This window comes from Taudactylus pleione, unplaced genomic scaffold (assembly GCF_031769625.1).
Source record: "Taudactylus pleione unplaced genomic scaffold, aTauple2 ptg000479l, whole genome shotgun sequence".
Lineage (NCBI taxonomy): Eukaryota > Metazoa > Chordata > Amphibia > Anura > Myobatrachidae > Taudactylus > Taudactylus pleione.
The window spans coordinates 2,087,751-2,231,929 of record NW_028284881.1 but is presented as its reverse complement, the minus strand read 5'-3'; the positions used below and the strand labels follow the sequence as shown (position 1 = coordinate 2,231,929).

Sequence of the window (144,179 nt, the reverse complement as noted above, 5' to 3'; positions counted from 1 at the left end):
GAGGAGGAATAAGGTGAGATCAGAGACAGAGGGAAATTAATGGCCTCCCCAGTAGAGGTCCCCCCTCCAGATGCAGTGCCCCCAGTAGTAGTAGTCCCCTCCCCTTCCAATTAGTGCAAATACAAGTAAGAAAGAAAATTAAAAAAATACACTTACCTGAATCCACGCTCCGGCCACTGCTCCCGCCGCCACGGCATGTCAGTCCTCCCGGGCTGGTGCGCTCTGCATTATGAGAGAGACGTCATGACGTCTTTCCCATTACCCACTGCAGGAGCCAGAAGGCATGAGTGAGCTCCAGCCCGGCTCCTGCAGTGGGCGCAGCAGCCAATGAAAGTCTTTCTCATTGGCTAATGAGTCACCAGAGCGGTTGAACGTGGAAGCAGCATGACTGGCGGCAACAGCAGCACAGCCAGTCCTACCATCAGGTCCATGCTGCTCTGCCAATTGGTTCAGTTGCTGTCTGTGCTGTGACTTATGGTGATGTGGCAGCGTGACATCATAAGTCACGCAGATGCCCTCCGGCACTGTCCAGTCCATATTTCAGTGCAGCCTTTGCCTGCCTCTCTGAAGCTGTAGTGCTGATTCGACTGCTGCTGTCCGCGGTTGAGGAAGAGAGAGGGACTGGGAAGCTTTCCTCTGCAGTGCTGGCAACAGGTGAAGTAAGTATTTTTTTTACTGGGGGGCCATTATGTGTTTTTTTTTTCCCTGTGGAGACCAATGTGTTTGCTTTCCTATCGGGGTCGGTATTTTATTTTTTCCAGTGGAGGCCATTGTGTGTGCTTTTTTACTGTTGTGGCCAATCTGTGGGGGTGCAGGGTGTAAAACTGGGGTGTAAGGTATTACCTTGTTGGGAATCCACGTCCCCTTTTTCGATGCTAGGTACTGTCTTCAGCTTTGCGTTGAAAGATATGATCAATTTTGAAAACACCTGAAAGGGGGCGGGGGTGGCGCAATTTGACTGTTTGCACTGGGAGCCTATCGTCTAGAAACTGCCCTGAGTGTTTTATTTGTAATTCTGCTAACTCCTTCTTGCCTGGTCAGACCACCGCAAAGTTTCCCTGGGCCCTGTTAAGTTCACTCTCATCAGGGCCGCAACTTGGGGGAGGTGGGCGTTCAGACTTGACTTACATGCTGCATGACTGCACGATCTGTGTCAATGTTACCGATGTTTACGCTGTTGCACGTCATTTGACGGATTTGAGAAGGCAGCAGTGGGCGTCCCTATGCTCGGTTACTGTGGAAGGCATTAGCATATATTAGCAACTGACATCCGTAAGAGATACATTAGTGTCCGTCTCCGAATCAGGCCCTAAGATCGAACTCTTCCGAGCTTACCTTACCCATATCTCTGGTAGTCTGATGAAATTGAAGGATCTGCCGAAACTACTATGATACAGTCCACCATTTACAAGGGATTGTTACTCATCAGTTTCTGAAGCTGAAGTCTTTCAAGACTCTATACTAGGGATGTGCAGGCTCGGATAGGTTCGAGTTTGCACGTGGAGTTCGGATTTTTCCCTCCAAAAAAACGGAACTCAGAACGAGGCAAAACGTCATCTTACATGGACGAACATCATCATTCCTGGTCTTTTGTCCAGGAATGATGATGTTCGTCCATGTAAGATGACGTTTTGCCTCGTTCTGAGTTCCGTTTTTTTGGAGGGAAAAATCCGAACTCCACGTGCAAACTCGAACCTATCCGAGCCTGCACATCCCTACTCTATACATAGTTTCCCATGTGGAATGGACACATGGGTAACAGTGTCAGTGCAGAGTCTCAGACCTTGGAATGATTAAAATAATAACTTTATTTACATTTCTTGCTCCAACACTATCAGCTGCATAACACATTTTCAACCTCAATCTCTTTCTTCTCAAATTGTAATGGTTACATATACAATTTCCCCTTCTCACTCCTGTACATTACTGTCACATACAGCTGGCACGGGATCTGAAGTTCTCGCACCTTGTCTCAACGGACATGGGAAATTCTATAACATGTGACATGTAACCGCACCACAGGGACCCCTTCGCCATATACCCCGCTGTATATACTTTCTTCTAGGCAGACATAACACAATAATATCCCAATATCCAGGAGGAACTCTTTATCTGACATACTGGCAATTTCCAGCAACAGATAACTCTTTCACTGCTGGGCTCTCACAGAGGTGTAGCTTGGAGCCATAGTGCCCAGAGCAAGGGAATGCTATGACCCTGGTCCCCAATACTGAAGTGTGACAGAAGACGAGGTGTGGCCCTCGCGTTCAAATGATACTGAATAATTAAATGGTAGCCGCCCATGAAAAGCACAGATGTTGGGATGTGGACAATGAGCAGTGCCCCATCTCTGCAGGTAGTTTTATACTGATAACCCCCTCTCCCTCCCATGCATTGTAACCTGGAGCATCTACTAGTTTGAGGGATAGCTTAGTAGAAACTCATCCGTATTGACAGTACCGTGCTCCAGGGATTGAACTTTGGGTGTAAACTCTGAAGATGCAAGAGGTCACTGCAGCCAGTTGGCAGTGCCAGTAACCTGCATTTGGGGGTGTTTACTTTCACACTCCAGACTGAGACTGTACGGGTTCTCACAACTCAATGACATTGGACAGTGATCTGCCATTTCCAGTTTGTGAAAAAAAACCATTTTCAATTAACTGTTTAAATTGATTATATCTACCTATCTATCTATCTATCTATCTATCTATCTATCTATCTATCTATCTATCTATCTATCTATCTATCTATCTATCTATCTATCTATCTATCTATCTATATATCTCTCTCTCTCTCTCTATATATATATATATATATATATATATATATACACACACTATGAATACCCCTTAATCGCTAGTCGCTTTTAGCACTGCACATCGCATAAGAAATAATTGCTTTCCAGCCCAACTGTGTTTCCAAAGCACAAAAGTTATATTATTCACATAAAGGATAATACACACTTTAATCTAAACAATTAGTGCAAAGAAGCAAGTAAATACAAAAGGTACAGCTTGATACATACGCATGCGCACCGGTCCCAGTATACTGTCGTCTCTCCAGAAACCTGTGGTCATCCAAGAAAAATGGCTACTGACTGGGACCGGTGCGCAAGTTATATACCCTACAGATCATGATAACAACAATGTAGACAGACAAACATAATTCCATTGGTTCTTGCTCTTGGTCTTTGTAGTACGCTGTAGTTCATAGGACAGTTCATATGTTGTCAATAGGGTATGTCCCAATTCTCCAACAATGTCTTGAGGTTACATTGTCTTTCTTTAACTGGTTTAAGACATTATATACAGAGTATACATTCTAACCAATAATTTCCTATAATCCATAACAATTGAACGCAAGATGCAACTCCCTCGCTGATAGATTTGAATATCTGGAAATAAACAGGGTGTCAGGATAGTACCAAACATGCCATGTCTACCATGTTGTATACCTTAAATATCATATATGCACACTTTATACCATAATGATTGTCTAATAAAACCTTTTCTATATGTGCTTGCATAAGTAATAGTGAGATATTTACAGAAATACATAAGTATGCGTTGTGCGTCTGAGCACAGTGCAAATCTTGCGGTGCGTGTATGTATTGTGCACAATGCAATTATGCCCTGTGTGTTTGTGCATTTTATCTTACATACGCTAATGTGCATTTTCATATTAAAATAGTTACAGGGTATGTTCGTGTGTATGTGTGTATGTACAAGAGCGTCTATGTGTTCGCATTGTGGATACACATGCGATTGTCTATGTGTATGCATGTGTGTGCAGATGTGCATTAGTGATTGTGTCATGGATTACGATTTTATATATACAATGGCTAACGATAATCAAACTTCTGACAATTGTTTCTAACTCTACATTCAGAACACTTTCTCTGAGCATATAAGTGTCTGTGTTATACTTCAATTGCCACAGACAATGTGGAGCTTCTCAATAGATATGCAAACACTCACAGTATCGTTGTGTATTTTTAATTACTTGTAACAGACATACTCCTGCTTCTCACACACTTGGCTAAACCTTGAATGACATATATATATAATATATATATACAAATTTGTGCGCATCGCCTTGCTTCCGACGCAGAGTAGCGTCCGATTTACTCTTTGTCAGCCCATAAATGACTAGATCGTCAGATAATAATTATAAACAATCATAACCAATTATTTGACTTCGACAATATATATATATATATACACACACACACACACACACACACACACACACACACACACACACACACACACACACACACACACAGTATGTATATAGATAACATTTTTAAATTGTTCTATTTCAGGCGAAGAAACCTACATGTGTAATAACACAAGCACTATTATCAATTAGAATGGGTATGTGGGAAAAAAAGTGGCTTTGGGGCATACAGTGTGTGATACCCAAGCACTGGCGACTACAGTATGTGGTGCTGTATGTATGTATTCTTGGTGCTGGAAGAATGATAACAAACATGTAAGTTATACCTTTATGTACAAATGGGAAGATGAGAAGCACTTTTGGAATTCAGAGTAGTTTAATTTATAATTATGTAAAACAATGTTTGTACAAGAAAGCTGTTATTGGGCAAGATTTACAGGTAAGTTTCACTTGCATCAGACTGTTGTGGACTATAACATACAATATAAGGGCAAAGGAGGTGTAGCAAAACTTCCCCCTCATCTTTACCTCAACAGGACACATTGATTCCATACGGAAGGGTTGCTAGGCGACAAAGACAGTCTGGGCCATATTTGGTAAAGTGCTTTGGAGCAATCTGGATGACGGCCCCAAAGCACTCAGGTGTCTATGGGGTCTATTCACTAAGCCTTGGAGAAAAATAAAGTGGAGAGAGATAAGTACCAACCAATCACCTCCTAACTGTCAGTTTACAGGCTGTGTTTGAAAAATGACAGGAGCTGATTGTTCGGTACTTTATCTCTCTCCTGTTATGATGCCCCTGAGTAATTTGCATAAGATCCCTAGAGTCACTCTAGAAAGGGCTTCTGCCTAAAACAACTGCCCGTTGATCTCTTATGCCATGTACACACTAGCCAATATTTTGAAGGATTGAGCGGTAACGGTATCGTTATATCGTTCAAAATATGGGCAAGAGTTTATGCTAAAAACGTCCAGTGATGCGCGCTCCCGCTGATCGTTTACGATAACCCAGTCGGCTTAATGCAGCATTGCCCCCCCTACCTCCCTGCCGTGGTCTGTCGCTGGTCGGCATCGGCAAGTGTGTATACACTTGCCGATGCAGGCACCCTACAGGGCCCGCTGAGTATGATATCACCGCATACACACATCGTGTAGTGTGTATGCGGCTTTAGAGTTGTATAAACTCACCAGTACATAGGATATTATACAAAATATCAGCAGATTGCAGGATATGCTGGAAGAACGTATACAGACAATTACTGTGGCAGGACAGACCTCAATAGTGAGTCACAGAAGTAGGGCCACAAAAGTAATCACAAGGCTGGGCAGAGGCAATGATGTAGTAGCCGCGCAAATGGTAAATGCAGCCAGGGTGAAAAGGGTAATGTAGCTCAGAGCCTGAATGGTAATAATGAATAGTCAAGAGACAGGGCTATAACTAACCAGGTACAGGTAAAAGGGACTGGGAGCATAATGCACTGAGACACAAGTAGTAGAAATATTCCAGGACACAGAGGGCCTAATTCAGACCCGCTCGCGAGCGCTGAGTGCTCGCAAGCGGGTCGATGTTAGGCCAGTGCGCGTAGCCCATGAAACCCTGCTGTGACTACAGCGCACTCCGGGTCACGATGACCTGGAGTGCGCTGCAAGCCGGCCGATTGGTCCGGCTTCAGTGGCGCTTGGAGATGACGTCATCTCTAAGCATCCACTTTCACGCCGGAAAAGCCAGGCTATGCAGACCCGACTGCGGTGTGAGTGACGCCGACTCAGGAATATCCGGGTCTGATCCGGATAGGAACCCTGTTCCAACTCCGGGTCAGACCCGGAATTTTGGTGGAAAAGGGGTATAATACTGGCACACTAATTTACCACTTTTGCAGGCCAGATTTTGAGCTGGTGTACCAGATTAGCGCTGTCATTTCTACTAAGGTGGTAAAAAAAATGTTGTTAATTTAAAAATATATAACATTTATAAAAATAATAAACAGCATTTTTTTATTGTTATTAAATTATTTACGCTGTTAACAGAATATTTGAGAAATATTCATGGGATAAAATTGGCATATTTTATTTCTATAAATTATTACCGGACGTAAGATTTGCCAACTCTATAGGACAGAAATCATTAAAATGAGAAGATTATGCTTATCTGCTATCCCAAGATTCCTCCAGGATGCAGCCAGCAGGTCTCCAGCGATGTCAGGTGAAGAGGAGGAGAAAGGTAAGGGGTAAGGAAAATGTAAAATAAAGAGGGGGGGGGGTAGGAAGAGGTGTAGGGTGAGTGTCGTGTGGGGCAAATGGTAGAAGCAGTGAGGGGACATGGGGAGAAAGGAGGGACAGCTGTCACACACTACACGCACAGTGACTGGCAGGTGTAGTTTCTATCTGACCATGGCCTCCTATGCTTGTGGCTGTGCGTCAGTGAATGCAGTCGTTTGCATTGACACTCCCACAATGCTCCCACTAAACAAACCATTTTTGCAAGCACTAGTAGCCAACTGCCAGTCAACACTTTTCTGCCACCTTTCTGATACAGTCTGAATCGATCGCAGCAGCTTTGTGGATTCAGTTTGTGTAATGCATGGACATTATATTGGACGTTATTGCAAAAAATTGCTCAACTACGTGACATCGGTATTGCGTGTGGATTGCATGTAGCCAGGGCCGGTTCTCCCGTTACGCATGGTACGCAGCTGCGTAAGGCGCCACATAGTGAAGGGCGCCTCAGCTGCGTACCATGCAGGCCGCGGTGCAGACTGTGTCTCTGTGACACAGCTGCACCGCGTGTGTAGCGCTGACCGGACGGAGTTCGGTCAGCGCTACACAGCACAAACACACAGCCGCCGGAGCCGGCAGCTGTGTGTTTGCTTTAGCAGCTGATGAGAGTCTGACAGACTGCTCACACTGCCGGAGCCAGACATCTTCCGGCTCCCGCAGTGGGTAATGGGAGTGACGCGTCACTCCCATGACACGTCACTCCCATAATGCAAAGCGGCGGACGGAGGAGCTGATCTCGGCGGCGGGACCAGGAGTGGGGGTCAGGTAAGTGTTTTTTTTTATTTTTTTATTCTGTCTCTACTGCGGGGGGGGGGCGGATTACTGCTGGGGGCACTACAAGGGGGGGGGGACTACTGGGGGCACTACATGGGGGAATACTACTGGGGGCACTACAAGGGCGGGACTACTGGGAGCACAGGGGGGAATACTACTGGGGGCACTACAAGGGGGAGAATACTACTGGGAGCACTACAGGGGGGACTACTGGGAGCACTACAGGGGGGGACTACTGGGAGCACTACAGGGGGGGAATACTACTGGGGGCACTACAAGGGGAGGGAATACTGGGAGCACTACAGGGGGGGGATACTACTGGGGGCACTACAGGGTGGGACTACTGGGAGCACTACAAGGGGGGGGAATACTGGGAGCACTACAGGGGGGGGAACACTACTGGGGCACTACAAGGGGGGGACTACTGGGAGCACTACAGGGGGAATACTACTGGGGGGAATACTACTGGGGGCACTACAAGGGGGGGAATACTACTGGGGGCACTACAATGGGGGGGAAATACTACTGGGGGCACTACAAGGGGGGACATACTACTGGGGGCACTACAAGGGGGGAATAGTACTGGGGGCACTACAAGGGGAGGAATACTACTGGTGGCACTACAAGGGGGGAATACTACTGGGGGCACTACAAGGGGGGAATACTACTGGTGGTACTACAAGAGGGGGGACTATTACTAGGGGCACTATATAATGGGCACTGCATAGGGAAGTACCACTACTGGGGGCACTGCATGGGGGGGAGTACTACTGGGGCACTATATAAGGGGTTTACTACTGGGGGCACTACAAGGGGGCTACTACTGGTGGCACTACAAGAGGGGGGACTATTACTAGGGGCACTATATAATGAGCACTGCATAGGGAAGTACCACTACTGGGGGCACTGCATGGGGGGGAGTACTACTGGGGCACTATACAAGGGGCTTACTACTGGGGGCACAAGGGGCACTGCACTGGGGGGGCCAAAAAATACTCGCTTACCAAAAAATTTGGGCTAGGGCCGGCCCTGCGTGTATCTCTCAATCAGGTCCAAAGTGACCACATTCTGGGAAATGCAGGAAGGCCCTCCCAGCGCTCTGCTCAGCCGGCATGCAGGGAGACGGGGTCATGTCACTAAGCCACACCCATGGCTTACAACACCTCCCCCCTGCACAGGGGGATGCCGAGACCAAATTACAGTCCAAGTCCATCCCTGGAGGTCACTACGCATGTTTAGAATTAGATTTGGATTTCAGCCTGTATCCAGAGTTATTATTATTATTATTTTTATTTATATGGCACCACAAGTGTTCCGCAGCGCCTTACAAGGTACATATCCAAAAAGTGACTTACAGTAAAATACAATACAATGAAGGACAAGGACATGGATAATATACATTGATACATAAGCAGCAAAGCATAGGCCCCAAGTGTTAGGTGTCCTAGTGGTGAGTAAGAGGTAGATGAACATATAGTAAGGAGAAGCACAAGAGGGTAGAGGGCCCTGCTCGCAAGAGCTTACATTCTCAAGGGGAGGGGCAGACAGATGGGTGTGATACAGATGGGGAAGACAGGGAGGACAGAGCATGTAGTAGCAAGTTAGGATGAGAGCTGGAAAGCGTTGATGAAGTAGTGGGTCTTGAGAGCCCGTTTGAAGGATTGTAGAGAGGTGGAGAGTCTGATGGGGAGAGGGAGAGAGTTCCAGAGGTGGGGAGCGGCACGGGCAAAGTCTTGGAGGCGGGAGTGGGAGGAAGTAATCAGCTGGCATGAGAGGAGGTGTGCATTTGTTGAACGAAGAGGGCGGACAGGAAAGTGAAGGGAGATGAGGTCAAAGATGTAAATGGGAGAGGAGTGTGTGAGGGCTTTGTAAGTGAGTGTGAGAACCTTGAATTGGGCTCTGAAGGGGAAGGGGAGCCAGTGGAGGGCTTGTAGGAGAGGGGAGGCAGATGTAGAGCGTTTGGAGAGGAAGATAAGCCGTGCAGCAGCATTAAGGATAGACTGGAGAGGAGCGAGATGGGATTTGGGGAGGCCAGATAGGAGAAGGTTACAGTAATCCAATCTTGAGATGACCAGTGAGTGTATTAACGTCTTAGTTGCATCCTGGGTGAGAAAGGGTCTGATCCTGGAAATATTTTTAAGATGGAAATGACAGGACTGTGAGAGGTTCTGGATATATGGTTTAAAGGAGAGGGAGGAGTCCAGGATAACTCCAAGACTGCGCACTTTGGGGCTAGAAGAGATAGTTGTGCCGTCAATTGATAAAGAAATAGTGGGAGGTGAGGTTATGTGGGAGGGTGGGAAGATGATCATCTCAGTCTTAGACATATTAAGTTTAAGAAATCGCTGGGACATCCAGGAAGATATAGCAGAAAGACAGTTGGAGATCCGAGTGAGGAGAGAGGGAGAGATGTCAGGGGAGGAAAGGTAGATCTGAGTGTCGTCAGCATAAAGATGATAATGGTCAAAAGAGCTGATGAGTTCACCTAGAAAGGATGTATAGAGGGAGAAAAGGAGTGGTCCCAGAACAGAACCTTGGGGAACACCTACTGTGAGAGGATGTGGGGGGGAAGATAGGCCATGAGAGGAGACAGAGAAGGATCGATCAGAAAGGTAGGAGGATAGCCAGGAGAGGGCAGTGTCACGTAGACCAAGGGATTGAAGGATTTGTAGCAGGAGAGGGTGGTCCACACAGTGTCAAAATCAGCAGAAAGGTCAAGGAGAATGAGTAGAGAGTAGTGGCCTTTGGATTTGGCAGCAAGGAGGTCATTGCTGACTTTAGTGAGGGCAGTTTCTGTGGAGTGGAGAGAACGGAAGCCAGACTGAAAAGGGTCAAGGAGGGAGTGGGAGGAAAGAAAGCTGGTAAGGCGGTTGTAAACAATACGCTCAAGGAGTTTGGATGCAAAAGGGAGGAGAGAGATGGGTCGGTAGTTAGCGAGAGTGTTAGGATCAAGAGTAGGTTTTTTAAGAATGGGGGAAACAAGGGCATGTTTGAATGCAGAAGGGACAGTGCCAGATGAGAGGGAGAGATTGAGGAGGTGGGCAAGATGGGAACAGGCACAGGGAGAGAGGTAGCGGAGGAGACGTGAGGGGATAGGGTCAAGGGGGGAGGTGGAAGGGGGGGAGGACTGGATAAGGGCCATGACTTCCTCTCCAGATACGGGGGAGAAGGATGTTAGTGTAGGTAAAATGGAAGGGGAGGGATGACTCGGGAGAGGGGGAGGTGTAGTGCTGGGCGACTGGTGGGATATGATATCCTGACTTATGGAGTCAATTTTAGATGTGAAGTAGGAAGCAAAGTCAAGGGCAGAGAGCAAGGAGGGAAGGCGAGGAGGGGGTGGGCAGAGGAGGGAGTTCAGGGTGGTGAAGAGATGCTGCGGATTTGAGGATTGGGAGGAGATGAGGTGCTTGAAGTATGACTGCTTAGAAAGGGAAAGGGCAGCACTGTAGGATGAGAGCATAAATTTGAAATGGAGAAAATCTGCCTTAGAGCGTGACCTTCTCCACTGTCGCTCGGCGGTTCGGGAACACTTTTGCAGATATCTGGTGTATTTGGAATGCCAGGGTTGAAGTGTGGATCTGCGAGGGTGAGTAGTGATCGCCGGAGCAACAGAGTCCAGAGCAGAAGTAAGGGAGGTATTGTATAGGGAAGCAGCTTGTTCAGGGCAGGAGAGAGAGAGCAAAGGAGAAAGAAGCGAGTCAAGTAGGGAAGAAAAGGATACGGTGTCGATAGCCTCAATGTTACGCCTAGTGATAGTGGCCTTGGGAGGTAGAGGGGGGGAAGGGGAGAGGGATAGGTTAAAAGAGAGAAGGTGATGGTCAGAGAGGGGGAATGGGGAATTGGAATAATCAGAAATATCACAACGGTGAGTAAAGACCAGATCAAGCGAATGCCCACTCACATGGGAGGGTGAGGAGGTCCATTGGGAGAGACCAAATGAGGATGTGAGGGTGAGAAGTTTGGAAGCAGAGAGTTCAGTGGGGATATCAATTGGAATATTGAAGTCACCTAAGATAATGGAGGGAAGGTCTGAGGAGAGAAAGTGAGGGAGCCAGGAAGCAAAGTTGTCAAGGAATTTGGAGGGATTGCCAGGGGGATGGTAAATGATAGCTACTCACAGGTGTACTGGTTGGAAAAGACGTATAGTATGAACCTCAACTGTAGAGAATGTAAGGGATGGTTCAGGGGGTATAAGTTGGTAGGTGTAACCAGGGGATAGAAGGATGCCAACACCACCACCATGGAGACCCCCAGGCCGAGGGGTGTGAGAGAAGGTGAGGCCCCCAGAGGAGAGAGCTGCAGCAGAAGTGGTGTCAGAAGGTGAAATCCAGGTTTCAGTAATGGCTAGGAGATGCAAGTTGTTGGAGATGAAAAGGTCATGGGTGGGAACCAGTTTATTACAGACTGATCTGGCATTCCAGAGGGCACAGGATAAAGTGACAGTGGGAGAGATGTGAATGAGATTTTCAGGATTACTGTAACGAGTATGTGAGATTGATTTTGGGGACCGAGATGAATAGAGTGGAGAGATTGTGCGGTCACCAATGCTGGGAAGGGAACCTTTAGGTGGTGAGTAGGGAGGGGGCTTAACAAGATGTGTATGGAGGTGGGATGAGGTGGCATGGAGAGGAGGGTTGCAGGAGGGATTAGCAGTGGGGTAGTAGGACCATGGTGGGCTAGAAGAGAATGCAAGTGTATTAGTGGGAGAGTAGAGGGAGGAAGGCAGACAGAGGAGGGGAGATAAGGGAAGGAGAAGGTGAAGGAGGCAAGGGGAAAAGGATAAAGGTGGAGGAAAGGGGCAGAGCAGAGGATTAGGTAGACACTGAGTCAGGGTGGAAGTGGAAGAAAACATGGTCAAGGTGAGGTAGAGGTGGTTAGGGGGAAGAAGACTGGAAGAAGGAATAAAGTATGAGTGTGAGTGACAGTGCAGGAGATTTGCAGAAAATCACGTGAGAATACAGTGGATAAAAGGTGTCTGCACAATAACAAAAGTTTATTATTGAGGGGAGTAAAAGTGGAGATTTAATAGGTGGAGAAAATGAATGTGAAAGTAGACTGTTAGAAGTTAGATTACATGTGGCAGGGCATAGGACTTAGGGAACAAGACATAGGCCCTCATTCAGAGCTGTACGCTCTGAGCAGAGCGCACGCTCTGAATGAGGGCCGCCCTCCATAATTATGGAGCGTCCTCCTGGACGCTCGTATAGCTGTGGGTCACCACTCACAGCCTATACGAGCGTGCAGTTTGATGGCCGCGATGGTCTTGACCATCGCGACCATCGCCACTGCGAGCCGGAGCCTGCAGTTGAGGTTTTCAACCGCAAGGCCCGGAGTGATTTTGGCTCTATCAGAGCCAAAATCACTCCCACTGACATCACTAGTGATGTCAGTGGGCCGGCTTCTGACGGTAGGCGTTCCCTTGGGAACGCCCCGTCAGGGAGGCATGCCCCCGGCACGCCCACCGAAGGGGGCATGCTGTCAATCAACATCGACAGCACGCCCCCTTTGATCAGACACAACGAGCGAAGGAAAGTCCTTCGCTCGTCGCGTCTGGCGCATGCGCACGACGGAGCACCTGCCGTCGTGCGTATGCGCAGTGCACAACATCGACCCACTTGCGAGCGGACAGCCGCTCGCGAGTGGGTCTGAATCAGGCCCATAGTTACTAAGAAGAAAATGGAAATTGGTGCAGAATACAGTGGGCTTTGAGGTCTAGGACAAAGTTTAGCAAGTACAGTGTTAAGTTCTTACAATGAGCAAGCAGAATCCAGTGAATAATGTTGACAGCATCTTTGCGACTACAATGCCAATATCCATCTGCAGGTAAAAGCAGTCATCAACACATATATGCACGAGCCCTATCCTTGGTGTGCAGGAAGCAGTTGGATCTCAGTATAGATTCACCTCTAAATAGCCCACAATTCGCACATAGGATAAGTGACCTAACATGCTACCTGTTCACTTATCCTATGTGTGAACACCCCAATGCCTCCCAGTAACGCCCAGTTGTATGTGGAGATGTGGCAGAGATCCATACAACTCTGAATCGCCTGAAATTGCTCTCAGTTGCATATGCAGTCCTGCTAACAATTGTGAGATATGTACTCTTATTCAGATTCTGTCTGACTGTGGATCCCAATGGCCAGAAAATGAATATTTGCATTTATTAATATGAGCTGTAAAATTACTTGATTACCAAATGTAGGGGAAAAAAATATATTATCGCATAGACTTCATGAAAACAAGTCCCCAGTCATAGGCATATTTATAATGGTCACTCTGGATACCCCCCACGCGTCAGAGGTGCGCCTGTCTCGAAAAGGGTGTGCATCCCAAATAAAGGAGGCGTATCTTTACGGGGGATGCCGATAACATCTCTCTGAGAACAATTACAGACCAAAGGAGAAAGAAGACTTCTTGTGTGCCCCCAACAAGAAGTCTTCTTTCTCCTTTGGTCTGTAATTGTTCCTTTTCTGACTTTGGGGAGCACCACCAACCTATAAAACTGGCCCACAGAGTGGAGGCTCAATTAATGTAGTTGGTTTAAGATTATTTGTATGTACTTCAGGTCCTGCAGGGCTTGAAAGTAGGTCTCTTATATTAGTCTGGTGCGACTTTCACCCCCATGTGTCTCTGTTAACATCTCTCTGAGGGCAGCCCAGCATCACGGAGATGCTGGGCTGCCCCCGGAGACTGGGCTGTCAGCACTGTCGGCTAATTTTCTATGACAGGAGCCGGATGCTGCAGGAGAATGTTACACTGCATTACCCGGCTCCTGTCACTGCAGAGAAGCTGTCATTTTGGTGTCACCCCCTCCAAGGGTGACACCTTTGTGCGGCCCGCACCACCTTCATGATGCCACTACGCACCGCACACCCTGCATTCAAAGTATACTTACCTTGTTCTGGCTAGCAGGTTCCTCCTCCTCTTCCCAATGAGATCTTTCAGAAGAGGGCACTGTGCGGTGACAGCAAAGACTTTGCTCTCTTGTGCGCATGCCCTACTTTACCGAATATCACTGGAAAGATGACGCTTCAGCAGAGGGACCCGATTGGCGGAGCAAGTAAGCAACTATTATCATGTATTATTCCAATTTCATTGCTGGTCCTTTGCAGAGGGAACACTTTTGCCTTTTTATTGTCTAGATTAACCCTTCCCTTTTCATGCACCTGGGAAGGGCCATTAAGTGTATTTGAGCAACCACCAGTTTTTTTTTATATAATATTTTTATTAAGGCTGGAGCACAAATAAAAAAAATTCTGAGTGTGACAGAGTGGCTCTCACATTCTGAGGAAAGGGTTAGCCTTCTACAGCCAGGGAGGAACCACACCCTTACCTCAATTAAGACCAACTGGTATAAAAACCTGGTAAATTGCGTTAAGGCCCCCATACATCAGCAATTGATTGCAGCAATCGTGCAATTTGTTACAAATTAAATCTGTCAGAACCTCAGTATATCATCCCCAAATGGATGGCTTAGTCAAAACATTCAACCGTACACTAAAGTCTATGTTAAAGAAGTTTATAGAGATAGAAAAAAAGAGGGTAGAAGCTCATCCCACATTTGTTATTTGTAATCAAAGAAGTGCCCCAGGCTTCTACTGACTTTGCCCCTTTTCAGTTTATTTATTGGAGGAAGGCACAGGGTGTTCTCGACCTTCTGCAGGAAGCTTGGGAAGAACAACCAATAGAGGGCAAAAGCATCCTTCAATATGTGGTCCAGATGCGTAATCGCATAGACCTACTAGGTCAATTGGCCCGGGAAAATTTGGTAAATGTACAGGAGGCTCAAAAACAGCTCTATAACTGTAATGCTAGAACTCAAGTTTATTCACCAGGGAAAAAAGGCCCTCATTCAGAGGCGGTCGCAAGAAGCGAGCGCTCGCTCTGAATGAGGTCGGCCGCTTGCCTTTTCAAGTGCGGCCTTCTGGTTGCTAGCTAAGCTGTGGGTTACCACCCACCGACCAGGTTGATGGTCGCGATGGTCAAGACCATCGTGACCATTGGGGCTTGCGACGAGACCCTAAGGTTGGATCTCGGCAACCGCAAGCCACAGGGAGCTACCTGCTCTGATCGAGCAGGAATCTCCCCACTGACATCACTGCTGATGTCAGTGCAGCAGCCCACAAAACGGCAGACGTTCCTTAAGGAATGCCTCCGTTAGTGAAACCACCCCCCTGCCACGCCTACAAAACGGGGCAAGCTGTCGATCAACATCGACAGCCGTCCCTTTTGTAGTGAGCTCCAGAGCGAGAGATTCTCTCTCTCTCGCTCCAGGGCTTGCGCACGCGCAGTGCAGCCGCTGCACGTGCGCAGGGCCTAAACATCGACCCGGTTGCGAGTGCTCAGCGCTTGCGATGATGTCTGAATGAGGGCCAAAGTCCTTTAGTTGTTACCTAGTCAGGGAAGTAAATTACTAGCAAAGTGGCAAGGGCCATTTGAAGTAATTAGAAAGGTTGGCGAAGTAAATTAGGAAGTCTCTCAACCTGACTCCTGTAGAGGTAGACAGAATTATCATGTTAACCTGCTGAAAGGTTCAAAACCCTGGTAATGGCCACAGTGACCATGGTCCTCAGATTCCTCAGTCCGATGGGGTCTCTCCACCCCTTGAACCTTTGAATTCAGACAAGCTGAAGCCTTCTTTGGGGAACCTTGTTAATGAATTCTCAGATGTTTTTTCTGGTAAACCAGGGAGGCCCAATTTAGTCTTACATGACATTGTAACCCCACCTGGCGTAGTAGTTCGACAAAGACCCTATAGCCGTCTTCAACCTTTGGCTCACCAGCTGCTGTGGAACTACACATCCCAGCATGCCCTGCCACCGTTTTGATATAACAGCATGCTAAAACTGTGGGAGGGTATCCTGGGATCTGTAGTTCCACAGCAGCTGGAGGGTCAAAGGTTGAAGACCCATGCCCTATAGGCTTCCATTGGAAAAACAAGCACAGGTAATCAAGGAAAGACAAGAAATGTTGAAGTTAGGGGTAATTGAGGAGTTGTCTAGAGACTGGTGTAGCTCCATTGTCTTGGTCCTGAAACCAGATAATTCTACAAGATTCTGCATAGACTTCCGCAAAGTTAATGCAGTGTCCAAATTTGATGCTTACCCAATGCCAAGGGTCGATTACCTGATTAATAGGTTAGGTTCGGCCAGATAAATTTCTATGCTTAATCTTACGAAGGGATATTGGCAAATTGAGTTGACAGAGGAAGCTAGAAAGAAAACAGCTTTTTCTACTTCGGTGGGCCAGTGGAAAACAATGCCTTTTGGCTTACATGGTGCCTTGGTCTCTTTTCAGAGGGTAATAGACTGGGTGCTGCGTCCTCATCAGAATTATGCTGCAGCATACTTGGACGATATTGTCATATATAGTCAGCATTGGAAAGCCCATGTTGATAGGCTTAGGGCTGTTCTTCAGTCTTTGAGAGAGACAGGTTTAACTGCTAATTTGAAGAAATGTGTACTAGGTAAAAATTAAACCAAGTACTTAGGGTATGTGGTGGGCAGTGGGTGTCTGAAACCCCTTGTGAGTAAGGTACAGGCAATGGCTGATGCCCCAGTTCCGATTACCAAGAAAGAGTTAAGGTCCTTCTTGGGTTTAGCAGGTTATTACAAGAGGTTTTTGCCTCAATTTTCTATTATAGTGGCTCCCTTAACAGATCGTTTCAAAAATTCTGCCCCAAATAAACTTGAGTGGTCCAGGGGCTGTCAGTCTGCATTCACCAAAATTAAACATCTTTTGTGTAAAGGGACAGGCCTGGTTTTAAAGTCCCCAGATTTTACCAAACCTTTTAACACAAGACTAACAAGGTGGTACCTAGCTCTCCAGCCAAGTTTCTTTTGAAGTTCAGCACAGTCTACATATGAATGCAGATTTTTTTGTCCCGAACTGGGTGGAGAGTCGGGCTTCCGCCGCGGGCGATTTCAGTTCGCCCTTTAATGGGGGAGGTATGTGACAGAGTGGGTCTCTCCCACATTCTGAGGAAAGTTTTAACCTCCTACAGCCAGGGCGAAACCACACCCTTACCGGCTAATATATAAAAACCTGGAAAGTTGAGTTAGTCGGTGGAAATGTGAGGGAGAGGTTGCACCTTCAGCAGCTCTCTATGCTGGACAATCTGAACCATAACTGTGCTGTGAATACTCTGCTCATTTGAACTGCTGTCTCATGTAAGCTGATTTATTGTTCCTGAACTGTGTTTTCTTTATGTAAGAAGCCATTACACTGGCTATGCCTTTTCAACTCTGGAATAAAAAGCTTACTTATTTGCAACACCTCAGTCTCCCATTGGTTGTCTGAACTTAACTGCTACACTGAGTCATACAGTCTTTGGACCAATAGTATAAAAAAATACAGTAGTTGGCTGAACAGAACTGCCACATAAATAACAGATATATGAAATAACACAATAAATTATAAATCAAGTGTAAAAACAAAGTTTGCTTGTATAGAATAGTATCCATAATAGTGAAAACAGGTAGGCGTGGTTGGCACGGGATGTAGTCAGGATGCCGGCGGGCGAAATCCCAACACTGAAAGCCTGGCATGGGACTAAAGATAGGCATCTAAATATTGTCTAAACGCCTATCATTAGCCCCACGACGAAAATCCAACGCCCGACATACCGAATGTAGGTTAGCAGGGCGTCGCGACCTGTTAGCCACGAGGGGAGGGTTAGGTTTAGGCACCCCCAGGGGGACTTAGGGCTGGGCACCCCCCCGGGAGGGTTAGGTTTAGGCTAGAAGGGGGGGTTAGGGTTAGGCACCACCAGGGGTAGGTTAGAGTTAGGCAACACCGGGGGAGGTTAGTGTCAGGCACCCCCCGGTAGGGTTAGGTTTAGGGAGGGGGGGTAGGTGTAGGCACCACGGGGGGACTTAGGGTTAGGCACTCCCAAGGGAGGGTTAGAGGGGGAGAGTGGAGGGTTAAATATACTTACCAGCCGGTGTCAGGATTATGATCTGTTGGGCTTCCAGGGTCGGGATTTGAACCGACCGCTTTTAAGCCATCAGTATTTCATATGGAACCCAGTTGGCACAACAAACAGATCAGACAGGAGTATTCGTAGGCATATTAATTGGAGCATCTCCTAATAGTTGCCTAGTGTCATACCTTTGCGTAGAATGGAAACATGTATGTAGTTGGGTTTTTATATCTCCTGATAATTAATCTATAAACCCCTCCCAGACCTGAAAGAATTTCTCAGTGTGCTCCTCCTTGTGTAAGGAAACTTCCAGCCAATCCATGTGGAATACATAGAATATTTAAGCTCAGAAGAGACAACATTAGCTTTTTGCTGCCTTGCAGCATTCTTGTGGTTGAGGGTACAGATCCCAGGATTGCCCATTCCGCCGTTAGAAGTGGTTAAGGAGATAAGTCATAGAAAATCAACGGACCTGACTCCAGAAGTGGATTCTGGGAAATTATAGGGGGGGAGTTCCTGTTTATGGCAGTGTAGAAATTAAAGGAGATGTTGGTCGGGTAAAAAAGATTGGTCAATGTCTGTTATTGTGTATAGATCTGTGCCGAGAATCCAGTCACGAATGTATCAAAAGACACCCGCATGACTTTATAACTTTAGATCAGGGAGATTCACACCCTCATTAGCAGTGGACTGTTGCAACTTAAGTAAACCCACCTGCTGTTTTTTGTTTTGCCAAATACATTTAATAAAAGCAGTATTTATGAACTTATGAGCAACCACATTTTATATTATTGTTCTGAGAGGCATGGAAGAGACCAGCATTTGGAGGGTGTGCTTGTTCCTGTAGTGCCATTTGGAGGACTTTGGGATCCTCCAGGTGGGATAGCTCTCAATTTAGAAATATTAATGTATGTGCTATTATTATGTAGCCTAACAGTTGCAATTATATTCCCCAAAGTGAGTGCTACTAGGAGACGCTGATAAGTCCTCAGCCTAACCCACTTCCTGTAATCGTAGCATTATTTTGTCACTGCAGCATCCTCTTTTATTGGTAAATGGCAATTTTCAGACTATAAGCTTTTTTCGTTTTTTTGCAGGTGTTTGATGACCTAAACTGAACCATGTCAATGCAAAGTGTTGGATTTCATTATGTAGCGATAGGGGCCACCAGAACAGAGGCAGCTTGACGCGACCTGATGGCTTAAACATATATTTGCAAAAATATGCAAACTGAGATCTCAGTACAGACATTCCTCACTTAACGACCTACCAGTTTAGCGACTGTTCGGACTTACGACCAGGTAACTGTGGCTTGCACTGATAAAAGAAAACAAAACACAAGACAACTCTGTCCGGGAGGGGGCCGTGGCTGTGGCGCGGGACACACACGAGATATTGCCTCCAATGAGGGAAAGGATGGACAGGATACGGCACGCTCTCGGAGGATGTGGGGCACACACAGGCATGTGACCCCCTCAGCCTGGGTCCTTCTGCTTCCCAGCCACTATATGTTTTCGCTTAATGACCGATTCGTTTAACGACTCGGAATGTCTGTATTTCTATTATCATGTAGTATTCAAGTCTCGTTGCTGGTCCTTTGCAGAGTGCTGGAGAACATTTTTCCTTTTTCTGGCCCTGTGATAACTGGAATGGCTAACACTGGATGATCACAACATTTAGGGGCATATTTACCTCAATCTACCAGTTGTGGTGTGATATTTTCTCTCGTAATCACAATGCGATAATGCAATTTTCAGCTTGCATCATAGGCGTCTTTATAATGGGTGCAAGGTCTACACGAGCCCCTGGGTCCAGGGGGGCCCACGCTGCACACATAGTTAAAATTATACTTACCTCTCAGCAGATTCCGAAGTGCTGTTTAGCAGCGCTGTACCGGCGCTGCAGAGCAGCAAACGCTCACTGGGAAAATGGCAACGGCCATTTTCCCAGTGATGTGCGCATGCACAGAAAAGATGTCCCCGGGAAAGAAGGCGGGGAACCATTTTCCGGGGGACACGCGCATGCTGGCATGAAGCCAGAATCTACAGTACTCAGTGCGCTGTCAGAGAGGAGGGGGGCCAAACTGAGGCTGTACACGGGCCCCCTCCTCTCTTAAAACACCCCTGGCTTGCATTTACTATGCTTCAGGTCCTGGGACAGAGCTTTTGAGAAAGCCCAGTCCTGGCTAAGCGTTGGAAGTAAAGGGACAGCGGTACGGACCCGGTGAGCATAATGTGCATATGCAACCATCCAACTGCACATTCGTCAGTACAGGCCAGTGGGAAGGACCTGCAGGGTTCCTCTTTGGTAAAAAGCACTAAGGTTACTAAGGGCTAAATCCATCTGAAGTGGTAGTTACCGGTGACAAACATTCCAGAGCTTGGTAAATTTAACAAGTAAGCTCATACTTGCCTACTTTTGAAAAAGCAGATTGTGAAAGCAGCACCCATGAGCGTGGCGGTAAAGTAGGCGTGTACTGCTACATATGAGAGGCGTGCCATAAAATTGATTTATATCAAAATGTAAATGTGCCCCAAAGCAGTTAGTAAGATCTACTTGTTGATGAAAACACACTGACACTTATCAGAAAATACATGTAGCCATAGGGATCACTGTGCCTTATAACCAATGCAGGGAAATACTAATAGACCCAAATTTAAATGTTTATACCTCTGTTTTCATGGGTGTAAGATGAAATCAGGGAGATTATTAAAATCTTCAGGGAGATTGCTACTATGTCAGGGAGTCTCCCTGACAATCAGGGAGATTTGGTAAGTATGATGAAGCTATGGAGACTGCTTTTGCGAATGAAAATGGAGAGACAGCGGCAGATATTGGAGGTATCTCTTACAGTCCCTCCTTCTTACATCCATGATATGCTTAATTTCTGTGAGTAACCTCCAAGATTAGTTTAGTATATATAACCTATAGAGAATGATCTAATTGCACATTTGGGGAAATTAAACATTTTTTTCTTCCACTTAGGTTATTATTGAATTTGCAATTGACAGTCCTGAGTATTATGGGGCGGATTCTGAGTTGGAAGCAAGGCAAAAAAGGTAAGTAACTTTGCACCTGGAACAAACCATTTTGCAATTCAAAGGATGCAGTGTCGGTCTGAGGCATGAAGGGCCCACCGGGGCTTGCAGTAGTAAGGGCCTAAGCTTAATAGGTGTGGCCATCCATTAAAGGGGGTGTGGTAAACAACCACAGGGAGAGACTTGGCCAACCATTAGAGAGGACATAGTCAGCTTGGAAAGTACAGGGACCCTATATAAAGGAGGGGACGGGGGTGTCAGGACTGCCCATTTTGAATGGCAGTGTAGTCCGCATAAAAATGAACCAAGCACACTAGTTCATCCATTGTCATGTTCCACCAAATTACTGACCCTCTAGTAGAGTAACAATGCATAATTTCAGTACACAGTGGAACTTTATGAGGGCCCTCAGGGCATTGGAGCCCACCAGGGATTTCCCAGTTAGGCTTGTGGGCCAGTCCGACACTGAAGTGTTAAATATAAATATGTGCAAATCAGCTGCTGAGTGACCTGTACATTTGCTCTGACAAGAGCCAACTTTGAATTTAACTTGACCAAGAGTAAAAATAAAGTGACATCTGATGCAAGACAGGAAGTAGTTAGTTTCCTTCCTTGGCTCATGAACAGAATGTTCAACATGTTTATGAAAACAAGTGAGAGTTACAGATCCAGAATGTTGCCCTTTATCTATAATCCTTGCAGCTAGAATTCTGTGACCTAACAAAGAACATGTTATACATTTCAGCACATCATGGCAACAATGTTTCACTACCATATAGCAAAAACATACATAATTAGCTTTATTTATGAATGCAACTGGCCGTGTAACATGTTTGACATATAGTAGTTGTCAGTCCAGGAAGATAATGGACTCCCCTCTGTACTTTGAATATGTGTGGCTTAAGGGCCTGATTCTGAGATTTTTGCTAATGCAATCACAACTGTAGTCTCTTACAGATCGCAGTTGCTAAAATATGCTAATGCTTTTCCTTGCTTAGCCGAGCGTAAGGACGCCCACTGCTGCCTGTAAACATGGTAAAATTGATGCAGATGGGTCAGCCATGCAGCTTGTAAGTCAAGTACAAACGGTCCTAACATGCCTGCGTTTGCCTAGCCACCCCGTTACCTCCCCCAAATGCTGACTTCCTGTCACCCACTTTGATCTGTGCCAGCATGATCACAATACAATCGTTGCATGTGTGCGGTGCAATGGGAAACAATCGCTCGATCTGCGTAAATATTGACATTATGTACATCTCTGAATCAGGCCCTAAATACACTATCTATTAGTATGTGTCTAGAGAACTGGTGCACAAACAAGGGCGTGTAGTGAAATATTACCCAATTCCTAGAGCCGAAATCAATTAGCAGGCTCATACTGCGTGGTGATTTTGCTTACTGCTCGTATGCATGCTCCCACCTAACATGCAAATTCAATTGCGTAAGCCTTATCCCGGCAGTCGTGCAGTAATTCTCTATGATGTTTGCCATGTTAAGTGTCGGGGGAAATAAGGGGAAATCCGCCTCCCCTGTGGCCCCCCAAAAAGTGCAAGCTAACATTGGATAACAGTATAAAAGTCTACTAGTGACCAAAAGCAAAGTATTCTGGGGCTCATAAAAGGTGTCAATTTGTTTTTTTTTATTTAATAAAAGTGCAAAAATTATAGAAAGCAAGTGCAGACTATTATTCCAAAAATGACATGTCATTTTTGGCCAAATTGTGCCAATTAAAAAATGTCTAAGTGCATAAATAATCATAGGGGAGGTGTGTGTGTCTGGGGGGGGGGGAGTGACCCAGGGGTTCTGAACTGTCAAAATTTTTAGGGATTTTCCCCAACTTCACCTGCTCTGTGGCTGCAAACCAAAAAAACATAACTGTAACTTAAGTTAAGTGTAACTTAACTGGCTAATCCCCCCTTCCCCCGCCCCCCCCCCCAAAAAAGGCTTGTAAATAGCCTTTTTTTATTTAATTTAGAATGCATTTTTAAAATGTATTTAAAAATGTTATTGTATATATATATATATATATATATATATATATTTTTTTTTTCCTGGGGGTGACTCACATCTCCCCATCTCCATAGGCCCCCACTGTGTTAACAGATCACCCAGATGCAGTAGGTCCCCACTGGCATTTTCCCCTGGACTAGACTAATTGTATCAGCTGTTTCACGCAGGAGGTGCCCAATTTGGAACTGATAATTATACCCATCCATGCCTTAGGAATAAATGCTCATAGGATGATTTTCACAGGTTTTATGGACTATAGGACTTGAGTTACCTTTTTGTGACACTCCATTTTTAAAGTATATATACATATTTATATTTACTCTATTAATTTAGTTTCATGCTATTTTGTATTGCATTTATTAAACTATATACCCCTTTTTAATCATGCAGCTTCATTTCTAATTCTTTTTCATTTAAATTTCTGATCCAAGTATTTGAATTTGGTGTTTATGCACTGTCCTTTTTCTGTTCACACATATATTGTTTTCTTAAGGCCCCCATACACTGTGCAATTCAAAGTTGGTAAGATGCGTTGTACGATTACTCTTGAAATTGTTCCCTTGAAATTCTTCATAAGATATGGTCAAATGGTGTATGATTGATCGTTACGATCATAGGATAAGATGCATAGAAGTGTATCACATTGTACTCCAAAGATCTCTCTGCAAAACCATCTGATCAGCGATCCAACTAGAGGACGGCGGGGACGTGCATCGGGGTCGCAGAACACACAAAAAACACCTATTTTCATACGATTGGTCTGTACAACCTGTCAAAACTGTCCATATCGGGTAAAAATTCGAACAGTGTATGGACACCATTACACACTGTGCCAGTTTGATTACAAATTGAGGCAATCCATTCTGAGTATTTCCCTATTAACTTGGCCATACTCTTAACCAACTTTCATCCAACCAACCAACCAATCGTCCAACTTGTCTGTTTAACTAAAACGGTGCTCCATACACCTAACCAACTTTTTCATCAGACCAGCCAACTTCCCTCCAACTGAATGCTTCTGATATCACAGGTGTAGGTGCACACTGTCCTGCTACTTTTACTGTTAAAACAAACAGAGAAAAAAATCAATTTAAAAAATGTTTCACATGCCCCCAGACCCCTTCTCCGCAGCTTTTGTCTCACAATCCCCTCCATCTGCACAGCAGCCTGTCACATAATCCCCACTATATGCACAGCAGTCTGTACAACCACCCCATCTACACAGCAGCCTGTTGCACAATTCCCTCCATCTGCACAGCAGCCTGTCACATAATCCTAGCTTTGCAGCAGCTTGTCACACAATCCCCACTATATGCACAGCAGTCTGTACAACCTCCCCATCTACACAGCAGCCTGTACAAACCCCATCTACACAGCAACCTCTACAACCACCCCATCTACACAGCAGCCTCTACAACCACCCCATCTACACAGCAACCTCTACAACCACCCCATCTACACAGCAACCTCTACAACCACCCCATCTACACAGCAGCCTCTACAACCACCCCATCTACACAGCAACCTCTACAACCACCCCATCTACACAGCAACCTCTACAACCACCCCATCTACACAGCAGCCTCTACAACCACCCCATCTACACAGCAACCTCTACAACCACCCCATCTACACAGCAGCCTCTACAACCACCCCATCTACACAGCAGCCTCTACAACCACCCCATCTACACAGCAGCCTCTACAACCACCCCATCTACACAGCAGCCTGTTGCACAATTCCCTCCATCTGCACAGCAACCTGTCACATAATCCCCACTATATGCACAGCAGTCTGTACAACCACCCCATCTACACAGCAGCCTGTTGCACAATTCCCTCCATCTGCACAGCAGCCTGTCACATAATCCTAGCTTTGCAGCAGCTTGTCACACAATCCCCACTATATGCACAGCAGTCTGTACAACCTCCCCATCTACACAGAAGCCTGTCACACAATCCCCTCCATCTGCACAGCAGCCTGTCATACAACCCCATCTACACAGCAGCCTGTAGCACAATCCACTTCATCTGCACAGCAGCCTGTCAAGCATCACCCTTTCTCCTCACAGCAACCTGTCATGCAACCCTCTTCTGCACAGCAGCCTGTCACGCAACCCCTCCTCTGCAGAGCAGCCTGTCACGCAACCCCTCCTCTGCACAGCAGCCTGTTATGCAGCCCCTCCTCTGCATAGCAGCCTGTCACGCAACCCCTCCTCTGCACAGCAGCCTGTCATGCAGCCCCTCTTCCGCACAGCAGCCTGTCATGCAGCCCCTCCTCTGCATAGCAGCCTGTCAAGCAACCCCTCCTCTGCACAGCAGCCTGTCACACAACCCCTCTTCCGCACAGCAGCCTGTCATGCAGCCCCTCCTCTACATAGCAGCCTGTCACGCAACCCCTCCTCTGCACAGCAGCCTGTCACGCAACCCCTCTTCCGCACAGCAGCCTGTCATGCAGCCCCTCCTCTACATAGCAGCCTGTCACGCAACCCCTCTTCCGCACAGCAGCCTGTCACGCAACCCCTCCTCTGCACAGCAGCCTGTTATGCAGCCCCTCCTCTGCATAGCAGCCTGTCACGCAAGCCCTCCTCTGCACAGCAGCCTGTCATGCAGCCCCTCCTCTGCACAGCAGCCTTTCACGCAACCCCTCCCACTTCTCGGTACAGCAGCATGTCATGCAACCTCCACCCCTGAACAGCAGCCTGACTACTTTGTACAGAACAAAGATGGCTCCCTCAAACACTCCAACTATTACTGAGACACTGTGGGGTCTATTTACTAAGCTGTGTTAGGAGATAAAGTGAACGGTAATAAGATACCAGCCAATCAGCTCCTACCTGCCATGTCACAGGCTGTGTTTGAAAAATGGCAGTTAGGATCTGAGTGGCTGGTACCTTATCATCGTTCACTTTATTTCCTAACACAGCTTAGTAAATAGACCCCTGACAATCTCCTTCTTATATATAGTATATATCATAACGTGAAAAGTGGCAATCCCCATTCTATACTAGATAGTGGCGCACGCAGTGGTCCAATTGTTCTTTTCTTATATGGAGAAAGTCTTCATCTCTACCATGTTGTACTGATGTATTGGGGAGCGGGGACAGGCAAGCTCATTTGATTAGGTCTCATACATAAAAGATATGTGCATCTTCAGTTATATCCCCTTGTATTTAAATCAGAAAATTCTCAGCATAATAGGACTTAAACTCTCAGCCTCACATATTACAATCTGAGAACACAAAAAGCGATTTGCTCCTGTATAGGTAGCCTTATAATTCTAATTATATGAAGCTAGTTTTCAGTGTCAGTTTAAACCACTGCAGATCCATGTAGTGTGAACAAAATAATCCATTAAGTTCATATGTCGTTATTTCAATTTTCTGTGTGTAAATGTTCCTATGTAGAGTCACCTAACAATGGTGAGATGCATACACATAAAGGTTTCTTTGCTTCCTCTCTGGTTAGATAGACCTCCACTTACATAAGGGTATACTCATAGACCAATGTACCCCCCTTTAGTTGAATGCTCACCTGGGAACAGGTGTAAACGTACACCAAAAGGTTTCTTTACATTGTATGTGGAACCCTCCTCCTCAGACCCATAGAGATCAAAGTAATTAATGTTCAAAAAAGCCACTTAGTCCAATAATGGATATTTATTCCAAAAATGTAAAAGTCACAATAAATATAATTTCCATGCAATAAAAACTGATATCCCATAAAAAGAGGGTAAAATCCCCAAACTGGACCACAGCAGATAGGAATTTAAGGCAAACGCTGCCTCCGCTCACCCGGTATAAGTGGAGCAAGATTGCCTGGAGTAGATGGTAAAAAATCAGATTCCACAACTGCCGCTAAGGGGGTCATTCAGACCCACTCGCGAGCGGCAGTACGCTCGCAAGTGGGTCGATGGTCCCCACTGCGCATGCGCACAACGGAGGGAGCTCCGTCGTGCGCATGCGCGAGACCCGGCGAGCGAAGGACTTTCCATCGCTCCGGGTCTCGCACCAAAGGGGGCGTGCTGTCGATGTTGATTGACAGCACGTCCCCTTTGGTGGGCGTGCCTGCCAGACGGAGGCGTTCCCATGGGAACGCCTACCGTCTGAAGCCGGCCCCACTGACATCACTAGTGATGTCAGTGGGAGTGATTTTGGCTCTGATAGAGCCAAAATCACTCCTGGCCTTGCGGCTGGGAAACCCGACCGCAGGGTTTCCCTCGCAATTCCGATGGTCGCGGAATCAGGGCCTAAGTCCTTTCAACACCATTCTCCAATCTAAAAAATGTCTCCTTTGAACAAGGGGTTCACATCTATTTCCTTCCCTCCATGTATTATTTTCACTCCTAGGATATCTCCAATCGCTACCTCGGGCATCTCTATCAGATACCCTTTCTCGGCTTTTCTAATCCCTAAAACCTCTTTGTCTATACCTAACAACATCTTTATGCACATGCGTTCTCCATTGTGGGGACCTACTTTCTTCATATCTAAAACTTTCCTTTTTGTCCTGGTCGACCCCTGATATTAAAGGTTTTTTCTTTTTATTATTCCACCCATTTTGGGGGGCCTCACTCGTCGTTTTTCTCCTCCTGTCCTGCAAACTGTTTTTCCTACCTTGTTATCAAATGTTGTTTTCCTGTTTTATAATCCTCCTTATCTCTCCAATACTTTTTCTGTTTTTTACTTTCAATTCCCTCTCATTTTTTTCCACTTTCCATATTAAATCTTCTTCTATCTCTTTGTAATCCTTTGACTTAGAAAATGTAGATACTAAGGATTTATATATTTCAATATCTTTTTCCAACTTTTCTAGTTCTTTTGACTTCTCTTTAATAATTATCTGTATTAAGGATAACGAACAGGTGTCTAGAATATTAAACCATTCATCCTTAAACTCTTGAGATGCTTCTCCAAATCTCAAGAGTTTAAGAGATACAAAGAGATAGAAGAAGATATAATATAGAAAGTAGAAAAAAATGAGAGGGAATTGAAAGTAAAAAAAAAACAGAAAAAGTATATATGTATATATATATATATTAGGGGTGAGCGGGTTCGGATTTCTGAAATCCGAACCCCCCCGAGCCCCCCCGATCTGAGGCAGATCCGAGTCAGGCTCGACTTTTCCCGCCTGACTCTGATCTGAAATCGAGGCAAAACGTCATCATCCCGCCCTCCGGGTCTCGCGGGTTTTGGATCCTATATAAGGTACCCGCGTCGGCGCCATTTTCTCACTCGGCTGAGGACAGTGAAGAGGGAGGGTGGGAGTTAGGGCTGGCTGGGCTGTGTAGTGTAGTGTAGTGCAGAGTAGTGTTGTGCTGTGCTGCGCTGTGCTGCGCTGCTGTTGTCCATAGGGGCTGTGTCCACTACTTCAAAGTCCATAGGGGCTGGCTGTGTTGTGCTGTGCTGCTGTTGTTAATTGAAGTAGTGGACACAGCCCCTAAGTCCATAGGGGCTGGCTGGACTGTGTTGTGCAGTCAGTTGTCCATAGGGGCTGTGTCCACTCCAAAGTCCTGTGCAGTGTCCCAGTCCTAAAGGGGTGCTGTAGTGTTGTCCAGGGGGTGCTCTGTTCGTCAGGGGTGCTCCCCCCAAGTGCTAAAAAAAAAATATTTTTTCTGTGTTTGTGAATTGTGTGCGCAGTAGCCGCACGTGCATCAACAAAGTAGTGCCAAGCGTGCGCCTGTGTCATAAGTAAAGGGCCGGCTGGCTTGACCGTTAAAGGGTGCTGTAACCCCCAAAGTACACTCCAAACCAAATAAAAAAATATTTTCTGTGTTTGTGAATTGTGTGCGCAGTAGCCGCACGTGCATCAACAAAGTAGTGCCAAGCGTGCGCCTGTGTCATAAGTAAAGGGCCGGCTGGCTTGACCGTTAAAGGGTGCTGTAACCCCCAAAGTACACTCCAGTCCAAACCAAATAAAAAAATATTTTCTGTGTTTGTGAATTGTGTGCGCAGTAGCTGCATGTGCATCAACAAAGTAGTGCCAAGCGTGCGCCTGTGTCATAAGTAAAGGGCCGGCTGGCTTGACCGTTAAAGGGTGCTGTAACCCCCAAAGTACACTCCAAACCAAATAAAAAAATATTTTCTGTGTTTGTGAATTGTGTGCGCAGTAGCCGCACGTGCATCAACAAAGGAGCAGTGCCAAGTGTGTGCCTGTGTCCCATAAGTAAAGAGCCAGCTGGCTCATTTCTTAAAGGGTGGTGTAACCCACAAAGTGCACTACTCTCCAGCAAAATAAAAAAATATTTTCTGTGTTTGTGTGCGCACGTATATATCAAATCGATATAACCTAAATGGAGGACCAAACTTTCTCCGATAAAAATAAAATAGAGAAAGATCAAGAACCACTTCCTCCTAGTGCTGAAGCTGCTGCCACTAGTCATGACATAGACGATAACATGCCATCAACGTCGTCTGCCAAGGCCGATGCCCAGTGTCATAGTAGAAGCCACATACAATCCCAAATGATAAAGTTCAGGAAAATGACCTTAAAAAAAACATTTAAATCATCTGAAGAGAAACGTAAACTTGCCAATATGCCATTTATGACACGGAGTGGCAAGGAATGGCTAAGGTCTTTCCCTATGACTAGTGTGTGTCATACTAGTATGTTCATGACTAGTGGTTCAGCTTCACATGATGATGGAAGCCCTCCTCCCACTAAAAAAATCAAACGAGATAAGCTGGCAAAAGCACAGCAAAGAAATGTGCGTTCTAAGAAGATATCACAAATCCCCAAGGAGAGTCCAAGTGTGGTGGCGATTGCGATGCCTGACCTTCCCAGCACTGGACGGGAAGAGGTGGCTCTTTCCACCATTTGCACGCCCCCTGCAAGTGCTGAAAGGAGCACCCACAGTCCACTTGCTGATATGCAAATTGAAGATGTCACTGTTGAAGTACAACAGGATGAGGATACTGGTGTAGCTGGCGCTGAGGAGGAAGTTGGCGAGGAGGATTCTGATGGTGATGTGGTTTCTTTAAATTAGGCTCCGGGGGAGACAGTTGTTGTCCGTGGGATGAAAAAGTCCATCACGGTCATGCCTGGGCAGAAGACCAAACATTCCACCTCTTTGGTCTGGCAATATTTCTATCCAAATCCGGACAACAACTGTATTGCCATATGTACCATATGTAAAGGTGGAATAAGTAGGGGTAGGGACGCTAACCACCTAGGAACATCCTCCCTTATACGGCACCTGCAGCGCGTTCATAATAAGTTACTGTCAAGTTCAAAAACTTTGGCTAAGACCGTAAGCAGTCTAGGGACACCTAAATCCCGTTGTCCTGTTGTACCCAAGCGCCTGCAAACCACACCGTCAACTCCCTCCTCGTCAATTTCCTCCTTAGTCAGGATCGGAAGTAGTCCTGCAGGCCATGTCACTGGCATGACTGACTCTCCTATCCGGGATTCCTCCGGAGGATCCTGCATTGCTACGTCTCCTGCTGCCACTGCTGCTGTTGCTGCTGCTGGGAGTCGTTCATCATCCCAGAGAGGAAGTAGGAACTCCACTACGTTTACTAAACAATTGACCCTCCAACAGTCCTTAGCGAGGAGGATGAAGTACGACAGCAGTCATCCTGAAGCAAAACGTATAACTGAGGCCTTGACTGCTATGTTGGTGTTAGACGTGCGTCCGGTATCTGCCATTAGTGCAGTGGGATTTAGACAATTGATGGAGGTAGTGTGTCCCCGGTTCCAAATCCCGTCTAGATTCCACTTCACTAGGCAGGCGATACCGAGACTGTACAGAAACGTCAGAAAAAGTGTCCTCAGTGTCCTGAAAAATGCCGTTGTAGCCAATGTCCACTTAACCACGGACATGTGGACAAGTGGAACAGGGCAGACTAAGGACTATATGACTGTAACAGCCCACTGGGTAGATGTATCACCTTATGCAACAACAGCAGCAGCGTCACCAGTAGCAGCATCTCAGAAACGCCAGCTCGTTCCAAGGCAGGCTACGCTGTGTATCACCGGTTTCAGTAAGAGGCACACCGCCGACAACCTCTTAGAGAAACTGAGGGAAATCATCGCCCAGTGGCTTACCCCACTTAGACTCTCCTGGGGATTTGTGATATCTGACAACGCCACCAATATTGTGCGGGCATTACATCTGGGCAAATTCCAGCACGTCCCATGTTTTGCTCACACAATAAACTTGGTGGTGCAGAATTTTCTGAAAAGCGACATGGGCGTGCAGGAGACGCTTTGGGTGGCCCGAAAAATTTTTGGCCACTTTCGCCATTCAGCGACTGCGTGCCGAAGACTGGAGCGCCAGCAAACACTCTTGAACCTGCCCCGCCATCACCTGAAGCAAGAGGTTGTGACGCGGTGGAACTCAACCCTCTATATGCTTCAGAGGATGGAGGAGCAGCAAAAGGCCATACAAGCCTATATATCCACCTATGACATAGGCAAAGGAGGGGGTATGCACCTGACTCAAGCGCAGTGGAGAATGATTTCCGTGTTGTGCAAGGTTCTCCAGCCCTTCGAACTTGCCACACGTGAAGTCAGTTCAGACACTGCCAGCTTGAGTCAGGTCATTCCCCTCATCAGGCTTTTGCAAAAGCAGCTGGAGAAAGTGAAGGAGGAGCTAAGATGGAGCGATTCCGCTCGGCATGTGGGACTTGTGGATGAAGCCCTTCATTCACTTTGCCAGGATTCCAGGGTGGTCAATCTGTTGAAATCAGACCACTACATTTTGGCCACCGTGCTCGATCCTAGGTTTAAAGCCTATGTGGTGTCTCTCTTTCCGGCCGACACAAGCCTGCAGAGGTGCAAAGACCTGCTGGTGAACACACTGTCAGCTGAAGCGGAACGTGACACGTCAACAGCTCCTTCTTCATTTTCTCCTGCAACTGGGGCTGCCAGGAAGAAACTTAGCTATCCTAAGCAACCCGCTGGCGGTGATGCAGGGCAGGCAGGACCAAGTTTGGACATCTGGTCTGGACTGAAGGACCTGGCAAAAATTTCTGACATGTCTACTGTCACTACATATGATACTGTCACCATTGACAGAATGGTGGAGGATTACATCGGTGACAGCATCCAAGTAGGCATGTCAGACAGTCCATACCTGTACTGGCAGGAATAAGAGGCAATTTGGAGGCCCCTGTACAAACTGGCTCTATTTTACCTGAGTTGCCCCCCCTCCAGTGTGTACTCCAAAAGTGTTTAGTGCAGCCGGGAACCTTGTCAGCGAAAGGCGTAGGAGGTTGCTTCCACAAAATGTGGAGAAGATGATGTTCATCAAAATGAATTATCAACTCTTCCAGGGAGACCAGCCTCCAGAACGTACAGAGGGACCTGTGGTGGTGGATTCCAGTGGGGACGAGTTAATACTCTGTGAGGATGAGGATGTACACAACACTGAAGAGGGTGAGGAATCGGTGGATGAGGAGGATGAGGCCGACATCTTGCCTCCGTAGAGCCAGTATGTGCAGGGACAGATTAATTGCCAGCTTGTTTTGTGGGGGCCCAAACGAACCAATCATTTCAGCCACAGTGGTGTGGCAGACCCTGGCGCTGAAATTATTGCTTTGTTAAAGTGTGCATGTCCTGTTTATACAACATAAGGGTGGGTGGGAGGGCCCAAGGACAATTCCATCTTGCACCGCTTTTTTTTCTTTGCATTATATACAGTTTGGGGCCTAGTTTTTCAAACTGCCATCCTGTCTGCCACTGCAGTGTCACTCCTAGATGGGTCACGTGTTTGTGCCGCCCACTCGTGTCGCTTAGCATAGTCATCCAGCTACCTTGGTGCAGCCTTTTGGACATAAAAACACTATTGTGAGGTGTGAGGTGTTCAGAATAGACTGGAAATTAGTGGAAATTAAGGTTATTGAGGTTAATAATAGCATAGGAGCAGAAAAACCAACACATTCTGTGATTTTAGCTGTTTTTATGCTTTTTTTAAAAAAAATACAGATCCAAAACACAAAACCCAGAACCCAAAACACGGAAGGGTGGTTTTGGCAAAACCAATCCAGATCCAAAACACGAAGAAAGATCCAGATCCAAAACCAAAACACGAAAAGTGGCCGGTGCACACCCCTAATATATATATATATATATATATATATATATTATATATATATATATATATATATATATATATATAATTCTCCTTATTTCTCCAATACTTTTTCTGTTTTTATTTTTGTCTCATATCGGGCACATAGGCCAGTGTGTACCCGCTATGTCACTGACGAGGGGTGCTCCCGCGCTTCGTCACCGACATTGCCCATCAGACCTAGGGGGATGGTATAGTTATTCAATGGGGAAGGGTGTATTTGTTTTTAACTTGAGGAGGTAATACTGTCTATGCTGGGGATGGTGTATTAATGTATGTGCGTGGGTATAATTATTGTTTCTGTGTGTGTAAGGGGTGTATTCATATTATGTGTTATATGTGGGTCAATGATGGTCTCTGCATTATCTGCTGTTCATTGCGACTCTCTACATTATCTGGCGGCTACTATGACGTTCTCTCTGCATTATCTGGCGGTTACTACGATGCTCTCTGCATTATCTGGCGGTTACCACAATGCTCTCTGCATTATCTGGCGGCTACTATGACATTCTCTCTGTATTATCTGGCGGTTACTATGATGCTCTCTGCATTATCTGGTGGTTACTACGATGCTCTCTGCATTATCTGGCGGTTACTACGACGTTCTCTCTGCATTATCCGGCGGTTACTACAATGCTCTCTGCATTATCTGGAGGTTACTACGATGGTCTCTGCATTATCTGGCGGTTACTACGATGGTCTCTGCATTATTTGGCGGTTACTACGATGCTCTCTGCATTATCTGGCGGTTAGTACGATGCTCTCTGCATTATCTGGCGGTTACTATGATGCTCTGCATTAACTGGTGGTTACTACGATGCTCTGCATTAACTGGTGGTTACTATGATGCTCTGCATTATCTGGCGGTTACTACGATGCTCTCTGCAATATTTGGCAGTTACTACGATGCTCTCTGCATTATCTGGCGGTTAGTACGATGCTCTCTGCATTATCTGGCGGTTACTATGATGCTCTGCATTAACTGGCGGTTACTACGATGCTCTGCATTATCTGGCGGTTACTTGGATGCTCTCTGCATTATCTGGCGGTTACTACGACGCTCTCTGCATTATCTGGCGGTTACTACGACGCTCTCTGCATTATCTGGCGGTTACTACGATGCTCTCTGCATTATCTGGCGGTTACTACGATGCTCTGCATTATCTGGCGGTTACTACGATGCTCTGCATTATCTGGCAGTTACTTGGATGCTCTCTGCATTATCTGGCGGTTACTACGATGCTCTCTGCATTATCTGGCGGTTACTACAATGCTCTGCATTATCTGGCAGTTACTACGATGTTCTCTGCATTACCTGGCAGTTACTACGATGCTCTCTGCATTATCTGGCGGTTACTACGATGGTCTCTGCATTATCTGGCGGTTACTACGATACTCTCTGCATTATCTGGCGGTTACTACGATGCTCTCTGCATTATCTGGCGGTTACTACGATGCTCTCTGCATTATCTGGTGGTTACCATAACGCACTCTGCATTATCTGGCGGTCACTGTTACACTCTATGCATTATCTAGCGGTCACTGTTATGCTGTCTACTAGTTTGTGTTACTGTAGGTAGCAACCATCCCACCAGGCGCAGAGTAGATGGAGGCCATGTTCTTATAGAAGATCCAAATGGAGACTATCCCCTATTACCGATTTGTAACCTATTTTACTGATAATGGAAGAAGCTTCCTAGGGGTGTAAGTTGAGGTCTATGAGCCCCAGTAAAACTCTACTAGACTGACCACCAAACACCCTGCTCCCACATTTTTAGTACCAATGTTACCTAATTGTCCTCTTGTATTGCTTTGACACATTTATTCTAAATATATTTATTTGGTAATCTAGACACCAAACATAGGCAACAAACATGTAAATGGTAGGAAAGGCGATGCGGTGGAAGTACAGGATCACATGACTAAAAGCGTGTGTCACATGATTTGCCTAAATTCTGCCCTTGGAGATGCCCCATTGACATCTGAGCCCTCTACAATTATTTGGATGCAGATTAGGGTGTGGTTTCCAATCAGTACTACTGTGACATGTGTATAAGGGGCACTACTACTGTGACATGTGTATAAGGGGCACTACTACTGTGACATGTGTATAAAGGGCACTACTACTGTGGTATTATGTGTATAAGAGGCACTACTACTGTGACATTGTGTATAAGGGGCACTACTACTGGGACATGTGTATAAGGGGCACTACTACTGTGGCATTATGTGTATAAGGAGCACTACTACTGTGGCATTATGTGTATAAGGAGCACTACTACTGTGGCATTATGTGTATAAGGAGCACTACTACTGTGGCATTATGTGTATAAGGAGCACTACTACTGTGGCATTATGTGTATAAGGAGCACTACTACTGTGGCATTATGTGTATAAGGAGCACTACTACTGTGGCATTATGTGTATAAGGGGTACTACTACTGTGGCATTATGTGTATAAGGGGCACTACTACTATGGCATTATGTGTATAAGAGGCACTACTACTGTGGCATTATGTGTATAAGGAGCACTACTACTGTGGCATTATGTGTATAAGGGGTACTACTACTGTGGCATTATGTGTATAAGGGGCACTACTACTATGGCATTATGTGTATAAGAGGCACTACTACTGTGGCATTATGTGTATAAGGAGCACTACTACTGTGGCATTATGTGTATAAGGGGTACTACTACTGTGGCATTATGTGTATAAGGGGCACTACTACAGTGACATGTGTATAAGGGGCACTACTACTGTGGCATTATGTGTATAAGGAGCACTACTACTGTGGCATTATGTGTATAAGGGGTACTACTACTGTGGCATTGTGTATAAGGGGCACTGCTACTATGGCATTATGTGTATAAGAGGCACTACTACTGTGGCATTATGTGTATAAGGGGCACTACTACTGTGACATGTGTATAAGGGGCACTACTACTGTGGCATTATGTGTATAAGGAGCACTACTACTGTGGCATTATGTGTATAAGGGGTTCTACTACTGTGACATGTGTATAAGGGGCACTACTACTGTGGCATTATGTGTGTAAAGAACAATAAAAAATATATTAGACGAATTTGCGCAATAAAATAAAGAGTGCAACCACAATTTAGTGTATACAGGTAAACATCCACAATTTACCCAAAAGTGACACAGACAAAGAAAAATAACACCAAAGGTCAGGTGCTCTCTATATACCATATGAAATATACCCAAAAAAAGAGAAAATTTATAAAAATGGATAATCACCCAGGGATAATATCCTTGTAAAATTAAACCCTTGTTCAAATTTAAAAGGTTTTTGCACTATGGGCCTGATTCAGAGCCGGACGCTATTTGCGAACGGTCGTTCAGAAAAAGGGTCCAGCTATTTAAATTGAGCGCTCGCTCTTTGCGGTCTGTTGACACCTCTATGTCTGAGCGAGCGAACGAAACATGCGCTCGCTATTTTGTAAAGACGCCCCCTGGCCGTTCGCATCATACGTCATCTCCGCTATTTATTAGATTAATCGAGTACATCGAAAGGTGTCTGAACTGCTCGCAGTGCTTGTGGTAGGTTTTTACTTCCCGCAATCACTGCGAGCAGTTCAGGCTAAAAGACAACCAAGTGACGTGATCGATGACACTCCCTTACTAATTATGCACTCCCATTAAACGCCCGTTTTGACCGTTTGGCACGCCTGCATTCGGATCTCCACTCCCCGTTTTCAAGCACCTTCCCGTTACCACCCACAAACGCCTCATTCTGTCACTCAAATTAGCAGGCCCTCGCTGTTTTGCGAGCGCACGATTTCCGACCGCAATGACTGGTTGGCGCGTGCGCATTACGACCCATACGCATGCGCAGATGTGCGAACATCGCTCGGAGCGAACGAGTGGCCGCTTACGAGCGGCTCTGAATCAGGCCCTATGTTCTGTTTTTTTTCTTATTGCCTGCCTGCACCTGTGTATTTGAGTATATGCAGTGGAATGGTGGACATGCCTTACAGATCATAAACTACTAAAAGGAAAGAAGTAAGCCTGTGACTGTGATTGGTTATACAGACAAATAAAAAGTTCTTTCACTCAAAGACAACTTCCTCGTTTGAAAAGGATATGATCCCTGGGTGATTATCCATTTTTATAAATTTTCTCTTTTTTTGGGTGCACTTCATATGGTATATAGAGAGCGCCTGACCTTTGGTATTATTTTTCTTTATCTATTATGTGAATAAAGGGCACTACTACTGTGGCATTATGTGTATAAGGGGCACTACTACTGTGGTATTATGTGTATAAGAGGCACTACTATGTGTCATAATGTGATTAAGGGACACTACTATGTGGTGTAATGTGAATCGGGCACTACGTGGTGTAATGTGAATAAGATTGTGCTGCTGTGTGGTGTAATTTAAATTGGGAGCCCGAATGCGTTGTCAAGCTCCTTACTTGTGAGACCACAGCTCGTCGGGGCGCGCTGTACCTTTATAGAATATTGGTGGGAGGGCGCAAATTTACACTTTGCAGGGGGGCGCCAAACACCCTAGCTGCATAGATTCTGGCTGCAGGGTGCCATTCTAGGCACCCTGCTAGTCAGATGAGGCTAGCAGAAAAAAGCTCTCAGGGCCAGATCAAATGATTCCGCGGGCCTTATACGGCCTGAGGTTCCCCATCCCTGATCTAGGCTATTCATAAAGTAATTTGGCCCCAGTGATGGCTTCTACCTGTAGACTTGAACCTGTACCTGTGGTTCAATTACCAGATACATTTGATGGGAACAGATCACAGTACAGACAATTTATTGCCCAATAAACTTCGACCACAAACTTATCATGCGGATACTTTAAAAATAGTAGTTATGTTAACATTGTTAAAGGGCCAGGCTTGGGCAACTCCATTTTTAGAATGACAATTATTTTCCAACTTTTCTGCATAGTTTTAGAAAGACCTTTAATGACCCACATAGAGCTGCTATAACTGCTGAGGTTAATATCACTAACTTACGCCAAGGAGCATGCACTGTTCTGCAGTATACTGTTGAATTTAGACAGTGGATGGGAGACACAAAATGGAACATGGGTGCTAAACAATGTAGATTCAGAAAAGGTTTGGAAGATATTATGGATTTATATTTTAAATGAGAGGTGTAAAGAACAATTTTTAATGTTCCCCAGTGAATTGGGACCTTCTCCCTGAGCCAATGCAGGTGGGAAGTGTGCAAGGTCCTCTGACTGCCTTGTAGTCTCAAAGAGATGTAGTTAAGTGACCGGCGGCCGCCCGTCCTCTTAGCCGTGGGGGGGGGGGGGGGGAGTTAGGGGGATCCCGGGAGGACTTAGGGTTAGGCAGTCCCTGGGAGGATTAGGCTAGGGGAAGGGGGGGTTAGGGTTAGGCACCCCCGGGGGAAAGTTAGGCTTAGGTTTAGGTAGCGGGGGTTTCGGTTTAGGCACCCCTGGGGAGAGGTTAGGGTTAGGCACTAGCGGGGGAGGTTAGGGTTAGGCACCCCTAAAGAAGGGTTAGGGGGGGGGAAGGGAAGGGTTAGTGTTACTTACCTCCGCTGTCGGGATCTCCTCCTTTCTGCCTCACGTTGTTGGGATTTGAACCAGTGGCTAAACAGCAGCCGGCTTTACAATCCTATTCCGTGTCAACACCACAGAGAAAACAGGGATGTGGTTTCACCCCAAGAGGCCACACCCCTTTTTTTGAAGACACGCCTAAGGTGTGTGGATAGTCCCGATTTATACAACACAGATGTTGGGTGGTATAGTATAGGAAAACTTTATTTTAAAGAAAGCTCAACTCCTCAACTCTGGGAAGAAGGATGTTTGTCAGATCTTGTCTGTATGTTCTATCTACTAAATTGCAAAAGTGATAACAGTGCAATGATTCTCCTACCACTGGGCATCCTGGAAGGAATAAGACTCAAGAACTGGTGTCTCAACAGTACTGGTGACCACAATTTGCTAAAATAATTCAACCTTATATTAGAGACTGTTATGTCTATGTGCCAGAAAAAATAAATCTCATACCAACATGTGGTTTGTGCCATGCATTGCTTGTACCATCTCATCCCTGGAAGGAGATTTCCTAAGACTTTACAGATCTTCCAGTTTCCAAATGCTTCACTACCATACTGGTGTTTGTGGATGGATTCTGTAAGATGGCCCATTTTGTACCCTTGACTAAGGTCCTGATTCAGAGGTGGAGCAATTTTTTGCCACTACAAGAGACACTGGCCATGAAGTACACTGGCAACTCAATATTACCAGGTCCTTGTCCACGCTGTATTTGAGGCTGCTTAGCAATAAGTAATATGAACACAGCCTCATCCAAATCGCTGTATGTACTGAGTACTAATCTTTTCCTTTGCAGAGCCTCATCCTTAATTTGGACTCTTCCTCTATAAGCACTACAAAAAGATAGTATCGATTCTCCTAGACCAGTGGATCCCAAACTTTTTTGAATCACGGCGCCCTAGAGTATCAGCATTTGACCTCACGGCACCCCTAAGCCAAAAGTTTGTTATTCAGAAAAAATGTAGTAAATTGAAGTAAATTGTGCTTACCTGCCATCCTTAGGCTCAGTTATATGGTGGTGGACAGGTTTGTACTTCTGTTTGTCCACATAATTACATTACATTGACCATAAATAATTTGATTTGGTACTGGACCACCAACCTGAGGCACCCCTGCAAGTGTTCTGAGGCACCCCATGGTGCCACGGTGCACAGTTTGGGAACCATTGCCCTAGACCAGTGATTCCCAACCTCGGTCCTCAAGGTACACTAACAGTGCTGGTTTTAGTGATATCCATGTTTGAACACAGGTGGCTAAATCAAAATAACTAAGATACTAAGGCCCTGATTCAGACCCACTCGCGAGCGGCTGTCCACTCGCAAGTGGGTTGATGTTCTGCACTGAGCATGTGCACGACGGAAGGAGCTCCGTCGTGCGCATGCGCCAGACGCGACGAGCGAAGGACTTTCCTTCGCTCGTGTCTGATCAAAGGGGGCGTGCTGTCGATTGAACGCCTCCCGTCAGAAGCCGGCCCACTGACATCACTAGTGATGTCAGTGGGAGTGATTTTGGCTCTGATAGAGCCAAAATCACTCCGGGCCTTGCGGTTGAAAACCTCAACCGCAGGCTCCGGCTCGCAGTTTCGATGGTCGCGATGGTCACGACCATCGCGGCCATCAAACTGCACGCTCGTATAGGCTGTGGGTGGTGACCCACAGCTATACGAGCGTACGGCTCTGAATGAGGGCCTATTTAATTACCTGTGCTCAGGTATGGCTATCCTTAAAACCTGGACTGATAGTGTGCCTTGAAGACCATGGTTGGGAACCCCTGTCCTAGACCAAGCTCACCAGGTACTTTTGCTTGGGGAAGGGTTGTCTTTAGCAGATACAGGGCCTTTAGTTTTTCTTTGCTTTTGTTTACCTTTAAAAGACATATGTTAGCGCTATGCATAGTGCTTGAGTGAATTGTACAATGCAACAATTGGGCATATGAATAGGGTCCACAGGCTCTATGCATTGACTGGGCTGTAAGGAGGGTGGTGGTTCAGCTGGTGCCAACACACAGGTTGGAGCGCCCTGGGGGCAGCACCAACGGCCCCTAGATCTGGTTAGCAGGGTGCCTGGAATGGCACAATGCAGCCGGTATTGGTGCTGCAGTGCTGGCCAGAGCATCCTTCAGAAGGTCCGGCCACGAACATTGCAGCCTGTGCAACTGCTCAGGCCAATGCTGCGCTGTCCCGGTTAAGGTGCTCCTGCCCACTCACCCTCTGTGACTGATTATGCATTTTACTACGCACAGGGGGCAGATTAGCACCGCAGTTGCTGGGCGTCTCAGGAGGAAGGCCATCGTCTGTGGCATTAACAAATAGTTGCAGCTGCATAAAAAAACTCAGCTGTGGTTGCAATAGTGCCCACCTCTGAATCAGACCCATAGGGGTAAATGTACTAAAGTGAGAGTTTTTGCAAGTAGAGAATTGCCCATAGCAACCAATCAGATTCTACTTAACATTTAAATAGCACCTTCTAGAAGAGAATAGCTAGAACCTGATTGGTTGCTATGAGCAGCATCAGGGCCGGCTCTAAGGGTGTTCGACCAGTGCGGTCGCACAGGGGCGCCACCCGTAGAGGGCGCACCCCTCCTCAGCATCCCGATTTCAGCGGGACAGTACTGTCCCGCTGTTCCAATGGGCCGAAGTGGCCCGCGGTTGGTCAAATCGGGAGGTTGGGGACCCCCACCGACTCAGCTGTGGACCCCCAGGGTGTGAATGGATGCAGCGCACATGCACGCGGCATCCATTCACTGATGGAGGGCTGGGCTTTACCACCAGGCTGACGTTAAATAACATCAAGTAGGGGGCGTGGCCTATGGTAATTAGGCCACACACTCAATTTTGGTCATGTGCAGCGAATGGCACCTTGTTCTGGGCCGGCACAGGGTGCTCCGACCCCTGGAGCCAGCCCTGGGCAGCATCTCCACTTCTAAAAACTCTCACTTTAGTCAATTTACCTCATAATGTCAGCACTGGAATCCTCCTGGACAATGTATTTAAGTAATTACAGTGGCTACTGTTAGCATAGACAATATATTTATTTATATTAGTAACCAGCAGTGAATGCAATATTATTTATAACAGATCTTAAGACTGGAAGGGTTATATGTTATGTTATGTTGCCCTCTTGTGATCAGTTTTGGTATTAGTTAAATATACATGACATTTTATACTATGCTTATGGTATAGTACACATAAATAAAAACACCAAATAGACAAATCAAGTTGTCTATATAGGGCATGTAATTGCCGCTACCCAATTAATTATTCTGATAATAATTAGCAATTTGTAATACAAAAACAATAAGGTGATTTAAAGATTGATCACCTTTGGGTGTGCTTATTTAGACCTCATGGACCATAAATATACAGTATTTATTAAAAAGTATATATATATATATATATATATATATATATATATATATATATACATACATACACACACACACACACACACGTGACCAAAATTATGGAAACCTTTTGGAAAATGTGCATTTATGAAGTGAACAGCTTTTAGCACTAATATATTTTAGTAGTATACCAAAAGAATAAATCATTGCAATGGCAAATTAATTTAGAACATCATAATAAAATGAACTTTATAACAACATTTTACATTTTGAAAACAGTTATAAATACTGAACTATGGGAAAGTACATTTCTTAGTTTTACAAAATATCCATTTGTACTTAGGGCCTGATTCAGAGCCGCACGCTCTTTAAGAGCGCTCGCTCTGAATCAGGGCGTTTTTTTTTTGTTGGTTGTTTGCTTCACCCACAGCTTTTGTGAGCGGCCAGATGATGGTCGCGACCATCAGGCTTGCGACGAGACCCTTGTGGTAGGGTCTCATCCATCGCAAGCCCCAGTGGACTTCCTGCTCTAATAGAGCAGGAAGTCCACCTACTGACATCACTAGTGATGTCAGTAGGGCCACCTACAAACGGAAGGCATTCCCTCGGGAATGACTCAGTTTGTCCAGCCACCTCCCCTGCCCGCCTCCAAAACGGGGCGAGCTGTCAATCACAATCGACATTGCCCCGTTTTGGTGCGAGACCCGTAGCGACTGTGAGCCCATCACTGGCCGGGTCTCACGCATGCGCACGCCGGAGGCGGCGCAAGTGCAGGGGGCAAACATCAACCCGCTTGCGAGCTAATAGCGCTTGCGAGTGGGTCTGAATCAGCCCCTTAGTTTGGAAGCCTTTTGCTGCAATTAGATACCTCCCAACATTGGTGGCCAGCGGGTCGGGACCCTTGGCCACACGTCAGGAAAGGGGGTGGAGCCTCGCAGCACTCCCGTTTCAGTCACTGTGAGGGTGTGCCCAGTACTCTCCGAGATGCTGGGCTGCCCCCAAGCTCTCTCTGAACTGTGAATTGATGCTGTGCGCATGTGTGTGCTCACTCCAACAGCCCCCCACCCACTGCGGGACACTGATGTATTTGCTGCTATTTAAAGTGTCATTGATCACACAAATTCGTCCCACACCTTTTGCTGTCATACATCCCCACAGCATAACACTAACTGGATGCTTCACTGTAGATGTTGTGCACTCAGGCAGCAAATCTTCTGCAGACATATTTCATTCCATCACTACCAAATATGGATATTCTGGTTTCGTCACTCCAGATGACACTGTTCCATTGTTGTTCTGACCAATTAATATGCTTTTTAGCTCATTCTAATCTTTTCTGTCTTTTACGGATAAAAGCGCCTTTTTCCTTGGAATTCTGGCGTTTAATCCAAAATACTGAAGTCTGCGTGGAACAGTCCTGGCACTGATGTTTACACCACACTCACGTAAATCATTTTAAAATGCCTCAGTATTTTCTTCTGTCACTCAAGCACAGTTTTTTCATTCTTCTATCACAGCATGGTGTTGTAGATCTTTTCCTACCTTTACCAGTTTGGTTTTGAATTGACTCTGTTGATACTTATTCCACAGTTTCAAAATGTCTCCTTTGGTTACCTTCTTCATGTAAACTAATTATTTTGTATCTCTTTCTAGGTGACCAGTCAACTCTTTTTACTTTGCTTGTCACCTAAATAAGTTACACAGCTTACTTCAAGAAATTAAAGTGAAAAAAATAGCGAACAATCAAACAAGATATTTTACTGTCAATTCTAGTAGCAACAAATGTGCTCCTTATCTCTATTTAGCTATAACTTTTTATGCAATAAAGATAATTCTTTGCGGTGAACTGCATTATATTGTGTATAAAATTATCTTTCCAGTGATATATACCTTTATATGATTTTCTTTAAAAAAAAATGTAGTAATACGCAATTAAATCCTAAAAACACACATTTTCCACACTTCTGTTAGAGCCGAAATCTCTCTGGGGCTTGCGGCCACGAGACCCTACCACAAGGATCTCGTTGCAAGCCCGATGGTCGCGATGGTCTTGACCATCGCGACCATTATGGCCGCTCGCTGGAGCTGTGGGCGGTCACCCACAGCTATGCGAGCTGCCAGGAGGCCGTTCTAAAAAAAAACAAAAACCCACCCCTGATTCAGAGCGAGCGCTCTGTCAGAGCGACCGGGTCTGAATCAGGCCCTGAGCACAGGAGATAACACTGATATCTCCTTGCTAAGTCCCTCTGCATTCATTTCCACTCCCCATACATTAGTATGGGGATATGGAAATTATGGTATTCATCAAATTCCGAAAATTATGTATTTTCGGAATTTGATGGAGGTACTATCCGCCACTGTGAGGTGGCGAATAGCAGGTAACACTTACCTGCGGTCAACTGGACAGGTCCCCCGCAGCTCCCTCTGGCACTCTGGTCCCTCCTCTGGCTCCGGTGGTTGCTCGCACACTGTGTTCTCCTATCAGAACACAATAAAGTTAAGAAGAAAATAAACTTTTTTTTTTCCCTCTAAACTATACTGTGGTGTGCTGGGAGACCACGTGTCAGACCAGCAGGAAGGAGCTGGAGGCTGCTGCGCGGGCAGGTAAGTGCGGGATGGGGGGAAGTGAGCGGAGGTGGGAGGAGGGAGCACACAAACTTACCGCCGCTGTAGGTAGTGCTGCGCATGCGCTGGGTTTACGAATGTAACAGCGCATGCGCAGAACTGTTTCCAGCTACGGTAAGTTAGAGAGGGAAAAGTATCTATTTCCCGAAAAGTTGTTATTGCAAAAAATGACAGCTTTTCGGAATAGATACTGATGGAGAGGAGGAATGATGAATTCCTCCAGTAATTAGGTAGAGCTCCATGCGAGTTCTAAACCTAATTACCTCCATCGATTTTTAAGGTATGATGAATAGGCCCCTTAGTCTCCGTTTATTATTGTTACTTTAGTATCAGTTCCAGCACGTGTACATAGGGGTTGGGTATGAAATCTCGGCTGTCGGGATGCCGATGTTCAGAAAACTGACCGCGACATCCCGACACCCATAGGAAGTAAAGGCAAGTCTTTTCCCTACCCAGAGCCGGCGCTTCCATTAGGCAGCTGCCTATGGGCGTCGGGTCTTGAGGGGTGGCTCTCTGAGGCTGGGAGTAAAATTAAGAGAGCTGCTGCTATACCAGTTTTTTTTTTTCATCTGAGGCCACCTCCCCCCCAACCATGGGCCTTGATATCGCCTCCCCCTCCCGTGTGGTGGATCAAATTACCGGCCGGCATAATAACAAACTGCGGCTCAGAGGAGGGCTTCACTAGCCCCCCCTGCATGGCATACACCGTTTCCCAGCACCACGTGACGTCACGATGTGCGGTGTCACGTGTGTCACCCTACCGCCAGTCATCAGCGCAAAGAATGGCTGCTGTACACTATATGTCCTGATGAAAAGGTCTTAGGGCCTTGAAATGTCGACTCTTTCTGTACTGATGTTTTTGTCAGTTTAAACCCCCGTTATATTATGCCAACTGGGAGTGCCGCCTCTTTTTTCCTTGCTTTTGTGGTGCTGCCATGTACTACTAGAGGAAGAGCCTGGTATATAGTAAGTATATATATATATATATATATATATATATAGTGTGTGTGTGTGTGTGTGTGTGTGTGGTGAGCAATAAAGCTACTGACGGATTTTACCCGGTCAATGTGATTCTTGTCATATAATTACATATACATATATATATATATATATATATATATATATACACATACACACATATATATATATATATATATATATATATACACACACATATATATATATACACACATATATATATACACATATATATATGTATATATATATATATGTATATATATATATAAAATATCATACAAACTCGGCACTCACTTGGTTTTCAAACGGCAACTCCTTTAAATACAGGGAATGTTGGTTCCAAAATATTGCAATAATTTGTTAAGCTGGCCACCACTTCACGGTCATTCCCATCTGGCCAGTCCCTACACTGATTCTCAGATAAATGATCTTGGTCTGCCACCTTTGGCTCAAGCTTGCATACATTTTAAACATGAATATGGGTCCTGGCTTAAAGAGACAGGACCATACCCAGGGATATCAGTTAATAAGCACCTGGAAAAAGAAAAAAGCTGGTCTTTTATGTAGATGGTTGAGTGCCGTGGATAAAGCCTGTAGTTTATATATACAGTCAGGTCCATAAATATTGGGACATTGACAGAATTTTCAGATTTTGGCCTCTATTCACCACCACAATGGTTTTGAAATGAAACAAACAAGATGTGCTTTAACTGCAGACTTTCAGATTTAATTTGAGGGTAATTACATCCAAATCAGGTGAACGGTGTAGGAATTACAATGGTTTCAATATGTGCCTCCCACTTTTTAAGGGGCCAAAAGTAATGGGACTATCAACTCAGAAGCTATTTCATGGACAGGTGTGGGCTATTCCCTCGTTATTTCATTATCAATTAAGCAGGTAAAAGGTCTGGAGTTGATTCTAGGTGTGACATTTGCATTTGGAATCAGTTGATGTCGACTCTCAATATGAGATCCAAAGAGCTGTCACTATCAGTGAAGCAAGCCATCATTAGGCTGAAAAATCAAAACAAACCCATCAGAGAGATAGCAAAAACATTAGGTGTGGCCAAATCAACTGTTTGGAACATTCTTAAACAGAAAGAACGCACCGGAGAGCTCAGCAACACCAAAAGACCCGGAAGACCACGGAAAACAACTGTGGTGGATGACAGAAGAATTATTTCCCTGGTGAAGAAAAACCCCTTCACAACAGTTGGCCAAATCAAGAACACTCTCCAGGAGGTAGATGTATATGTGTCAAAGTCAACAATCAAGAGAAGACTTCACAAGAGTGAATATAGAGGGTTCACCACAAGATGCAAACCATTGGTGAGCCACAAAAACAGGAAGACCAGATTAGAGTTTGCCAAACAACATCTAAAAAAGCCATTACAGTTCTGGAACAACATCCTATGGACAGATGAGACAAAGATCAACTTGTACCAGGGTGATGGGAAGAGAAGAGTACGGAGAAGGAAAGGAACTGCTCATGATCCAAAACATACCACCTCCTCAGTGAAGCATGGTGGTGGTAGTGTAATGGCGTGGGCATGTATGGCTGCCAATGGAACTGGTTCTCTTGTATTTATTGATGATGTGACTGCTGACAAAAGCAGCAGAATGAATTCTGAAGTGTTTCGGGCAATATTATATGCTCATATTCAGTCAAATGCTTCAGAACTCATTGGACGGCGCTTCACAGTGCAGATGGACAATGACCCGAAGCATACTGCAAAAGCAACCAAACAGTTTTTTAAGGCTACAAAGTGGAATGTTATGCAATGACCAAGTCAATCCCCTGACCTGAATCCGATTGAGCATACATTTCACTTGAAGACAAAACTGAAGGGAAAATGCCCCAAGAACAAGCAGGAACTGAAGACATTTGCAGTAGAAACCTGGCAGAGCATCACCAGGGATGAAACCCAGCGTCTGGTGATGCCTATGCGTTCCAGACTTCAGGCTGTAATTGCCTGCAAAGGATTTGCAACAAAGTATTAAAAAGTGAAAGTTAGATTTAGGATTGTTTAGTTTGACCCATTACTTTTGGCCCCTTAAAAAATGGGAGGCACATATAGAAACCGTTGTAATTCCTACACTGTTCACCTGATTTGGATGTAATTACCCTCAAATTAAATCTGAAAGTCTGCAGTTAAAGCACATCTTGTTTGTTTCATTTCAAAGCCATTGTGGTGGTGAATAGAGGCCAAAATATGAAAATTCAGTCAATGTCCCAATATTTATGGACGTGACTGTGTATATATATATATATATATATATATATATATGTGTGTGTATGTATATATATATATAAATGTATATATATATTTATATAAATATGTATAAATAAAAGTGTGTATACTGTGTATATAAATAGTTACATTTGTATGTTAACATACAGTATTTATATACATATATACTACACAGATGGGTACCCTTCACAGTATATGCAGCCGATCGGTCGTCCTGTGGATGCACGGTCAGCACTGCACTTATCGGAGCTGCCAGTCACGCTCCCTCTGAGTGCCGTATACAGAGCCCTAGTAGGGCACAATGCACCATGTGCATTACATCACTCAGGGAGTGTGACAACATATATAATATACACATATTTACACACACATATGTAGTGTTCACTCTAGGTGCAGAGTGCTGTAGCGATACATCATGGCCAAAATTTTGTCTGGGTTTTCTGTTCCAAATGAACCTGTTTTATATTTATTTTTTGGTTTTTGAAGTTGTTTATTTCATTTGACTTTCAAATATTTTTTGTGACAATCATTTGGTGCCTAAACCTAACCTCCCCCTCCCCGCACCCTAATCTTAACTAGGGGCGCAGAGAGGGGTGGGGCGGGTACAATTTACCCAGGCCCGGGCTTCCAGAGGGGCGTGGCGGGGGCCCGGGTCCGGCGCCGCCCCCCCTCCCTCCTCACTATCTCGCAGCAGCCCAGCCAGTGGGAGATTGCTGTGGCCGCGAGCAATCTCCTATGCCTGAGGGGGGAAGTGATCACACTGATCGTGCCCCCCCTGGCTTTGCGCCGGGCTGAGGGGCTCACAGCACCCCTTCCCAGTCGCGTGGCGCTGCAAACATTTTTTTCTTTGAGGGGGCATGGCCACGCCTCCCGCAATTAGGCCACGCCCCCTCTTTACCGGGGCCCGGCGGCGCTGTCAACGGCCCTGAACTTAACACTCCCTCCCTGGTGCCTTACCCTAACCCTCCCCCTAATGCCTAACCCTAACCCCGCTAGCTAACACTACCCTCCCCCTGCACCACGATACTTACCTTCGGGATGCCAACGGTCGAGATACTGGTGCCGGGATCCCGACCTGTCAGGATTTTGGCTTTGGTATTTGGAAAATCGACATCTCGCACATGCTGGGATGCCGACTACATCTATACATGTTGGCAAGCAATGATGGAATGTCAAATCCAATACAATACTGGAGAGCAGGTTAGTTACTTTGTAACAACTGCAGTGGCTTGTGGGGGTAATATACACGCAGACAGTCCCGGAATAATTACCCAGCTACCTTTCCCCCGGAAAAGACCGGCGTCACTTCCGGGGACCGGCTGATCCCCGGAAGTGACGCCGGTCCGGAAAACAGACTCCGCTGTGCCTTTTATTCTTCCAGTGATTCCTCCCTGTATTGATCGTTGTTTAGGGAGACAATGCCACAGGTATAGTCCATTGCACACTGCTGGTACACGGCCTTTGATACTGACCCTTTGAGGAAACCGCCACAAGACGGAGAAATGCGTCAGTGTAATCTGATACTACTACACCCAGTATCCAGCTTTCATATACTAGCATTCTGTTAATACCCTGCATTCAAGTTATCGTTATAAAGACCGTGTACCAGCAGTGTGCGGTGGACATCTCTCCCATAGGACCAAGCGGGAGGACGGAGACAGAGGAGCAGACTGCTGCGGGTGCGACAGGAGCGAGGATTCAGGTAAGTCTGTTTTTTCTGTTTTGTGTGTATGTCTATGTGTGATCACTACTGGGGGCCTGCATAAGTGGGACCACTACTGGGGGGACACTATGTAAGGGGCACTAATGGGGGCCTGCATAAGGTGGATCACTACTGGCGGCACTGGGCAATAATGGGGGCCTGCATAAGGGGGACCACTACTGGGGGGGCACTGTGTAAGGAGCACTAATGGAGGCCTGCATAAGGGGGATCACTACTGAGGGCACTGGGCACTAATGGGGGCCTGCATAAGGGGGACCACTACTGGAGTACTGTATAAGGGGTACTAATGGGGGCCTGCATAAGGGGGACCACTACTGGGGGCATTGCATACTGGGGGTACTGTATAAGGGGCACTACTGGGGACTTGCATAAGGGGACCACTACTGGGGGCATTGCATACTGGGGTACTGTATAAGGGGTACTACTGGGGACCTGCATAAGGGGGACCACTACTGGGGGCATTGCATACTGGGGGTACTGTATAAGGGGCACTAATGGGGACTTGCATAAGGGGGACCACTACTGGGGGCATTGCATACTGGGGTACTGTATAAGGGGGACTACTAGGGGCCTGTATAAAGTGGACCACTACTGGGGGCACTGCTTTAAAGTGCATATGGAATGGAAAGGAATGTTACCAGAGTGCAGAGAAAGGGGTGTGTCATGTTGACACGCCCCATTTTTCAGTGACAATGCCCATTGTGGCTTCTGGCCATGCCCATTTTTCAGCGCGTGCACATAGGAGGGGGGGAGAGAGCTCCTCTTTTCAATTTACCCTGGGCTCCAAATACCCTAGTTACGCCATTGGGTTGGGGTGGGGTGTTGAAATAGGACTAGCAGGAAAGAAGAATAAATTCTATCTCTATAAACTAAAATAAAGGTATAAGAGAATGTGTGCCTGGAAATAGGAAGCAAAGCAGGGGCTAAAGGGGATGAAGGTACCAAGAGGGGTTACTACTGTGGCAATAGGGACAGTGTACTCTGTAAGGTGCCAGGGGTGTTTAGCAGCAAGCAAAGATATGCATTTAAAAGATAAAATGGGTGTTTTACCGGGATGGGTATGAAATCCCGCCGGTTCGAATCCCTACCCGGGGGTGCCTAAACCCAACCCTCCTTTTCCACACCCTATACCTAACCATCCAGGGGGGGTGCCTAACCCTAACCTCCCACCAGTGGTGCCTAGATGTAGACGATATGCCACAGGGTTTATCACTTGGATAAGCTGATATGGCCCAATTAATCTAGGGGCAAACTTCATTGTAGGCACTCTCAGACGTAGATTTTTGGTTGACAGCCAAACTCTGTCACAGGTTATTCTTTACCTCTCTGCAGATATTGATGAATTGCTTAACTGTGTCACGGACGACTGGAAGTGATACCGACCCAAGGACTGGCAATTCTGGTAACACAGGGTGTAACCCATATTGTATAAAGAATGGAGAATGGCCCGCTGTCTCATGAAACAAATTGTTGTGAGCAAATTCAGCCCAAGGAAGTAAAGAAACCCAATCGTCCTGACTGGCCGATACATACATTCGAATACATTTTTCCAAATCTTGATTCACCTGCTCCATCTAACTATTACTCTGAGAATGATAGGCCAATGAAAACTTAGTTTAACCCCAAAACATTTACATAGTGCCCTCCACAATTTGGAGGTAAATTGCACCCCATGATCCGACACACTGTCCTTGGGAAACCCATGCAAAAGGAAAATCTCCCTTATAAAAGCCTCTGCTAGCTTTAGAGCCGAATGTAGTCCTTTTAATGGAACAAAGTACGCAGCTTTGGAAAACCTGTCCACTACTAACCAGATGGTATTAAACCCTTGACAAGGAGGTAGATTTGTCACAAAGTCCATAGAAATGTGAGTCTAAAGACAATCAGGCACTTGTAGTGGAGGCAGAGGCCCTGATGGAGAGTGCGGTGGAACAAGCTGCCACGAAGTCCTTAACATCCTGACGAACTGTCGACCACCAATAATTCCTGAGGATTAGCTCCAAAATCTTCTTTATGCCTGCATGACCAGTGAAGTGTGATGAATGAGCCAACTGAAGTAACTTAGACCGGAACTCAGGTGCTATAAATGTCTTCCCTGGTGGGATCTTGACTCTGTTGGTAACAGCCACAAAGCAAATAGGGTTCAGAATCGGTTTGTATTCCCTTACTTCCTCTACTTCAGCAGAACTGAATGCTCGGGAGAGAGCATCGGCCTTGATGTTCTTATTACCAGGCCGGTAGGTAATCACTAAATTGAACGGATTGAAAAATAATGACCACCTGGATTGACGGTAATTTAAGTAGTGGCCTGTTCTTAGATACGTCAGATTCTTGTTATCGGTATAGACTGTCACCGGAAATTTAACTCCCTTTAACAAGTAACACCATTCCTGTAGGGCCAACTTGATGGCTAGAAGTTCTTTATCCCTGACAGCATAATTCTTCTCTGGCGCAGAGAACTTTCGGGAAAAGACCCAGAGGAATACCACTTGCCTTCTTCATCCTTCTGCGACAGCACTGTCCCAACACCACCCGTGGAAGCATCCACCTCCAGGGAAAAAGGTTGGTCACAATTTTATTTGCCTCAGAATGGGTGCTGAAAGAAAACACGTCTTTAAATGGAAGAAAGAATCTTCTGCCTCAGGAAGCCACATACTAGTGTCTTTACCCTTTTTGGTAAGAGAAGTGATGGGAGCTGCGATGGACAAGTAGTTCCTGATGAACTGGCGGTAAAAGTTGCAAAAACCCAGGAAGCGTTGTATTGCTTTCAACCCAACTGGACGGGGCCAGTTGACAATTGCAGTAAGCTTTTTTGGGTCCATCCGAAGGCAAGAACCCAAAATGATATACACCAGAAATGTTAATTCCTTTTGCACAAAGGAGCAGCTGGTTGGCCCGGTGTCATGACAGTACTTCACATATACGTGTTGGTGATGACTCATTACATCTTCAGAGAATAGTAGGATGTCATCCAGGTATAGCATTACGTACTTATATAGTAGTTCCCGAAGATACTGTATGATTCATTTATTTTTGGAAAACAGCTGGGGCATTGCTTAATCCAAAAGGCATGACTAAGTATTCATAGTGGCCATCACGAGTGTTAAAGGCCATATTCCACTCGTCCCCAGATCGGATTCTGATCAGATTGTAGGCCCCACGAAGAGCTAGTTTAGTGAAAATCCTCGCCCCTTTTATCCAGTCGAAGAGCACATTTAAATATCATCGCTGATATTAGCAACACAGTTGCGTGCGTATAAGCAGAATAACGATCTGTAGTGAATCAGGCCCTCAGACGCTGCCAGACGTGACCCTACAGGTGGCATGACATCATAGGTCATGTAGAAAGGTGCACCTTCCACTCCCCCTTGCACAATGTCAGTGCTGCAATCACTGGCTGATATTAACACAGTGGTTGGGAAGATCAGGGCACAGTGCTGACTCTAACTCCGGCGACTGGCTGTGGATAGCCCTGGGATGAAGACTCAGTCTGGCTGCGGTGGTGTTCAGGAGCTGTCACAGTCGTAGAGATTTGTGTTCCTGGGCTGGGATCTGGATTTAATGAAACAGCTGCCCACTGGAAACTACTGGGTTGAATGTAATTTCTGCGCATAGATTTGGGTTGGTCCGGTGAGTAACTGGACTCCAAGAGTATATTGGAGGACTGTTGATCACCAGTTAGGACCGGAGGGTAACTGGACTTCAAGGGTATAATTGGAGGACGGCTGGTCACCGGTTAGGACCAGAGGGTAACTGAACTCCAAGGGTATATTGGAGGACAGCTGGTCACCAGTTAGGACCGGAGGGTAACTGGACTCCAAGGGTATATTGGAGGACCGCTGATCACCGGTTAGGACTGGAGGGTAACTGGACTCCAAGGGTATATTAGGGGACGGCTGGACACTCGCAGCAGCAGCTCACTGAAGAAACAGCAGACACACTTTGAGAAAGCACAGTATGGAAGCTCACGAACAAGGCTATGAGTCCTGTTGCACTGGCAACTTGATACTGCAGCAGGAATCCCTTTATAGATGCTGCAGGATGCTGATTGGTAGGAAACTGAGAAGGAGCTACTCTACTGGTGGACGAGGCGTGAGCAAAACCAAGATGGCTGTGCCCATCTACAAGGAGAGTGGCATTCTAACCATGTGGAATGCCAGAGCCATAGCACAGAAGGGACTGCGGATGCCTGAGAGGAGAGGAAACGCTGAAGGAGCCAGCCGGAGAGGACGGAGCCGCTGCAGCATCACGTGAGATCCGGAAGACGCCGCGAGTCAGCGCCCGCAATGGTAAGTAACGGGGTCTGATTCTGGGGTCTCCAAGGAGGGTTGTGACAGGAGCTAAGTGAGCAGGTGATAGATAACTCGGGCTGCTGTGCTGATGGGTGCTGAGCAGTGAGCAGGTGCTGAGTGGACAGGGTGAGGTCACTTAGTCTTCTCTGGGTAGGGAGGAATGAAAATTAATTAATGTGTGTTTTATTTATTTTTTCTTGTGGGTGCAATAATTGAATCAAGAGGCCTTATTCACTAGGGATCGCTATTGCAATCGCTGCTGCAAAAATATGCTAATGAATGCAATCGCAAAGCTGTAACACAGCCAGCAGACGTCCACTACCACTATCTCACATCCATAATACCTTGCAGTCCTGCGTATACATCGGGAACATTGAGTAACATCAGCCCCTCACATACAATTACAACAGGCCTGACCTTACTTAGAAATTGCTATCCTCGTCACACACAGTAAGACAGGCACACCTGCGTTTCTCCAACCACGCCCCTGTCACCACCCCCAAACTCTGACGTCCCTTCCCTCGGTCTGCGATGGCTTTGTGTCTGCATAAGTGATCACAGTGTGATCGCAATGCTAACTCACGCACATGCACTGCTGTGCATACGCATTTACAGTACTCACCATTGGCCAATCTGCATACACTGTTGCAGTTGCGGTCCTTGATGAATCAGGCCCAATGTGTTTCATTTTTTTTCATGTGGGGACCTTTGTGTGTGTTTATTTACCCTGTGGGGGCAAATACATTTGTCTATTAACACTGTGGGGGCCAATGTTTGTGTTTATTTTCCCTGTGGGACCAGTGTGTGTTTTTTTCCCTGTTTGGGCCTATGTTTGTGTGTATGTGACTGGGGCCCTGGGGTCAGCCCAGCAGAAAATATAAAAACACTAATGTAAATATAGTGAATACAACAATATTAGTTAATCATGTAATTTGCAATATAGTAGAATATATCACACATACATGGGAAATAAGAGTTAAAATAGATAGGTATGGAAGAGTCATAGGAGGAGCTTTACTAAGGGTCGAGTTGATCCAATTTGCTGTTTTTTTAGTGATTTAAACCCCCGAATTCAGCAATTGCACAGTTATCGCATGTCAAACCCCAATGCGCCAAGCAAATGACTGCATCTCACCTTCGGACCAAACCTTCTTGAAATAACATTAAGATAACCGCGAATCACGAATTTACAAATATTTGTGTTTGCAAACTCACATCCAAATCACTAAGCAATGCACAAAATTAATATAGGCACAAAAAAATCTTATTCATGTGAGGGTTTAGTGTGAAAAATGTATGTAAAGTTAATAAAAAAAAAAAAATTACGAGAGCTCCCTTCCAAACACCGGATTTTGTGAGCTCGTCCTGGTTCAGTTAATACGGGGGAAAAAATGCGTAGGGTTCCCCAGCATTTCCATCATCCAGCACCGGGCTCTTACTAGCGGGGGTGTAATGTCGCAGCCAGGGGACACACTTGATGGGGTCCCCCAGCCAAAGTATTCACTACAGCCCAGGCCGGGGATCCCTGGTAAGGTGGGGACTCCCCCAATAAAGGGGTCTCCCCTCTACAGTTTACCCCAGGCCGTGGCTGAAGGCCGAGGCTATCACTGGCATCTCTGGCCGGTGGATGCGTGGTTGAAAGTTTTAAATAATAGATACAAACTAATATTGTCTTTTACAGGAGAACTATAGGTCCCAGTAAGCCTCCCCCGCATGCCAGTACAGGGCTTTAAAGGCCCGCTGATACTTTTAGTCCCCCTGTAAAATAATTTTTTTAAAAGTTGACAAGACACACACACACCCTAGGTTGTAATATTTTATTACACATACACTCACACATGCACTCACACTAGATACTCACCTTGTCCCTTATGCTAGTGTATCCCCTTGTCCAGTAGAATAACCGTTTGCTGTAAAAAAAAAAAAAAATTACTCACCTATCCCTTGGTTCAGGTCCTCTTTTGTCCATGTACGCATCCATGGTCTTGAAAAAATAACAAAAGGGAATATGCGGAGCCCATGGACACAGTACCATCCTCTAATGACAGTACTTACCGAATGACGGGTCAGCCACAGCATTTCCCATAGAAATGCATTGGCTGACCGTTCATTGGCTGAGAGGGGCGAGCCCCTGCCTCTATCAGCCAGTGAACGCCTCCCCCATAGACTTCAACAGTGGGAACCGCAGGGTTATTCTAGTTCATTACCAATATATATTCCAGTGATCAGCAGGGTGCAGGCATGTATCCATCTTGGGAGCCCCTGTAGCTTTATTGCACCAGCAGTGCAATAAAGCTTTTTTGTTTATTGCGGCACAGCATGCGTGATGTTATGAAAGACAGAGCAGAGGAGCCATAGCAGACAGTCAAAAGACATACAGTAGAAGAAGGTGGGGGCTGGAGAGACACTGTGGGCGGGGGCTGGAGAGACACTGTGGGGTCTGAAGCAACATTGTGGGGGCTGTAGAGATACTGTGGGAGGGACACTGTGGGAGCTGGAGGGAAACTGTGGGGTCTGGAGAGACAAAAGAGGTCTCTGGATAGATAGACAGACAGAAAAAGGCTAGGGCTGGAGAGACAGACGGGAGCTGGAGAGACACGATGTAATATGGCTGGAGACACACAGGAGGTCTGGAGAGACATTAGGGGATATGAGGCTGAAGAGAACTGGGGGGAAGTGGCTAGTGATTATCCCCAACTAGCAAGATTAGAAGGAAAAGTCTCAGGAGCAGTAATCTTCATTCTAAAGAAATATTACTGATACAAATGGTACCAAATTAGCAAATACAGTTTCATAATATAAAATTGTACTTCACATTTTGTCCTGCACCAAAACGTCCGATACTATGTATTATGTTTGAGCCTTTGCTATAGGATGATGACATTGGTTATATTTCTACACAAACAGGCATCTTACGGACGATGTGATCTCCTACGTGAATAGTGAAGTGATCATCTCCCCAGTGAGGAACAATTTCTTCAGAGGTTCCCCATTGCAGAGAAACCACATCGAGGTAAGGCAAACACTCAGGCTACTGGCCTGTACCTGCCAGGGATCCAAGAATAGGGGACCATAAAATAATGGTTTCTGTTGCCGGTCCTGCTATCACTGCTGCACCCGCCTTGTCTATTTACCGTACTTTCTCCACTGGGGCCCCCACCAGGACGCAAATCCCCAGGAGCCCAGAGGGCAGCAGGGTATCTCCGGGGGTGGCAGAGAAAACAGTGGATGACAGGGATCATGGACACATGGGTCTCACCCTCGCTGTGCTGCTGGCTGGGGCACTGGGCTGTGTGAAAGGAGGCAGAGTACAGGGAGGCACCGGGCTGGGAGCTGTGTGACAGGTTAAGCACCGGGCACTATAATAGGGGACGGAGTTCAGATGGGCACCGTGTTGTGCAGCAATGATGCAGCCGCTCCTGATTGGCTCATGGTCAGTGCCAAATTCAAAATGCCTCCACTGTCTCTCCATGACTGCCAGTCTGCAAGCTGCAACTAGCTCGTGGCCCAGGGCCAAATCCACACTGCCGCTATTGCTGCACCTCAGAGCACTTGCCGCCGATCTCTACAGCGGTGCACTCCTCCTTGTTGCGCTCTAAGCAGTCACTTACCTGACGCAATGATAAGGCCAGCCCTGTTGCCAACAAGTGGGTCAAGGTGACAGAGCCCTCAAAATACAACTGTTCCAACTAAATCAGGACAACTGGGAGGTATGAATGTTAATTTAACTGCGTCTTACATATAGGCGATTTATCAACAGCCATTTTGTAGAGCCAACATCTCCGAATGGCTGTTTATAAATAGCCATTAGATCATGAAATAAATTGTCTGTTTCTGCCAAATGTTGTGACTGTTATTACAGCCCATGTGTTTTGTCTGGGTGCAAGGAATCTTCTTAAAATATGTATTTCTTCAGGGGCGTAACTACAATAGGTACAGTATTTTGAGGCCCCATAACAAAAGATTTGTAAGGGCCCCTATGCAGGCCCGGCGACAAGGGGGGACGAAGGGGACACCAGTACCGTGCCCCGAGGATCTGGGGGGCCCCGAGGATTCAGGGACAGAGGATTTAGGTGCCACTGGGGGGGATATGAGGTGTGCAACGGGTGTCACCAGACCCGGTGACGTCTCTGCTTGGGTACCTATTATCACTCCAAGGGGTATATTTACTAAAGTGCTGGTTTTCAGAAGTGGAGATGTTGCCCAATAAGATTCTAGCTAGTATTTTCTAGAATTTGCTAGATAAATGTTAAGTAGATTCTGATTGGTTGCTATGGGCAACAACTCCACTTCTAAAAACCCGCACGTTAGTAAATATACCCCCAGGACTACACTTTTTATTAATTTACCCTTTTAAGTTTTTCTCCTAACATACTGCTTGCCATAGCTTAATTTATATATAATATTATTAATGAGATTTAAGCTGGGTACACAGTAAACGTCATGTGTACCCATGTCAATTACTGTGTACCCAGGCCCGCCAAGAGCCGCGGCGGGCCTGGGTAAAAGGGGGCGTGATCTAATCACGCCCCCTTCGGTAAAAAAGTAATGTTTTGCAGCGCCGCAAAGCAGTGCAGTGCGCTGGGGAGGGGGGCGCTCTGAGCCCCCTCAGCCTGGTGCATAACCATTGGGGGGTGCGATCAGCTTGATTTCTTCCCCCACAGCATAGGAGACTGCTGTGGCTGCTTATAAGCAGCTGCGAGCTGTCTCCCAGTGCAGCCAAGCACACAGCAGCTTGTGCGGGCTGCTGTGATGTAAGAGGGAGGGGAAAGTGGTGCCGGACCCGGGCCTGTACCGCAAGCCCGGGCCCGGGTAATTAGTACCCACTACCCCCCCCCCCTCTCGGCGCCCCTGGGCGTACCCCCTGACGATGGGCCGACATATTGGGCGGCCGGAACCAGTGAAGTGCAGTGAGATCAATGGCTGTGGGAGGCACACATGTATAAAAACTGTTTTTATACCAAAACTCTGGAGCATGACAGGGAGTATGATAGGGGAGGGAGTATGACACCCCGATTGCACTTTCCTGGCCAGTACACACTAGACGATCTGGTGCCCACCTGCCCAATATGTCAGCCCCTGATGCATCACGCTACATGGGGTCGTCGGCTGCATCATCAGGTTGAGTTGCATGTAGAGTTGACCTGATGAAGTGGCTGACGACCCCACAGGAGTGCGCACCGCATGACATAGTGGGTGCACACTAGACTATTTTGAGGAATTATCGTTCAGATCCGTTGGAATCAGGTAAATTGCTCAAAAATTGTTTTATCTGGGTTTAGTAAGGAAAACCCAACTCCAACCATCATCTGGTACAAATGTTTGCACCCCCCCATGGATCCTGCAATATTGGTCCACATATCCAAGCTGCTCCCTGCAAAATCTGGTTCAATGGCAGGAAAGCAGGCATGTGACCTTGAAAAAAGTGATTTATTCCTGCAGTTTTACACTTTTTAATTTAACGTAATTAGAAATTCAAGATATGTACATATTACAAGATCAGTTTAGATTTTTTTTTACATTTTAAAACAACTAAAAAGAATAATACTTCTACTTGGAAAACTTTTGAGAGCCGTTTCAGACTAGGGGCCTTATTCAGCAGTGATCGCAAATTCAACTATGTACGCAGATCGAGCGATTGTTAGCCATTATACATGCGTATAAGCCGCACTGCACGTGCGCTGCGATCGCACTGAGATTACACATGCACAGAGGAATCCATCACAGAGTGAATGACAGGCTGTGAGCGCTTGTGGGTGGTTAGGGGGGAGTGGTCGTAAAAACGCAGGCATGCCTGTCCATTTGAATGTTGTTTCTTGGGCGTACATAAATATTAGCCACTGTGATTGCATACACTGCTTGCGAGCCTTGCAGTGTCTGCAGTAGGTCAGACCTGATGTAAATGCTGCGTGAGTGGTAGATGTGCATTGATGGTACTAATGTTTACACAGAAGAGCGACAGTGGACAGATGTGAGAAAGCAGCAGTGGGCGTCTCTAGGTTGGCAGAGATTTGGCGAGCATTTGCATATTTTCGCAACTGCATTCTGTGTAAATTCGCAGCAGCGATCGCTGCTGAATCAGGCCCTAAGGGCACTATTCAGCAGTGCATGCTAGTGTACTGCTGAACGCAGATGCCAGATGGTCGGGAATCTGGGAAGGCACCGGACATGTACTGTGCATGTGCAGTATGGGTCCTGCGTGTTGAAAAGTGATAAGAAGGTGATAAGGTGCCAGCCAATCAGCTCCCAACTGTCATCTCACAGCCTGTGTTTGAAAAAATGACAGTTGGGAGCTGATTGGCTGGCACCTTATAACTTTCTTATCACTTTTCACTCTGTCTCCTAACACTGCTTAGTAAACAGACCCCTATATCTCTTATGCCATCTTTAGACGGCGAAAGCGACACGGTCCCCATTGCCGGCAGCAGCCTTTCCGGCTTCCGCGAAGCCTTCTAAGCACTGCCGCGTCCCCGCTGGATGAAACAGTCATGCACATGCTCAGACTGAACGTCACGCATGCGCTTGATATAGAATCCTTTTGCTGGCAGCGATAGGCTGCCAGTGACTGAGCGGAGGATACCGCCAATGAAGGGGGAAGTTGCTGGACCTCGCCAGCGCGGAAAGTAATGATGAATACCAGTGGCATATTCATTTGTATCACTGCAATACTAAACGAAATATGCCGCTGGTGTTTAGGTTAGTTGATAAATGGGGCCCTAAATCTCAGAACTGACACCTTATTCTTTTGTCAGTCTGATCAAATTAAAATCTACTTAACTGGGACAGATGTTGGAGTAATCTGCTCTGGCTATAACGTTAATTAACTCTTATAAACACATTTTAAAAGCACTGACCTCTGCTGACAAGGGGCCTCATTCAGAGATGGACGGAATGGCACAGGCGCACACAAGCGGTTGTGCAATTCCGTCCATTTAACATGCAAATGCAGAAGGAGCTGTCACACACCTCCTTTCTGTATTTGCGTGATCCCAGTGCTGCGGCCCAGGTCGCAGCCTGGGGTCACCATCGAAACAATCGTGACCATCGGTCGCGATTGTTGATGATGTTCCATTGGCCAGGCTGCGGGAGCCAAAGCTTCCCGCAGCCTGGCCAGGTCCTAGCAGCTTGCGAGGCCAGGAAGTCTGCGTGCACCCATGCACACCCTGACCTTGTCCCTCCCGGAAAAAGGGGGCAACACGCTCCAGATTCCGGGAACACTGCCAGGAATGCTCGCAGTTGGAGGGCTGCACATGCGCAGTACACCTGCTGTGCATGCGCAGTCCTCCAAACATCGGAGATGTGCACCAACCATCGGGTTAGCGTACATCTCTGAATCAGGCCCATGGTCCGATTACATTTCATTCATCCTATTTAGAAATCACTGTGACTACTTGAAAAAACAAACTAAAAACCAGTGTACTTTGAACAGAAGGGCTGCAAGAAATGAGTCAGTGTGGTATTTCTTACTATTAAGTATGAAACTATTTCATTACTCACAGGGCTACACCATGTTAGTCTTTGATAAGAGAAAAATGTATGAGTTTCAATGGTGATTTTCAATGAAAAATGCCAACATTTATGCCTGAGAAAACACCTAGGTCATTTACGGTTTCTAGATAAAAAAACAAACAAAACAAAAACATTTTACAGATTACAAATTAAATAAAAGATTATTTTTTTTGCTATGTAATTACTTAACAAAAAAAATCTCTCTCAAATTGTTACTATTCCCAAATCGGGAATAGATCTTACTGTAAAAATTATAGATTACACTCTGATATAAAAATGTATGCCAAAATAGTGGCTAATTGAATTTGCACCATCATCGCACTATTAATATACCATTTAGTGTTTGTAATGGGAGGACATGCATTGGTCAATACTCACAGACTCAAAGTACAGGTTGAGTCTCCCATATCCAAATATTCCAAAATACGGAATATTTTTATCATGACTGATATAGTAAAACCTTTGATTTTTGATGGATCAATGTACACAAACTTTTTTTAAGGCACAAAATTATTAAAACTATTGTATAAAAATACCTTCAGGCTGTGTGTATAAGGTGTATATAATACATAAATTAATTTCATGTATGTACACAAACTTTGTTTGAGCAACAAAATTATTGAAAATATTGTATAAAATTACCTGCATGCTGTGTGTATAAGTTGTATATAACACATAAATGCATTCTGTGTGTATATTTGGGTCCCATTCCCAAGATATTTCATTATATTATGTAAATATTCCAAAATACGGAATATTCCGATATCCAAAATACCCCTTGTCCCAAGTAATTTGGATATGGGAGACTCAACCTGTATAGTATGACAACAAAACAGAGTGAGTTTACTCTGCTTTCATTAGACACAGAAGAAGTCTTTGACAGAGGGCCTGATTCACTATGGATCACAATACTGTGTACTCACACAGTTCAACTGCGATAGCAAGCTAATCCACTGTGATCTCAATGCAAACTCAGCACAACATAAGGACGCCCAATTTACCTTACACACATCCGTAATGTTTAGCAGAAAAGCAAAACCATCGGTACAATCGAGTACCATTGCAGCCTCACGCACACTTGCACAAGCCCTGACCTTACTCAGAAATTGCTAACAACCACGCACGCTATGAGACTTCACACTGTGAATGGGATCACAGTGGATAATTTATGCATGCCCCTGCAGCGGCGTACGAACGCACTGACACGCCTGCGTTCGGTTGACCCCCCCCCCGTCACCTCCCACATATGGTGTTTCCTGTCAATCACTCTGTGAGGGGTCTGCGTTGTCTCTGATCGCAGTCCCAATCGCAATAGCTAGTTCGCACATGCCCACTGAGATGCATGCATACCCATGTGCAAAACGCAACAATCGGCCGATTGCGAGCATATTAGCAACTGCAATCCTTGCTGAATCAGGCCCAGAGTTCATTAGAAATATACTGTCACGTTGAGGCTCTGGAGGTCCTCAGCCAGAAGGATAGAAGTCGGAGAACTACAGCAGCTACTGAGGAGCCTGGGAATAATATTTCTAAAACAGATAGTACTGGATGTTGACTAGACCTGACCAAAGGCGTGGAGTCGAACCTACTGGGAGGTCTTCGCCAGGGACCCCTCCATATGGGATGTGGGCTTCCGCTGCACCCAGCAAGCAGGTCGCGGTCCTTTAGTCAGGTAGCCGATACTAGCAGAAGACAAAAGAACAATAGGGAAGGAAGACACAGGAGTTTGATCATTTAGAATATCACCGAGGGTTGGTATACTATGAGGCTCCGATAATACCCTGGAAATCTAGACGCAGATAAGCACTGCAGCCTAGCTGAGAGATCCCGATACAGGAAAAACACGAGGAATATACTAAAAAACAGTACTGGAATGATGTACTGAATACACAATGGTGGACTAGACACAGGATGAGCTTCGGAGTAGTTCACTGAAAATCAGTACAGGATAACAGACTGAGGGCCTGATTCAGACCCGCTCGCTAGATGCGTTCGCATGCAGCCATCAGCTGCCAAAGTATGCAAATCCCGCAATCGCACACCAAGGCATTAGCATGCCCACTATGTCTTGGTGTGCGATCGCGGTGTCTATTTAGCAGCCCATCTTAAGACGCCCACTTTCCCTTAGTGATAGATGTCATCTTCAGGAAGTGTATGCAACAATCGGTAACATTGAGAACCATCGGACCCGTACACAGCACTTGTGGCTGACCATATGTGGTTTCCCACTACTTCAAGGTATCAATGCATTGGTTTGCCAATGCTGTTTAGGCCGCTGCAGTCATATTGAACTACCAGGCTCATCTAGGGCACATGCACAGCCTGAAGTGGCAGTTACAGAGAGGACAGTTTGTGACTGTTACAGTGGAGGCAGAGCTGGACAAGGAGGTGCTGGGTGATCTGCACATCAAGGTGAGAGGGAGAGGGACAGCTCCAGGATTTGGCAGTGGAATTACACACAACCGCTGAGAATAAGAAAAAAGGAGAGATCAGTGAACTGAGAAAGGAGTTTGAGGAAATAGCATAAAGCTAAATCAAAATCAGACTGCGAGCAACCCTGCATCCAGAGTCACACTTACTGCAGGGAGCCAGCAGTTGTTATTATACCTGATATCATTACCCAAGTACAGACAGAGAGCTGATTCACTAATGATACTTAGCACTAGGTGAGGACATTCGGGAAGCAATCGGGAAGCCGACTGCCTAAATACCGGCAGCCGGCTTCCCGACTGTCATATATCGGCAAGGGTGAAATGCCGGGCATCTAGATGTAGACGCCCGCATTTCTCCGAAGCCGGGAGACCGGCCCCCGGCATCCCGATCGTAGTGATGCCGGGCGCCGCGAGCGGAAAGCCGCGGGGGGGAGGGTTAGGTTTAGGGCTCCCGGGGGGGACTTAGGGTTAGGCACCCCCCGGGAGGGTTAGGGTCAGGCTAGGGGGAGGGAGGGTTAGGGTTAGGCACCCCTGGGGGGGCATAGGGTTAGGCACCCCCCCGGGGGACTTAGGTTTAGGCAGCGGGGAAGGGGGTGGTTAGGGTTAGGCACTTAGAGGGGGGATTAGGATTAGGCACTCGGGGGGGAAGTTAGGGTTAGGCACCCCTAAGGAGGGTTAGGGGGGTTAGGTTAGTACATACTTACCTATCCACGATTGGGATTTCCAGCGCTGTCGGGCTTCTGCTGCTTCTAACTCTGCTCTTGTCGGGCTGCCGCTGACGGGAATCGAACCGCCGGCCACATACCCATTCCGGACATTCCTATTATTACACCAGATTGTGGAATAAATATTGTTGCTAGATTACATCTAAACTGTGCTGCATCTCTCTGTCACAGGGGTCTATTTACTAAGCAGTGTTAGGAGACAGAGTGAAAAGTGATAAGGTGCCAGCCAATCAGCTCCTAACTGTCATTTTTCAAACACAGTCTGTGAGATGACAGTTAGGAGCTGATTGGCTGGCACCTTATCACTTTTCACTCTGTCTCCTAACACTGCTTAGTAAATAGACCCCACAGTGTGTCTGGGGAAATCTTGCCCCCCTGCTGGGGTGTGGCATTAGTGAAGAACTGTTACTGAAAGAATACCCCCACCAAAGTAACTCTGATCTATATGCGCACCACACAATTATCACACTTACTACTCCGGGGTATCACATTTGGCGTCCACGAACAGGATGGCAGAGTCCAAAGCAAGGTAGATCTCCAACACAGAGAGCATGTCTGAAAATAGAGACTCTGTACAGGGTGGTCCAGTTGTCCTCCCTGCTGCTCAGTCCAAAGAAGTTCCATTTGGAGCCGCAGCTGTGATTCCAGTAATGCCAATCCTGATGCCGTGCTACTTCGGAGCTCCATGGCTTCCTACATACACAGGAGACACCTTTGGACCAGAGGTAAAAACACTCCAAGAGTTTAGTGCAAAGATGCGGTCCATGTTCTGTCTGTATCCACTCACTAACCAGCAACAGGTAGAGATTCTGATTGGACAGCTAAAGGGCCTGGCACTCAGGGAGGTCATGTGCTGGCCCTTTCAAGAAAAGCAGACCACAGAATTAATCTTTAAGAGACTGGCGATTACGATTGAAACTAGGACAGTGTCAGAATTAAAGATGCAGTTTTATGCCCCTAAGCAACAACCAGGAGAATCCCAGCGAGAGTTTGCGCTTAGTCTCCAAGAAGCACTCCATGTCATTCAAGCATTTGACTCTACAGTAGAGAGGCAGGCTGATGAGACATTAGTAAATCAGTTCATAGAGGGAACCGTGGAGAAACTGTGAAAACCCAACTACGCCTGCTGCGACTGCATTCTCCAAGTATCTCTTTTCTAGACTTCAAAGAAACTGCTATCAAGGTGGCAGGGGCTAGTAAGGTGCAAGAGACGCTCTTCCCTGAAATGATGGGCTATCAAGAGCTGAAACATCTCCCTAGAGTTAGTTACCCCAGCCTTCAGCCTACTTCACTGATGAAAGAGACTACTGTCCAAAGTGTACAAACCCAGGTACCCGATCCCATCCATGTCCTAAAGAGGAAGATTGAAGAATTGATTTTGGAATTTTCTGAAATGTGCAAAGAGCTCAATTACATTATGAAATGCCAGAGTTGGATGGAGGGAAACTGGCGCTCTGAGAAGAGGCAACATAATGAGGACTGGTGGAACCCCCCTCATAGTATGGGAAGACAACCCTTCAACCAGTTTTACTCACAAGGAAGGCCTATATGTTGGAGATGCAATAGAAGCAACCATATAGAAAGAATCAATCAGAGAGAGCCTTTAAACTACAATGCCAGTGACCAGGTCTTGAGAAAATCAGACAGAATTGGTTCAGTCTTGAAAGAAGGACAACCCAGAGGTGTGAGTCTTGGCCCGATATTGCAGAACCAAACAAAAGTTGTCAGCATACCATTTGCAGGCAATGTTATGTCAGCCAGGGCAAAGAAAGTTTTGGGCAAAGTCATCTGGCTCCATGTGCAACGTGGTTTTGGATAGCTGGACGCTATTTGCGCTTGCTCGTTCAAAAAAAGGGGCCGTCTATTTAAATTGAGCGCTCGCTCTTTGCGGTCTGTTGACGCCTCTATGTCTGAGCGGGCTAACGAAACATGCGCTCGCTATTTTGTAAAGACGCCCCCTGGCCGCTCGCATCATACGTCATCTCCGCTATTTATTAGATTAATCGAGTACATCGAAAGGCGTCTGAACTGCTCGCAGTGCTTGTGGTTGGATTTTCCTACCGCAATCATGCGAACAGTTCAGGCTAAGAAACAACCAAGTGACGTGGTCGATGACGCTGCTTTGTTAATTATGCACACCCTTAAAACGCCTGTTTTGACCGTTTAGCACGCCTGCGTTCGGATCTCCACTCCCCGACTTCAAGCACCTTCCCCTGTTACCACCCACAAACGCCTCATCCTGTCACTCAAATTAGCAGGCACTCGCAATTTTGCGAACACACGTTTTACGACCGCACTGACTGGCTGGCGCATGACGACACATACGCATGCGCAGATGTGCAAACATCGCTCGGTGCGAACGAGCGGCCGCTTACGAGCTGTTCTGAATCAGGCCCTGTATCCGCACCACACAATTATCACACTTACTACTCCGGGGTATTACACATACCCTACCGCAAGCACTGCGAGTGCTTCAGTGTGTAATAAAACCATGTGACGTGCACTAGGACGCTGCGAATGCATGGACTGGTTCGTGCACGCGCATTGCTTATGCATGCACACATTGCAAACATCGGCAGGCTACGTGCGAACGCAGCCTAGCGAACGGGTCTGAATCAGGCCCTGAGTACCAACTGATAATCTTAGTGCAGAATAATCATTGGAATAGGTCACTAGGATTCAGGACCTCATTCAGAGTCGGTCGTTGCGGCCGCTCGGTCATAAGGGAAAAGGGGCCAGATATGCAAATGAAGCGCTCGCAAGTTGCGTCGTTAAGATGGGATCGTTAGCTGGACGAGCGAGGGGAGGATGCGGGCGTAAGACTAAAACACGCCCCCTTCTCGTTCGCAATACACGTAATCTCCGGGCATATAAGGATTAATCGAGACCACCGGGAACCATCGGAGCTGGTCGTAGAGCTTAAGGTTGACCATACCCTCTCTTAAAAACTACGATCAAGTCAGTGTAAAAACCTCCCATATCACATGTGCCATGACACTACTTAGTTAATTATGCACTCCCATAAAACGCCGTTTGCATAGTCAGGCACGCCTGCGTTCAGATCTCCACTCCCCCGTTCACAAGCACCTTCCCCTGTTACCACCCACAAACACCTCATCCTGTCACTCAAACTAACGACCTGGCCAAGTTGAACGAGAGAGAAATTTCTGATCTCAACAGCTAGTTTGCGCACGCGCATTGTGAAACTTACGCATGCGCTGTTTTGCGAACATCGCTGGGTACGACCGAGCGGCCGCTTACGACCGACTCTGAATGAGGTCCTCAGTACCCGGATGTTGTACTGAGTACACTTAGGATGATCCTAACGCAGCACAAACACTTGATTGAGACACTAGGATTCAGTACTCAGGTAATGTACTGAGTACAGGCACTGTAGTATAGAACTTGAAATCAGTACATGGATGATGTACTGAGGAGCTCATTCAGACCCTCTCGCTATAATGTGAACACTCTTAGCAGACCGATAGTTGCGATATGCGCATGCATTGCATTGCGCATGCACGAACCACAGGTAGAGATCAGGAAGCGTACGCTTGTCCAGCATAGACAGTCTAGCTGAATGAGCCATTTGTGGGTGGTGACAAGGGCAGGCCACTAGAAACGGGGGAGTGGAGGTGCGAACGTAGGCGTGCCTGAGTGTCCCAATGCCGTTTCAGAGGCGTGCATAATCAACAGGCAGCGTCATTGTACACATCACCTTGTTATAAATACACACTGAAGTGATCGCAGGGCTTGAGGCAGGGCATGGTCAACCATAAGCGATGCGATCACATCCGATGGTGCTCGATGTACCAATGTTTTCATGCCCTTCCAGGAGATGACGTGTGCAAGTGGGCGTCTTATGAATGGCTGGTGGGCATCTGCATACACATAGTGATCGCACGCCAAGACATAGTGGGCGTGCTAATGCCTTGCCGTGCGATTGCCTGCCTTGCTGGACGTGCGCTGGATTTGCATACGCATCGAGTGAGCATACGCATCTAGCGAGAGGGTCTGAATGAGCTCCTGAGTACACACACAGGTGATCCGGACGCAGGTAAAGCACTGTAGTAGAGAACTTGAAATCTGTACACAGATGATGCACTGAGTACACACAATGAGGAATAACGCTGGGAATCACTGGAAGATTTGGTCGTGGAGCCTGGAAACGAAGCAACAGCAACTATCAAGGAAATAGTGAAGTTGATCAGGCAAGTTGATCCTGTTACCTAGAGTCCTGCTTTATAGCCCCAGGTAGCTGTCCATTGGGGGAGGAAGTCAGCTGAGAACTGACAAGGCTACCGTTGGATGAGAGACTGTCATACGATTCAAACAACATGACCACTGCCACGGTAACTCCGATATGGAAGATTGCGTGGAAGACACCTGGGCTCCGGGATGAATACTCAGTGTGTCACCCACCGCCGCACCTGACTTCTCTCCGCGCTCGCTAGTGAGGGGAAGTAGCCGCTGCTGTAAGTAACAGCTAATCCCAGGCTGAATCCTGACACATACAGTATGCAAGTAGTACTCATCAAGTTTGTTTTTTGAGATAATATATATTGACATTGATATTGGCTCTGATAAGGGACCTACTACTATGGTTTTCACTAGTGTTTTTTTTAATTTCAGATACATTGCTGCCAGGCAATGGTGTCCTACTTCTCCACGCATTATTCTATTAGCATTTCAACTTCTAGTTGATACAATTCTATCTTGCCCTAGTTTGGCAGTTATCACCCTGATGAAAATGTTGACAAACTATGGGGCATGTGTATCAAGCCATTTTTTTCATAAATTATGCAGAAACTGCAGTTTCTATATAATTTTATGTATCGATCCTATGTACTAATGGCACATTGCAGGAGATATCACAGAAATCTCCTGCAAATCCTGCAAAGTGCTAATTAGCACTACAGATTGCAGTCCCCGTTGTTAAGAATGGGGACTACGATCTGACCCCTAGCCAAGCTTTTTGGCGTTTAGCACCAGTAGTTTACACCATCTTCAGAAGGTGTAAACTACTGATTGTTTATGGGGTCCCCAGGGGTAGAAGAGAGATCTTTCTATCCCTCCCCCTGCAGCCCCCCCGGCCAGTTACGGAGGCTGACACTGTGCGCATGCTTCAGTGAGAGACTTTTCCTGAAATGCCGGGATATAACTTGTGGGGACAGCGGTTACCCTGCGAGTTCCAAGTAGTACATAGCCGAGATATTTTTATTAAATATGAAAATATTCCCGGCGAGTTGGACCGTTTAATAATCGCGGCAGTACAGGGATTATTAATACATAGGCGCCTATATCTTTTTGCTGATGATATTCCGATATCTGTAACTAATGCAGAGACATCGTTATTGGCTCTACATGAAATTGTTTTAAAATATTAAGGCCTCTCTCTAAAAACTAAACATTACTAAATCTGAAGTCCTTCTAATCAATGTTACCAAAACTAAAGAAAATCAAACTTCAGACTAAATTCAAATATGAATGGAAAAATATTTCTCGAACTTATTTAAACTACTTTCAGTAATCATTGATGATACATACAATGTTATTATTCTCCATCTAATTTCGCAATTCACCACTTTAAGCAAAACTTGGCTGTTCTACGAGATCTTTTGGTTGGGCTGCCTTTTGGCCTTTAAGACAATGGTACTGGCAAAATACATTTTCCATACTGCCCCAAGAAATATATGAATAAACTGCAGACCATAATGTCCAAATATATATGAAAACAGAAACAACTGTGTATGACATATAGCCAGATGACCTTGACTAAAAAAAACAAGGGGAGTTGGGTCTTGATTGATCCCAAATGTGGCTATATACCAAGATTCACAGAGGAGACTGATTCTTCCATTATCCCAGAAATCATGAGTAGACTGTATATGGAGTACCTTATTGAAGACCTAATTTGGAATCCCAGATACCAAAGACTAAACACTAGATGATATGCTCCATGAGCGATATTGTCTAGTGTTTGCAGTGGCTTCCATCCCCGCATTGTCACCTGGTGCGGGGAGGGATGCTGTGCACGCAGCAGAGCCTAAAAGGGGGTGTGGCCGATCAGGAAGGAGGCGTGGTCTCTCGGGAAGGGGTGTGGCCTCACTTCCCAAACCCCGTTTTCCCATGCTTTTTACCGGGGGTCCGAGGGTGGGGTGCAGGAGATGCGGACTGCCCTGTCCTGTGTGCAGTGCCGGCTCCCTCACATTGTCAAGAGCCGAGTGCTGCACTTAATACTACAGTGCAGCACCCAGCTCCTGTCACTGAGGGGGAGTCTGTACCTTGGTGTCACCCCTCGGCGGGTAACACCCAGGTGCGGCCTGCACCCCCCTTGTGACGCCAATGAGTGTTTGCCCTGCAGTGCTGGGCTCCATGTCTTTAACGACATTGAGCATCCACATCGTATGATATCATTAACAATATCGTTCAGTGCCGGCACCCTTCCTCATCCCCGTACTTGCAGAACCTGACGATATCGTACGGGCATGAAACATATCGTCAACGACCCACTGGACGATATTGCGGATGATAAACAATATTGTTATCCTTCGAATCGTTCAATTTATCGTCTAGTGGATACCCGCTTTAACAATAGGATTACTTCAATTATTGATACTCTGAAAGTCAAAAAATCTATCTTTAAGAGCTAGTACAATACGGATTAAAGAGGCTTTTCTTTTTTATTTTTCTGCAGAGTCCTTATTATTATTTGGCCAAATGCAAGACCAATTTAACATGTATCCAAATAACTATTTCCAAATTATATGGCACAGAGCCAAACAATGTTTCCCCCCTCCATGTGCCGAGACATGGAGCTTGGCTCCACCCCTGACATGACATGTGAATCCCCGCTACCACTCCCTGATTGGCCCGTTGCCCGGCCAGTATTCAAACAGGGATCCACATCGGATTTGGGATTCACCAAAGTTATAAAAACAAATAATTGTATTTGTTTACTCCTGGCCCTTATTTGATGCATGCTTATAAAGGATAGTGAAGAGGGAGGAGATACTTTCTGGTATAAATATCTACTAAACTTTGAACCAGTTCCTAAATATCCTTCACAACCAAGACTGGATTAAGGACCACGTGGGCCTGGATCTGAAAATTATCAAGGTCCTACTGTGAGAAGAGGAGGTGTGACCAGTGGTGTGTGGGTCTGGCCAGTGTCATGTGAGAGTATATACTAGGGATGATCATTGGTAGGTTACCAATCGATTATCGTCATCGATGGTACCATGGGTGGATGACACTGATGGTATAAAACCATTGGCTGTGAACCATTGATGGTTTTACCCACCGATGGTCATCCCTGTTTGAATACTGGCCGGACAACGGGCCAATCAGGGAGTGGTAGCGGGGATTCACATGTCATGTCAGGGGTGGAGCCAAGCTCCATGTCTCGGCACATGGAGGGGGGAAACATTGTTTGGCTCTGTGCCATCGATGGCAGTGAACCATTGGATCACCACCATCAATGGCAGAACCATTGGCCATTGGTGGTTAACCATGGGTTTGTTAATCACCGATGGTCGATGGCCATCCCTAGTGTACACCCACCTACACTATCTGCCCTAATGCCTCAATAAGGCCCAGATTTATCAACGAGTGATATTCTAGTTATCACTCATTACGAATCTTAAATGGTGCTCCAACCAATCAGCTCCTAAAAGTCACGTATGTGAAAAATGACAGTTAGGAGCTGATTGGTTGGAGCACCATTTAAGATTAGTAACGCATGATAACAAGAATATCATTCATTGATAAATCTGGGCCTAAATATGTATAACTTGAAAAATTGCTTCATTTTGTGAGCAAATTACAAATACAATTTAAATCTTATGATTTATGGCAGACAGTGTGGCCAGCTGAGTAGCAGGTCAATATCATGTTGTCATGATGATTGGCCTATTTTTAGTTGGAGACCTAGATTAACATCCCGCCCCATTGTTAAACTGGCCCTGTTCACATCTATGATGGAAAGTAGATCTGGCAGAATAATGGGAGGATATTTACGTTAAATCCAACTCTATGGGCACGATTAAATTCAATCCGAATAGAATTGCCCCTGGAAGGAGCTTCTAGAACTATTCAATTCAGTGCTGCATTATGTCGGAGAATGCCCGTACTCGCGCCTTAAACATGGTGTTTAGTGGCGACAAAGGGCATTCTCTGACTAAACTGTCTGGTTCGATGTTTCTGCTGCGCTAAGGGCAGAAAACAGCATCGTGCCAGGAGTTTTGTCAGATTTCTGCTTGCACCTCAGGAGGGGTGTGAGAAGAAATCCTTAGAAGGGCTTAACAGCGAGCTGAGTTGAATAGCTCTGGGAGCTCATTCCCGGCGCTATTCAATTTGCGTTGAATTGAATCAAGCCCAATGTCTAAATATCTAACCCCTTCCAAGATGCAGGTTAGATTGTTGAACAGATCCAGCCTGTACCTTACCAGCCTGTGTTCAAGCACTGGTCCCAGTCAGACTCAGCTGCTGTCCTCTCTGGTTCCATTCCGGTTCAAGCCTGCAGTCCCACTCTGGCTCAGCTGCTGATCTCTCTGGTCCTATTCTGGTTCAAGGCTGTGGTTCCACTCCAGTTGGCTGCTGTTCTCTCCGGTCCTATTCTGGTTGAAGCCTGCAGTTCCACTCTGGCTGGCTGCGGTCTTCTCTGGTCCCATTCTGGTTCAAGCATATCGTCCCACTCTGACTGGCTGCTGTTTTCTCCGTACCCAATCCGGTTCAAGCCTGTAGTTCCATTGCAGGCTGGCTGATTTCCTTACCAGTCCCATTCCGGTTCAAGAATGCGGTTCCACTCCGGCTGGCTACTGTTCTTTCTGGTTCAATCCTGCGGTTCCACTCTGGCTGGCTGCTGCTCTCTCCAGTCAAGCCTGCGGTTCCACTCCATGGACCTGCTGGTCTCTCTGGTCCCATTCCACTTGAGCTTCCAGTTTCGCTCTGGCTCAGCTGCTGTTACCTCCTGTTCCAGTCCAGTTCAAGTCTCCAGTTCCATTCTGGTTCTACATGTGCTTCCTCCAGTCCTAATTAGGTTCAAGTAAGGTCCAAGCCTGTGATTTATCCCTGTTTCCAGTCTGCATAGTAGTCTGAAGTCCCTTGGGCTTCATATAGACTTTCCTAGTGCTTCAAAGTGCCAAGTCTTCTGCCTACAGCAATCCTGACTACAAGCAAGTCCCCTGATTACACCTCTCCTGCTCATTGCGGATTCAAGTGAACTTCACTTTCACTGTGTTTACGATTATCGTTCTGCTCTGCAATTATATTACTTACTCTCAGCATTGCAGCTCCTGACCTACTCCGAGTTCCTCTACTCACTATACCATGGGTACCACTATTGATTGTAGTTGTTGCCCTGAGGGTTCTCTCTTAGAGAGTTGGGGTTCATGCTGAGTCTCTGCTCCAGCGTTCACTCTGGTTATATGGGACTGGGAACTGGATCTGGATTCCTCTTTGAAGGTTTAGGCTCTGGTGACTCAGCTCTGGTAATCGGTTTGCGTCATCTTTTAGCAGATTCCAGATGGGCTACTGATTACCTGAATTACTCACTGCTCTGTTCCCTGATTTCTTAAACACTGGTTCCGAACCCTTATTGCTATATTCAGGGTAAAGGATTGAGTTCTACTCAGTTGATTCCAGGGACAGACTGGGACTCTTCCAGGTGTCACGGACCTCTCTGACCAGGCATTTACCACATGGGTCTCACCCATGAGTAGACCTCTGATTCAACCATTTATATTCCGCTACGACCCATCACCCCTGACTCGGCTCTGAAAAGCCAAATGGGACACATAGCAACAAGAGCAGCAATAGCTCAACACCTGTAAAACACATTACTGCCCACTATTAACAAGATTGTAAATAAAATCCAATTCAGTTTTGAAATGGAGAGTTTAGATAAGCTTTATTCTTATTTATACTAATCCTGACCTTCTGTCCTTCAATGTAATTGAGCCTGTAATCACTATTTTCCATTTGGTATTGTTCCCCTCTTTAGTGTTCCCTTAATATATTGAAAAATCCTTTATTAAAAATGACTTTGCTCAGTCAAACAAGGGTATGTTAAGTTGTTAACTATAATTGATTTGTCCAGTTTGAAATGGAGAGTATATGGGGGTTTATTTGCTAAGCGGCATCTTGTAAAAGCCGCTGATTCATGAAGTGTTTATGCCCAAAATTTAAGGGCAATGCTTTTTATAGCAAAACACAGGGCTGGTGATGTTGCCTAGCACACAGCTGCTGATAGCACCTGTTTCTACCTGTACACATCTACACAGAAATACGCACCCAGTGCCCATCTTTCTGTTCTCGGTTTCATGATTTCATATGCAACATGGACAGGGGGGCGGGTGTCCTACTACATCCACTGTTTGAACTCCAGCCAGGTCCACATACACCAAACTATCATGTGCTGTGAGTGGTTCACTAAAGATCTTTTTGGTCAGATCCAGCTTACCTCATCCCAACATCGACTAGACCAAAGCTGGAGCCTAAATTAACCAGTACAAAACCATCTGTGGGACTACTGAACTCTATATATGCAATAGATGAAGGGAGGGCATTGTGCTAATAATCACGGCCATAGCTTACGTATTGCATGGAGAAGGTAAAGGGGACCTCACTAGAGGGACATGATGTGGGAGACTGGAGCCTCTTTTAGTGTCAGGAGACTTCATCGTATGTTTTTTCTGGTAAAGATGTACCTCCTTATCGGGTGTATTCAGCATGTTTTTTTTTATAAAAAAATGCGGAAATCATCATCATTTCCGCATTTTTTATGTAAATCCCCTATTCAGCAATGGGATGATGGAGAAGATAACGCAATTATCTTCTCCACTAATTCCCATTTGACAGATCAGCCATTGATCTCTACAGTGCTTTAACGCTTTTTGCTATTCAGCAAAGAATTATATTACTCGACAAATCATTACTTTATATAACGCCATCTCAGAATAGCGTTATATGAAGAAATTACATTAAATTGCCCGAAAACTGCAGGGACAGAGGGAAATTTTCCCATAAGTCCATGCAGCATCGTGTGACACCGCCAAGTCTACGTCCATGCTTACGGTGACCACCGGCAGCTAAGACCAATTAGAGCCTGTTAAACCTGCCGAAAGTGATTGACGTGTATACAGACTTTATATTAGCCTGTATACATGTATATTTATATGCTTTTATATTTAACATTTATATATAAATGTTAAATATAAAAGCACATAAATATACATGTATACAGACTAATATAAAGCCTGTGTACACATATCAATCACTTTGGACAGGCTGTATTTACACTTACCCGTCTGCGGTCACCTCGAAGCCGGGACGGAGACTGTTAGGAAGCACATGACTGAGCATGCGCAGTAGCATAAACAGAAGGTATTGTTTTCGGAAACTGATAACAATGCCTTCTGTAACATCGCATGGACAGCGTGTTATCGCATACGATGTCACTGCATAAAATAATGCTGAATAGCATCCATACATTTTAATAATTCATAAAAAATTGTGACGATGTTGCCCGATAATATAATAGACCCCTAGATATTGTTGCAATTTGATATATTTATTTGTTGAGCCCTAGAGCTATAATGATATATCTGACACAAACCTTGTTAGAGGTGAATCATATGAATCCTGCAATCATAGGAGTGAACACGGGGGGAAGGAATTTGCCATATGTTTTAGTGAGCATGCTTGTCTTTTTGTGATGTGCTTATTTTCTTCCAGGCAACTTCACTAAGGTGTGTTGATGAAAACCGCACCTAAGTTGGCTGGTGACAAAGTGAGATGCACCTTTTTGGAAGTCTTGCAGGTGCTCAAAGCCTAATGCTAGATAATGATGATGATGACTGCCTCATGCCAAATACGACTTGTCAAATGCATCTAAGACACAACCATTAATGAAGATGTGGTTACACTGTTGGATTACATTCTGCAGAATAGTTGTTTTTCAAAAATAAAATATGTTTGCTACTGTGTTTGGGAAGGGGAAGACTACCCATGTTTATTAGTGTGGACTTGAAAAAAGTTGAAATAACTAAGTTGCATCTTGTTCATTTTGCATTTAACAGGCTTCTAATAAGTTGAATACTAACTATATGCATTCCAGCCATTTATTCTACAGTGTATTAATGGTTAACTGCGGTTTTTAGCATCTTTTGTACTCACAATGAAGCCACGCCGCCTATTGTATTACTGGCGCATTTGTTCCTGTAACTTTCATGGGGAGGGAGGCGCATTTTGCTATCTACGCAGAGTTGGTCACATCTCACATTGAAGTGCAACTCAGAATAGGTAGCAAAATTCAACTTTTATCCTGGATGCATTTTACATTTGCATTTGTGTCCAATTCTGAATGAGGTCCTAACCTAAGGTGTGCCTAGACAGCACTCGTCAAGGAACCTCCACATTCGCTCAGCGCCCCTGAAGGAACAAAATGTTGCCCATATTTGCTGCCGCCAAGACCCACTAAGTTCTGCAGCTTTGTTTAAACCATGATCTTTTTTTCTATCTGAATTCACATTTCTCATTTGTCAAAAATGGCCAGTCAGGTATAAAGGAAAATGCTGGAGAATCATATATAAGAATACAAACATAAAAAAGCAAGGAAACAGATGTGAGGAAAATAATGAACGTATACAATAAATAGTACCTTGCCAAACAAACATTGTATAATAGCGTGATTTATGATCTTTAGTATAATAGAGGTTCAATTGTACTTCAGACAGTAATGCCACTGTCTATACAGCTATACAAGCTATTGCAAGTTACACCCTGACAAAAGTCTTTTAAAACACTGGCTCCCACATTTCTTGTTTTATTACAGTATGCTGTATTAGTCATTACACCAACAGCTCATTGTTAAAAGGTACCAGGAAAATTAGAATATACTGTATGACTACAGAACAAGTTTTTTTTTTACAGCTAATTGCATACTCACAGCCCAGTGCAGCAGCAGCAGGTACATGCCACTGACTGTCCTAGTTACTTCTTTTTTTTTAAGCCACAACTTTTCTAGCTTGTAGAATGAGTTGGGCGTTTCACGTGACGCGCCCATCCAATCGCCAGCAGCGGCTGTGAGTCTGGGCTGCTGCAGGGCTGGTAGATTTGTCAGAGGCTGCGGCGGGTGTGCGGCAGCAGGTACGGAGTGTGTGGTGTCCCGTGTCCCGACAACGCTACATGGACTAAGCTCCAGCAACATGACACAACAACCCAACGGGGCTGTCAGCAATGGGACCAGGAAGCCGAGCAAGGGGCGCGACAAGGGCAGAAAAGAAGTCAAAATTGTCATAGTTGGAGATGGAGGTTGTGGGAAGACTTCTTTACTCATGGTCTATGCCAAGGGATCCTTCCCCGAGGTGGGTACCAGCCTGGCACCACTACCCTAACCCTGTAATATTTTATCCGAATGATGAGCGTCTATTCTATCTATCCTGAAATAAATTGTCACACCCTGTCTAACCAGCTCATGAATACAGCTGCTAATTTCGTTGTCTGGTGAACTATGCTAATTCCTGTATTACAATTAAACACCTGTAATTCACCATCTACATATTAGTGAAATGTGCTGCTGTACGTATAATGGAGGTTTTAGTTTTATGGCTATAAATCTTTAGAAGTGATCACTATTGGAGGTCTGCACTGACTGTCCTCATGGCTTGGTGAGTCTGTTTTACAAAAACCCAACAAATAACTTTTGACCTATTTGATTTACAACATATATTGTCTTTTAGATGAGAACACGGACCAACTGGTGGTGTATGTACCCTATTATTTAATTAAATGTTTGTAAAACCAAAACTTCTGTTTAATGTAGCAAATTGTTGTGGAAATATTTTAATATTGTTTCCTGTTATTAGATGTAGACTTGCACCCAGGTCCTAGTTGCATAGGTAACTAGCGAATGCAAAGTGCAATCCAGGGTGCTGCATGTAATCCTTTTATAGAATAGATTCTTTATCATATTCACTATTTGTTAACGTTGGAAACCAGTCAGTTCTGTTTCATTCATGTGACACTGCTGAGTTTAATTCAATTTACCATGTTTTTATTATTGATCTTAGTGTAAAAATTAGTATATATACTGTACATTCTTTTACTTATCAAATAGGAAAATAATTTTTATCAATATGTTTGAATACAAATAGAGCGTGTGTGTGTGTATATATAATATATATTAGTGTGTTACATATCTATGAGTGTTGTTATTATACACACTCCATACTTATGACCTGTCAAATAGTCAATTGAATGATCGTGCAACCTGCCACTCCCCACCCTAACATGCTAATAACATATAACAATAGCACACGGCTACACAAGAAAGGTAAATATGTGAATTATTTCTAGTTTTTTGCTCATACCTCTCTGGGCTGCAAGCAAAAACAAGTACCTGGATAACCAAATAATATTAGCGCACAAGGATCTCCATTTGCTAGCATGCCCCAGCATCCAGTTTTGGCACTCAGCCATTCAGGACATCGGGTACTGGAAGATCCCTGGTGCTATTCTTACTAGAGCTGGTTACACTCAGGAGGGGGCTCTGCATGTATTTTTGCAAGCCCGACCCCCATGGGAAAATGACCTGTGGCTGGTTAGAACCATGGTGGGGTTACCCACACATTGCAGATCTCTGCTTTGTGGTTCCACCAACTCAGGCTGGCAAAGCCTAGTGCTAGTTACCCTTATCAGAGGGTAGCCTACATATGATTTTCCCCTGATTTTGGGGTAACTAGCACTAGTCTGAAAACGCTAGTGCTGGTTATGACTTTGGGGGAGCCTCCTGCATATTTTTTTTTTTTTAGAGGATTTCTTTTACACCGAGGGGGAGATGGACACTGCCAGGCACTTTATTTACATTTTACTTTGAAACAAATGATGACCTGATAAATGTATGGGGAGAAAAGATTTGTGACCAATAAACTCTACACACAGAATATCCGGCATATTTGATGAAACAGTTGGGAGTGTATGGAGTTCTACTTCATGATCGCATTGGTGGTCAGAAAATTGTTCAGTTGGTAGTGTATGGCTATCTTAAGTTGTGATGGAGCATTTTCCTCTGAAATAAAAAAATAAAATAAAAACCTTATTTATTCAATGTATGCCAGACTTACAGAAGATTGTTTTCATGGGGGGCATTTATTAAAAATCGCATTTCCAATGCAATTTGGGCAAAATGTATTCGCCTAAGATCGCATTGCAAAATATGATTTTACTGTTGCCATGCACCATCCGGCACCCGCAGGGACAGGGGCTCTGAAAGCAGCCCGCCCTTACGATGTGCTTGGAGTGCTGCCGTGCTTCTGTGCATGTGCAGGCACGATGACCGCACATGTTCGTCCACTGTTGCCAGGGAGGGTTCCGGGGTAACCCTCCGACAACTAATTTTGCGATGTGTAGCCCATACACTACAATGGGCTGTTGCCATCTTCAGATGGCAGTAGCTGCAGGAGTCAAACTCCGGAATGCATCGCATCCCCTCAAGCATGGAAACCCATGGCGGTTGCGGCTGCTGGCGGGAATGGAGGGATCGCAGTAGGTATTGGAGATATCTTTTGCAGTCCCTCTATCATACATTCTGGGGATGCAAAAAATTTGCAGGTTACCCCCAAGTGTTTTCGGGGAATAAGCCGCAAATATTTATTGATAAATGGGCCCCTATATGTTGTACAATTTATAGTGAGTTTATTGTGTTCAGTTACATGGTTTCATTTGCATACTATCCTAACACTTCTAAAATAGATGTGGTCATTAGGTTGTCTGGTCCATTCAATGATTGCTCATCATGTTTTTCCTATCCTTGCATGTTATTTTGCTCATCTATATGATTCGCATATACTTAATAATGTTGGCTGCATGCCAAGAAAGATTATTAGCTTATACCCCTTTCAGACATACGACCCAGGAAATTTCCTGCTCAGACCTGGGAATTTCTCCTGTGCAAATTCCCGGGTATCACCATTCAGGCATAAGCCGGGTTTTTCAGTTTTTAAGATTTTAAGATCTCCTCTGCCATTCCTAGCCTATCCAATCTCCGGCTGCCGCTGATGATGTCATCATCCTGCAGCAGGCAGCCGACCAATCACAATGCAGCCTTTATATATATTTTATTATTATTTTAATTATTTTATTACCTATCTGCCCTGGTGGTCCAGCGGGAGTGCGGGCGGCCCGCTGTGGCAGAGACCCTCTGGTGGTCTCCAGCGCCGGTGGGTGTCCCCGGCGTCCGGCTGGGGTTCTCTGTGCCTGAGGACCTAGCCAAGGTCGCTGACTCGGTGAACAGCGCCACAGCCACCGGCGCGGGGGTGGTGAGCGGCAGCGCTGAGCGTCCTATAGGACGCTCTGTGCTGCCAACTCAATGTAAAAGCGGCTTGGTGCAGCCCGGGAGTAAATTCCTGGGTAGCACCATTCAGATATGAGCAGGGTAACTTCCGGGACATAACTCCTGGTCAATTGGAGGGTAGGCTACCCGGAAACATGTTCCCAGGTAGGTACCTTTCAAACATACACGATCCCGGGAATTTGGTGGGTCGGCTACCCGGAAACAGGTTCCCAGGTAGGTACCTTTCAAACATGCACGAGATCCCGGGAATTTGGCCGAGGCAGGCCAAATTCCCGGGTATCTCAGTATGTCTGAAAGGGGTATTACTGGCAAGAGTCCCCTGCATTGCAGGAATCAATCTGCATGCGTGAGCTGATAGCAGGGCTGGATTAAAAGGGGAACATTGTGGCCAGGGTCCCTCTCTTTCAGGCCAGCTCCCCCGCTCTTCCTGACCTGACCCAAGCACTCCCTGTAATAAAAGCCTGTCTCTAGCATTCACCAAACATGACCAAGGCTGGGTACACACCTGAACTATATCTGGGAGATTTGGCTAAATCTGAACAACAACAAATCTGGCATATCGTGCAGTGTGTATGCCCAATTTGCGCGCTCCCACGGCCGCATGCAATATTTGCGCGCTCCCACGACCGCATGCAATATTGTGTGATTGATCATGCTGCACAGCCAATCACACGATATCGCATGTGAGGCTGTACATATTAATGAAGGACGGAATCTTTAAGTGTGTATCGCCAATCATGCGATGTCCAGGGTGAAGGCAAATCGCCCTGAACATCGGCACGATTGCTGGTCGTTTAGGTGTGTACCCAGGCTGTGTATACACCTACAGATATATCTGTCTGGTGGGAAGGAATATCTGGTAATGAATGGGAGCAAATAACAATAGAAATTTGCTCCCACACACTGGAAAACTGACCAGATTTTCCTTCCCACCAGACAGATTGGACAGATCTATCTATAGGTGTGAATGTAGCCTTAACGGAGGTATCCACTTAGCGATTTTTATGAACGATAACGATCGTTTAAGAACACATTTAAATACACATTTCCAGAATTGTAGGTTTAAATGTAATGCAGCATTGTAAACATATGTTGCCGTAGGTGTTTGTATGTACATTTTTTTTTGTATCACCCCATATGGTTCAATACAGGCAATTGTTACAAGAAAAAAGACATTTGTACAATCAGGTACACACCGTGCACAGCTGGGATTCCCTACATTCCAAAAGAGCACAATACAATGAGTCAGTGCAGCAAAGGAGGGGTCTGTACAAATGTTCTGTGAGTTGTTTGCCTTCCCCATAAAGCACATTCAGTGACAATCAGTTTTCTTTCATATTCCTCAGTATGTTTGTTAAATAAGAGGTAAGTATTCTAATATGAAAGCATAGTTATATTAGGGTATAAAACAAATAAAGTATTAAATAAAGGGCTGATATATATATATATATATATATATATATTTTAATAATAATGGCTTAATAGTTTGCCCTCCTATGGAATGCTTATTTTCTTTCCTGTGTTCAGCAGATTGTATTTATTCTGGAGTGACCAGGGACAATATGTAGACATTCTAACATGTCAACACTTCATAACGGTCTGCATGGTCAATGTTGACATTATGACTGTCGACACATCGATATGTCATGCGTTCCGGGCTTGTTTAACATTTATTTCTGTTGCCGTTTTAAATCAGTGATCAACTGCTTTGAAAAACTACTTGTTACTAAATCTGCCACTTTGTCTCTACACTATATGTTCTCACTTCCTTATTTGCCATTTACAATATACTGACATAAATAATTAACAGTTTAGAGGAAGTAGTCTGACCTGAATGACTTTTTCATGATCTTCCTCCAACATATGCTTTTATGTACGTATTGTGACCAAAATGTTGAGTTGTATAGTGCGTCATTCCTAATAATTGTTCAAACAATTTCTATTTGAAAGAAGTGGACGAAGAAACAGAAAAAATATAGAGTAAATGAAAAAGCCAATGGAAACATTGCCACAAACTAAAGGTGGGTACACACTAGACCAGGTGTAGCTAACCTCGGTCCTCGAGAGCTACTAACAGTTCACGTTTTCCAGACCACCTAGCTTGGTGCACAGGTGTATTCATTACTCATTAACACTTTTGAAAAAATCCACAGATGTAGCTAATTATTACACTTGTGATTCTGTGAGGAGACGTGGAAAATATGCACTGTTAGTAGCTCTCGAGGACCAGGGTTGGCTACCCCTGTACTAGACGATATCTTGAGTGATTTGGCCAATTCCGACGCATTGGAACTTTAAAATGGTGTAGTGTACCCACTATCACGATGCCGATGCAGGCTCCCGCTGGTCGTCCCCCGCATCCTCAGATCTTTTGTACATGCAGAAAGATCTGAGAATGTAGCTAGCGATGCCATGATGCCAAATGCATCATGGCCCCCACTACCATCTGGTCTCGCTTCATCGCTGCTGGCATGGGCAATTGTGTACGCACATGCCGTTGCCGGCACCCCTCCAGGTCCCGTCGCGCATGATGTCGGTACACACTAGACAGCCTTTAGTCTTATTCAAATATCTATTAGAAATAGAATGACTGTCCTTAGGTGTTAGGATGTCACATTATGAACGAACAGTGTGACTGCTATATGACTGATATAAGACACAATGGGGCAGATGTACTAATCTCTGGAAAGTGATAAATTAGAGCTTGATAAAGTACCAACCAGCTCCTAACTCATTTTTCTAACACAGCCTGTAACATGACAGACAGGAGCTGTTTGGTTGGTACGTTATCACTCTCTAATTTATCATTCCAGAGCTTAGTACATCTCCCCCAATATATGCTAATGAACAAATAGTTCATGGGAGAGACATAGGGGCCTATTTATCATTAAATATTTGCAGCTTATTCCTCAAACACTTGTTTTTGGGGGGATAACCGCAAACACTTAAGCTGCATACACACACAACGATTTAGTAAATAAACGATTTTAGTAAACTATTTTCGTTCATTTTTTCAAGGGAAAAATTAGCGAAAATCGTTTACTAAAATCGTTCATTTACTAAATGTAATGAACGATTTTTTTTGAACTACAAACGATTTTTGCATATTCCCTTACTGAAAATCGTTGAGTTGGTCAGTCTGACTGAACTACAAACGTGAATGCGCATGAATGATACTCGTTCATCGTTTTAACTCAGAAAGTGAATGATTTTTGCAACGATTGAACGATAAACGATATCGTTATCGATAATCGTTCAAAAAAATCGGTGTGTATACAGCTTAAGTATCGCCCCAATGTATGAATGAGGGACCACAGCAGATATCTCCAATATCGGCAGCAGCCGCAATCCCCATAGAGGCCTGCATATTGGTCCTAGTTGGTAATTTTTCGGAACCTCCGGCGTGACACTTAAAAATGTGCGCATGCCACGTCTGGCACGTGTGCTGGGTACTGACCCCTTTTTAGAATCAAACATACTGCAATTCAATTGACCTATTTGCATGGATATCTGCTCACACCAGGTATGTATAGAGATTAGCAGAAAGCAAAGTTCATTGTTTTCAGAGATAAGAGTCATAACCTTTCACTTATTGTAGTTCTGGCTTCAGAGCTTTAAGCTTTAGGTTCACAAATAAGAATTGTAAATATTTCAGTTAGATCTTATTGTTTGCTATAGACCTTTAAAATATGTTACAGCAGGAGTGGATAAAATATTGTAGAACTCAGGACACAATTAGAAGGAATGTTTCAAGAGCCAGTGAAGATGCATGCATCAACAGCATGGGATACGTTTAATATGCCGGCGGACAGGACCCCGGGCATCGATATATATAGACAACCCGACAGCATGCATACTCTCAGAATATTGGCACCAGCTGTAATTTTGGAAGAAATTGGTTACCGGGTTTGAGATTTAGCCAGTCTGTTATGGTTTCACTGCTATCCGTGAGACTCAGAAAGCAGATTGTTAGTTCTGATGATAGTACTGTGCCGTGTGTTCACACTAAATACACCGTGGTGAAGTTGCATGGCAGGTTTAAGCAACAAGTCCTTTTTAGCTTTTCCTGTTTAATTCTGCTTCAGTGCTACAGTTTAGGAGCCTAATATTGCATTAAACAGTGGGATAAATGCACAAAGACAGCATTTGTATATAAAACTATTCTATAAATTGTTACATGTGAAAATATGTATTTACTATAGAGTAAGTTACTTTGCAGAGCTTTGCTGCCAGTATCTATCTCCCCTAAACGCATCTCAAATACAAAACCAGAATGCACTTCCTGTGATTGTAGCTTGTAGTGTCTTGACCACAGAATGTAGAATTGTGGATGTAAAAAACCCCATCTGATGATGATATATACAGTGCAGTGCTCTTATTTATGCTCAGCTTACCATAGCGCATACACGCTATCAAATCAGAGTTAACATTGCTCTTGCCATCACCTGCTTGACCCATTTCTAACAGGATTCACAGTATCCTCCTCCTTTTTGTATGAGAACCTTTGCTGGTCAACAGTGATCAATAGTAATTGTCAGCCTGGGAGAACGGAGTCAAAGATGCCATGGGGGTGGCGGCAGGGGCAGAGACATGGAAGGGGGCAAGGGAGTGGTGGCCAGAGGATCACATGGAGAGGAGCTGTCAGATGAACACTTGGGGATGTGGGTTCAGATGAACACTTGGGGATGTGGGTTCAGATGAACACCTGGGGAGGGATTAAGGCATAGGCACACTTGGAGAGGGAGGGAGCAGAGGCATAACGAGGATCAGTGGCACAATGGGCAAATAAAAAGTCACTCCTTGCATTTTAATTTAAAATTCTGGCTAAATTCTCATAGCCTATTGGTACTCAAACATACTTTGTCATACAGTGTCCTTTTCTGTCTGTATTCTCCTTATATGCCCCCTCTTGTCAGCATTCTTAGTTCCTCCCTTGTCTGTACTCTCCTCACTTACGGAGGTGCTGGGTCCCCCCCCCCCCCCAAGCTCTCCTTTCTCTGGGAATATATGCAGTGCGCATGCGCACGGCATCTTATCACCTGGCGGCTCTCAGAAACGGCAATTTTTCCCACCCGCAGGACACTGCAGCCCAAGTGTGGGTACAGCACAGGGCAGGCTGCTATTAGCAGGGCGCTGCTAACAGGGCAGGGCGCATTTTGGCCTTGCGGTTGAGAAACCCGGCCACAGGGTTTCACTCGCAAGTCCGATGGTCGCGATGGTCAAGACCATCGCGACCATCTTGTTGGACGCTCGTATATGCTGTGGGTGGTGACCCACAGCTATACGAGCGTCCAGGAGGACGCTCCATTTTAATGGAGGTGGGCCCTGATTCAGAGCGAGCGCTCTGGTCAGAGCGTCCGGCTCTGAATCAGGGCCATTATATACATGACTCAGGGTTCATGATGACCCTATAACATGTAACAAGCTGCTACTGATATAATTTGCATTAAGCACATATAGGGGGAGTCAGGGTGCTGCATGATACAGCACTCCCGCTGCAGCCTCTGCGATTGTACCCTTCAACACAGCGCTGGTTTCTGGGACTGATTTTACACCGAGCCCACTCATCCATAAGCAAGCAGCTGCTATATTACTTACCTCACCAGGAGCGTAAACCACACTGTCATGCAGGATTATTCAGACATTGAGACTGTGCACCATCAGCCATAGACTTTTTCCAACAATGGTGCTGCTCCCGCACCTTGCCTCGGCCAAAACCCTCCTCATTTGAAACCCCCAGGAGTTTGAAACTCCTCCTTGCCCCCCAGTACTGCTCCAGCTGCTATCTACCCTTGTCCCCTCCCTACCCCAGCCCTGTCTTCCCCTGGCCCCCTCCTTGCACTGTCACAACCACTGTCTGCACTTATCCCCTCCCTACCCACCCCCAGCACTGCCTGCCCTATTCCCCTCTACCCCCAGTTCTACCCCAACTTCTGCCTGCCTTTACCCCATCTCGACTCCAACTACTACTTGTCCTTAAACACCTCTACCCCAACTGCTACCTGCCCCCACAACTGTCCCAACTGCTGCCTGCCCTCACCCCCCATATTATGTGATGGGACCCAGAAACAATGAAGTAGGACCCGGATTTTCTTTTAAAGTGAGGGATCCCCGGGACCCACAATTTTTTTCGCTCAGTGCGATCACTGACATTATGTAGACATATCTGATATATCAAAAACTGACTTTGGAAATCTACATATGTGCATATATTCAGCTAGTGGGGAAGGTACCAGAAACCCAACAGGCTTAGAAAAAATATTTTTTATTTATTTAATAAAAGATGTTTGGTTTTTTTTGTAATTGAAAAATACCTGTTATGTGGGGACCTGGACATGATGTGCATGGAAAAGGGGTAAGTCATGGGATGTTGCCTCGTGGTTTATAGCTGTGGCTGCGCAACACAACCCTAGATTTCACTGGGGGCACGTCCAGCACTTTCCTGATCTGCTGGGCTGCACCGAGTTCCTCTCCTCTAGTATTTGGGTGCCACGCTGCACTACTAGAAGGTTTAGGTTTAGGCTGCGGGAGGGGAGGGTTATGGGTAAGCACTAGGGGGAGGGATATGGTTAGTAGGGTAGGGTACAGGAGGAGAGGTGAGGGTTAGGGGTTAGTAACATACTTGCCATCGGAAGTGCTGCACGATTAGCCGGAAGTCATCAGGACATCCGTGCCCACAAGCGCCCAATGTTTTAACTCTGCGCATGTGTCTGGGACACACTGTGCATGTGTCCCGATGGTTACTGCTGAGGGGACGCAGATTGCAGTTGCATGGAGACTCATGCAATTCCGATAGGTGTTCCTGGGTGGAGACTGGGTGGGTGACTTTTGCTGGCAGGCATTTTGAGGGTGAGCAGATGTCAGGGACTGCGTCAGAAGATGCAGTTCCTCTGGCACCGGCAGCCATGTAATGTCAGACATTCTGAGCAACCATAGGGTTGCTCTAATATCCGTTGGTGCGGCCAATGTCCGTTCGATTGTGTGACTATTTGCTCAGCACAGTGGATTAGAGCTGCAACCGGTGGGTGTCTCAGTAGATGACCCCTAGTCCGCGGCATTTCACTGCCCCTACTGCATTAGTATCAAGCTCTGACTCAGGCCCTGTGTGTGTTGACGCTAATAATACCCATATAATATCAATGTAATAATAAATAATTCTATATACTAATGAAAGCCTAGTTAATTTTTGGTTTTAGAGAGTTTTTTTTTGTTGTTGAAAATGTTAAAAACATATATATTGTACCGAAATGTGTCTACATAACTTGTTGCTCTCTTCAATTTTATATACTGAGGTCACACCAAGCAAAAGTAATAAGTACTTTCTCTTATAACTCAATTTTTCATTTGACCTAGAATCACAAAGATTAGATTAGTGCATAATGTGGCCAGTACTGCTGGTCTTTATACAGATTTGTGTGTACGCACTGTGCAGGGAAAGGGTTTGTGCACACAAGGAAATAAAAATGAGAATTCATAGGGCCCTCCTACAAAACGTTGCTGGTTCTCTTTAGGTTGGGACAAATGTTTCTTATTGCGATACTAACAACCATTCTTACAAAATTGTGGTTGCCTGCAATCCTTAGTTTGGTGTTTGACACAGTTGCGCTCTGTTTTGACCCTGTTGTTTCTGGTCGGCAGCCATCAGTAGTAATTTGGTCTATCACATTGAGCAGAGGAGGAAAGAAAGGTCATGCAGAAAGGAGACGTAGAAGACTAATTGGGATGAGGTGTGGTGCCAAGTGGACAGTGAGTTGTGGGAACGGAGAATATTGGAGAATAAAGAGGGGGAACAGATGGTGGTGAGACATGCGCCGACCCCCGTGTTGTGGTTTTGGATCTGTATCTCTTTCAAGGTTTTGGATCTGGATTTGGTTTTCCAAAACCACTCTTACGTGCTTTGGTTTTGGATCTGTATTTTTTCCAAAAAATTATATAAACCGCTAAAAGCACATAATTTGGGCCTGTTTTTGGTCCTACAGTATTATAAACCTTAATAATCATTTTCAGGCATTTTTAACCACCTCACAGCTCACAATATTGATTTCACTATTTTCACCAATATAGGCCAAAGGCTGCAGCCAGCTGGCTAAAGTAAGCAACAGAGCAGTGGCACAAAAGCATGGCAGTTTAAAAAAAATATAGGACATCTGTGAAACATTGCCACACAGCAGTGGCAGACAGGATGGCAGTTTAATAAACTATAATAATGTCAGTTGGCAATGCCCCAAATTGTGCAAAATGTAAAGAAAAGAGGTGCAAGATGGAATTGTCCTTGGGCCCTCCCACACACTCTCATGTGGGTTATTAAAAAGGACATGCACAGTTTAACAAACTAAGCACTTTAGCGATATGGACTGACACTTTTTTGGCTGAAGTCCTTTGTTTGGGCCTCCACAAAACAATTTTTGGAAGGACTACCTTCAATTATTGAGGAAGTTGATGATGAGGGTGTTGGTGGTGGAGATTGTTAAACAAACTGCATGAACTCGCTGCAAATGACATAACAGGGAGGAGGTGCCTAGATGGTTAACGTCCCTTCCTCTGCTAACTTTGGCTTTACAAATGGAACAGATGCCTTCACAACTGTTGTCAGAATTTAGATTAAAATAATTCCACACCCAAGATGTGACTTTTCTGGCTTTTTTTTTATCATGAGCGAGAACTGCTGCCACTGGTGGCTGATTTACGCAAACAACATCCTCATCATCAACATCCTCATTAGCGTTGGATAGGACACAAATTTTCCCCTCATCCTCCTTTTGCACTTACTCAACACTATCATTCTCATTTTCTATTATTTCACCATCTAATACTAGCACAGCCGTTATGGCGTCAGTGATCCGCTGTGCAACTGGGTGACCGCTGTTAAACAATCCTTTGATAGAGGAAGTATAATAGTCAATTGTTTTTTAAATTTCTACTAGTAGTAGTCTTCTTGGTCCCTTTCTGGGATGAAGACAGCAGCAGCAGCAACAGGCATAGCACTCAAGGATCCTTCTGAGGAATCACGGATAGGAGAGGAGTCAGTCATGATTATGAAATTGGATGCAGCAGGACTTCTTCCGATCACAATTGAGGATGTTGATGATGCAGGTGTTTCTGGTGGAGATTGCAGGCGCTTGGATCTAACAGAGAAGGGAGCAGTTAGGTGACGCTGGACCGATTGCAAAATTCAGAAACTTTGGCTAAAAACTTAAACACTTTGGAATTTGATGAATGCTCTGCAAGTGATGTAAGAGGGAGGAGATTCCTAGATGGTTAACGTCCTTAGCTCTACTCACTCTTGCTTTGCAAACATTACAGATGGCTTGACAACTGTTGTCCAGATTTGGGTGGAAATAATTCCACACATGAGTGGATTTTTTTGCCTTTTGCCATGGCATGACAAAGGACTTTTTCATACCATGGGCAACAATTGTTACCTGATTTACACAATCAACAAGCCCAAGCTCGGCATCAACAATCCTCATCATCCTTGTTGGCACCAACTACAGAAATATCCTTCTCATCCTCCTGGTGCAATTCCTCAGACGCATCCCCGATTTCTACGTCAGCATGTTGACTTGTGCTGCTCATCCCCACATTTGCAGAGGACACACAAATGGTATAAAGAACAAAGAAAATACCTGCACCAAACTTCTTATTTTCCATACGATCAGTACTGATTATTTAGTATATTATTACCAACATAACTTAATAATTTTTAATGGAACAATGCCAAGTTGTATATTAAAGTATTGGTGGTGCTCCCCAGGGCTTATATTAGTAGATTTTAAGGGTGGGTTTTGTCAAGTGAGCAAGACAACTCACTTGAGGGCTGTATGTGATCAAGCCCAGTAGGGGGCGAAACGCGTGTCATACCCACGTCACTTCCGGGTACTCGTGGTGCGTACACGAGTCACGGCATCAGGCGCCTTCACTGCAGGAACCAGCTGTTGAGTCCAGTTTATCGCACCAACATATCTATACAGGTACACTCTCCTTTCAAAGCTCTCTCATCTGGACGCGCACCGCCCTTACCTCCCTGCAATGTTTTTATAACAACAGGGTGGTGGACGTTAGCAAATCCTGACAGCAGAAGCGTCTCTATACTTTACTTCTGTCTGCCCTACCAGCTGCTCTCTCACTTTCCATTCCCTGGACTAGCATCCACACGGGATAGCAGTAGAAGCAGTTGGACTCTAGGTGCCAGACAATTCTTCCATCAGAGTACTCACTAGTACTCAATACTATACCTAGATATTTTACATTCACTGAAAGGATATGTGCAAAATATGTTGTTTCTTTCTATTAAGATATCTTCTAAAATAACTGGTAAGATATCTTGGAAAATAATTGGAAAGATATGTGCATAATATGTGTTTATTTCAAGTTACAGCGATCATTAACATTGTCTAAACCAGAAAACCTGGTACTGCTATAATTCCAGATCCTTTGTACTATTGTGGTACAGCATGTCATTATAGGCAGGTGTTTAGAGAGATAACATTTACAAAAACACGGTGACCATTTGCATAAACACAAAAAATTGGAAAACATGGCACTGTTACAAATGCAAATGTGATATCGTGCTATTACTGTGTGGCATTTGAGTTTAGATAGTCTGCTACCATAGACAGATACTTTGGAGACCATTCATGTTTAACAACAGCTTGCATAGAATCTGCATTTAAAGACACAGTGACCATTTATAAAAACAAAAAATTGGAAAACCTGGTACTGTTATAAACCAGCTAAGTGTGAGTTCAAGTCATTATATGTTTTGATATTTCCTTGCATCTTGTTCTTGATATCCGTGGAATCACGAGTGGTATCATCAAAAGATATATATCATTTGCTCATGCAGAATAAATCCAATGCTACCAGAAGTTTAAATCATTATCTACCGGAAAAGAATTTATGGTGGAGACCACTGCATTTATCATATAAAAGCATGTAGGCAGATTTACATCATTATTATTCTAAACCCTCATGTTGCCTATATATATTGTGGTATTTGTCTAATATTGAAATTGTCATGTTCTATGTACTGCGTGTCTATGGGCAGAGCAACACCTGACACTATAATACTACCAGACTGAGGTCATTCAATTTGTTACCAGGCTTGTTTTGGATATATGATTTTTCTCTTTCTGGTTACCTGTGGAAATCAAGTTATATACATTCTATTTACCTAATTATATGTGCCTTTATCAATATTGTGTTAGCACCTGCATTTTGAGCAGAGGTGTTATTTAAATAAAATTTTCACCCAACCATTAAGGACTAAGGCCCTGATTCAGAGCCGCTCGTAAGCGGGCGCTCGTTCCTTCTGACCGATGTTCGCACATCTGCGCATGCGTACGGATTTTAATACGCATGCGCGAACCAGTCAGTGCGGCCGAAAATCGTTTGTTCGCTATATAGCGAATGCCTGCTATTTTGAGTGACAGAAGGAGGCGTATGTGGGTGGTAACAGGGGAAGGTGCTTGAAAACGGGGGTGTGGAATTCGAACGCAGGTTTGCTTAAAGGTCAAAACGGGCGTTTTAAGGGAGTGCATAATTAATCCAGCAGCGTCATTGACCACGTTACTTGGTTTTTTTTTACTCAGAACTGCTCGCAAAATAGCGGTTGAAAAAACCAGCCACAAGAATAGCGAGCAGTTCATACGCTGTTCGATGTACTCGATTAATCTAATAAATAGCGGACATGACGTATGGTGCGAGTGGCAAGGGGGCGTATTTTTCAAAATTACAACCGCAAGTTTTGCTCGCTCGTTCAGACTTAGAGGCGTGAACAGACCGCAATTAGCGAACGGTTCATTTGAATAGCCACCCCTTGTTTTAGAACGAACGACCGCATTTAGCGAGCGGCTCTGAATGAGGGCCTAAGTTCTTGGGATATTTTCCCACTATCACTATAGATAGTTATTTTACTGTCTATTTGTGAAAGACAATATATAGAAGTCCTTTTCCTTATGCTCTTTTTTCGTGTTTTTGTCTTATGTGTATTTTTTATGCGTTTATGTTAATAGCTTTTTAATGCATATCGAATAAATAATCGTTTTAAATCGCAATTATATAAGAGTGCCCCCAAAAAGAGGTGTTTTTTTTTTCTTTTTTTTGTCTTGCTCACTTGACAAAACCCACACTTAAAAAAGACACATAAATGGTGTAAGGAGGATCCTCTTCAAGTATAGTATTAGAAAGGTCAGGCTCACACATGGCAACCGCGGACACACTTGAACTCTCCTCGAGGATCTGTCAATGGGACACTATTTGTTATTGAATTCTGCTGAGACTCTGGAGGAGAAGTGGAGGTTTGGGTTATGGTGAAACAAGCAGTGCAGCCTGTAGCAATGATTGCTCGCTGACTCTCAAAGATGATAGGCAGCACACAGGCCCTGTGATGTCACTGCTGTATTCCATAGCGCACAGTATAGCTGCAAAATAGCTGGTGGTATAGAGCAAGCGCAGGGTTGTAGGTTGTAATTTCTTGTCATCTTCGTTTTTGTGTGTGGTTTTTCTGTGTGTGTGTATATTTGCAGGACTCTGTTTATAGTAATTTCCCTTTATTTTCTCCCATACCCTCATTAAAAAATAAATAAAAATAACAGTATATTGTATTAAAGACTGTAATATGTTTTGTTTTAACAGCAATATGCTCCATCCGTCTTTGAAAAATATACTACCACTATTACTATTGGAAACAAGGAAATCTTTCTGCACCTGAATGATACAGCAGGTAAATAATTCTAATTACTCTGAGTAATCTTTGAGACAGTTGTAAAGGAAATTATAGCTATAATAAAACAAATTGCATGTTTATCATGTATATAGTTTGTACTATCTGCTTTAAAATGTGTTGGAGTGTTTTAGAACAAGTTACCTTATGGATTGTTTAGCTGCTTGTTGGTATTAGTTACCTGTGTTCAAATGCTGGTATCTCCTGCAGCATCGCAGCTCATTTCTGTGACTTTAGCAATTGGCAGGAATCTCTTGGTCCTTGTGTCAACAACCCATGGGCAGGCTGCTGCCAACACTGACCCTGCTTAGTGCTCTCGGCTGCATCACGCTTGGGCCAGACTTAGGCCCGTATTCAATTTGAGGCGAAAAGTCTAGATCCGCGATACTTTTTCGCCGATGACGTCATTTTCGCCTGTTATGCTTTTACCCCGTATTCAATTTGAAAGACTTTCCGCCTAGGCAGAAAGTCAATGCAATGTACTAGGTGACAAAGTTTCGCCTATGAATAGCAGGCAGAATAGAGTGCAGAATTGGGGTTTATGGGTGCAACGTTGCGGGAACCCCCGTGCAGGCTTCAGACAGTCCCCCAAAGGTAATCTGTGTCAAACATTTTTTAAAAACCACTTAATGACACCCCAAAAAATGACTTTGAAAAGGGGGCAAAAAAAAAAAGAAGTTGGGGTACAAAGTTAAAAACTAGCGAACTTGACACTGGGGGGATCCCCAAGTATGCCCCAAGTGTTTTTTTCATTGCAGGTGTTTGTGGCAGGTGGATTTTTCACGATTTTTTTCAACTTCACTTTAGCAACTTTTAAATATGCTGACCCCCATTTTCAAGTACCCCAAATTTGCTGGGATAAGTTATTTTTTGGGAAAAATACTCCCACATACTATTCTGCACCACGTATATAAAAACGCTATTTAGCAGCTATTGAGCCTGTTTAAAACCACCAAATACCTTCAGCAAGCCAAATCGGGGGGGTACCATAGGGAACCCCCATGTCAGAGCATCTTTTGGGGGGTGTCAGGCGGATTTCCCCAAATCTGACAGCACTTTCTGCCTGTTCAAGTTTCGCCGGGTCCCGTATCGCGGCTCGGCTCAAATTGAATACGGCTCTTAATGTGAAAACCACATTTCTCCCCCTTTGCTCCTGCGTAATTTAGACTATCGCAAAACTGGTTTCTGCTGGTAGTGTAGAGGTTCTAAGGTTCATATACAGTAAATGTGCCCATTACTTATCTCCAAGCATAACTGCACTATCCTCCTGTTTTGTGCTGTATCTGTGTTATGCTACCAGCAATCTGAAATTGAAGCAATAATTTTAGATTATCTATACATAAAGAATAAAGTGCTGAATTGAATCCGACTTACATAGAACAAGACACGTTTACAGTTAGAGTTAAGGACCGATCTAAGTCATGTACGATTAACCACTGCGCTGCTGTAGAGATTAAGGAAAAACTTCTGCACAAATGTCACTAATACCATTCTAACTCAGGGTTGGCCAACCCTGGTCCTCAAGAGCTCCCAACAGTGCATGTTTTCCAGGTCTCCTTTCAGAATCACCAGTGAAATAATTAGCTCCACCTGTGGGTCTTTTGAAATGTTAGTGAGTAATGAATACACCTGTGCACCAGCTAGGTAGTCTGGAAAACGTGGAATCGAGGACCGAGGTTGGCTACCCCTGTTCTAACCCAAACACAGTTCTCTTGACGACTTGCCCTAGCTCAGTACCCGCTGTCCTGTCATTTACACTAGCTGAAAAGTCCCACATGTTGAAAAGTGATCAAAGTTGTCAGAGACAATTGGATTGGCGCGGGGGGGGGGGGGGGGGGTAAATGGCAAACAGAGATGGCGGCAATGGCAAAGGTGTGTATTTATATTAGGAGTCTACATTATGTGTACGTCCTCTGCTGAATTCCAGTGTCACCCCAAGCTCCACCCAGATGCTGGGAGTGCTGAATTATGTTGCCATTATACCGTTAAATACCCTTACTGCACATTCCTATGTAATCTATCTGTTTCAGGTTGTGTCTAAATCCCAGCTTGTCCCTGTTTACACTACATTACTGTCACTGCTATTCACAGTGAGCACTGGTATTGCTGTATACATTAGGGTACTGGATACTTAGGGCCGTATTCAATTAGCGGCGATGAAAACGGCTGTTTTTCGCCAAAAAAATTTGATATTTTTGCCAAAAAAAACAGGCGCAAACGCAATTGGCAAAAAAAAAAACTGGAGAAAAGTTTTCTTTATCGCAGACCAGGTGAACAAAAAAAATGCAAAATAACTATTATTGGCTAAAAATGTGGGGATAGAACTCTTTGGACACCCCCAATGATAAATTACCCCCCCCAAAAAATTGTAAGTTGCGCACTTTGGCGAAAAATGACCACGCAAATTATATGTAAGAAAAATAAATAAACGTTAAATGGTTTTAATGTATTGGGTCTGATTTTTCAGGGGGCGCTATGGATGTGTAAATCTTGCCACCTAGAACTCTTTTTACTAGAGCATTATTTTAATGTATAGATAGAAGTTTGTGCAGGAGCTTATCTAAACTCCCAGTGTAGTTTTTAGATCACAGGTTCTCAAACTCTGTCCTCAGTCCATGTTTTCCAGGTCTCCTTTCAGAATCACAAGTAAAATAATTAGCTCCACCAGTGGAACTTTTAAAATGTGTCAGTGAGTAATGAATACACCTGTGCCCCTGCTGTGTGTCCTGGAAAACATGAACTGTGTGGGATCCTGAGGACCGAGTTTGAGAACTATGGGTTTAGAGTATTGACTGTTGAAGTTGACTTACAGAGACATAATACAGACTAATTTGCTGTTCACCATTGTTTGAAATGAAACCTGCACAACCTCATGGAACCACATTTGGCAGTCTATTTATGAAGCTGAGCTAATCCCTCTCTCCTGTGCTTTCATCTGAGAAAGGGCTTTTTTCCCTCACAAGAGGTTATACACCTGAGATACCAGAGCTTTCTCTAGTGCTATTCTGTTTTACGGCTAACCATATAGACCTCTCTGGGGACGGCAGACTGTCAGCTTAACAAATGGAGAAAAACATGGCTTTTTGGTCGCTAGGTTATGCCCGCTTAGATTGACATTGGCTATAACTGACCAAAGGGGAACAGCGAAGTTGGAGAGGCTTCGCTGAATTCCCTCCAGGACAAATCTTAAGCAAATGCGCAGACTGCATACGCATATTACCAGCAACTTTAGACTCCTGGTGACAGTGAGAAAACCTCCGCTTAGGAGTGGGCTTTTCAATCCCTGGTATGGTATGTTAGTGGTTGGATATTCTGTATAGCGGAGATACAGAATGTTAGTCACTTCAGCAGCATGGTAAGTAGTCCCTGCTTGTTGGTTAACATTAGGATTGCCTGCTTGTTGCCATACAATAGACTTCCCTGCACCTGAACTGTAAAGCTTTATTCCAGTAACTATTTTCTGCTCTGTGAGTTAATAGGTTTATAATTGTAGACTAACGTTACCTGTTCTGTGAGATCTAATGCATTTATTGGTGTTAGTCATGTAACTTAAGCTGGGCAAACACTGATAGATATAACGCCTGTTCGTTTGATCCCAGCTGGGTCGTTTGAACGGGTGATATATATCTATAGTGCATCACCGGGTGTGTACAGCGGATATGTCTGAGCGACATCGTTCACAGACATCGGATCTGCAGTGCAGCACAGCAGATGGCCAATATATCTGAAAGATATATCGGTCATCTACTGGTGTGTATGGTCGACCTGCCGATCGCCTGTGCACATGCTGAGGGACCCAGCGATGATTGACAGCTCAACTGGGCGGACAATTTAAATGCCTGCCCATTGAGCTGTCAAGCCCGGCACATCGGGCAGATGAATTGGTAAGTGTATATACACTTACAAATGGTCAGGTCGGCGGGTTGGCCGACCAGTCGGCCTAGTGTGTACCCAGCTTTAGCTATAGCGGTAACGCACAGAGTGTCATGAATTTGTAGTCTGTGTGATAATGACTTTAGTATCGCTGAAATATACAGCAACAGCTTTCGTTATAACTCTGGTTAAAACCAGCATTCATTATAAATATGCATTTGAGCTCGCTGCACACTATACATAAGTATATGCAGAGATTGTATTGAGAGCATGTTAGGAATGCAAAGTCTAGCACAATTTGCCCAAGCTTCAATGTCACCTTATTTTCTACTGTGGTAGTGCGATAGGATGTCACCTTTGCAATAAGACAGTTCGTGAAATTTCATCCCTGCTGGTTTTTCCACGGTCAAGTGTAAGTGATATTACTAGAAAGTGGAAGTGTTTAGGAAAAACAGCAACTCAGCCACAAAGCGGAAGACATCGGAAAATCAGAGTGGGGTCAACAACTACTAAGGCGCATGGTGCGTAAATGTCGCCAACGCTCTGCTGATTCCGTAGCTGAACAGTTCCATACTTCCACTGGCATTAAAGTAAGCAAAAAAACTGTGCAGAGGGAGCTTAATGGGATGGGTTTCCATGTCTGAGCAGCTGAATGCAAGCCTCACATCACCAAGTCCAATGCCAAGCGTCGGATGGAGAGGTGTAAAGCACAGAGACACTGGACTGTGGAGCCGTGTTCTGTGGAGTGACGAATCACGCTTCTCTGTTTGGCAGTCAGATGGACGAGTCTGGGTTTGGCGGATGCCGTTAGAACGTTGCCTGCCTGACTGCATTGTGCCAACTGTGAAGTTTGGTGGAGGAGGGATAATGGTATGGGGCTGTTTTTCAGTGTTTGGGCTTGGGCCCCTTATCTCCAATGAAGGGTAATCTTAATGCTTAAGCATACCAAGACATTTTTGAACAATGCTATGCTTCCAACTTTGTGGCAACAGTTTGGGGAAGGCCCTTTTATATTCCAACATGACTGTGCCCCAGTGCCCAAAGCAAGGACTATAAAAGCATGGTTTGATGAGTTCGGTGTGGTAGAACTTGACTGGCCTGCACAGAGTCCTGACCTCAACCCCTGGAGCACCTTTGGGATGAACTGGAATGGAGATTGCGTGCCAGGCCTTCTCATGCAACATCAGTGCCTGACGTCATAAATACTCTACAGAATGAATGGGCACATATTCCCACAGAAACACTCCAAAATCTTGTGAAAGCCTTCAAAGAACAGTGGAAACTGTTATAGGGGGACCAATTCCATATTAAAGTATATGTATTTGAATACAATGTCATTACAATCCCTATTGGTGTAATGGTCAGGCGTCCGAACACTTTTGTCCATATAGTGTGTGTATGTGTGTGTGTGTAGTGTGTAAATATATATATATTATACACACACACACAGTAGACAAAAGTGATTGGACACTGACAGCAAATTGATCAACAAGATTTTATTGAGATCAGTACTTTGCAGTATTCACTACACGTGGTGGTCTTACAGACCCCCGTCGCTCCAATCCATCCCAGAGGTTCTCAATGGGATTAAGATCTGGACTCTGAGTTGGCCAGTCCATTACCGAATTCTCTGTATACCAGTCCAGCATTGCCCTGGAAACATGACAGATGGCATTATCGTCCTGATAAAAACATTCATTGTTTCTGCAGAACTGGCACAATGTAAGGAGCACAGAGTTATCGAGAACGTCTCTATAGTACTCGTTTTATAACTTCACGAACATGTCTGCTGCAGGTGCAGACCATTTCGCTTGCGCGGGGGTGTCCAATCACTTTTGTCAATTAATGATGCTTAAGCATGTTTATATAACACATACAAAACCACTGTGGAATACTTAATCAACCCCAGAGAAATGTAAAGGAGTGTTAGAAATCTACACAAAAGCTTCAAAAATCTGTTTACATTAATAAATAGGAACTGTAGGCCAATGACCATTTGTCCATGGATGACATGAACCCTTACTACTTCAACCTTTGTGGTGTTTGCCATTTTTCTTGACCCAAACTGTAACGATTTAATACTCCTTAAATTGATATTTATCATTGCTGTATTTTTATGGCTCAATAAAAGACACTGACAAAGACCATACTGGTTGTGTTAGGCACACTGTCACTGCTACCATTACCAACCAATAGAAATAAGTTGGTGATAATGGAGGCAAACTAGAGACTGCTGTATGAAATACAATTAATTGAGGCATTCGGGCATCACCTCTTGTGTATATGATAGGCTGCTCGCACGGCACTGTGGGAAACATCCCGGCAATAGGGATTACCTAGGCGGGTGATCTTATTTCATTCTGCCACCAGGGCAACCGCTTTGTGCGACTGCACTGGCCGCATCTCCCTCATTGTGGCCCTGTATGCCATAGACCATAGGATTACCCACCACACTGGATGTAGACCTGATTCATGTGGTGAAAGTCATACTGATATGCTTAATTTATTCACACTGAGAACTGAGTAAAGACCTCGGTGGTGGTGGGGGGGATGTATTAAGCCTTGCAAAGTGATAAAGTACCAGCCAATCTGCTCCTAACTAATTTTTCAAACACATCTGGTAAAGGGACAGTTAGGACCTGATTGGTTGGTACTTTATTAGTCTCTAAGGCTTAGTACATCTCCCCCTGGTGTGTTAATACTGTTTATTTGTATAAACATCACTTTAAATGTTAAATCTACTACCACTTCAGAACCACCACTTTCATTACACTAAACTGATATTCTGCTCAAATACTACTTAGTTTTAGAATTATTTACAACCATGAATCCTGCAATAAAGGGGTCACTGGACTGCATGTTGCACTTTTGTGTATTTGAAGCTTTGTTTTACAAAAGCTCCCTGAGAAATCCTCTATTTGCTGAAGTGCAAATGAAAGGTGCAATTATAGTGCTATATACTCCAAGCTGCTGCAATAATAAAGTCGCTTTGTAGAGTGGAAAAGGCTGTATTCTCCTCTACACATGGGCTCTAGGGGAAAAAAATAATGTGCCCACTATCTCTACGTAAGCATTTCCTGTGCTTCGTCATCTTGCATATTGTAAATAAGGTCACAAGCCTGCAACGTACCAGTAGTACATTAATGGCAAGTGGATACAGTATGTAGTATAATAGAGCTCTCTTCCTCTGTCAGTCTAGAAAATGTTAGAGATCTAAATGTTTAACGCTGGTATAAACTGATATAGTTACAACACTGTTGATTACTTTGCATAAATGCAGTCCATAAAATAGTCTAGCTAGAATAAAAATGTTTGCATGTCGGTAATAAATTGTAAATTGCCATATAACCAAGAAAAGTATAGACATGGACTGCATCTATATATATATATATATATATATATATATATATGTATATGTATGCACGGAGTCAGTTTAATTGAAGGAAGTGGCATGGTGCATGCTAGTTAGATGGAATTGTATTCTACCACACAAATCAAGTCCTTTCCCCACCTTAAATGGTTGCTGAGTGGGTTTGAGAGCAGAATGATAAATCGGAAGCTACATCTATGAGAACAATGGAAAAAATATAGGGCCTGATTCAGACCCACTCGCGAGCGGCTGTCCGCTCGCAAGTGGGTCGATGTTCTGCACTGAGCATGCGCACGACGGAGTGAGCTCCGTAGTGCACATGCGCCAGACGCGACGAGCGAAGGATTTTCCTTCGCTCGTAGTGTCTCTTCAAAGGGGGCGTGCTGTCGATGTTGACTGACAGCACGCCCCCTTTGGTGGGCGTGCCTCCCTGACGGGGGCGTTCCCACGGGAACGCCTGCCGTCAGAAGCCGGCCCACTGACATCACTAGTGATGTCAGTGGGAGTGATTTTGGCTCTGATAGAGCCAAAATCACTCCGAGCCTTGTGGTTGAAAAACTCAACCACAGGCTTTTGTACGCAGTTTCGATGGTCGCGATGGTCACGACCATCGCGGCCATCAAACTGCACGCTCGTATAGGCTGTGGGTGGTGACCCACAGCTATACGAGCGTCCAGGAGGATGCTCCATTTTCATGGAGGGCGGCCCTCATTCAGAGCGTACGGCTCTGAATGAGGGCCATAGTCCATACATCTTCTAGTTAAACCCTGATCGTTATTACAGTCTAAAGTAAATTGTGACCTTTACATGTTCTTAGATGTCTAAATAACATTTACAGGGTAATAACACCCAAAATGTGTGGTTATACACCTATTTTCAATGATCTGTGATGGTGGCCATCTGTAGTAAGCTCTATATGGCCAGTTTCTTCAGCTGTAGCAGAGAAATATTGTATATAATTATTATAGTTGGAGTGGTCTTCATATACAATTGCTGGTGTTTTCGGATTGAATATTCATAGTGATAATGTTGTTGCTTTCTGTTAGAATTTGCAGTTTTATACTGGTAGATTTGGTGCACAGTGCGTGCATATTCTCCATATTTTGAGTTATTGTCAGTAATGGTTTGTTTGGCAGCACGCAGACCAACATTACAATGTAATACGCTTCCTCCTTGTGTTGCAGGAAGTATATGGTTAGCATGATGAGTGTGGAAAGTGTTTTACAGAATGTTCATTACATTTCACAAGGCCACAAGGATTTTTTGTTTTAAAGTGTGACAACACCATTACATAGAAAACAAGTGTTACTAATGTTCTCTTTCAGAGTTGACTTTTACAGCTTGAAACCTGTATTTATTGCCATACCAAACTTTATGCAGTAACTGTTCTGTATGCTCTATATCAGGACGTGCAGTTAGGGTAGGGTAACCTGTCATACTGCAGAGTTTTGTCTATATAAATTATTAGAATAATACAAAGAAGATATTCATAACTTATAAATATCTTCTTTCTATTATTCTGATCGTTTTTATAGGGAAAACTCAACAAAATTTCAGCACTCCCTGGAAATACAGTGAAAGATGAGGCAGTGAGCGCTCAGCCTCACCACTGATGGCTCAGACACTGCCTGGAGCTGGGGGCTGGGCCACGAAGCAGCCAATGAAACAAAGAAAAAGAGCTGATGGAGGCATGCCTCACTGTGTGGGGCGTGCCTTGAGCTCTGATGGACACCTCCTGATGATCAGATTACCAGTCCAGGAAGTACTCAGGCATTGGAGACCTAACCATCAGAGCTCACCAGTTGTAGCACTGAGGAGGGAAGATAATTGTAATATGCGACAGGGGAAATACACAAAGGAGAAAAAGGTGAAGGAGGGTCTGCTGTGGACAACAGGATACTGTCTTGGGGACTTGTAAATCACTGTGTAACAGAATAGGTGGTGTTCCTGCAGACACCGGTAGCCGGCACCTTCTGTGTAAAGCTGGGTACACACTACACTCTGTGTACCCAGCACTAAATCGCTCGGATACTAGACAGTACCTCCGCAGCCCTTGACCTCAACGCACGTCCCTGATCTGTATGCTGTCTGTAATTCTCACAAACTGATTGTTATTCTTTATGTATGGGCAGCTAAACGGTAACCATTTCTTAGGGCTGAAAATGTGTGCTCGATGTATTTCTCCCCTTTAGCTATTCTTATTAAATTAATTGAATTTTCAGACCCTTTATTAAATCTATCTCATTATCATGTGCGATGTATTACACCAGCATAGATGCTTACTGCTCCTGGAAGTTTCCAAATGTAGAAAACTGTCTTTATGTGTACATTATGATGAGTGGAAATGTCAATTTATGCTTAAAATTATTGGTAAAATGTAATAAAATGGACTAGTAATCTCTCATGCAGGTGTTGGGGTGACGAGGCTTCCTACCCCTGGATCACGGTATGAGAAACGCTGCTCCTATATTATTAATTTTCCTTCTAGCCAGCTGGGGAGATGAGAAACACACACACACACACACACACACACACACAGACACACACACACACACACACACACACACACACACAGACACACACACACACACACACACACACTTGTGATGAATCCACTCAGCTCTCAGAGGTACATCCTCTTTGAGCCGTCTTATATAAGTTCAGAAAACTGCTGTCACAAACATTTGCCAAAAATGGTTTGACAGAAAAGAATACATATGATTGGTTTTAACAAGTACATAGGATGTGTCAATGCGTCTTTCAGTTTGTCGTTTCTTCAGTGTCCAAACTTAGTATCCTATTCTGGGATTCTTCAGCTGCTGCTCGTTCAATATAATGGTGGTTCAATCTCATGATATTTGTGTAAATGAAAATGGCTTTTTCTCATAAATACTGATGAATCTTACAGTATGTTTTAAATAAACTCTATAAATTATTATAGACTCTCACACAGGTAAATTCAATTACGAGAGTTATATATGCACTTGAGTAACTGCAGCTATATGCCGCCCCAAAGGGTTTCGTACAAAAATTCACAAGAAAGGGGCGAGTCAGGCCGTGAGGAAGGGAAGTTCAGCTGCTGTTGCCTGTATTTCTACGCTGTTGCCCCCTTCGCTCCTGATGAAATAGGATCCACGGCACCCCAAAAATACAGTCTGTATTTTTCCTACCCTGTGCGGTCTACCTACCTACCTTAGCGTTATTCCCGGGATCCATCTTTACGCTGTAGGATTGTTTGATGCACACAGGGTAGGTCTATTGTGTTTTTATGGTTTTCTAATAAATTTTGGAGTGTCAGTTATCCGTGGTGATTGTTTTGGTCCCTTTATTTTTGGGGTGCCGTGGATCCTATTTATATGAGGAATCTGCGGATGTATGATTGGTAAAGGAGGCCCCTAAAGAAACCGCTACGTGGGTGCACCATACCTGATCCATGTAAGCTTACATGTAAGCACCATTTATTGTGATCACAGGGTGGATGTCTCTCTATGGACGTTTTGACTATTCTCCCACAATCTACCTCCACTGTGGATCGGGACTAGTCTCACTTCTCCATTAGTTTTCAGCACTGAAGGTGTACTATATTGACAATAAGAACTTTATTACGAAAGAGTCTTTTTCTCTCTCTTTTTTTGCATATGGACTGATTTCTATATGTTTGGAGTCTATGAACAAGGCTCATCATCCTGAAACTTCTCATTAGCGCGGACTTGTAAGATCATTTCCTATGTATTTATCTGTAAGTTGGTGACTTATATTGTGATCTTTTTTCTGCTGCTATATGAGGCAGCGCCAAATTTTGTGAACATATCTTTTTGTGACCTCATTGTTGCAATTACCTGTAGATTGCATCCCATCACCTGTGATCTGTACCCTGCCACGACCAAGCTTCTAATATGGTGTATTGACATTATTGGTCAGTATTTGCAAAAATAGTACAATGCTCTGTGCAGACAGGCATTTTTCCTGAACCACTTACGTAAGCTATGGTCAGACCTCTTCTAAAACAAAAACTTATATACATCCAGACTGCATAATTAACTACAGACTGGTATCAAACCTTCCTTGTCTAGGAAAGGTTATTGAGAAAGTGGTTGTAACTCAACTGGAATCCCAGTTGAGTTACAACTCCACAGCCATGGTGTCTATGCTTAATGATCTTCACATGTCAAGAGACAGATGTGATTGTTCAAACTTAATCCTTCTGGATCTTTGCAGCATTTGACATCATGGACCGTGGAATGAACAGCTGTGAAATTTCTATGGACTGGATGGTACTGTCCTTACGTGGTTTAAATTGTTTCTGACAGGTCACAGTATTTTTTGCAAAAGCATACTCCACATCAACAGTGACACTGCCATGCAGTGTTTCACAAAGTTCTATCCTATCTCCCATGGTCCTGGTCTACTACTGCTATGCAGATGATACTCAATGGTACTTGTCCTTTGCTACAGATACCTAGAACTAGAGGTGTAGCATGTGGCATGTCCATCATGTAGAGTTAAATTAAAGGGAAATGAACATAAACCTTAGGGGCAGCATCAAACTAGGGCTTAGTGGATTAGATATAGTCCACCCCATTAAGTAATTCCACTAATAAAATCCAGTTTTGTGTGTACTTAATAAGACTACATCTTGTCTATTTGCCGATTTCTCTGCAATGGGAAACTTCTAAAGAAATTGATCCTCCCGGGGTAGACAGTGTTTCAGTTAGTACTCACACTTCATGTAGGAAATCACATGGTCCGGAAGATGCCTGTTTGTGTAGGAATGTAACCAATGTCATCATCATATAACAGGTTCAACTGACTCCTGCCCCCTGTGACTCTCCAGCCTCCTGCCCCGTCACTCCATCCTCCTGCCCCATGTCACACCAGTCACCGTCACTTCAGCGCCCTGTCACACCAGGGTTGTGTATAGAACCCCTTCAGTTAATGTACCTGGATGTGATGTGGAGTGAGGGCGGAAGTGCGGTACCATGCCCTTAAAGCGCTGTCACTTTAGAAACTTGTACCCTAATTGTCTTATTTGGGCAGAGCAAATCTTCTTAAATTAATTACTTTTCCTAAGCTACTATAGCCCATACAGGTCTTACCAGTAGTCCTTACAAAAACAGATGTTAACCAAATTGACGCAGCCTTTCGACAGTTTATTTGGAAGAAAAAGAAACCTTGACTCCGTTTACAATTACTGCAGCGCAATAAATTGGAAGGGGAAATTAATTTCCCAAACATGGCATTATATAATTATGAAGCCATTTTCCGACACATCAAGGATTGCATCTCACATTCCAACTTATATACTAATTATTTGATAGAGAAATCTTTTCTTCCCAATATGGATATAGTGAGTTTCTTACACCTGAATAAGTTATTTCTACTTCAGGGTCCATAGGGTATCCACAGGATACCTTGGGGTATAGGCGATGGCGGCAGACATCCAGGCACCACAGAGTTAAATTTTCAGCCTCCCAGGATGCACTGGGGTCCCTCTCCTATACCCCGCCCCCGAGCCTCAGGCCACTCAGTTTCGTAACAAGCCATAGGCCGGAGCAGGAGCAAAAAAGAGAGAGAAGACAGTCTGGAACACACAAGAATCACATTCTCACCAGAAGGAGACTGAGAAACCGGTGACCAGATCAAAGCCCATCTGCAGTACAGGTGCGACAGGGCGGGAGTCCTGTGGAACCCTATGGACTTCGTAGAAATAGAGATAACAAGGGTAAGTTCTTACCATATCTCATATTTTCTACTTCAGGGTCCATAGGGTATCCACAGGATACCTTGGGGATGTCCCAAAGCAGTATCCTTTAAGGGTGGGGACGCTCCTGTGCTGTAAGGAGAATCCGCCGCCAAAAGGAAGCATCCTGAGAGGCGAAGGTATCAAAAGCATAATACCTTACAAAAATATGGACAGATGACCACGTGGCTGCCAATCACCACTGAGGCGCCACGTCGAGCTGCCCACGAAGGACCCACAGACCTAGTGGAAGAGCTTTAATAGAGGATGGAACAGGAAGACCTGTGAATCCATCCTGCCAAAGTTAGCGTAGTGGCAGGCCAACCCTTTTTATGGAAATCAGAAAGGACAAAACCGAGAGTCTGATTTCCTAAATGGACTGGTACGGTCAACTTAAATTCTTAGCGCCCGTACCACAGCCAAATAGACCTCACCAGCAGACAGGACTGGGGAAGTAAAGGCAAGCACTGCCCTGTTCCTAGAAAAGATGAGAAAAAGGGAGGTCTACATGACAGAGCCTCCCATTCTGAGATCCTACTGGCCAAATTAAGAGCCAGAAAGAATACAGTCCTAGCCGTAAGCCATTTGAAATCCACTGAGCCCAGTGGATCAAATGGCGGTCCTCAGAGAGCCCTAAGGACCACAGCCAAATCCCAAGGAGCCACAGGTGGAACAAAGGGATGCTGAATATAACGTACACCCTGCACAAAGGTGTGGACATCAGGAAGAGTAGCAATCCTACACTGAAACCATACTAACAGGGCAGAAACCTGCACCTTCAAGTAAGCAAGGCGAAGACCGTTATCTAAGCCCACCTGTAGGAAAGCCAACCTCTGGATATCCGGAATACCCGAGGAGCCTAGCCTCTAGGGCGACACCTGAAAGAAAGTATACCATACCTAATGGTAAATTCTTGCAGATAAAAACTTCCGAGCTCTTAGCATGGACAGAGCCCCTGTTAACTATAGAGCTGGAAAAACTCCTAGACCTTAAGAGGGCAGTCTCCACCGCCACACCGTCAAGGACAGACAACCCAGGTCTGGGTATCAGCCAGGATCCTGAGACAACAGGTCCGGGCGTAGAGGCAACAGCTTCGGATAGTTAACTGAGAGGCTCCGAAGATCTGAGTAATAGTGCCATCCGGCCTACGCTGGAGCTATCAGCAGGAGCGTGCCTCCTTCTTGCTATTACTGGAGGAAGAAGGGATAACGGAGGGACGAGGTACACAACTTGGAAGGTCCACTGGACCTACCTACGTCTATCAGAAGAGTCTCATCTCTGAAAGGCTCCACTTGTTCACCAGAAGATTGAACACCTCCTGATAAAGAGGACATTTCCCTGAATGCACGTCTTGACGGCTGAGAAAGCCTGCTTTCCATCTGAGGATTCGTGAATGAACACTGCCGATGACGGCAGGGATATAGCCTTCCACCCAAGCCAGAATTCGGGACACCACTGTTAGTGTCGCCTGACTTCGGGAACCTCCTAGGTGGCTCACATAAGCCATCATGATGGCGTTGTCAGACTGTACTTGCACGGTATTTCCGTGGAGGACCTGTCCTGCATGCTGGAGAACCTTGAATACTGCTCAGAGTTCTCAGATGTTTATGGGAAAAGATTCCCACAGAGAAAAAATTTCCAGTCGCTGTTCTTTATGTAAGGATATCTCTACCCAGTCCATCTCGAACACCTGAAAAAACTTTTCCTTAAACATTTGTACAGAGGGAGGGGATGACTGTATCCATTGCTGTAATATACACTTCCTCGCCACGGTCGAGAGAATTAAAAGTAATTTATGACAACCTGGAGAAACTGTGGAGGTGGCAGTGAGAATGCCAAAAATGGCCCATTCTGGGGTTAACGGTAAAAAATTTACCAGTTCCAACAAAAAAAAAAATTGCTAAACTCTAAGCCAAACCATTTTTATAGAGATGCAATGCCAAAAACAATGATAGAGGGAAGCATCTGGTCTTGTACATTTTGGGCAAGTAGATGAAGAGGAAAGTCCAATTAAATGACTACAAGAGGGGGAAAAATAACCTCTATAAAAAAATGTTGTAAAACATTTCCCGATAGGTGGAATCAGATAGTATTTTAAATGGAATATATAAGGGCATTTAGAATTTTGGATTCACTAAGGTCAGGAAAGTGTTTCAGCCAACATGTTATTCCAGTGTCATAATGGCCAGTATAATACGGTGCTCTATGTCATTTATAAAACAAGGAGATGGCACCCCTAGACCCAATAGAAAATTGGAGGGCCGTATCCAACTGATTCGTCCAGTCCATAGGAGAAGGGAAAGAAATCAACTTAGATGTATAATGCTGCGCCTGCAAGAACAATACGTTTTGAGAATGTAAAAAAGGGGAAGAGAGTCTGAGAAAAATATAAGAGTTCTGATGACAAATCTGTAAGTTGACGAACTGCATTAATACCATTGGAAGCCCAGAACGTAAAAAGGAGAGGCGGCCAAACCGTGATGACAGCTGACATTACCCATCAGAGGGAGAAAAAATATGAGATATGGTAAGAACTTACCCTTGTTATCTCTATTTCTACGAAGTCCATAGGGTTCCACAGGACTCTCGCCCTGTCGCACCTGTACTGCAGATGGGCTTTGATCTGGTCACCGGTTTCTCCGTCTCCTTCTGGTGAGAATGTGATTCTTGTGTGTTCCAGACTGTCTTCTCTCTCTTTTTTGCTCCTGCTCCGGCCTATGGCTTGTTACGAAACTGAGTGGCCTGAGGCTCGGGGGCGGGGTATAGGAGAGGGACCCCAGTGCATCCTGGGAGGCTGAAAATTTAACTCTGTGGTGCCTGGATGTCTGCCGCCATCGCCTATACCCCAAGGTATCCTGTGGAACCCTATGGACTTCGTAGAAATAGAGATAACAAGGGTAAGTTCTTACCATATCTCATATTTTTTCTCCCTCTGATGGGTAATGTCAGCTGTCATCACGGTTTGGCCGCCTCTCCTTTTTACGTTCTGGGCTTCCAATGGTATTAATGCAGTTCGTCAACTTACAGATTTGTCATCAGAACTCTTATATTTTTCTCAGACTCTCTTCCCCTTTTTTACATTCTCAAAACTTATTGTTCTTGCAGGCGCAGCATTATACATCTAAGTTGATTTCTTTCCTTTCTCCTATGGACTGGACGAATCCGTTGGATACGGCCCTCCAATTTTCTATTGGGTCTAGGGGTGCCATCTCCTTGTTTTATAAATGACATAGAGCACCGTATTATACTGGCCATTATGACACTGGAATAACATGTTGGCTGAAACACTTTCCTGACCTTAGTGAATCCAAAATTCTAAATGCCCTTATATATTCCATTTAAAATACTATCTGATTCCACCTATCGGGAAATGTTTTACAACATTTTTTTATAGAGGTTATTTTTCCCCCTCTTGTAGTCATTTAATTGGACTTTCCTCTTCATCTACTTGGCCAAAATGTACAAGACCAGATGCTTCCCTCTATCATTGTTTTTGGCATTGCATCTCTATAAAAATGGTTTGGCTTAGAGTTTAGCAATTTTTTTTTTTGTTGGAACTGGTAAATTTTTTACCGTTAACCCCAGAATGGGCCATTTTTGGCATTCTCACTGCCACCTCCACAGTTTCTCCAGGTTGTCATAAATTACTTTTAATTCTCTCGACCGTGGCGAGGAAGTGTATATTACAGCAATGGATACAGTCATCCCAATCGTCACACTAGCCCCATTTCTCTTCACTCCAGCCAACCCCTTCCCCTGCTCCCTCCGATTTAACTTCTCTTCAAACTACATGCTCCTCTTCCTGCTTCTCATAGTAATTGTTGTGCATAGCACTATATATCTTAATAGCTGGCAGCCGCACACCCAAGTACGCGTCTCTTCTTTTATTCCCGGGTGCGACCCAGCTCCCCTTTCCCTGCGTGTGACACTGACAGTATACGTTAGTGCGTGTGATGTCATGACGTTACACGCACAAACATGGCACACAGCAGGCTAAACAACACAGCAGAACACGTACCTGGCAGGCTGTCAGCTGTTTGACAGCTGCTACTGGGGTCCGACTTCAGCCAGTGTGGCGCTCTGGCGACTTCGGCGCCTGGAGCTTGGAACCGTCCTCCCTACAACCCTGCTGAGAGCCCAACGGCAATTTTAAATGCCTGACTAGCTGAGCCTCAGAAGAGGATGAGTGCCAGTTGGCTGTAACACAATCCTGATACAATAGAGGTTCTTATGATAGAACCTCCCCATCAAAAGACAAAACTATAGCTTAGCCCACCAACTGGAATTCAGAGTTGCAATACACTGAGAATGTGTGAAATCTTGGTGGTGTCCTGGATTGTGGCTTAAAATTTATACATCAGGTGTAAACCATGATCAATTCTTATTTGTTTTATCTGGGGAACATAGCCAGAATCAAGCACTTAATTCCCTTAGAAGATCTGCCTACACTCATGCATTGCAGTTGTATCCTCATGCTTGGACTACTGCAACTCCCTATACCTGGGTCTCCCTGCAAAATAATTACACCTCTTGCAGCTTATACAAAATGGAACAGCCAGACTGCTAACTAACCAGCTTCAGTCCTGCCCAGGGCCGCCATCAGGGGGGGGACTGCTGGGACTAGAGGCCCAGGTGGCAGTGGAGTGGATAAGTGCTGGCGGCATTTTGAATATGGCGCCGGGCTGGAGCCAATTGTAACTTAAGGATCGTCAGCCAATCCGGAGCGGCAGCTCCTGATTGCACTGGCTGTCCGCGAGCACTGATTGGCTCGTGGCAGGTACCCTATTCAAAATGCCGCTGCCACCCGTGCCCCTCTCTCTGTCCAGGCGAGTGAGTCAGTGAGAGCGGCGTGCTTGGAGCAGGAGCCGCAGTTCGGCAACCTCCTGCCAACAGGAGAAGCCGGGAAGAGAGCAGCAGCTGGGGGATAAGAGAAGCTTCCTACAGCCGCCGCACGATGGTGAAGAGGAAGTGCGTGGACGAGCAGGAGAAGCTGCGAGGGGTTCCACTTACCATCCAGAGACATACCAGGTACAGAGACCCCTGCTCCCACACCCTCTCCCTGCTCCCACACCCTCACCTCTATATGATAGTGACATGTTATAACATCCACCCACACAACCCAAACTTTGAAAAAAATGTTTTAACTGGTGTACGCACCAATTGATGCTCCACAACGCTTTAGCTCTTCCCATATTATCCTCTGACAAACTGCCCCCCTTACCCAAGGGTAGGAGCCCTGCCTATTTTGTTAGTCCCTGGACCCACAATTTCTGATGGCAGCCCTGATCCTGCTATGTAACACCCATTCTCTACTCCCTTCATTGGTTGTCTGTAAGATGGCAAATCTTTTTCAAGATTGACATACTGATTTTCAAAGCCCTACATAAAAAGGGTCCAAGCTACCTGAGACAGTTTCTGATTACTTACACCGCCACTTGCTTGCTTCGATCTGTAGATCACAATTCCCACAGTAGTAGTGCCCCTAATGCAATGCCCACTGTAGTGGTGCCCCCAGTAGTGTTAGTACCCCTTGTTCAGTGCCCCCATTAGTGCTGCCCATTATGCAGTGCCCACAGTGGTAATGCCTCTTATGTAGTGCCACCAGTAGTGGTAGTGCACCTTATGTAGTGCTCCCAGGAGTGCTGCTCCTTATGCAGTGCCCCCCTATGCAATTACCCCATTAGTGGTGGCCCAGTATTAGTGTCCCCAGTAGTAATGCCACCTAGTAGTAATGTCCCCTAGTATTAGTGCCCCTAATAGTAATGCCCCCTAGTAGTAATGCCCCCTAGTAGTAGTGCCTCCTAATAGAAATACCCCCTAGTAGTAGTGCCTCTAATAGAAATGCCCCCTAGTAGTGGTGCCCCCAATAGAAATTCCCCCTAGTAGTGGTGCCCCCAATAGAAATGCCCTCTAGTAGTAGTTCCCCCAATAGTAATGCCCCCCTAGTAGTAGTACCCCTAATAGAAATGCCCCCTAATAGTAGTGCCGGTCCGCCCGGCTGCTCTCCTGTCTGAACTATGGGAGTGCACTGCACACACCGCGGGAACTGGAAGCCGGAGCTCAGGAGTGAGCTCCAGCCTCCGGCTGGCAGTGCGGTGCAGGTAGGGAGCAGTGGCGGATCTAGACTTTTCATTTGGGGGGGTTTAATGATAACCCTGGCTCCTCCTCCTCTTTTCTATCCGGGCAACACCCCTTTCTAGTCCCAACTCCTCCCCTTTTAAAGGTTTTTTTTTTTTTTTTTCTATATATTTCTTTTTGGGAGCACCTATGTATACAAACTCTTGGTGTGAATTCTCATTTAACTCCAACACTACAATAGATGACTGCTTTTGCTTGGAGTGTGTGCCCCCCCATGCTTCCCCCACAGTTAGCGATGCCAGAAGGTACAGTACAGTAGTGACTGCAAGGTGTGTCGCTGCCCAGTATTCCTGGAGACACACACACATATACATAATATACATATATATGTGTGTATGTATGTATATATATATATATATATATATATATATATTATAATATTGCATTACACACATACAGTGCCTTGAAAGAGTATTCACCCCCTTTGCATTTTTCATGTTTTGTTGCATCACAACCTGGAAATTAAAATGGATTGTTTGAAGGTGTGCATCATTTCATTCACAGAACATGCCTACAACTAATCACCCCCCTAAAGTCAGTACTTTGTCGAGCCACCTTTTGCGGCAATTACAGCTGCAAGTCGCTTTGGATAAGTCTCTATGAGCTTGCCACATCTTGTCCCTGGGATTTTTGCCCATTCCTCAAGGCAAAACTGCTCCAGCTCCTTCGTGTTGGATGGTTTCCACTTGTGAACAGCAATCTTCAAGTCTGACCACAGATTCTCAATTGGATTGAGATCTGGGCTTTGACTAGGCCATTCCAACACATTTAAATGTTTCCCCTTAAACCACTGGAGTGTTGCTTTAGCAGTATGCTTCGGGTCATTGTCCTGCTGGAAGGTGAACATCCGTCCCAGTCTCAAATCACAGGCAGACTGAAACAGGTTTTGCTCAAGAATATCCCTGTGTTTAGCACCATCCATCTTTCCCTCGATTCAAGTCAGTTTTCCAGTCCCTGCTGCTGAAAAACATCCCCACAGCATGATGCTGCCACCACCATGTTTCATTGTGGGGATGGTGTTCTTGGGGTGATGGGATGTGTTGGGTTTGCGTCAGTGTTTTCCTTGGTGGCCGAAAAGTTCAATCTTAGTCTCATCTGACCAGAGCACCTTCCTCCATACATTTGGGGAATCGCCCACATGCCTTTTGGCAAACTCAAATCGTGTCGTCTTATTTTTATCACTAAGTAATGGCTTTTTTCTGGCCACTCTTCCATAAATCCCAGCTCTATGTGTGGTACCCCAGAAACTGAAAGTACCACTTATGCTAGTATGCCCTAGTCTAAATATAATGTAATGTATATGCATGCGACTCTGCACTGTTTGGCACTGGTGACAGTGGACATTGAGGACGGCTGCAGAGGCGGATGTGTGGGCAGAACGGACAGTTGACTGAAAATGACAGTTGGCTGCTCGAGCTCATGGTCCCAGCAGAAAGCATCCAGGACGCATAGAGACTCACCGGCCATTGAACAGTGCTGAGGAATCATTTGGCCTGGTGAAAGCTGCGCTGGGTGACTTAGTGGAACAACGATGGTCGGCTCTGAGTTGCCGGTAACAGAACTGGGAGAGGCTGCCCAGTGAGACCTGCTGCCTTCTGGACAACAGTGAAGTGTGGCAGTTTTAAGGACCTGTACGTGGGGCTACTGCACAGTTCTGGAGGCGAGCTTGACAGGGAGAGAGACTCTTCACCCCACTGTTACCTGAAAGAAGGTCCAAAAAGCTGTGGACAGTTATGAACTGGTAGAAAGCTGAGACAGACCGAACTAAGCCACAGTAAAAGTCACTGGCAGTGGAAATCAGACTTAAACTTATCAGACATTACTAGTTAGTGAACAAATACAGAAAAGAGTAAGAGTAAATGATCACCAACGTATACCAACCCTACCTTTCCGGTAACTAATTGTGCACCAACAATAAAGCGCTAGACTTTTATTGGGGGAACTTTACTTACCTGATTGTTATCTGCCCCCCCGCGGCATAATCCTGCGATTCGCGGGTCTGTGGGAGTGGATGATGACGTTTGAGGAGGGGTTCTGAATTCTGACAGGTGCGCTACTGGCTGCACTCAGGGTAATACTGCTCCACAGGGCAGGGCAGTTATGATAGAAGACACTGTCCCCTATTATCTGCTGTTATGGCGCTACTGCTCCTCTGACCACTGTAATTCCTACGACGGTGACCTAGTCAGGTGGAGTGCATTGTCCCCGGACACAGGAGCTGGAGGCAGGCCCATCAGCCGGCAGCAGCACTCAGTCCCCGGACACAGGAGTGGGAGGCGGGCCCATCAGCCAGCAGCAGCACTCACCTGAATGCGCAGTGTTTCTAACTCCCGAGTCCCAGAGCAGAGAGGCAAGGACGCTAGGGGGACGATCGCTCCAATCGCCCCCTCCCCCCTGGATCCGCTACTGGTAGGGAGCCAGGCATCTGCTGGTAACAAAATCTCAGCGGGCGCCCGGCAAATGGAGCCTGTTGGCTGGCCGTGGGGAACAGCTCCCCCCGGTTGGCGGGCCACCCGACAGAGCTCTGCAGGCCACGGGTTGAAGACCCCTGCCTCAAGGCATTTCCTGTAAAGGAACCTCTTTAGGCAAGCTGTACCACCCACATAACTTTTATCAACTATTCTACTCATTTACCTCCCCTCTACACAGTCCACACAACTTTCCATATGTTCTCTTTCTACACTTGTACAACCCACTGACCACTGGCCAACATTGCTGAGACCAGATCATGTAGCCCACCAAGAACATTTGCAATCTGGTTGGGTCAATTTGCAATAGGTAGCACCTGTCATTATGTGTTTAATTCTTATTTCACTATAGAATGCGAGAAGGGCCCTCTTAGATCTTTGTCATTCTGTAATTACCCAGTCTAATTTAATTACTGTGTTGTCCCAATTCGCAAAGTGCAATCGAATATGCTGACGCTTTATAAATAAATGTTAATAAACAATTCTTTGTGTGCCTCTAAGCCAAGTGTACATCCAGCAAACAAACCGCCAGATATGTAGGCAGCTCCCATCAGTGTAATGTCTTCTACGTAGTAGGATTAGTAATTAGCTATGAATAATTCCTTGAATAAGAAGTAACACCTAATGGCGTGTGCCTTTTTTTTTCTACATAAGTGATGTTGATTTTGTTATAAACTCCTGTAAATTATATCTGCATAAATGGTGATTTCTTGTGCATTATAGCGAATAACTCACTGCCATCTGTAAAATATTAATTAATTTTAAAAGTGACTCTGCAGAGGGTGTCACAGAATTTCGGCGTTGAGGCAATTCAGTCCAGCAAGGTGTGCCACAGAGCTTCACCGCGATGCTCGGCTGTGCAAATATCCAGCATATATGGTACCTTTCGGGGCGGCTCAAGAAGGGAGGGGGAACATGTGCAGTCTCCGTGTATGTCACATGTAATTGAATTGCCCTCAGTGACTTCTGAGAGCCTTTATTTTCCAGTTGAGGTACATTATTCCTTATACAATTACTTTACAAAAACAAATATAGTCTGTATATCTTATTTTTAATACACAGTGATGCCGTTCTATTTATTCTGAGCTGAAAATACTGGCTTCAGAAGCAGATAATTAACATTTTACACTCGAAAGTAGGACCTGACTTGTTATAGTTGGATGATGGGTTGTATCATGTGCTCCATGTGTGAAATTTTGTATTAGGTGCAGCATGTAGATCAGGATCCATTGTGTAGAAGTACGTTCTGGTAATTCCAGCATACAAGTGTAGATTGACAAGTGGGGAAAACTCCTTGTGCTAAATTTATACTTGTAAAGCTTGGAGAGGAGTTGGCCTGCTTGTTTAGCCATAGCATGTACATTCCAGGCTACCGCAGACTGTCATGCTTGTTAAAAGGAAAACAAGATTTTCTACAAATTTGTCTCCTAGGTTAGTAGCCTGTGTGACTTTGATTAATGAATTGAAACAATGTAAAGTTGTTCTCCAGCTGTTACCTGGAGAAGGCTGGAACACCTTTGGTCTGGAGCATAAAAACAAGCAAGTGGCCCTTTTCTACCAGTGGCCACAGCATTAATATACGTGTATGTACATGTGCATGCCAAAATATGTGCATGTGTGGTTTTATAAAGCCAATAAAATATGACCTATATAGATGTATTCTTGTGACCTATATACTGTACACCGTGCATATTTGCAAACTATATATAATACACAAGGCATTTAGTGACCTCTGTATAATACACAGGGCATTCTAGTGAACTCTGTACAGTACACAGGGCATTCTAGTGACCCCTGTATGATGCACAGGACATTCTAGTGACCGCTGTACGTAGGGTCACCATCAGGGTGGGACTGTCGGGACTACTGTCCCGGGGCTGGGCACTCCCGACAGAGAAGGGGGGACCTGGCCCTCTCCTACCATCTGCCCGCCACTACTGCCAGTGCAAGTGAAAGGGGCCTCCTGTCCAACGCCCGCCTACTGCAAATTAATGGGGCCCCCGGATGGTCCACCCCCCAACCCGCCGCTACTGCCTTGCCCGCCATGAATAAGGTGCCTGACTGCCCCCTCTGCCAATGGTTAGGTCTAGACTAGAGAGCTCTAATGGACATGTGACATCACACCCATGTGACCCAGCATCAAAGGGGGAGGGGCGGGGATTCTAACGGGTGACCAAAAGTGTCCCCTCGTGGGCTCGCCATGCTGCGGGCACATTTATTCCCCCTCTATGCCCACGTGGATGATAACACAGGAGCGGTTCAGCCCTCCTGCAGCGGTCACATGGTTGATACGTCACAGAGGTCCTTTCTCCACATAGGATCTAGTATCAACCCTTTGTCGATGTACAATAAAGTTGCTTATTTAGTACGTGTAGCGCCATGACGTCACCGGATGCCACTGAAGCAGAGCGGAGCTGCAGCTGCATGGAACAAAATGTACGAAGATTCATATGCTGCCTGGCTGAGGCAGGGCTGGGCTGCAGAGAGTGAGGTAGAAGGGGACTGGAAACGTCAGAGTGCAGGGCTGGAGAGGCGGACTGTTTACTCACATATATAGACTTACTCAAACTAATATATATATATATATATATATATAATATATAGATAGATAGTGTGTGTGTGTGTTATACATCTGTTTGGAGGCATATCATTGGCATCTAGCAGCAGCAAACCAGGCACATAAGCTGCAGTTGCATATTGATATACTGGGACATAAGGAGGGGTGTGAGGCAGCACAGGGCGGGATTGCCTGTGGGTGGTACTAGCCGTACCTGCCATCGGCTGCAGCCCGCTCTATCCTATGGCTGTTTCTGTACTGTATGGGAAGGGGGAAGTCCTGTCTATTTTGTCTTTCCCGGGCCCCACAATTTCTGTTGGCAGCCCTGGCTGTACGACAAACAAGGCATTCTAGTGACCGTTGTAGGGATGGCCATCGGTGGTGTTACCATCGATGACAAAATAGCAAGTAGCCATTAATGGCAACAAACTGTTCTATAGATGACCATAGATGGTTTCAGCAACCGATGGTCATCCCTGTTTTTTAACTGACTGGCCCGTAGGGGACCTGTCAGAAAATGGGAGTGGGGCTTCACGGGTGCTGGTGCGGGGCTATTCTGTGTTTTGGCACCTTGTAAAATAAAAAAAAAAAACATTGTTATGCTTGGACATCGATGGAGGGAAACCATCTGGTTCTCCCCCATCGATGTCAAAAGCATTCGACATAGTCTATAAACAATCAGTGATTTTGAATCAATGGTTGATGGCCATTCCTAGACAACTGTACAACGGCAACCCTGTAAGTCCCAATGGTCTTGGCTTGGGTAAATGCAACACCCCCTCACACCTCTGTGTATTAACTTCAAACCCCCCCCCTTACTTCTATCGACACAAACACACACCCCCCCCCTCTGTTTTGCAAAAAGTGGCGACTGGAGTGAGAACACCCCCAGCAGCGAAGTGATTAGGTAATAATTACCAGAAATGTGCAGCTAGTTATGGAAGAAAACTTATTTTTAACTCCATTACATTTTATTGAAAAAAGTGTACTACAGATCATACAAAATCATTACCCAAATAAGTATCAACTGTTAACGGGTAGACAGAAGAAGTAGGGGGAGATGAGGGAAAAGAATACCAGAAACCGGGACCAAGGGAGACCAGGCAAAACGTTAGAAATCATTTGTATAGAAGCTTAATGTAGTACCTGAAATGTGGACACATTTATTGGTTAGAAACCAAATAGATTTTTTACTTTCTCCACCTCTCTAGCTGACTCGTGTTCAAGTGTTTGGATATAAGTACTGCTTAAAATTCCTGTACATCTGTGAAGCACAAACCTTGAAGGACAAGTAAACCACAGTGGTAATTATGCGAGGCCAGTCAGGGTGGGCGAGGTCTCTAGTCTGCTATTAGCAGTGAACTATGCTTTGGGTCCTTTTCTGGTGAGAGAGAGGATTTAAAGAGACATGATCATTACTAAACACATTAACCCTAAAATTATTTTTCCTAGCGCTCCTCCGTTCCATTCTTATTCCCTGCGAATTGCAGCTTGTGACTTTGCATACTGCTCACAACATCCCTATAATACTATTGTCACATTATAAGTGTAGAAGATGTGGACTTGAGTTTATCTATGTGTGATTGGCTCACATAGCCACCCAAAAGGTTTTTACCCTTGTGATCAGGCTCTCTCAATATAAAATATGTAGCAATTAACAACATGTATTAAACTCCTGTTACCCTATAGATTGTAAGCATACAAGCAGGGCCCCCTTACCTGTCTATCTGTAAATACTCAGCCTTGTTTTACTTCTGTTTTTGTTCCTCAAGAGGTCATCTAACACAGAAACAGCAGTCCAGCCACCTGCATCTTTTACTTTGCCCACCATTCCTATTTTGCAATAGACACTTAATAATTTTTTGTGATGGAATATGTTTTTTGATACTCTTTGGACCTAATATATAATTATATGCTATTTTGTGTGCTGGTCTTTCTGGTTGTCCATGCCATGGATGGGGCTTGTTTGAATACTATATTATGACTGAGCACCTATTTTTGAATATTATGCTTTGTGTGCGCAATTCTATGTTTGTGTGTGTGTGTTTATATAATTGCGAGGTCTTGCATTGCACAGGTGTTGCTACCTAACACCAGACATTCAGGTGCTCAGTTAGATAAATGGTATTTTGAATCAATTATTTTCACACATGAGAATGTTGTCTCACAAAATATGTGGCTCCAGATGCTTTTAATACATGGTACCCGTGGCGGTTTTTACCCCCCAGTAAAATCCTCCACTCCCCCTGTAATCCCCCCCCAGTCCCACTGCATGTGAATTATCATCCCACCGTTATAGCAGAAGCGCTTCCTATTGGAAACGCTTTCTGCTAATCACAAGTCAGATGGCCGCGGCGAGCACCACCCGAAAAGTGGACACACTCACCGGATCGAAGCCCTGACTGTGATCCCCACAAAGAGAACCGCCGGCAGCATCTCCGCCTGAGAAGTGAACCCGCTGAAACTCTGTACCAGACGGCACATACACACCTGATTGGTGACACACAGACGGCACATACACACCTGATTGGCGACACTGCCGTCCACCGCTGCATGTCTTGCAGCACCACAGGACCAGGTAGAACGCACAGCAGATAAGTGAGACGTCGCTTGCTGCACACTATTAAGGTACTGTTTAAACTTTACTCTACCCTCCTGGTAGCGACCACCATTCGTCCGCCTGGAGAGAATACTTACCACGACACATACACAGAAACTATAAGGCACACAGATGCCCAGCAGCTCTGTGAAGATTCAGTGACATTCTCCTATACTAGAGGAACTGGTTTAAACCACAGACCAGAGATCACCATTGTTCAGTTCTGTATCCACTGTGGAAACTTTTTTACCCCCATTGTTCCTCACACCCTGATATGTTGCTATAAAACAGGGTTGTAACATTGTATACATTGCTTGTCAGTGAACACATATATATGTTGTATAACATTACCCAATAAAGATACTATTCACCTATTCCAGTTCTCATCAGACGTTTAATTACACTCACACATGCCACAGATAGTGGTTGAGCGCAGTAGACTAGCTATACTATTCTCCTATTAGATCAGGGCGACCTCACTACCTGCAGCACTCCCCGCCACACTACCAGCATCCAGTGCGCAGGGTACCCTTCTATTCTCATAAGTGTCATCAATTTCAGTATCCACATCACAAGAATGTTGTAACAGGTAAACGTCCAGGAAAAGCTTGTCGATGGCTTATTTTAGCTTTTGCTTCGGTTCCATATACCATAACAAAGTTTTGAAATCGCAAACCAGTTTTAATTTTGGTTTAAGAGATTTCAGAAGCCTGAGTCTGGGCAATTCCCCGTTCTGCCGACAATATGTCGGACAATCTCTATTCCCCGATTCTGATCCGAAAATGGTGGGAATTGGCGAGTTTGAGATCTATAATATGTTGAATTTCTCTGACTGATTACTGATCATCGATGTTAAGCGATGGGTGTTTGTGATTGGCGTCAGCAGAAATGGGAATCGGACCGTAGATGTATGGCCGCACAGTCTTTTCAGCATGTTTGTCTTTTTTAAAAATTCTGATTTACGTTAGTTTTGTTCAACAAAGCTGAGGAGCCCGTTTTATAAAGGCTAAATCTAGCAGCCACACTTTATATTCCAACGTCTTGTCCTCCACATCTCTGATGAGGGGAAACTCTCTTCAGGACAGCAGTACATGGATCTTTACAGGAATATAAATTTAATACAAGTCATAGGTAACACAAGCAAACATATTGTATACATATTAAATGAACACCGTTAATACACATGTCATTTACACAGATGATACACACAATAAATCTATGGCTAACCTATATATATACACCTGGCTAACAAATGATAATAAATACCCATGCATAGATTTAAAATACAGTAATATATTTTTTTTATTTCTTACATACTCAGGTATGTGCAAAATATACCAAAAAGACTTGCAATTAAAGCAGTTGGTGAACTTTAGCTGCCAGCAGCGCCCCCCTCTGCAGCAGAACAGGGTCTCCTCTCTCTGTCACACATTTCTGTCCAGTTGAAATTATTTAAATTTTCTTCTCTACAAACCCAATTTGTGTGATAGAAACTTATTTTGTAAAGCAAATCTATTTTAGAACAAAGAGGCAAGTTTCCATACTTCCTGTGTTGCAGAAAATGTGTTTAAATGATTTTATACGTTTGAATACAAATGTAAATATATGCCTGATTCTTTTGATGCATCAAAGTATAAATGTAAAGTCTCATAGAGATCCTTGATTTGGTTATTTTCCTGCTACTGTATAGCTGATGTATATGAACAACACAGCAGGTTGTACTGCAGTTCGATTACACGCATGCAGCATACATGTGAACTGGTTGTAGTATAGCATGTGTACTTTGCGTATAGATGAAGGTTTCAGACTAAAGGATGCTTTTTGCATTACATAAAGGCATAATACTCTACTGAAACTAATAATTGCTACATTATATTTTTTGACAAAATAATTTCCTAAATGCTCTTCTATGCAGCTTGTGTTTTTTTAAATGTCATGGCTGGCCTGGCAATTCTAATAGCAAAGAGAAATTACAGCTACAATTACTATAACTGAATTAGTGTTGTCGGCATTCTTCCATGCATTGCCAATTTTTATTCTGCCTTGTCCTTCTGGAATTATCCTGCTGAAAGAGGCCACTACCATCAGGGAATACTGTTGCAATGAAGGGGTGTACTTAGTCTGCAACAATGTTTTTGTAGATGGTAAAAGGCAAAGTAACATGCACATGAATGTCAGTACTTCCCATAGTGCATCCTGGTGCCATCTCGTCCCCAGGTAAACGACTCTCACTCACCTGCCCGTCCATATGATTAAAGAAAATGTGATTCATAAGACCAGGCCACTTTCTTCCATTGCTCCATGATGCAGTTCTGACGCTCTCGTGCCCATTGTAGGTGCTTTCGATGGTAGACCGGGATCAGCATAGGCATACAATCGCACATTCTACATGTGGTGCAGCACTTTATATGGCTAATTTATACATGCACATCAGTTACTGTCATGATGGAGCTTACAGCCTATATACATGTGTGTTTTTTGTGAAATGGGGACACGCAGGTTGGCTCTAGCTTCAGGGCTCCTGTAAAACAATTAGAATAAACCCTGTTTACTTTAGAGTATAGTTGTGCTGAAGCAATGGACTGGGAAAATAAGGAATAACAATGTTGTAAAACTGGTTACAAAATGACCCCAGAACATCATTTTAGTTTTTTTGGAATTTCCTGTTTCTTATTTCTCTCTCCCTCAGGCTTAGGTGGGTTACAAGCACACTCCATTCCAGAAAGCCAGAAGAATATATATATTTATATTTATTCCCTTTTATTTACCCCACTGAAGTACTATTGTCTAGTTTTATTTCTGACCGTTCTGTTTCCTATTGCAGGGGCCTTGTTTGCTAAATAAGATAATAGGGGCAGGAAAAATCCAAGAATCTGCTTAGCTGCCCCCTATAAAATTGTATTACCAGCCCCCCGAGCTACACAGCCTGTGCTGCCTGCCAGTGAGAATGGCAATGTATACTCACCTGCTATTTAAAGAACCAGCTCCCAGACTGGTCAATAACATGTTGGTACAATAAACGTACCCATATCTCTAACTTCAATATATTTTAAATTAACTTAATACATATAAACCCCATTCCCTTGTTTAAAAAATAGGTATTAATATGTGTTTGGGAGGATTCTTCTGACCACTTGTGATGTGGCAGTGTGATATCTGGGGCAAGGAGGGGTGCAGACAGCATACTATAGATCAGGTAGCGTGATGGGATGTAGTCAGCATGACCGACGGTCACGATACCTACAGCGGCTTCCCGACCCAACCCAGCATTATACTTATGTCTAAAGCAGGATGGGGAACCCTTTTTTTCTGCCAAGGGCCATTTGGATATTTATAACATCAGTCAGGGGCCATACAAAATTATCAACTTAGAAATTAGCCTGCTATATTTGGTCAAAAATTTAATTAACTCACCCCATTTGCAGGAGGTCACGCCACTTTTAATAACTGTTATCACACACTGTTATCCAGTGACTGGATAGTAACACTTTTGCAATGTGTACGCTCCCAGCCTGCCTGGCACTGACTGTCCCCTGAATCACAATACACTGAATACAAAGGCAGATGTGCCACCATCACATTTACTTCTGTGGGCTCCGGCAGCCAAGACGAGGGAGAGGTTGTCTGTATGTCGCCGGCAGAGTCTGGAGGGGCAGTCCCTATGGTCGTCTGACAGGCAAGGTGGAAGGGCAGCCCTGGGGTCCTCTCAGTCCAGCACTGATGTAACCAGCCTGGCCCCACTGATGACAGCCCTGTACACAGCCCCAATGCGCTGTCTCTGCTGCCACTGAGGGGGACGCCCGCTGCGCTGTCTCTGCTGCTGCTAAAGGGGACTGCCGCCGAGGGGGAGAAAGCCACAGCCGTCCGGGCCTGATGAAATGATCCTGCGGGACGGAGGTTCCCCATCCCTGGTCTAAAGGAATGTCAGAACTTGTATATCTACAACTGCTGGAGAAATAAGATGTACTGGGACCAACTCCCTGCCACTGCTTTCCCCAGATACTGCATAGCTCAGGCTCCTTCACGGTACCCTCTAACCCTGTAATGTCACACTACAGCCCACCTGCCATCTTCAAAGAGGCCACATCTATACAGTACATTAGTAAGCAAATGCTGCAGGAGGACAGGATGTGATACAAATGTAATGACAAAATAAAACAAGGATACTACGTACCGAGGTTGGACTCTTTGGCAGCATACATAACACCATGGGCCTGGTTCAGAGCCGCACACAAGGCCAATGTCGTATAGTTGTACAATTTTTTGCTACTGTGCGTGAACCTCTAAACTCCTGCGGTGCCTGCGTCACACAGTGGGTACGCACAACGGCGCTATTGTGATCAAGTTGCGCAGTATCGGAAAAGTGCTGGGCGCTGACTGGCAGGTGGCTTAGCGCACACATGGGGATGGTACGTGTTATGGGTGTGATGGTGATATTGGTTGTGTATACAGACACTCAACGCTCACATAGGAAGCCATACACGGACGGATGGCTGTGCAAGTGTCAGTGGTAGCGTCTGGTATTTCATCACCTACGGACACTGACCGCCTGCGTCTGTCCTTGCACAGTCAGACACTCGGATATACACCAGGGAAGGGCATTTGCATAAAGTTGCAGATGGGTCCGCATCTGATTTCAGCTCCTATAAGTGAAGTTACCTAACATGCTGTAAAACCTACAGATAGTTGATGGTATCCTCTCATCCATGCTTCAGATATTCATTAATGATCTTACTGATCTGCACTAAAATGTTGCTGTGTTCATACACATCAAAGGTAAACTGTACACAATTGTGTTTGTATGAGAGAACAGTCATTTCCCATCACATGTATAATATCATGTAATATGTGCCCTCTTCCATCACAGGACAGGAAGATTATGACAGACTGCGTCCTCTTTCTTATCAAGAAGTTCACTTGGTTTTAATCTGCTATGATGTCACAAACCCGACCAGTTTTGACAATGTATTAATAAAGGTAAGATTGCGTTTCTCTTTGTTGCATAGTTAATTTGAGAACACAGCGGGTATTGTGCATCGGCCTCTGCGTGTCACTTATGATGCCTTTCACCTGCAAATAATTATCAATAATTATTTGATGTTTTGTATTTTAAATGTGTACTGTAATAAGTCTTACTGATTGTAACTACACACAGTTCTTTAACCACTTGCCTGACATGGTCGCATCTGATTCGACTAGTCAGAAACACCCTGTGGGCGTCAATCTTCCTATAGCTGCCAGTCTGAGGGACCTCCTGGCCCCCCCAAGGCTCTGCTGATCACTGCTGGGCACAGTGATCAGCCAGCCCGGTATCCCCCCCACCCTCCAGCCGCCGGGACTATGAGCGCCGCTCCCACCCCAATTTGTGATCACCTGGCGGCTGCAGATAGAAGCAACCTGCGGGACATTCCACACCACCCGGCCCTCATCTGTCAAACTACCCGGCGGATGCTTCTCTCTGCAGCCGCCGAGACCTTCAGCGCTGGCCTCCCTCCCCGACCTGTATGTGTGATGTGACCCGGCGGTAGTGATGACCATCGATGTTTTAAAAATATTGATGGTTATTGGCCAATGTCAACCATTGATGTTTTCAAAACATCAATGACCGATGTCAACTACTTTTGCCATCGATGGCAGAAAACCACTGGTTCTCTGCCATTGATGGATGACCTTGATCCATTTTTTTTTTTTACTGCTCCCTGTCTGCTAAGCTCCACCCCCTGGCTTCTATCAGCCCAAGACCCGCCGTACACCCGACTCTGGTGACCATCGAGTGGTGCAAACTATCGTTGGTTAACCATAGTTTGCTTTAAACCATCGATGGTTGGAAAAAAAAAAATAGCCATTGATGGTACAGCCATCGATGGTCATCACTACAGTATACCATAGATATTGCTATTTTTATGGTATACTCTGTTTAAAAAAAAAAATATATATATATATATATATATATATATATATAATTTAAAAAAAAATGTAAACTCAGGTAAACAGTGTCTGACCTCACCTAAGGAGGTGCAATTGCCACAATAACAAGTTTACATGTAGATGCTGTATGTGCTAACAGGGCTATCTCTCAGAAGTTTTTATTTTTAATGGTACACTTGGTAGGATGATAATAAATGCCTTATCAATGCTAAAACTAATAAATATCTGCAGGAAAACAGACAGGGTGTGTATTGTTGAGACTGCAGTAAGGTATGCAGGCTGCCATATGTTACAATGAAGGTAGATCTTTGACCTGGGTTAGTCAAATACCACACATTAACCACACAGCTATGGATGAAGTTTGGAAAATTAATCTATAGGGAATCGTACACAAAAAGGGGTTATCTAGTCGCACCAGAAAAACATTGTACCTCTCAATAAGGGACAATGGGCCTGATTCAGACCCACTCGCAAGCGGCTGTCCGCTCGCAAGTGGGTCGATGTTGTACACTGCGCATGCGCACGACGGCGGGAGCTCCGTCGTGCGCATGCGCCAGACGCGACGAGCGAAGGAAAGTCCTTCGCTCGTTGTGTTTGATCAAAGGGGGCGTGCTGTCGATGTTGATTGACAGCACGCCCCCTTTGGTGGGCGTGCCTCCCTGACGGGGGCGTTCCCAAGGGAACGCCTACCGTCAGAAGCCGGCCCACTGACATCACTAGTGATGTCAGTGGGAGTGATTTTGGCTCTGATAGAGCCAAAATCACTCCGGGGCTTGCGGTTGAAAACCTCAACCGCAGGCTCCGGCTCGCAGTTTCGATGGTCGCGATGGTCACGATGGTGATGGGGGGGGGGGGGGCGTGGCCAGCAAACAGGGGGGGGCCGGCCAGATGACAAGTTTTTGCGGGCGGGACGGGGCCACGCGAGCGCGTCATTTTGACCCCGCTACACACTGCCAATATTACAGGCAGTGTGATGCAGGGGGCGGTGCCAAAATGACGCGAATCGCGTCACCGCCCCCCTTCGCTGCCGTGATTTTTACACGTTATTGCGGTGGGAAAGGAGGGATCCGCGGCAGCCGGGAGACTTGCCTGCCATCCCGGGAGGTCGGGAGCGGCTCCCGACCAAATCGGGAGGGTAGGCAAGTATGCATTGAATAAGCCCAGTTATAGAACACGGGACTCTCTTGCTTGCCTTTATTAGCAAGTAAATACACACACGTTTTATTCCCTGTGATGGGCAATGGTAAATACCAAACATGAACAGTTATTGTGATTTACACCAGATCATTCAGTTCTATTTTTACATAAATAAATAAAGTTGGTAGTTATTAGATAATATTATGTAATTGCTTCTATAATTACAGCAATCACATTACCATGTGTATTTTGATAAGGGATCTGGCATTTATTAGCAAATAAATACGCACATATTTCATTCACTGTGATTGGTAATAATAAATGCCAATCATAAATAATTGCTGTGCTTTACACCAGACCATTCAGTTCTATTTTTTTATACAGATGAATGGAATAGATAGTTATTGAGTGATATTGTTTGATTGCTTTTATAATTACACCAATCACAATATCATGTATGTTTAGTAATAGATCAGGTGTCTCTCCTGTGCTGCTACATCGTATATATCCCACTTATAGAAAGTTTTGTATTAAATTACATCATATTAAATGTGACAGATTTTATTTTCATAGAGATGCTCATGGGAAATAAATATGCAGATTGTTGGTTGTTAAACAATACGAGTCCTAATTTCCCTGCTTTTCATATAGATATTATCAGACCCTCCTGGGTATCTGGAGAAAAGTAGAGCAGAGTTTACAGTTTAATAATGCAGTGGTAGTCTCTGCTTTTGCACACGAATACAAACAAACCCTCTCGGGTATTCTTTAGAGAGCAGTAGAGAAACTACCATATTTCATAGTTAGTGGTGACAGGGTATGCTGCATACCGACGCCGCGTTTCGCTTATGAGCTTTGTCAAGGTAAGCCAAGCCGCTTACCGGAACTGTCTATTTATACCCACGAGTGTGTTATTGGTAAGTGGAATGTCAATCAATCCCCATCCTCCTATCATGTCTCGACGCGTCACCAAGCCCCGCCCTCTCAGGCTTGAGGTGATGTTAGGGCTGGTGACGTAGTGTTCAAGGGATCCTCAATCGCTCTCCTATCTGCATGATGATTGCCAGACTAAAGCAATCAATCTCAGCGAGCGATATTTATTTTCTTATTATAGGAGGAAGATAAGGACTGTCAAAGATTCTATTATTCAAGGTTTCGCAGATGGATTATATTAATTTTAAAGTTGACTTCTGCATATATTCGATTGAGAAACAGTATTAATACTCGAAAATTGGTCACATGACCTTCCTATGGTGCTCAGTATTGAGTCTATTCAGGTTTAGTTAATGGATAAATGATCACACACTATGTACTTCCTAGTAAGACATCTCCAATCTATCCTCTATGGCATGGATCAAGTATATCTTATTACATGGGTTTCAATATAAATGCTAATCAAATAAATCGTTGTGAACTAAAATGTTATTTTGTGATCCATTATACATATATATAATATACAATATATAATATGTAATTATATGTGAGTGTTCTGCATACAAACAAAATGATCATCTTAGAATTATGGTGATAACCATATATTATTCAGTGTTACTGTGTGAAGTGCTAAAATAGTGTAAAGTTATTACATTTAGGTATTTGAAATATAATATAATATAATAAAAATGAAAAATAAAAAATAAATGAAATAAAATAAAAATAATAAAAATGAATATATAAATTATCTACAATACAACAGAAACCAGACAGTTTTCTTTAGAAGGCAATTAATAACTCTGTAATTCTTTTTATTTCAATAAAAAACATTGCTACATTATCTGAACATTTTGGTTTATTCCATAATACAATGTACTGTATCAAAACTTTAATAATGATGAAATGTGGAGCTCCATATAAAAAAATAGGTTGAGCCACAGGTTCTAGCCCAGTTAAGTATGTCTGCCGGAGTAGAACTAGAGCAGTGAGCGGGACAGCACTTTGTGTCAGTCTTGTAATATAATGATTACTTCATTGAGAATGAGAGCTCCGCAGCCACTTCTCTGCAAAGGCAGATGCCTAGCAGCTCATTTGATTGGCCTCCAGGCTGTCTGTCACATGCATGTGTCTGAGTTCCGCCTTGAGGAGTAATTCCCACCCTTTCCCCAGTGACAGATGTAGAAAAAAATGGTAAAGAAAAATCTTTGAGGAAGAGAGAAAAAATGACCACCACCATAGTGGCGACCCTGTCTGGGGCTCCCACAAGATGGCCGCATATAATGAGGGCAAAGCCTGCAGGCTGTGCATGATTCTACTATGAAAATGTAATCAAATAAACTTCTTTAGCATGTTTGACGCCTCATTTATTATCCCAAATGTAAAAGGCCTGGTGTCTGTCAATAACTAAATTTCCCACCAATTATTTTTATTAGGAATTATGTGAAACTACCAAATGTGCGGTCAACATTTTCGAAATGTGTGATTTAGTTTTATGTACAGTGAACTAAAAAAAACTCTGACATTTGTAATAGAGTTGCTGCTGTGGTCTACACACATGGTAGGAAATATGCGTTACACTTACTATATGTTTTTAGTAATTGGGAAATCAGGATTTATTAATGGATGGAAAGGGGCTATTTCATGACACGACATGACATTTACCCCTTGTTATACCTTGTCTTTCAGTGGTATCCTGAAGTGCATCACTTCTGCCAAGGAGTGCCTATAGTGCTGATCGGCTGTAAAACAGATCTGCGCATGGATAAAGAACGCTTGCGCAAACTTAAATCTTCTCAGCTGGAACCAATCACGTACTTCCAGGTACAGTAATTAGAACAGGGAAACTGGTAGTGAATGGTGTATTCTAGACAAGGGGCAGTCCTCGGACTTGGAGAAACACTTTATATCATGGGGTAATGTAGCACTTATAAGGTACTAGCTTTAGAAAGGCCTTATGAAGTGTTTTACCAGACAGGTATTCAGAATGCCATGCTCTTGTACCAGACAGTAAACACGTCAGAGGGCTACGGCTTTGTGAACAGTAATAGCTGAAGTGCTTCCTAGTGATAGGAAAACTAAGGCTTCCCTTCTCTACCATGTGTCAGTAGGAGACTGTCATTCTATTACACAACTATGCCACCAGAACGACACTAGTCAACAATTTACAACATGAACGAAGTAGGGTGATTTTTTTATTTATTTTTTGTTAATTGCCCTGAATTTGGCAGTAAAAAGTTTGCAACACGTGACTTTTTATGTTATAGACTTGTGTTCTTTATTTGGTAAAATCATAAAAAAAATGATTTAATGTAAATTAACTGAATGGCATAAAGCAGGGATAATACTGGAAAAAGTCACATTTGATAACAAAAAGCATGTTTAAGACTCTCTCATAAATAATAAAAAAATCGCCCTAGTTGTACCAGGGAGGAAGCTGACCTTTATTATTGTCTGTGGGATTGTCCGGTAGTTCAAGGTTTCTGGAGGAGGCTAAGACGTGAGGCTGAAACCCACTTGGTCAATTTTGTGCCATTTACTCCTGAGTGGCTGTTCTGGGCATTTTTCTGAAGGGACAGAGGCTTCTTCATTCTTTGACACTTGGGAAAGTTTTATTGCAACTTTGCCAACTTCAACACAAACCCAGATTTATCATAGCATGCGTCTGACCCAGTGGTATGAAACTAAAATTCTTTTGGGTGATCCTCGTATTATATTGCCTGGTGGGTGAGCGCCAGACATTCTTTCTTTCATTTTTAACTTATTATTTTTATTTTATTTTTTTTCATTTGTGTTTTTCATAAATGTTCATATTTAAGTTAGTTTATATGCATTTCTGGCTATATGAACTCTTGTATAACGTAAAGGCCCGTGGACATGTGCTGGAAGGTGTTTATTGTATACTATTCAACACTGCATGTACTGTTTTCCTTTCTTATGCTTGACTTCTATGTTGATATCTTAATTTATTTATGGTGTTTTTGCTTCAATAAATGAAAATGTAAAAATTAAATAATAATAATAAAATCCCCACAAAGTTGGGTGGATATATTTGTAAATATACTACTTTGTTATTTTATGCGCTTATCAAAAACCAGCAATAATCACCCATCATTGCTGGAACCCATCTCCCTCGATACCATTGCTCATCACTCTCGGCTCCCAAATCATTTCCCATGCTAAGCACTCACATCTCCCAAGTTCAAGTTTTCTAGGTCACCCAGCAGGTGCACAGGTATATTCATTACTCGCTGACGCATTTTAAAATATCCACAGGTGGATCTAATTATTTCACTTGTGATTCTGTGAGGAGACCTGGAAAACATGCACTGTATGGGGCTCTGAGGACCGAGTTTGAGGACCTGTGCTGTAACATCATACTAGCAGAAAACACCATAAATAGACTAGGGACATGCAAGGGAGACCAAGCTACAAACATTAGACTTAAATCCTGACTCTTACAACTCCCATAATCCAGGATCTGTGCTTTATAAGCAAATAAAGGTAGTATTAGTTTAAGGAACAGTGTTCTATACAATGAACTATTCTTGTAAAAACATTGCAGGAACATATGAAATGTAATTGTAAAATGTCATATGTATGATTCAGAATTTACTACTCCATTGAAATGCTTTTGTCTGTTTTAAAGTGTGAATGATTCATGTGTGATCAATGGATCGTATTAGTTAAGACAAAGGCCATTATCTTCCGTCTACATGTGTCCTCCCACATCTTTGCTGCAGTCGCGTCAAACAGCCCCTCTCGGAGCGCCAGGTTCCGTGTGACTCTGCTAGCGCCGGGCGTTTCTTTGCCGAAAGTGCGCCTAAGTTGCAAAGTGATGCGGACTCACTAGGAGCCTGTGCTGATTAATATATAATTTGTATATATTTGTGCGACCGAGTCTCTGAATCAGCATATGAAGTACTACGACGCAGCGGCCACAGCTTTTTCCACACAAAGTTCCGTATACAGACTCTGTCGCACACAGATATAGAAGTGTCACATATCAAATTAAGTGCTGGCCGTGATTCTTTTTTTCCGGTGGTGCTAACAGCCTCGCAGCCGGCACTTTAGTCGGAGAACGGCGGTTACCGCAACTTAACATCCACCTTGAGGTGCGGTAACCAGCGTTCTCCAATTTAAGTGGATGAAGTTGGACTTAACAACGCAGTCAATTGAATAGCTTCAGGAACTCCTTCCTGGGGTTATTCATATTGCTCTAAATCCAATCGCCCCCTTAGTTAAAAACATCAGGATTTCAGGTAACCTGAATCACAGCCCTTATGAAACCTGAAGTGTGAGAGAGAGCTCATGTAATAAATATATTTTGTTTCTTAAGGCATAAAGAGAACTAGTTTGCCGGCTGCTGCAACTTCCCCAAAATCTGTGCATGAGAAAAGCAGCCAGCAACTTCCCCTTCACAATAGTCACATTGATGGGAATATGTGTTAACACAATAACCAGTAATAACACCCCTTTTCCTGGGGCATCCTGATGTAGTACAAAGAAAGCCGAGAACTCTGTAGTGTCCCAAGGATAAGATGGGTAGATAATTTTAACCAAATTGATCCACTATTGTAGTATATGTGCTTTGGTGATTTATCAATTTGATTGCTTAAGGTGGAAAACCAGGTCTAATAATGGGCCAGATTGCCACATGTGGGAGATCATTGCACAGGACATTGTGGTCCTTCATATTCAGACACTTGGGGGCATATTCAATTAGGCGCGAGGTTTAGCGAGGCTAAATCCTCACGCCCCTCGCGCCCAATTTCAGAATTCCGCGGGTATGCACGCTCCCGATCCCTGCAGGATTCAATTTAAAAAATAGTGGTTGCGGGGTTTTCATCATTGAAAACCTTGCACCGCCTAAAATTAATTATAAAAAAAAAAAAAAAAAAAACTTACCTGCGCAGGGTTCTCCACAGCTTCCAGTGGCTTCCCCTCTCTTTTCTTACTGGAGCGGGGCTTCTGGGAGTCTAAGGGGAATGTTGGGAGGGGCAAGGGCTGCTGGGAGATGTAGTTCTCCCAGCGCCTATTCCAGGGGGGACCACAGTGAGACTGGGGGGGGGCACACTGACACTGGGACACACGCACACAACACTCATACACATACACACATACATACAGCACACATACTGAAATACTCACAGCTGCTGCAGAGGCCCCGGCTTCCGACGCTGGATGAAGAAGATGCAGAAGGTAAGTAAGGACTAATTAAGCTAATTGGATACTTCCAATTGCTTAATTAGTCCTCAGGGGGGATGCCGCCGGGGTGTCAGAGCAAGTCCCGGTGATTTCTCCTAAAATCAACGATTTTAAGAAAAATCACGCTTGCTCAGGAGTTGCGTAAATAAAAATCTCTCTGCGCATGTTTTAAAACAAAACACGCACCTAATAGAATAGCAAAAAACCCGCACCTGCAGGAAAAGCCTCGCATGTGTGGGCTTTTTGCTATTCTCACAGCCTATTGAATATGCCCCATGGCTTCCATTTACTTGTATAAGAGGTTTATTGATATGGTTGTTTGGTATAAGGATGAACGGCCATATTGTTATGTTTGTTGGTACTGTTAATGTATATTTAGTGGTTTAATTTCTTATAAATATTCATCAGTTATTAGATGTTGTTCTAACAATGTATAAGATAATGTGAACGATCATTCACATTCCAACATGATCTGTAAATGATTACCTGCCCTTACCCTGCAGGGAGAAGCAACATGCAAAACTATACAAGCTGAGGACTACCTTGAATGTTCAGCCAAGTTTCAGGAAAATGTTGACAATGTTTTTAGAGAAGCGACACTGATTGCACTGAATGGTATGAAAAAAGAACAAAAGATGAAAAAGAAAAGCAGGAACTGTCTGCTGCTCTGAGACTTTCCGTATCAGGTGATTTACTCTGGTACATCCTGACACTGCCCTGGACTGTGACTTTTATTGTAAATAGATTTCATTTTAACTATGGAGTATTTTCCAATCCATTCCTCTTCTCCTGTTGAGACACGTATAAAGTTGGCACTCTGCATGCTGACAGCATAATGAAACAGATGCAACCATAGTGTTCAGTAAGCTGTGGATCTATCAAATAGCCATCAACTCCCAACCTGCAAGACAGTCAACGTGCTGTTTTTATCCTGGACCATGTTCCGAAGCCCTTTTTTATGAGAAGCTTCTTAGATTACAAAAAAGCAGTTTCTGAGAGAGTACACCCAAAATGCTGAAGATTATTGGTATAAAATTGCTGGACCACAAGTAGCTATTGGCTCCCAACACAAGTTAAGCCTAGTATACTCTCACCAGGAATGAACTGACCTATCTTGCCCAAGTAGAAGAGGCACATAGCAATACTCCTTATGTCAGCTGGCAGCGTTGGAAGAAAAATTAATTGTAACCATAAGTGTATAACCCACCTACTAATGGAAGGAACAGTTTGTGCTGACAGCGAAAATATTCCTGCGTTTTGATTCCCATCACAAACATATGTACTAACAGAGAGTAGTAAGAGTACATGAAAGGTGTTGGAATATACCACGTCTGCAGCTACCCAGGTTTTATCAAACTACACTGTTCTTCATTTTCTGTTGGATAACTGGCTCATGGTAGTTGTATTGTTTTTTTTTGTATATTCCAGACCGTTTACAATTGTTGGCAATTACTCCTGGCCCATGCCGTTAGGTTGATCTAGCCAAGAACTTTTGTGGAAAGTGTATTTAAAACCGTATTTCACAACAGCAGATTATGCAACCATGACTGATCTTTACCCTCAAACAGAGCATGTTCTACAGATTCCCTTGCAGGAACATAGGTGTATAAGGGATGTACAAATACCCCTTGTTAACTAGTAGGGTGGGGGCACTTGTGTACAAATTTGTATTCCTGGTAGTACTATTAGGGTCATGGTGATACAAAACGCAAGGTCCTTTAATGTACTCCCATGTTAAAACACTCCCCATGACAATCTGTGGAATAGTGTAACCAATCCAGCTGTACTATGCACAAAAGATGCACTTTTTGGGGAAGTTATAAAATGTGGGGAAGACTATAAAGCAGAAAGCTGACTATGGTACTAAGAAGAGATAGAATCATATTTATTGGAAATGGGCTTTTTTTTTTTTTTTTAAATTAAATGAGTTAGGGGCCTATTAATAAGTGTGGCAGTCCTATGATTATCAACAGTCCATCTCACAATGGACTTTTTAATTTTTTTTTTTTATTTTACAAAAATGTTCCCCCTATGTACTAAAGGTGACTTGCATAGACAGCAGAAGTGATAACCACTGTCCCTGTGAGTTACATCCCTGGCATTTTTGAGGAGTCTTTTTCATATTTATGAAAGACTCTTCTGGAGGAATCTGACACTGTGCATGTGCACCATGTCAGCCACCGGAGAGGGATTGGAAACATAGACGACACCCACTGCAGCGCATGGCGTGAAAGGGGATGTGGCCTCATACCTGCAAGATCATGCCCCCTGATGTGCCATCTTTGAGGTGTGACTCCATGTCATGTCCCTCCTGCTGGGCGCTGCAGGGAAGCTCCCAGCACAGGATGTTATTGCTACAGCCCTGCTCCGTGACACCAAACCTCTCCGGCGCCAATGCTTCAATAGGCATAAAAGGTTTATGCCAGCTTAGGATAATGTAAACCAGCAGGGCAGAACTCTGAAAAGCTTAGTTTTTTGGCGTTTGGTACATGGGAATCAGATTGTAGTCCCTATTGATAATTTGGACTGTGATCTGCAGTGCTAATTAGTCGTCTGCTGGAGATTTATGTATAGTCTCCTGCATTAGGTATTAGTACTTTGCACAAATTGTATCAGTGCTGTTTCTGCATAATTTTATGGGGAAAAAAAACTCCCTGATAAATAGGTCCCTTAATCCCTAGATTAGGAGTATATGAAATGTCACATGTACAGTGCAAAAAGAATACGTTCTACATACCTTACAATTAGGTGAATGTGTCATATAGAACTGCAGTGAAACACTGATCCAGGACAAATCCTTTACAATAAAAAAAATGATAATTTTTTCCTAATACAAAACTTGATTAAAAAGAGAAAACATGCATGTCCCCACAAATAGATGTTTTGCTCTGTTGGAATCAAAGGATAGTTGCATATGTGGTCCTTCCTCTAGGTAGGCAGAAGTAGCAGTATGTGTGTGTATTGTCTCAGTGTATCATATTTTGACTCTTGCTAGTAACTCACATTTTATTGGAACTGAAGTAGCAGCCCACCAGGCCTGTGCGGTTTTCACATTGCTCCTAATGGATTGTGGATGGGGGGAGCACCCAGGACCAATGAGCGACAGTCAAGATTATATCCACTCAAATGTTAAGACAGTTATTTACATGGGAAATTTGCATTCTTGTTTACCTGACCTTTAAAACAATATATAGGATCTTAAATCTGTGGTCTATAAAACAAAGCAGATGGACATGCTCTCCTCCACTGTTAAATTGACCGCAGCACTTAAAGTAATACAGTGGCATGTAGGGAAGGGGGAAAAAAAAAAAGACACTGCCTTAAGTTCATCTAAATTTCAAAAATAAACTTTTTAAAATTAATATTTTTAAGAGCTGTTTATTAATATGTCATCATCAACTAAATGGATTCTATGTAGTCAGCTTTTGTTGTCTGGCAGCTGTTATAATGTTCAAATTTCATGGTGCAAGCGCTTTAAATTGTAGGCGTTGGGAAAACTAACTTACATTTGATATAAAGTCAGGTAGGTACAAAGTCTGCAGCGGCAAAATTGCTGCATAATACATTGATCAAAGTGGATATGGGACAGTTGGACAAAATATGGCAGCATGTACTAAAGACATTTTTCATGCGTAAGCAGAACTATTTCTATATTTATGGACATACAGGAGTCTATTCAGCATTGATTTTTTTACATGAAAAATACGGGAACTATGATTTCTGTATTTTTTATGTAAATCCCCTATTCAACAATGGGGATGGAGAAGATAACACAATTATCTTCTCCATTTATTCCCATCACGCTGAATACTGCACTGTAGGGATCAGCCATTGATCTCTACAGTGCTTTAACACTTTTTGCTATTCAGCAAAGCAAAAAGAGTTGAATCACTCAAATATTTCCTTTATATAATGTCATTTCAGAATGGCGTTATGTGAAGAAAATACTTAAATAGCCTGAAAATTGCAGGGACAGAGGGAAGTTTTTCCCATAAGTCCCTGTAGCATCTTGTAAGCCCGCCCAGTCTCCGTTCCTGCTTCCCGATGATCGGCGGCAGGCAAGTCACTCTAGAGCCTGTTAAACCTGACGAAATTTATACTAGCCTGTATACATGTATATTTATGTGTGATTCTATTTAACATTTGTATATAAATGTTAAGTATAAAAGCACAAATATACATGTACACTGGCTAGTATAAAGCCTGTATACAAATGCCAATCAATTTCGGGAGGCTGGAGCTGTACTTACCCCATTAGCGGTCACCGCAAGCAGGGACTGAGACGGTTCCCGAGCGCATGACTGAGCATGTGCAGAGGAACAAACAGAAGGGATTGTTTTAAGAATCACGAAAACAATCCCTTCTGTGACATCGCAGGGACAGCGTGTTACCGGAACCGATGTCCCTGCTCAAAATATGGAAGCTATGCAGCAATATTTTATCATAATTGATAAAATCTCGTGACTATGTTGCCCGATAATATTCTGGGCAACATCGTCACTCTTGCTGAATAGACCCCGCAGTATTGTTCAGTTCATTATCCTCTACAGCACAGGTTCTTAAACTCTGTCCTCAGGACCCCCAAACAGTGCATGTTTTCCAGGTCTCCTCACAGAATCACAAGTAAAATAATTAACGCCACCTGTGGATATTTTTAAATTTGTCAGTGAGCAATGAATACACCTGTGCACCTGCTGGGTGACTTGTGTGGGGTCCTGAGAACAGAGTTTGAGAACCACTGCTCTACAGCAACATTCTTATTTGTCAGTGTTAAAATGAGATTTCCAGACTCCCATAGGTTTTCAGCTTCTCCTCCTATAAGCAGAACATAAGTTAAGGGATTCTCTGCAGCTTAGAGTACAATGTAATTCATTATTCTTATAGTATATCACACTTTAAAGTGTTAGTGTTTGTTAAAATAATTTTATATTCTTGATCAGAGGTATAGATGATAAGTTTTAGGAATGTGTAATAATAATGGGGCAGAACAGTTGGAGTAATAGTTAGCATTACTGCCTCACACCACTGAGGTCTATACGGCCTATACACGATACGGTTTTTTTTTTTTTCTTTTGCATGATTCCAATCAATAGTGCACAGTGAGTTTTTGGTCATTTACGATGCGCGTCCCCGCCGCTGGATCGTAGATCTTACTGCAAAACCGTAAGATTGCGATCTATCTTGCACATTGTGATACATATGGGGATCATATCGATCAATCGTACACCACTTGACCACATCGTATGTAGAATTTCAAGGGCAATCGCACTAATTATCTTACCAACTGAAAATTGCACCATGCATGGGCTGCTTTAGGTACATGTTGGGAATCAAACCCAACTGTGTGGAGTTTGTATATTCTCCCAGTGCTTGCATGGGTTTCCTCCAGGTACCTCAGTTTACTCCCACAATTCAAATATATTCTGGTAGGTCAATTGGCTCCTGACAAAAATAAACCCTGGTGTGTATACATGTGGTAGAGAATATAGATTGTAAGCTCCATTGGGACAGGGACTGATGTGAATGGCCAAATATTCTCTGTAAAAGCTCTGCTAATAATAAATGTCCATCTATATGTGCCCTAAGCAGGTGATGTGTTAGGAGGTGTTGATGTAGATGTTTAATTACACTGGGGAACAATCAATCTGTTGCCAGAGATTTAAGAGTCTGTTTTCCTAAATGTTGTACTCCTGATCATGAATATGCCATGCTTAGTTTTCAATTGGCTCTAGTTTTTGAGATATGCATTTATCTTTAAAATTTGAGAAATTAAATTAAACAATGTTAAAGAATAGTTAAAGATTTTTTGATTTGATTTCTAAAATGTTATGTATGTAATTATCCTTTGTCTTTTTATAAGTGTAAGGAAGCTATGAGAACCGTTTTTTTGTAGGGTTTTCTTTTGTAGTCTTGTTGCGGGCAGTCCCTCTGCAGACTCCAATATTAAATCGGCCATAATGTAAGGATCCCACCTTCCTTGATATCTTTCTTCCATTACCTGATATCCTGGTGGAACTGTTCACCCTGTTCTTTGCTTAAATCTCCTAGATTGGACAGGAAGTGATCTAATGGCTGTACAAAAAATGTACTTTAATACTCATGTTGGCACCTACTTTCTCAAAACATTTTAGCATGTTGTGGACTAATTCATGATAGTTGTCTGCCTTGTGATTGCCTAAAAAATTTTGAACGATAGACAAATAACTCAGCCATGCTTCAGATTCGGTTTCAGGCATAGATGTGGTCAAATTTGGATCTTTCACCAGTTTCCGTATCTGTGGGCCGTCAAAAATTCCTGCCTTTCATTCTTCAACGGTGTATACACACGTAATGATTTTTTTAGAACGATTTAACTATAACTACGTTATCATTCAGTTTCTGAGTTATAACGATGAACGATTATCGTTCATGCGCGTTCCCGTTTGTAGTTCATTCTGACTGACCAACTGAACGATTTTCATTAAGGGAAGTTACAAAAATCGTTTGTAGTTCAGAAAATTGTTACGTGTGTATGCACCTTAAGAGATGGTAATCTTCGACAAATATACATGAAACAATCGCCTGACTTGTCCAATGCTTTTACAAATTGTTTCATTAAACCCAGTTTGATATAGAGAGGCGGCAGTATGATTTTTTTTTAAGGGCTCATGAATGATGTTGGCTTCTCCTACAGTTATAACTTCTCTTGGAGGCCATACGGTTTGCTGCCAATGCTTTTGTTTTGCACGACTACACCATAAGCATATGTGACAAGGATACGCAGTATATCCACTTTGCTGCCCACTAAGAAAGTTTACAATTTTTAAATCGACACAAAGAACAGTATGCAAATATCAAGTTAGTCTTAGAGAAAATTGCTTATTCTCAGCATCAGGTCTGTTTAAGTTTTGTTGAATGACCAATAGGAATTGGCACAAATGTATTCCCATTGTGCAGTTATACGCATTTTAAGCTCCTTTTAGAACGATCCAAAAAGAGCAGCCAGTCTTCTGCTCAATATTCTGATAAGCCCATTATCTGGAGAAGTTCCGGAATACTGTTGCAACACACAAGATTGTTATCTTGGCTATAGAATGGCAGTATGGCTTGCTCACTAGTTTTATACGACGCTATAGTAAGATCTGGCTCAGGACAGTATTTTTCTTGAAGTCTGGATGCTAAAAGCTCAGCTCCCTTTTTCGATAAATTCAAGTCACAAATAAAATAGTTTAGTTCCTTCTCAGAAAATGTGTTTGGAGTAGAGGAACTTTCTTCAAACTCACTTTCATCTGTGTTGTCACTTGCACTGGATGAAATTAACATTTCTACATCATCACATTCAACTTAGCACATAGAACTGAATGATGGTACAGGTAACTCTGCGCTATGTGGTATCGGTTGTTTTTCAGATTTCATACTTGGGTATACCCATTTGTGTTTCTTAAATAGATTCACACCCTTCACATTTACAGCACTAAAATAGCAATCACTCAAGTGATCTTGACTCACACCACGTCATAGGTACGCCAAAATCAAGTCCTTTACGATCACCTTTAGTCCAATTGCAGAGTGATTCCACGCAGGTTTACAAACTTAGGGTCTCATTGACCCGCTCGCAAGCAGGTCGATGTTACCCGCATGCGCACGACGGAGGGAGCTCAGTCGAGCGCATGCGCAAGACCAGGACAGCGACAGCCAAGCTGTCGCTCCGGGTCTCGCACCAAAGGGGGCGTGCTGTCGATGTTGATTGACAGCACGCCCCCTTTGGTGGGCGTGCCGGGGGCATGGCTGCCAGACGGGGGCGTTCCCATGGGAACGCCTACCGTCTGAAGCCGGCCCCACTGACATCAGTAGTGATGTCAGTGGGAGTGATTTCGGCTCTGATAGAGCCAAAATCACTCCAGGGCTTGCGGCAGCGAGACCCTACCGCAGGGTCTCAGTCGCAAGCGCGATGGTCTTGACCATCGCAGCCATCATCATGGATGCTCGCTATAGCTGTGGGTGGTCACCCACAGCTATGCGAGCGTCCAAGAGGCCGCTCCATTTTCATGTAGGAGGGCCCTGATTCAGAGCGAGCGCTCTGAATCAGGCCCTTAGTGAGGCACCAAAATCTTGTCTTGCTGGCTTATGTGGCATCCAAAATAAGCCTGATACGCTTGTTTTATGAATACAGTTATATTTTTTTTTTCTTTCTTTTGCAACACTATATTTGCCACAACTATTACAAAAAACCATCAGGGTTGTTCGTGCACCGTCTCGAGAAGAACTAATTTTTGCGGCTAAAACATTTTGTTTCACACATTCAGCGCTAACTCCCAACAAAAGCTGAGGACGTACTGAACAAAACAAGCCCAAACGGCGGGAAATTGGTTCTGGTGGGACAGAGAGAGGGCGGAACAAAGGAACAGGAGGTGTGATATCTGCGTCACACGGTCCTCTCTGTATGCTGGGAGGAGGCGTGGCTGTGGTGTGAGGATGTCCCAGCAGGCTCAGCAATGCACTGCTACGTCTCCTCCCAGTATTAGTGATGAGATTTAAATGTGTTATGTGTCTTTGTGTATCACAACAATCAAACAAAGCAAAACTAAGTTGATTCTGTTAAGTAAAGCAGGCCTAGACTAGTAAGGTACTTCAAATGGAGAATATAATAGAATTTTATAAATTTTCATTAATTTGAAAACTGGAGCCAATTCAGCTATAGTGAAGATCTAATGTGAAATTTGGACCTGCGAGTACTCTCAAACTGATCTTAAATCCTTGGCAAGAAAAAAAAAAATGTTTTTGTTCCCCAGTGTTGTAGTTGAATGCTCAGTCTGCAGGGAAAATCACAATATAAACTATAACACACACATTAGGGATATTTACCAAACCCAGCACCTGAAATGGACTGCAGTGATCACAAGTTCATCCGAACTAACCAACAAAAATGGTGATCTGATGGCAAACATAAGCCAGGAAGCAAGCTACGCAAAACTTTGCCTTTTGGGTACAAATGGGTCAGATGTAATGGTTACAAATACTGTATGTAAGTCTTGATTTATAGCTGTAATAATACTTAACGTATTCTTAACCGTTCTGCATTATTGATGGCAGTGTTCAGAGAATGTACTGTATGCTAGTTTATAAGTACATTTACCACTCTGTGATGCAAAAATGTCTCCCCCATGTAGGAGTTAAATTACTGGCAAGTCAAAAGGCCCCCATACACTGGATCATTTGCAAATTGCACAATCTCGTTTGCGATTTTCTGGACTCTCCAAATCAAACGATATTGTGCCCACACACGGAACGATTGTGCAAACTACCAGACTATATAGATGGGTCGTAAACGATATGTGATTTGTAGCAAACAACCTCACGATACTGGAATTTAAATAATGGGAGGAAAAGTGAAAACATATCGTCCATCATGCACATACACGAAACGATGTGTGCCAAATCGTGAAAGATAGGTTGATCTCTTTCTGCAGGTTCAACTGATCAGCCACGACTATGTACGATGGCACACATCGGCATCATCCCCACATACAGCGCTTTTTATACAATTGGCCGTTCCAATCGATCGAAAACAGCCAAATCGTGTAACAAAAAAAATTGCACTGTGTATGGGGGCCTAAAGACCCATAGGTTAAAAACTTTAGCGCCTGCAAATAGTCTGCTCTCATCAAAGAGCAGTCATAGGTGACACAGCATTTTATTGCAGTTTCCACACTTCAGAGTGCATAAAACCCATATAAAAGGTGGCATCAGTTCTCCAAGTGCAAATGACAAGCAATTTCTAATTAAAAACCTAAACAGGTAATTCCACAAATGATCTAGTAATTATGACTAGATGCTACTTCGGACATTTCTGTTATTCTCTTCTGATACTGTGATAATAATACGGTGAAAAATTTATGTATATAGGATTCTGTGCTTCCTATCACCACATGTAAACCACTGTATAAGTAGAATCAATGAATTAAGGGCCTGATTCAGAGCCGGCCGCTATTTGTGGTCGTTCGTTCTGGAAAAAGGGGTGGCTATTCAAATGAACCGTTCGCTCATTGCGGTCTGTTCACACCTCTAAGTCTGAACGAGCGAGCAAAACTTGCGGTTGTAATTTTTAAAAATACGCCCCCTGGCCGCTCGCACCATATGTCATGTCCGCTATTTATTAGATTAATCGAGTACATCGAACATCGTATGAACTGCTCGCTATTCTTGTGGTTGGTTTTTCCTACCGCTATCTTGCGAGCAGATCTGACTATAAAACAACCAGGTGACGTGGTCAATGACGCTGCTGTTTTAATTATGCACACCCATAAAACGCCCGTTTTGACCTTTAAGCACGCCTGCGTTCTGATCTCCACTCCCCGTTTTCAAGCACCTTCCCCTGTTACCACCCACATACACCTCATTCTGTCACTCAAAATAGCAGGCATTCGCTATTTAGCGAACTAACGATTTTCGGCCGCACTGA

The 144,179-nt window shown here is 44.5% G+C and overlaps 1 protein-coding gene across 1 annotated transcript; it reads left to right on the top strand.

Moving 5' to 3' along the window:
- The first annotated feature begins 77,828 nt into the window (after nucleotides 1-77,828).
- Nucleotides 77,829-139,512, top strand: RHOF (ras homolog family member F, filopodia associated). Its single transcript, XM_088449158.1, has 5 exons — nucleotides 77,829-78,079; nucleotides 93,703-93,790; nucleotides 125,403-125,512; nucleotides 130,220-130,354; nucleotides 134,242-139,512. The coding sequence occupies exons 1-5, from the start codon at nucleotides 77,921-77,923 to the stop codon at nucleotides 134,407-134,409; spliced, it is 660 nt and encodes a 219-aa protein (XP_088305284.1). The 5' UTR covers nucleotides 77,829-77,920; the 3' UTR covers nucleotides 134,410-139,512.
- The last annotated feature ends 4,667 nt before the right edge of the window (nucleotides 139,513-144,179 follow it).

Bases quoted from the DNA above. Each gene is read 5' to 3' on its own strand.
- RHOF (XM_088449158.1), top strand. From the start codon at position 77,921: ATGACACAACAACCCAACGGGGCTGTCAGCAATGGGACCAGGAAGCCG. The intron at 93,791-125,402 runs GTAAATAATTCT...CTTCCATCACAG, and splicing joins GCACCTGAATGATACAGCAG to GACAGGAAGATTATGACAGA. The intron at 125,513-130,219 runs GTAAGATTGCGT...CTTGTCTTTCAG, and splicing joins TTGACAATGTATTAATAAAG to TGGTATCCTGAAGTGCATCA.